The 105,373-nt window shown below is 40.9% G+C and overlaps 1 protein-coding gene and 1 long non-coding RNA gene across 5 annotated transcripts; one reads left to right on the top strand and one right to left on the bottom strand.

Annotated features, from left to right (window-relative positions):
• Positions 1-15,504: 15,504 nt before the first annotated feature.
• TAF1B (TATA-box binding protein associated factor, RNA polymerase I subunit B) lies at positions 15,505-81,817 on the bottom strand. Of its 4 annotated transcripts, none has more exons than XM_027622334.1 (16): positions 81,559-81,621; positions 80,126-80,224; positions 75,756-75,843; positions 73,561-73,658; positions 71,178-71,273; positions 64,336-64,489; positions 59,002-59,158; positions 53,011-53,110; positions 31,019-31,166; positions 28,957-29,134; positions 28,339-28,385; positions 26,597-26,687; positions 22,508-22,578; positions 21,655-21,877; positions 17,824-17,840; positions 15,791-15,941 (listed from the first exon to the last, which is right to left on the bottom strand). In XM_027622334.1, the coding sequence occupies exons 1-16, from the start codon at positions 81,574-81,576 to the stop codon at positions 15,925-15,927; spliced, it is 1,602 nt and encodes a 533-aa protein (XP_027478135.1). In that variant the 5' UTR covers positions 81,577-81,621; the 3' UTR covers positions 15,791-15,924. The 4 variants fall into 4 exon arrangements, with proteins under 4 accessions (XP_027478136.1, XP_027478132.1, XP_027478135.1 ...); XM_027622333.1 differs by lacking the exon at positions 15,791-15,941 and adding an exon at positions 16,816-16,853; XM_027622335.2 differs by lacking the exons at positions 17,824-17,840; positions 81,559-81,621 and adding an exon at positions 81,650-81,817 and having other exon boundaries at positions 15,505-15,941.
• Positions 81,818-82,026: 209 nt separating this feature from the next.
• Positions 82,027-98,227, top strand: LOC113937666. Its single transcript, XR_003524674.2, has 3 exons — positions 82,027-82,153; positions 86,107-86,228; positions 96,848-98,227. It is a non-coding gene; the product is annotated as an uncharacterized LOC113937666 (long non-coding RNA).
• The last annotated feature ends 7,146 nt before the right edge of the window (positions 98,228-105,373 follow it).

The raw sequence follows: 105,373 nt of genomic DNA, 5'->3' as shown, positions 1-105,373 counted from the left end.
TCGGGCACCTTCCCTCCCCGGGCCTGTGAAGCGCCCCGCCCTCGTGCCGCCTCTCAGTCCGCGTCCACTTATTTATGAGGCTTCTGGCTTTTACCTGAGAAAGCTCAGATGCCTCCTTCCTCGCCGAGCCCACCGCAGCTGTCCGGCTTTGGAACCTCGTGCTCATCCTTCTTACGTTGGCCGCTAAGTGACAGTCGTAGGGCAACCGTTGTTTCCCCTCGTGCGGCCGGGGTGGGGACCAGCCGAGCGGTGGCATCAGCCTCCAGTCCGAGACGCCCGGTCCCAAGTGCTTCCCGTCCCCCTCTTCTGCGCCCCACCTCACTGCCGGCCCCCCGCCCGTCTACCACCTCTAATCCCCGCGCACCCTTTTATCAGGACCCCCGGCGGGGCTTCAACCCCTTCACCCTTCGCTCCCCTCACCCCAGAGCTTCTTCCTCGGGCTCCATCTCTAACCCGCTGCTGAGCCTTCTGGCAGCCCTATTGCAGCCTCTCTGAGCTTACCCCCCGGCTGCCATTCATGTCCACCCCTACCCCTGGCCCAGATTGTCCTCCTGAGCTGAAGCTCTCTTCGTCTCTGGGGTCTGCTCGCTGGTTCAACGAATATATATTGAGAGAACTCCTGTATGTCAGGCATTGTTCTAGATGCTGGAGATAGTGAACAAGTTTCCCTGCCAGCCTTCAGCATCCTAGGGGGTAACAGACAATAAACACAATGAGTAAATTATATGGTGTGTTGGAGAGTGGCGAGTTCTGCAGGAGGAAAAGGAGAGCAGGCAGCTGGAGAGCATGGGGTGGAGCCGGGGTTGGGAGGCTTGAGGAGGAAAGGCCTTCAAGGAAGTGAGGGAGGAGGGTACAGGCAGAGGCACACCTTTGCATAAGTTGTGAACAGTGAACGTCAGGAGACCCGTATGACCAGAGAGGGGCAAGGAGGGAGGATGGGGAGTTGGAAGACTTCGTGCCCGCTTTGGTTTTTACTGAGTAAGATGGAGAGTTTGGAGTAGAGCAGTGACCTGATCTCACCCCTGTCTTTAAATAATGCGGGTGGTAGGGACACAAAGATGGGCGCAGGGAGCCCAGACCAGAGATAGCAGTAACGCCTAGGATGGTAGAGTGAGACATGGTTGGATCTATTCTGAAGATAGAGCCGGCAGGATTTCCAGAAAATTGGATATGAAGTATGAGAAAAAGAGATTCAAAGACAACTATTAAAGGTAAAAGCTGGAAGGAATGTTTTGCCATCACCGAGATGGGGAAGACAGCAGGCATAAGTGTGGGGGAGGTCAGGCGTCCCATTGTGCAAGTAAATTCACGATTTTTATTAGAGATCCAAATAGATATATCAGTAGGTTGGATGTGAGTGTGGAGTCCAGGGATGAAGGGGCTGAACGGACATCGGGGAGTCATCAGCACAAAGATGGTCTTGAAGGCCTGGGGATAAGCTCAATCTCCACTGCGGTGAGGGAGGAGAAAACGGGACCAGCACAGGACCCTGGAGCCCCCAACACAGGAAGGCTGGGAAGAAGGGGGTCCAGCAGAGGAGGCAGAAGAGGGGAGACCACTGAGGTCGGAGGAGAACGGACGCATGGGAGCCGAGTAGAGCAAGTGAGAGAGGGGGAAGGCATGGTCAGCTGGGGCACATGCTGCCTGGAGGTCAAGTAAGATGAGGATTTAGCAGCGTGGAGGCCCTCGGGGGCTTCCTTCAGCACCCGCTGTCCCTCAGTGATCCCTGCCCCTTTCCTGCTCCCCGTTCTCCAGGCCCCTTGGGCCCCGAATCAGCCTCCACAGACACTTCTCACTGTCCCCTCTGCCATTTCCCATTTCCATCCCCTAATCCTGGGTCCAACCCTGGAGTGTGGAGCCAGTCCCTTTTTTCTTATTCACTAGTTTCCTGTTTAAACAAATTGTATTGTTTTAGACGAGGTAATTTAAGGAAAATATTAATAACAGCGTATAGGTGGAAATCATCAGGGTTGCACTGCTTGAAGCGACTCACAGCGGGACCCTGTCTCTACCTTGACTGTTCTTTCTCTTCTTCCTCCACTGCGTCTCCAGCTGTGGCCAGGCGGAGGTTTATAAAGCACACATTTGAGATCATGTCAACTCTAGTACACTCAAGATAAAGTTCAAACTCCTCAGCCGGGTGTACAGATGAATAGCTCAACCTGCCATTTCGCTATTCTCCTTCCCGTGTTGATCAGTACTGAGAACCGCCCTCGCCCCCAATTCCCTGCCCCTCCACTTCCCACTTGGCCCACTTCGCTCAACCTTCCAGACTCAGCCAGGACTCCCCATTGCCCCAGGGGGGACCTCCCTGACCTCCTAGGCTGGGTCAAGTGTCCTGTGCACACACACCGTCCCCCATGCATCACCCCATTACATTTACCAGATTCTGTTTGTAATATGTGATTTTCTGTTTGTGCCCGGCTCTACCATGGTGGGCGCTCTTCATGAGAGGGCAGGGATTGTACTGCTTCCGTTTGAATGCCCCCGGCCTCATGCGATACACGTAGAAAACATCCAGTAAGTGTTCATTGAATGGGTCCGATCCTCTGCAGGCATCGGTTCTGCCTCTCTTCCCTTCTGGACCGTGTCTGTGGATTGCTCTAAACGGCCTTCCTGTTGCAAAGACTAACGGCCTCATGCTTCAGTCCCACTGCCTGATATGTGGTAGGCACAAAATAAATATGGGACGAATGAATAAATATCAAATCACAAAACCAAAAACAAGAACGGTAAGGGCCCGAGGTTGTTAGACCTTAGGTATATTAATAAAAAACACTGGGTCTATTTTGTAAATGTTCGTACAGGCTTATTGAGCTTGTCTCTAAGAGTTCTCTAAAACAGAAGTTAAAATCCAGATCTGTGAGCAATCCATCTATCTGTTGGCAATACCTTTACTTTTGTTACTATTTTTTTAAGTTATAAAAATCATACATGGTCATAGTTTTTTTTAAAAAGCAAAAAAGAAAGAAAGGGAGAAGTAAAGGAACAACAACAACAAAAAGGAATAAAGGAAATTTAAGTAAAATAAAGGAAATTTAGAGCACAGAGTCCCTCCCTCCTCCATCCTCCATCCTGTCCCTCTCCCCAGAGATATCACTGTGAACAGTTTTAGTGTCTCTTCCTAGATAATTCCCATGTATCTGTAAGCGTACATATGTCTTATTTTCTTACACAAATGGGATTCACGCTGTGCACAACCCTCCTCAGCTTGCTTGCTTCCATTTCTTATGTCTTAAACATTTTTCATGTGAGTGTATACATATCTACTGCCTTTTTTTAAAAAAAATGGCTACATATTATTTCTTTGTATTGATGTGTGTGACAATGAGACCCTATGGGTGAACAATGAGGGTTTTTCTCCCCAGTTTTTCACATTTATAAACGTTCTGCAGTAAACATCCCTCTAACTATACACTTTGCACACTTGACTGGGTATGGCTATTGGGTAAATCCTAGAATTGGAGCTTCCATGAAAAAGGCATGCAAAGTTGCAACTCTTATAGATCTTACCAAATTGTTTTCCAAAAGGTTGCTCCATTTGGGTTTCAACCAACAGGATATCGGACAGCCTGAAGTGCCACACCCTCACCAACCACGGGCATTATCAAACTTTGCTTTGCCAATCAGTTAGATGAAAAATACTATCTCATTGTTTTGATTCGCATTTTTTTAAAATTATGAGTGAAGTTTAGCGTCTTTGTATTTGTTTGGCGATAATTCTTTTTAGCTCATGGATGGGTTTGTGTGTGTGTGTGTGTGTGTGTGTGTATGCGCGCGCGCGCGTGTGTGTGTGTGTGTGTGTGTGTGTGTTTAAGAGAAGGAGGATCTTTGAGGTACCTTCTCAAGTCATGGGCTTCCAAGTAGGGAATGTGGAAGTTAAGAGGCAGGCTGAATAGATTGAGTGGGTTCTAGCCCAGGTTCTTCTGCTTTCTTGGCCTCAGAAAAAGGAAGAGGTTGGACTGGCCATCTGGTCCCTTCCAGCTCCAACGTCTCATGACTCAAAAGGATGGTTGCTAGGAGTAGTTCTGATCTTAGCTAGCCACCGTTTACAAAACTGAAGTTCAACCTCCTTGGTCTGTCATTTAAGCTCCTTCTCTATCTGGCCACTACATACATTTCTGAATTTATGTCCCAGTGAAAAGCCCCCAATGCTCTGGACCCCCTCACGGTGTTCCCTGAATATGTCCCACAATTTTCGGCCCTTGGTTGCCTCTGCTATTTCTTTGCTTCTCTCCACCTCACCACCTCCACCCCACCTCTGCCTTCTGGGCCACCTGCAATGCCAGCTCCTCCAGGCATCCCTCCCACCCCATCTGAATGACTCCCACAGTGCCTCAGCTATCCCGTTATTAAACTGTTCTTCACAAGCTGCTCTGCCTTTCAGTTCATTCAGCTCTGCATGAGTTCGAGAGAATGACTTCAAGGCCATCAGATCTGGATTCAAATCTCAGATCTGCCTCATATTTTTACCTCAAGCAGTCTACCTCACGGCTTTCCCTGCTGTAAAATGAGGGAAACAGTATCAAGTTTTGTGGAGTTAAATAAGATCATGTGGTTAAAGAAGCTCCCACAATCCCCTGCACAAAGACACTTGATGGTTGGCCTCCAGCTTCTTTAGAGATTAGGTGATTGGGAAGCTAGTCTGGTTCCTCCCTGTGCCTGTTTGTTGGCCACACCACCTCACCATCACCTGACCAGCCATTTGCAGGGCTCATCACATGCAGGGACCTCACTCTGATGAAACAGCCCGTCCGTATCGGAGAGACATCTCAAGTAGTTGCGATGGTAGGGCCTCCATGCCTGCCATCCGAGAGTCAGTCCTGCCCAGCGTACCAGAGCCATCCTGTCTTTCACAGTTGTGACATGAAAGCCTTCTGCTCCGAAGATACAGGGTGTGGAAGGGAGAGTGTGGAATCCCCACCCTCACCTCCCAGCTCTGTGACTTAGGAAAATTACTTAACCCTGAGCCTCAGTTTCCACAGCTGGGGGATATGAGGTACTAATTCCTATCACCAAAGGAATTATCTGTTTTGTTTTGTGAAAAGTGTCTCAAACTATGCCAGACCTATTGGAATTCAATAAATATGAAGCGTTCCACCTTCCCATTTTCCTCACTGTATTTATTATAAGCTGCTTAAGGGACAGAAACTATATCTCATATAAAAAAAAAAACCCTCGTCATCTAGCATAGCGATAAGCTTATTCTGGAGTATCGATAGTTGTTATTCAGGACGGTGATGACATTAGCCTTCTTTGGGCAGTATTCATTGACCCGAGATCACATACCTCAGCAACTTTGACCCTTAAAGCAAGCCTCTGAGGTAGACAGGGTTATGTCCTACCCCGCAGATAAAGAAATGAGGTCCAGAGAGATCAAATGATGTATGCAGAGTCTCATAAGTCAGTAAATTCAGGACTTGAATCCAGACCCTTATTTCCAAATCCCACACTTTCCCTTCTAGGTGGTGGTACCACCAATATGAGAGTGTTTCTGCCTGACATTCTGGGTTTAGCCTGTCACCCCATTATAAAGCAGCCTGGACACTTTAAATGTGGCAGAGCCATGGCTGGGGCTTCTAGTGACAACACCTGGCATAGGGGATGGCATTTGAGTATTCTCTAAATTGATTCCCCAACTTAGAGAACATGGCGACTCCCTGAACTCTCTCTCCATTTTGTGGTATCGACAGTCTATCTTCCAATGTCCTTGTTCACGGAGGCTTCGTCCCTTCCCTACCATGCCTGCCTGTCACGCCAGGATGACTGCAGTCTCAGGTGAGTCTTGTTAAATACCTGGGACTTGATCCAGACTCTCTCCCCATTTCTGAATGGAGGCAGAAGCAGCTATGTCAAGTTGGGTGTCACCCTCTTGCTGGCAACTGGAACCCAGATATCTCACATTCTTTTCTTATGGCTTCACACAGATCGATCATTCCAGCGAAGGCTCAACAGTTGCAACACAGCTGCCAGAAAGCCCTTGGCTTAGACACGCTGGCCTTACCCTTCAGCAAACCTCTCTCGTCCGTGACTAATACTGAGTGGGGAGGAGCCATCATGCTTTGCAGCCATCTCAAGAAAGTGCTCCAGGCTCCGGAGTGGGAGGGCTTGGCTCTGCTTGCTGGCTCACATTTGCATATTTCACTCTTTGAAGAAAAGGTTACTAGTGGGGAAACAGCTTCATTATAAAATGGATATTTAAAATTGTAGCATCTCACCACATTTTAATACAAGAGATTATCCTGCCTTTATAGGAAGGAAACAAGGGATTAAGTTGCTTGCCCAAAGTTGACATTTTATTAACTCAATTTTTCTAGTAATTCTTCCCAGCTGAGTTTCTTTTTACTTGAAATTCGAGTATTTTGTGACTCACCTTTGGTTATCTTTCCTAAACACTGCAAAACTGTCAATTCCAATATCTGGAATTTTGAGTTACTCCTGTTGGTGATAGTTAGCAAAAGGAAGAACTAGGGGTTGAAAAAAGGAACAGGAAAAAAAAAATCAGGAGAATTTCACCACAAGCATCAAGAGAGAGAAACGATGTGGAAGCAGGATTTGGAGTTGCGGGATTGCTTCTCATGAAGGGACAGGGCTGCTGTGGGCGAGGTCTGAAACCACCTCGAGCACCACGCTGGTTCTATCACTTCGGAATTGAGAGGCAGCGGGGCATTATTCCTCAGGTATCCTGCCATCCTCTTAGTCAAAGCTCCTGAGGGCATCACAAAAGTCCAGGTGACTCTACTCTGGGGCCGTCATGGGGATCAGCAGATGGGGACATGAACTCTGAGACAGGAAATCAGAGGGCTTTTAACACGGAGACAGAGCAGGCAAAGCAAAAAGAGTGCTTCTTGGAACGCACATGATCCTTAACAAAGCAAAACAACATACTGCCGTTGCATTGAGAATGCATAGAAGAGAGACCCTATGAAGTTTCAGGTGGGTGGCAAGTAGAAGTTAATTGTATGGGGGCGCCTGGGTGGCTCAGTTGGTGAAACGTCTGCCTTCGGCTGAGGTCATAATCCCAGGGTCCTGGGATGGAGCCCCGCGCCTGCTTCTCCCTCTCCCTCACTGCTCCCCCTGCTTGTGCTCTCTCTCTCTCTCTGATAACAAATAAATAAGTAAATAAATAAAATCTTTAAAAAAAAGATTCTCTGCCCTCTCCTTCCTCTCTAAACAAATAAATGCTTGCATTAAAAAAAGAAATTAATTGTATGAAGTTCATTATTATAAATTAGGCGTGTGAAATCTCCTAAATGAGCTTCTTCTTTGACATGTTACCTATATTTTTTTAACCTTTGTGAACTCTTATTTTTCATATAAGATCTCAGGTTTCTTACCCTCCAAACCTCCTACCCAGCCCACGGGAGCGTGTATCCATGACTAACTCATGGTCTGGCGCACAAGTTGCTCGATCTGGAGACCTGGGCACATTTGCACAAATGTTGCAAATGCCCTAATGGGGGGTGTGTGTCGAATGCTTAGGGAATGATGGATTCTGCCTGGGGGAGCTGAGGGGGGGAAATGGAGGACATGACAATTGAGCAGGGTCTTTAAGGAAGAATAAGAGGTCTCCTGAGATGAGGGAGGGCATTTCTGATAAGGAATACAGCACGGGCAAAGGCCCTGAGGTGGGAGATGTCATGGTTGTTCAGGATCCTCTTGTCTGCGATGGAGGGAGCTGGGGCGGGGCAGGTGAGGGGGCTGCTGTGTAGGACCCACACTCGGCAAGAAGCCATCGAAGGGTGCTGAGCCTCAGAGTGTCATTAGATCTATTTTGGGGACATAACTGGCAGGGGTAGGACAGGGACAGATGCTTGGAAATGAGTGTGGTTTTGCACACACCAGGAGGGAGATGATGAGGCCTGAGCTGGGCAGTGACTGTGTTGTCAGAGGATTGGAGACTGGCCAGAGAGATCGTTGGTGGTGGAACCATCAGGGCTGAGTGACAGAGATGTTGGGTGACAGACTGGGAGGGGTTGGTGATTTATGGCGTAGGTGATTAGGTGAATGGTGCCGTAATTCAGGGCCAGGGAGCATGAAGGATGAATAGGTTCAGGGCGGAGGTTTGGAGGAGGAGGGGGTGGTGAGGAAACACGTCAGTCATAAACGCTAATATTTTCTTCTTCATGGTAGCGTTTGGGCTCCTTTGATTCCAAACTGACATCACCAGGGCTGGGAGCTTGGAGAGGCAGGGCTGTAAACTGAAGCCCACAGATTCTGGAGCTAGTTTGCCTGGGATCAGGGCTTCTCAGCGTCTTTGTCAAATAACGTACTGCATCATGGGATCAGTCAGGGGATGAGGGGAGGGATATGTAAGTGCTGAGACCCGTGCCTGCCATATTGCCAGCACTGCGGGGACATGTAATCTCTGTGGTGTTGCCTCAGGTGTACCTCGAGCAAAAGTGAGGCCTGTGTTCCCCCTTCTGTTTTAAAAATACTTCCATTTGATTCAAGACCAACATTTGGAAGGCAGACAGCCAGGTTCATTCGTCAAGCAGTGATCCTTGCAGTGCATAGCCGATAAGAAAGTGGGAAGGTTTTCATAATCTTTCCCTTTTTATCCTCATTCCTTCCATCGGAGGCCTTTCTTGAGCATCTGTGGGATGTGGGGTTCTATACGCAGAGCATGAGAAATGGCTCCCGGTCTCAAAGGCTTCCTGCCTGGCTGGGGCAACAGGACGCCTGCAGAAGTAGGCTCCCCTCCATGCCGAACATAGGATGGGGATGTGCTGTAGCTGCTGAGGAACAGAAAGAGCTCTCCCTGATGCTGCGCAAGGACTCGGTGCCCTTTCAGACAGAGGGAGGATGAGACCAGTCAAGGGACATAGTGAGCTGGGGACCAGGAGGCAGAACAGACAGCAGAATTAGGGTGTGTGGGGGTGGGGGTGGCCAAGTGACAAAATGCAGACTCCCAGGCTACCCCACCTCCCTGGAGCCCTGGCTGTGCTGAGGAGGAGGCTGGCAGGGGAGTCAGGAAGGGTCTTGACAAGCACCACCTTGATGAAACACAGATCCCTGGGCTGCACTTGGAGAAATTCAGTGGGTAGACCGGGAGAAGTAGAGAGGGGTTGACATGTGCAAATTGTGTTTTGGCAGAATGGCCAAGCGGGGGGCGGGAGGAGAGGGCCCAAGCAGGGTGACAAGGGACCCCAGGCAGAGGAGACCTTCCCAGGGAGACTTACTCTGGTGTGAATTTGTAAGGAGAGAAAGGTAAAAATAGGTAAACATGTTTATAATATTTTCTTACCCCCCAATGTGGTAAGGAACACTTCTTTCCTACTTTTAACCTTCGAGTTAAAATCAGAGACCACCTCTTTCATTTTAGGTAATGTTTAACTTAATCACTTAATCTGAATTAATGCAGACAACAATGGTGACAAAAGGTAATTACATTTAAGTGGAATTCGAACTTAAAAATTCTTTTGGAAATATCCGTGAGTCACCTGGTTCAACGCAAATATCCATAAAACATGTACTAATTGTTCCAGAGGAAATAATTGTTGCAGAAGGGCAAAAGGCCAAGTGAGCTGAAATACCAGGTTCTTAATTTATAAAGTCAATAAAAGCACTCTTTTGTAAGTTCTTCTCAAGTCATAGCCTATTATCAGGTACGTCTGGCACTAAAATCACTTTATGCTTAAATACTTCATGAGGGCACAAAACAAGGGAACACACACTAAGAGCTTCTTGAAAACATTTTGTGAGAGACTTAATACTTTGTGAATTTACTTAGCTTTTGAGAATAGAGAGGTATTTAGAGCGGAAAAAAAAAAGTCACTGGCTCTATGCCCAACATGAAAATATATACTTTTAACTATCCGCAATATATAATGATTCATAGAACTTTGGAAATTCTACTCAAAGGTTTCCTTAAGAGTTGGAAATAATGCTCCTTCTCTCCTAAGCAATAACGCTTTCTGTAAAAATGCAGGGTTGGATTAATATGGCTTTTTTTTTTCCCTCGGCTTTGTGCCAATGGAGGGAAAAAACAAAAACAAAAACAGAGAACAAAGAACTACACAAACCCAATGGGTAAAGGTGCAGCCCCTGCCCCAACCCTGGGCTCTCCTCTCCTTCCTTTGGGCTATAGAAGGTTCCACTTCTGGGTGGCCATGACAGCCTTTTGTGGCCCCAGAGAAATATTACCCTTCGGCGAGGTAAGGCACACAGCAGCTCTTCACCCTGTTAACCAGCATTGCATTCCCATAATGATGTCCATTTACCCAGTGCAAGAGGAGCCAAAGTTGGCAGGTGGAAGGCCCTCCCTTTCCTTTCAAGTCTAACCCAGAATCTCAAACTGCCTGAAGAAATCCACATTTTTTGAAGGATTAAAAAAACCAAATGCCCTCTCCCCAAAACCCCCCAAAACCCAACACCTATGTTCAAAATTTATGAGATATCCTTGTAGATTAACAAAATATTTAGGCCAGTGTTCTGTATTCTTATGGGAAAAGATTCTCATCGTAACTCACTGGCTTAATTTTTTCATTTTAAAAATTTAGAAGTTTTTTTTTATGTTAATCTACTATGATCAAACTTCTAATTGCCACAGATGTAGATGGACAGATTTATCTGGATATAGTAAATGAGAAAACACGCAAAAGGTTCAGTAGGCAGGTAGGTAGGTATGGAATAAGGGTACTTCACAGCTGTGTTTTCCATGAGGTTCTGATGATCCAAGTTTGATACTCAGACAACTGAGGACATGATGTTCTCTCCACTTTAGCACATATATGCTGTATTGGCATGGCTTTGAGCTTAGACTGATCACTGACAGACGACAATTTAAAGACTCTTTTTCTAGAAGTACCTATTGCATTCTACTCACACTCCCCACCTTCCCCCCAACCCCCGCCCCCGGAAGTATCTGCTTTCACACGATTACGCTAGTTATGGGAGCTGAGACCATGTGAAATATTACTTGGTTTTATTTCCCTTTAGGGTGGTCACGTAATTTGTAAAATTATATTTCACTGCAGGGGTAAGGAATTTTAATTAAAAAAAAGCATAAGGTAAGTTTTGCTCATAAAAGAGATTCCACCCAAATCAACAAATATTACAAGTCACTCTAGCGGCAAAATCATTTATTGCTTCCCCCGAAAGGAGATTAAGAATCTGCTTCCTGCTCCGGGCGGGGGTGGCCCGGGAACGGGGCACAGCTCCATGGGAGCCGAGCTCTGCCATGCCGCCCCCGCCAGCTGTGCTCTCTTCCTCCTCTGTGCTCCTGGGGCGCTCCATCCATCATGGCACTCAGCCTACTTCTGCCTTAGTCCATCACTGCGCACCTTTCTAGTTTAGAAAGAGCTGAGGCAAGTATTCAGGCAGAGACAGGACTTGAGGAGCCCACCTACAGGGTGCCCTGTGCTGATACAGGGTACTGCAGCAAAGGAGAAACGGCCCCCTATACTAAGGCATCCCTGAGAGTGGAGGTGATCCAGAAGCACCTTCATTCTCGCAGAGCATGGGGGGCGCCGGTGGAGCTGAGCACCAGCATTCCTTGTGGACAACCTGAGCCAGTGGGAGCTGAGTGGGGTGATCAGCACCCACAACCATCTGCGTCAGAGCCTGGCAAGGACCTAGAGGACACAGATAGGGTGGGGGCTCTTCCTCCACCTCACCCTTGAACCCAGAGGCCATCTAGGGAAGGAGATGGATGGGAGGAACAGCCTTAATAGGGATTTCAAATTTCACTTTGCTAAATATTTATTCCAAAGTGGCTTTTTAACCCTGAAGAGATGAAGATATCCTTAATTGTAAGATTAAAGGTTCAAAGCAGTATCTTGGCTGCCCTCTTGGCTGCCCTCCACCCCTACCCGACAGGGTGGAGGCTAGGGAAAATTTACAGATAATAAAATCAAGTGGCATTAATTTCGTATATTGAATGTGGTGAAATAAATTTTGACTCTGCTGGGGCGCTTGGCTGGCTCAGTCGGTGGAGCGTGTGACTCTTGATCTTGGGGTTGTGAGTTTGAGTCCCCCATTGGGTGTAGAGATTACTTAAAAATCTTTAAAAAATTTTTTTTTGACTTTTCTAATATTGTAAACTCCTTGGGAGCAAAGGCTGATTAAATCTCGGGAGAGATAGTGTGGTGCAGCAGTTTATTCCAGACTAGCTGTGTGACTTTGGGCAAGTTATTCAACCCCCCTGTGTCTCAGGTTCCCCATCTGTAAAATGGAATAATAGTACCTACATCATGCGGTTATTGTGAGGATAAATTAATAACTCATTTATTAATTTAACTCCATTGTTAATACATATGAAAAAAATATATGAAGCACTGAGAAAAATGTCTGGCACATAATAGACATTATGCAAGCATTTATTAGGTCATTCCATAAGACTAGAACAAATCCGGATGCTAATAGTTAGAAAATTTCTAACAGAATGCCCTGGTGGCAGATGATCAATAGATGTTAGGAAATGTTTTACCCATAATACCACAGCATCATATTTTGCACATATGAGATGTTGAGACTTTGAACTAGAGAGGAAAGACCCCATGTGCAGACATTGCTCATTGCCTATCAACAGACAGTACCCCCGCCTTTCCCTGCTAATAGTACCCCAGTTTTGCTCAAATGTTAGAGAAAGATCCTTAATCCTAGGGAAGGTAGGAATGCATCATGATAATCATCTGAAGCAGTCATGGTAATCCTATTCCCCTTTATGGTTCCCCTGGTGCAGTTCTGGCCGATGGAATGTAAAGGAAACTCTACCAGGGGGCTTCTAGAAAGGGTTTTCTCACCAAAGACACTCTTGAGAAAGTGTTTAGTCATAGTTCCTTCCTTCTACCAGGATTTGTTTGTGTGTAATTGTAGCATCCATTCTGTGACCATGAGGTAGCAAGCTGAAGAACAAGAGGCCAACATGATATTAATCGGATTATATTTACTGAAGTGTCCACAAATCTTCCTTCTGGTGATAGAGTAAAAGAAAACTACAGAACATTTCTTATGAACATGGAGGCAAAAATTCTTAATATTTCAGCAAATCACATTCAACAATATGTGAAAAGGATAATAGATCATGACCAAGTGGGGTTTATCCTAGGAATGCAAGGCCGGTTTAACATTTGAAACTCAATTGAATTTCCTATTAACCATATTATGAAAGCCATATTAACTGGCTAAAAAAGAAAAAACATTCCATCATCTCATAGATGCAAGAAAAGCATCTGAAAAAACAAAAGAACAAAAACAAAAACAAACCAAAATTAATTCCTGATTGAAAAAAACTCTCTGCAATCCAGGAGTAGAAGGGAACGTGCTGAAGCACAAAGTGCAACCATGGAGACCTCTCTTCTATCTGTACAAACTCTCTAGGAGATCCCATCTGGCCTCACGGTTTTTAAATAGTACTTATATTCTGATGTTTCCTACATTTACCTTACCCCAGACCCCTGCCCCTCCAACATCAGACTTCGACGTCTCTCCAATGTCTAACAGGCATCTCAAACTCAATATGCCCCAAATAACACTGATTTCCCAATACCACTCTTCTGAGTTCCCGTGTGGTGTACGGCCTAAAATTAAGGCCTGATATCTTGTGCTGCTTTGACATCTGGTGAAACTGGGAGGGCCCCAACGTGGCCTAACTTTGACTTCCCCTCCCCACTCTGCTCCCACGGATAGGGTCCCCTAACCTTATTAAGAGGACCAGAGGAGTTCCTGTCTGCCCATGGGATTATTCAAATAAGCCAATCATACCCTCGTGCAGGAACCAGGGGCCACTCCACCCCTCTGATACAAAGCCTGCCTCCCTGTCCCTGGTTGTTCTCTGTTCCCGAGTGTGACCCTATTGGCCCTGCATAGAGTGCTGCATCCTCTCCCAGGTGGTAAGTATATGTGATTAATTAGCTGCTGTCAATCTCATCTATTCAATCTTGGGTACCCTGTGTTTGGCTATTCCCATAGTCCTATAACAAACCCAGTTAACTTCCCTCACAAACAGGGTGAACAGGGGGAAATTAAAGCAGCCCCACCTTAATAAATGGTACAGGGGAAAAAAATCGGGGCATTTTGATTTCTCACACCTACAACCAACCCATCGCCAAATCCTTATTATTTCATACATAAACTGTATCTGGGATCTAATCCCTTCCTACCACTTCCACTATAATCTCTGTAGTTCCAAACCACCACTTCTTGACCAAACAAGAGTAGTCTCTGTTGTGGCCTCTACCTCTGCCCATTTCCCCTGGCAATCTATTCACCACAGAGCAATGTAGTCCTTTTATGACATAGGTCTGATTGCACCATTTTTTTAAAAAAGATTTTATTTATTTATTTGTCAGAGAGAGAGAGAGAGAGAGCACAGCAGAGGGAGTGGGAGAAGCAGGCTCTCTGCTGAGCAGGGAGCCCGATGTGGGGCTCGATCCCAGGACCCTGGGATCATGACCTGAGCTGAAGGCAGATGCTTAACCGACTGAGCCACCCAGGTGGCCCAGATCACACCATTCTTTTGCTCAAAATTTTCTAATGGCTTCCTTGGGACAAAAGCCAAAGTTCTTACCATGGCCCCGAATGCAAATCCTTCCATTTCCTGTGTTACTACTCTCCCCTACAATCCTAACACTCCAGGTGCCCTGAACAACTTGCTATTCCTTGACTCCATCAAGCAGAGTCTTGCCTCAGAGCCTTTGCCTGTTTCCTCTGCTTGGAATAACCTTCCCCTGGAGAGCAACATGGCTTGCTCCATACCATTTGATCTCTGCTCAAGGTCACCTCCCAGGGGTCTTCCTCAATCACTTTTTATAAAAAGGCCCACCTTGTCACCCTTACCTTGCTTTTTCTTCATTGCACCTCATCAGCCCAGCTATTGTATATTTGTTTACTGTCTGCCCCCACCCTATTAGAAAGGAAGATCCTTAAAGGCAGGGACCTTGTTTACTGCTGTATCTCCAGTGCCTAGAATATGCCTGGAACACAGTTGTTCAGTGTTTGTTGCATGAATAAACTGAACAAGAATGCCTGATTCTCCAGTATCCTCACCAGATATTATAAACCTTTATATATCTTTGGTAACCTATTTTAATTTGTATCATTTTTTTGGGTTGGCCTTTGTATTTCTTTTTTCCAGAAAGTTATCTTTTCATATTCCTTGCTCAGCCTGTCTTTTTCCTGTTGCTTTGCAAGAGCTATTGATACATTAAAGAAATTATTCCTTTGTCTGTCATATGCTACAAATATATTTTCCTACTTGCTATTTGCCTCTGACTTTGCAGTCACATTACCAATTTTTCCCTTTTGGTTTCTGGTTTTGGGGAATGTTTGGAAAGTCCTTCCCTCTTCCAAGATCATCAAAGCAGCCATACTTGTTTTCTTCTAGTACTGTAATATATGTATATGTAAAAGATTATGCTGTTTACATCTTTGTTCCATCTGGGATTTCCTTTGGGGCATAAAGAATAAGGAAGTGATCTAGTTTAAAAGCAAATTTAGCCTAAAAAAAAAAAAAGCAAATTTAGCTTTAAAATACAATGAATATAAATTTCTGGATACCATTTATAAAACATTATTTAATCTTCTCAAAGAATATTCATAATTTAAAAAATAAATTCAAACACAATTCACTTATTTTCCAGTACACATTTTTATAAGCACATTTGATACATATATATGTATCTATGTATGTGTGGCTATATAATAAAATTCTATTTCCCATAATTCTCTGGAATATAATTTGACATTTTTATCACAATTAAAATATTTTCCCAAGAAAGTTTCTATTTCATTTTTCTCAGTATTTCCTCCCCTTCCTGGATCTTGATTTCTTTTTCGTTTTACTATATTTTGTTTTAAAAAGTCTCTTTTCAATTAAGCTCACTTCTTCATGGAGGGAAGAGGTCTTTATTCTCAGCAGGAAGGAGAAGAGATTTATTATGAACTGATAACTCAGCGAAAAATTTGATTCTTCATAGGTTGTCACATGTTTACAATAGCTAGAAAGGGAAGAAAAAGGAAGAAGTTATCTTAAAATGACAATTTAAAATGTATGCATCTATCCCTGAAACATCCCCCAAACTAGCAAATATATATGGTTAGGCTTAAAACAGTATTCAGAGTTGGAAGGAAACTTGGAACAATTTGGCAAAACAACTTATTTTTACGGAGGAAAAAATGTTAGCACCATCCATAGGTTAGCTACCACACCAGGGTAACAGATGGTACTGGAGCCGGGACTCACAATTCCTTGCCCAGAAGTCCTTCCATTCCAGATGGGCTGCTTCTTTTTACCATGCTCAAAGCAAACAATAGCATACAGGAAGAGATTCTGGGCACAGTTTTATTTTTTTATTTTTATTTATTTATTTATTTTTAAAGATTTTATTTATTTATTTGACAGAGAGAGACACAGTGAGAGAGGGAACACAAGCAGGGGGAGTGGGAGAGGGAGAAGCAGGCTTTCTGCTGAGCAGGGAGCCTGATGTGGGGCTCGATCCCAGGACCCTGGGACCATGACCTGAGCCGAAGGGAGACGTTCAACACCTGAGCCACCCAGGCGCCCCTGGGCATAGTTTTAAAATAAAAGAAAATAAGTAATCCCTAATCCCCACCCAAAATAAGACACCGGACTTGATAATGTAGGCTACAATCTTGTACCTATTACAGAAAGAAGAATTTACAAAGCAATTTTACTTATCTTAAAAGTAGTAGATCAAGTCTCCAACTACCACCAAATCTCTAATTACAAATCTCTTAACTCTATCCATCTCTAACTACACCAAGGTGTAGGCAATCCAGGGGACAGAGGAACATGTTAAATGGTATCATAGGTTGTAATCAGCAAAATGCAGACTATGGGAAATTGTATAGGACACAAGACCTGGATTATTCAACAAGTAATTTTTTCCCTGCAAGGGGACAAAAAAAAGACATAAAAGGGGAATTTACCAACCAAAACACTTAAGGGATATCTTAGTTACTTGCAATGTATGGGCCTTATTTGGATTGAATTATATTAAAAATTTCATAGCAATTGGGAAGATCTAAACATTGACAGCATGTTTGATAATATTAAGGAATTACTATTTGTTTCTTAATGTCTGATTGATGTTTATTATGATTTTGTTTTTAAAAACATTATGACATTTGATATATGCTTCCAAATAATCTGGGGGCGGAGGTGGAGTGGGTTGGCATGTGGAAGCAAGTCTAGTCATGTTGACAATTGTTAAGGCTGAATGACAGGTACAGGGGGGTTCATTATACCATTCTCTCTATTTTTGAATATACTTGAAATGTTCCAGAGTAAAAAGCTTAAAAAAAAACAGGAAAACAACATATAGAAGATACAAACTTTTAGATATTGGATTTATATATGGTCCTAAGTTCCTGGAAGAAAGTTTGTGTGTGCACCACAAAACCCTGCCCCCATCAGTTGTGACTATGGATAACTAGCCTTGGTTCTCTCACCTGTAAAACAGGAAAAAATAACAGTGCCTACCTCATAGAGTGAACAGAAGTATCAAGTGAAAATATATGTTAAACACTTACCCAATGGTCGGCACAGAGTGAGGGCTCAAAAATGTTCACCTCCACTTTACTCCTTTAAAACTGATTTTTGTTTTCACTTAAAATCTTAAGACTACTTTAATAATCTACAATAAAGCCAAAACCCCACCATATTCACTAATAAGGACATTTAAAAGTCTCAACTACTCATTGGTTGGTTTAACAGAAATCAAATATAAGCCATTTACAGGAATTCTCACAAACTGGTGGTCTCTTGCTCTTCTTTTCTTTTCAATTTCAGCTATTGTAAGACAGATTCTTCCAGACAAATGGTTCAACAAAAAGGGCAAGAAGTACTGTTTCTCTTACCTAGGGAAGCTCTTTTTCTACACCAGAAAGATAAGAAAAGGTATACAAATTATTTGGTCCCATAAGGACTTTTATTTTTAAGTTGAATCGTTAACAATACCTTACAAGGATTACATTCTTTATCACAAACTCAGAAAACTCTCCTAGAGTTATAAGCCATAAAGCCGAATATAACATACAATAATTTGTTATTGCCAAGTATTTTGCTGTGAGTAGAACACGTGCCAAGAGATGTTCCTTGAGCTGACACGGAAAATAAATGAGTCTGGCAAATGGAAGAATATGTTTATATGAACAACTTTATGTGAAGGGACCAGGACAGGTTTACATTTGGAAGAGGGGTGTAAGGTACATTTGAACTTCCTTATGAGAACTTCCTGTGACAAGTTCGAACGTATGCAAAAACAATAGTCTCTCAAGTCTGTATACATACGAAATTAAACAAACCTGCTAACACAAGTTAAAGTTTTAGTGGTCACATACATAGTTGAGTACTGTTTTTTTTTTACTCTAGTTTAAAATATTAGTTAAAATAAAATTTTTAAAATTCAAATCAAACTTTTATGGGACCCCTCAAAAAAATTGTGTGTGTATGGGGGGGCAGGGGGACATCTAAAGCCTCCCATTTCCTGTGGATGGCAATTTGAAGTACCTCAGCTGTTCCTCTTCCTGTGGAAGGAGAGAGGAATCACTGCCCCTCTCAGGGAGGCCAAGGACAGACCCTTGACTAGCCAGTGCCTACAACGGGTCTTTAGACCTAGCTAGTTGTCAGTAACTGGCCTACTTACAGATGGGTACTTCTATAAATGTGAGGAATATGAAGGGCATTTAAATTCATGAAGATTGTTCGTTCTGCCTCAGATAAGAAGCATAAACAACCTCTCATATCTGAAGTGCTCTTATGGCCTTTCTCTGCTTAGTTCTCAAGGCCTGAGTGTTCTCACAAGTATTTTACTATACAACATTTGTCTCTTGAACCCTCAGACATGAGTCCTTCTGTGTAACAAAATTCTCTATACAGCTGAAGATCTGCTCTCCTAAGCATCAAAACACTTCATTTTAACCATTTTGTATGGACATCTTTTAAAACTGAGTTATACATTATTAGTATAAATTATAAATTTATAGTATAGTATAATTAGTATAAAATGAAATTATTATAAAAATATAAAGTACATTATTAAAAGTTGTTCATTTTTACTGTAAAAATATTAGAAAATACAGCTAAGAAAAACAAAGCCAAAGAGAATGCACACAGCATTTTGGGTCATGCTGTGTGTTAAAGCTGAGACCCCATCAGGCTTGTTTTGTTAGGTGGAGCAATTAAACAGTGTGTCAGGAATGAACTTCAGACTGCTGTAGTTTGAGTTCTTTTGTCTGCTTCTGATTCTGATGCTGGCTCCTCTCTCGTTTGTCAAATAGATGTCATTTATGTTTGCTGTCAAGATGACTATCAGCAGAGCACCTCTCAGTCTCCCTCCTGCTTTGTTTCTTTTGATGATGAGAAGTTTGGAAATCAGACAACTCAGCCTGACAGAAACACACCTGAAGGCAGAGTGCGCTGGCTCTGAGTGAGGGACTAAGGGGCTTTCTGAGAAAAGTGCATTAGCTCTAGTCATGGACTTTGTGACATTTTTATTGGTTTGTGGAAGCCTTTTTTGCTTACTCTGTGGTTCTAGGCCATGGTCTAAATAGGCAAGGTTGACAGAATTTTGGTGCATAAAGTCATGGTATCACTGATGCTTTGTCTATAGGTTATAATTTTTAGCCTTATAGTTCATGCAGAGAAAAAAAAATCTCAGCTGTTTCATCTCTGACTATACAAGGTCTATCTGTAACTAACTGTCTTATATTACTGTATTAAATCTGTGAAGATTTAGAAAGATCTAGAAATCCACTGATTGCGCCATGGGAAAAGCATAAAAGTGTAAGCTGCCCCCTAACTAACTCGGGACCGATTCCGCAGGCATGAGAGACAGAAGGGCATAGAACACCACTTCCTAACTTAACTGGTCTCATGCGGGTGCTCCTCACCGGCCGGGACTACAGCCTTTTCTCTTCCTTTTGATGAAATCTTCACACCAGAAAAAGCCATTGCACTGACCACTGCACAGGAATGGAGCACCTCGGACGTGGTGCTGAGCCTGGGGTTTGGGTTCCAGGCTTTCCCTGTTGCTGCTGCCAAGTCAGTGCCGCTCTACAGTCATTCTAGACTCAGCTAAACTTTTGCTGAGTAGTAAATTTTCATACAGATAACTTCATTTTGTTATCTCCTATTGTATTTCCTACATTTTACTTATCTTTCATTGATACTCAACTTAGGAAGAGAAACTCTTTAATAGAAAATTAGTTTTATTTAATGTAACAATCAGAGTTATCATGTATTGACATTTACTATATGACAGATACCAAAATCTCATTTACTTCTCATTCTCTAATTTTTTTTTTTAAGATTTTATTTATTTAGTTGACAGAGAGAGACACAGCGAGAGAGGGAACACAAGCAGGGGAAGTGGGAGAGGGAGAAGCAGGCTTCTCGCGGAGAAGGGAGCCCGATGCGGGGCTCAATCCCAGGACCCTGGGATTATGACCTGAGCCGAAGGCAGACGCTTAACGACTGAGACACCCAGGCACCTTCTCATTCTCTATTTTTCATGCATTCATTCAACACATAACTGGTGAGCACCTACTATGTGCTAGGCCCTGTTCTAGCCTCTGGGATTTTTCATTAATTAAGACAGAGTCTCTGCACTCAAGGACCTTATATTCTATTCTAGTCGGGGAAGGCAGACAAATAAGCAAAATAAATATATAACAATCTATTCAATACTGACAAGAGCTATGAGAAAGAAAACACAGCCAAGGGGGGTAGAGAGTGATGAGGTGTGCGCGTGAGGGTGAGGGGAGAGTTGGTGCTATTTTAGACAGGATGGCGAAGTGAAATGTGAGCAAAAACCTGACAGGAGTGAGTCTGTGTGGATACGTGGAGGAAGAGCTTTCCAGGCTGGAGGCACAGCATGTGCAAAGGCCTGTGTGGGGAGTGTGCTTGGCAAGATCAAGGAACAGATAGGGGGCCGGTGTGAATAGGAGCAGTGAACATGGAGCAAAGGAGGCAAGCAGGGAAGGTCAGAGAACTGCAGGGGCCTGTAGGCTCCTTAGGGTCTTTTAACTTTACTTTGCGTGAGATGGGAGCCACCGGAGGTTTTAAGAAGAGAAAGAAGATCAGTATTACACACTGTCTGTGCCATGGGGAAAATATAAAGATACAAGCTCCCCCCCCCCAACTCACTCGTACGCTGGTTTTATAACTCAGACAACAGAGCTGTAGAGATGGTAAATCACTTGCCCACAAGGAGCAAGCCGCAGAGCTGGGATATGAACAGCCCAATTCATTAGCACGTTCTCTTCACTACTGGGAAACTGCCTTATAAACGGTTTCTATGTACAAAGAGTGAGATTAGTATAAAATGAAGTTAGTATAAAAATATAAAGGCACAATGAAAAAAGTCTTTATAGTCCAAAACCTTTTTCAGCTTTGCTGAGCACTATTGACATAAGTTTAAAGTGTGCAATGTGTATGTTGTGAAATGATTGTCACAGTAAGGTTAGTGTCCATCCCTAAAACCCTTAAACAAGACTCAATGTATAATTCCAATTTTCTTGATTATAAGCCCAACATTCTTCTAATTCCAACAAATAACCTATCTGGTTCTTATTATAGTCAACCGTAATTTTATGTGACTTTTTTAAATTCGAAAAGAATATTACTTCATGCCAAACTAGAGATTTCATGATATTTTTTATCCTTTGATTTCTAAAAGCAGCACATACCTTCTACAGAATTTCTGTGTACTAAGCCAATATAGTGAATTCTTGGTTGTCATTGACTGGCCTTTCTTCTTCAGGATCCCCTGGAGGCCATGTCCATGGAAACAGGTTCTAGCAGAGTCTCCTTCAGTCCAGTTGAACTGAAAACTTGAAGGACTTTTCTTTTCAACAGTTGGTGCTGAATCAACCAGTGTGCTAAACTGTTTTTGTAGACTCACCACCATTTCTGGAAACAGAGGGAAAAAGGAAAGGAATAAAATAAAAACTAACGTTAAATCACAGATGAGTTTACTTGTTAGCAATGTACTAATGTTGGTTTCTTAGTGTTGATAAGTGCACCACAATAATGCAAGAGGGTAACAACAGGGGGAGCTGAAACTGGATGAGGGGCATTGGGGAACTACTTAAAAAAAGTAAAATGTATTTTTGCCACAATTAGGAAAAAAAATGAACAAGACAACTTACAGGCAATTCTCCACAGAAAGAGTTCTGAAAGTCATAGAAATATAGGATGATTTTAGATTTAAAACAGAACTTAAGTTCTGTTTTAAAGAATACAGTGTTCCTGAAACAGATTCCTCTGGAGATTTCTTACAGAGGGCGATATTTCTTTGGATGGGCACTGGAACACTTGCTGAAGAAGTAAAATGATTCCTTAGACACTTTTTAAGTTTATTTATTTATTTAAGTAATCTCTACACCTGACATGGGGCTTGAAACACAACCCCAAGATCAAGAGTTACAGACTCTATAGACTGAGCCAGTCAGGTGCCCCTAGGCACTCTTTAAGAAGTCAAGATATTTACCTTTTCTACAACAGTACTGCTACATGGTGTTAAGGGATAACGCAACTCACCTCTTCTTTTATATACCACTGCTCTGTCAATGGATGAGTGGTAGAGTGGCTTTTCGCTTTTCCACAGATACCTGTACAATGCAGAAAAACATTTGGAGCAGAATGGAGAAGAAATGGACCTAAACACATTTCAGAGAAGTTTCCCTCAAGCAACATCTGAAATTCCTGATACTCAGTGTAATAGCTCTGCCTTAGAATGACCTACTGATACGGGTCTCTAGGGCTTACGACATAGACATAAGCAAGTAGCACTGAAGGAGACAGCAAGCCAACAGAAAGACACGCTCATCCCAAAAGCCTCCCAGATGTCATAAGGTCCTGAAGAAGATATTAATTACACAAAAATGTAGAAACGGTTTCCTTCACCATAAAATTCTCTTGCTGTCTGTTCTCAGAAAGTGAAACGACCACCTAAGAAACAACTGTTCCTCCTTGCCCTTGCCCAACTGCCCTTTTGCTGAGGATTAAATTAGAGGTACTCCTGGAAACTCATACAAAGTGAACAATAAGTACCGGTCTTCTGAAGTAGAGATGCAATCAATGTTAATTACAGTTTTCCTGAAAATTATGTGTGAACTAAATTTTAGTGAACATACCACATTTGAAATATATCAGAGACCTTGTCATTGAATCCTATGGTAAAGGAGTTTGTGATTCTTTCAAATATCCTTTTTGTTATTTGTTTTCTTAAATAATAAATGTAACAATATACTCAAGGTAAAAAATAATAAAGATGTTTCCTAAATAGTCTAATCCCAATCGGTGGGTAAACCCACTATTAAAAATCCCTTGCAAATACCTAATCTAGACAGAATTTCTTATGCATTTATAAGGCATATACAGGTGGTAATTATGCTACAGGCAAGGAGGCATTACTTCCTTGGGGTCATATGCCCAGAAAATGGGAAAAGTGATCTAAAATAACATTCTGTCTAGATACTCCTTCTTTAAAAATGTACCTTACTTTGCTTACCTCTTCCCCAAACTACAAAAGATACAAAAAACGGAGGCACGTCACAAAGTCCTAACATTTTCTGCAGGAATCCTGCATGCTTCTCTCCAGTTTTTCCATATGATTTTGTTTCCCAACTATTAAAAGTTAAGGTATAATTTACATACAAACTCACCCTGTTCAGTGTACAGTTCTGCTGGCTTCGGCAAACACACATAGTCATGTAATGACCACCACGGTGAATATACAGAGCAGGCCCATCAATCCGAAAGTCTCTCATGCCTCTTCACAGTCAAGCCCTCTCCACTGGCCTTAAAACTACTGATATCTGTTTCCATCCTGATAATTTACCCTTTCCCAGAATGTCATATAAAGGGAATCATACCCTATGTAACCTTTTAAGACTTTCATTCAGCATAATGCATTTAAGTCATTCATATTGTTGGATGTATCAGATGTTTGTTCCTTTCATTGCTGAATGGTATTTCATTGTATAGATTTACCCCACTTGACTTATCCATTCACCAGCTGAAGGGTATTTGGGTTGTTGCCACTTTTTGGCCACAGTAATGAAGCCACCATGAACATTTGAACAGATTTTTATGTGAAGTTGTCATTTCACTTGGGTAAATATGTAAGAGAGCAAACTACTAGGTAGTGTAATAACTGTATGTTCAACTTTATGAGAAACTGTCAAACTTCCAAAATGGCTGCATCATTTTTAAATCCCCACATTAGGTGTGGTCAGTTTTTTGTTCATTTCGCTTTGTTTTTGGCCATTCTAACTGGTGTGTAATGACATCTCATTGTAGTTTTAATTTGCATTTCCCTATTAACTAATGATGTTGAGATCATTTCACACATCTTCTTTAGTGAAATGTTTGTTCAAATCTTTTGTCCCTTTAAAAAACTGGGTTTTTGTCTGTGTTCTTACTGTATGAGAATTCTTTATTCTGGATACAAATCTTTTATCAGATATGTGATGTGCACATATTTTCTCCCACTGTATGGCTTCTCATTCTCTTAACAGTGTCTTTTGAAGGACAGATATTCTTTCTTCTGATGAAGTCCAATTTACAATTTTTTTCTTTTATAGATCATACTTTTGGTATATCTACAAAATTTTGCCTAACCCAAAAGGCTAAAAAGATTTTCTACACATGCTGTTAAATTTTCTTCCATGTTCCTCCCAGCATCTTCCATGACAACTGGAAGTCATCAAAGCCACCTCATAAGCTGTTATTAGGCTTCCAACTACTGTTTATTAATATTTTTCATAATCTCATACATAGGGACCCATACTTAGCTATGGAAAATGCTTTAATAACTTTCATCTAACAACATGGAAGATGATGTTCAGAATAACGGGAGAAAAAATTACAAATTTATGTCAACAGTGGGGGTCAGGTAGGGGCTCTGTACCTAAGCACTAGTCAGCAGTGATTTATATATGGTATTTCACTCAGCTCAAAGCACCTACTCCATACAGAAGTATCTTGGTAATGTATCCCCTGGACAATCTCTTCCGTGAGTCCTGGTCTCTCCCTGGAAGATGCCATTTTGGAAATAGACATACTCTCTTTGGTCATTAAATTCTCCCCTAAAGTACCTAAAAGTCAGTAAGTCTAAGATGTGTAACTGAATGCTGAAATATCAATTTGGGCTCTAATAGCTATGTCTGCAGTGTAAGCTGGTGCCTGGCTTGAGCTAATGAATTCTTAGATACCACTGAGATGCCCGAGTGGCATGGTCCTTGAATACCTAGCCTCTCAGTATCAGTCAGGACAACCCCTGCTGGCACCATAAAAAGGAAGGCCCAGTGGCTGGTACTCCCAAGATAACCTAAGACAACAGAACGAACTCCTGTTCTTCCTGATATTCTTGTAACCACTGAGATCCAATGACCAAAGAGACATTCCTTCTCTGACAAGGAAGAGGAAGGACCCAGTTTCCTGGGTACCCACAGGCTGTCAGAGTAAGTTCACACCCAACCTCTTTTCTTTCATCATTGTGTATCAAACCTGCATAGTGAGAAATTACTACACCTCTCCCCTTTTTGGCAAGGATCCTCTTCCCCACGGGGCTTTATTCATCCCTGTAAGTCTGGTTTTCTATTTAAAAGCTCTCTTAAATGTAGAAGAAAAATAATCCAGTTCTACCTGTGAAAACTGAAATTTAGTTCTTAGAGCACAAAGCGGGCATTATTATCCCTATTTCATTGATGAGGAACTTAGAGCTGAATGAATTATTTTAACTAATTTGAGGAGCCTTGATTTTTCTCAAAATATATAAAATTAGTTGATCAATTATTATAAATTTACATAAAATAGACGTTAACTTTTTCTTCAAAGTCTTGTAAAGACTCAAAGTTCTAAGAGTAGATACAAAACTGTTCAAATTTGAACAAAACTGTTCAAAACTGTTCAAAGAGTAGATACAAACTGATCAATAGAAATATACTCTATGTTATGCAAGATACAGTGTCTATGAAAATGTATGAGCAAACTAAATTTCAGTGCGCTGAGGCTAAGAAATCAAGTACCTTGTCCATGGTTACACAACTACTCCGTAGTGCAATCAGGATTCAAACCCAGCACTGTCTGTCTCTACAGCTCTGCTCCTTCCACTCTATTACAATGAACCGACATCAGAACCAGAGTTCAAAGTCAAATGGTGAGACTGAATTAAGTATCCTCTCTTTGTACTTTCCTCCGTTTTGATTTTTGCAGGGATCTTTATTTGGGGGAACATTCACTTTATTGCGGGACAATTACGTATGTCATAGGCTGATATTTGTAATCTTCGTAATATTGGAAAGCAGATGGGAAATGATAACTTTGAGAAAGGGGAAGGAGAAGGAATATTAGAAATGTAGGTGTGACTCACACAAATTATAAAAAATTAATAACTAAAAAGAGGACATTACCGGAAACACTGATGAAATCCAAATAAAATCTGGAGGTTATTTAACAGTAACACCAAAAAAAAAAAATGTCGAATAGAACACAGGGGCTAATATTTCTAGAAAAAATGTCATAATGCTAAGGAGTCTAACTGCTGAAACTTCAGCTTTCAAATATAAGGCAAGAGACTTAGAAATCAAGCAGGTAAATCTAAAACCAGAAGAGACAACATACTTTGCCCTGGCCTCCTCCCACTTTTGTTTTTTCTCATCAACAGATCTCTTCATCACTTGGTACCATTTTCTGAAATCAAACCAGGGCTTATCTGAAAGAAAGGAAATCCGTGATTAGTAACCAAATAAGTCACATTATAACCATATACATTATTCATTTGAGTCTTCATTCATTGATACAACTAAACATTATGGAGTCAACATTATGGGAATTATGGAGTCACTGTCTCCATACTTCAACATGACTCCTGAGCAATCCGTCACTGAGTTCCTATCTATATTGTGGCCCTAACTAGATTATACTAAAACCATCTTTTTTTTTTTTTTTTGAGACAAGGGAGTATGAGAAGGGACATTAGAAGACACCTTGTTCAACCTTTCACTCTGTGTAGAAGCTGACATAAAGCAATGTGTAGAAAGAAGTATTTCACATATATTCTGGAAAGAACTCACAAATTGATTTCTACCATTAAATCCAAGGTCTTAAAACCAATGCACATATATGCGAAATCTTGAAAGAAAAATGAGTCAAACTTCTAGAAACAGTAGTTTCTACTCTAACAGAGTAGAAAAGTAGTTCCCAGGGGCTGGGGGGTGGGAGATAGGGAGAGGTTGGTAAAAGGGTACAAAGTTTTGGCTCTAAGATAAATAAGGTCTGAGAATCTAATGTAAAACATGGTGATTACAGTTGATCACACTGTATTATGTCAAGGAAATTTGCGAAGGGAATAGGACTACAATGTTCACACACACACACACACACACACACACACACACACACACAAGATTAAAATGTGAGGTGATATATGTATAACCAGATGAGAGAATCTTTTTGCAGTGTACATGTATATCAAATCATCAAAATACACATTTTAAATATCTTACAATTCTATATATCAATTATGCCCCCAAAAAGCTGAATTATTTAAAAAAACAACAATGAACATAAATACTAATGAGGGAACTAAGAAACTAAAATTGAATTTAAGAAATCATATACCTACCCAACTTCACTGAATTGCTCTTAGGCCAGACACTATGTTAGGCACTAAAGATCCATGAAAAAGAAAAACATAAAGAAGAAAGACATGTTCCCTCCCTCTAGAAACTCACAACCTACCTTTCTATCATTTATGTTGTACTTTACTCTATGTCAGCTATTCTTAGCACTTTACAGACACTGGCAATCTAATCAGGATAGACATACGTAGTCCACCAGGTCTAATTCAGTGTGCTAAACCTCTAACAGATGTTTGGATAGGAGCAGCTGTTGCAGGAGTGATTAGTTTTGATTTGGGAAGTGGTAAGGTTGGGAGTGGGTGTGAAGAGAAGGCAGAATCTTGAAGGATAAAGGCGGATTTATCAGGGATTGAAGGAGTCGGGGGGTAAGAAGGAAAACATTTCAGGTAGAAGTAGCAGCGTGAGCAAAGGCTGAGGCATCACAACAGATGGTATAGTCATGGAACTGCCAGTAGGCTCACGGTCTAGCATGGCTAGTGAGGAGAAGCTGGAAATAAAAAAGCAGGCTGGTCTTTAAGATCATAGGAAATCACTGAAGTTTAGCAGCCTAGATGTAGAAATAGATAATAATATGAAGAAATAATTCTGGTATCAGGCATACTTTGTATACAAGTGTTTGTATATGTGTACTTGTATATTTTTCAAAGTCTTCCTTGCATTTATTGCATCTTTTAATCCATCACTTACAATGACTTTGAATTTGAATGATAAAAAATTAAGTACCTTCTTTGTTCTTTTCATTATATTTCTCAGCAATATTAGACAAAGTCCTGGAAAAACCAAAAAGCAAGTCAATTTTTTGGAAGTCACTTATTTGAAGACAGTTAAATTTTGAATTCTTCTGAAAGAAAAGTATAGAATAGTACTTGACACTGATGCTAACTTTTAACAGAGAAGCAATCACTATACGCGCTGCCATTGTTTATTGGCATTTGGGAGGAGTGGCACTTTGTTTCATTTACTTTCCAAAATAATCTTTGAAGTCACATAGTGCCAGGAGCCTAAAGGCATACAGAAAGGTGCCTTTAGGCAACTGCTACGAGATTCTTTAGGATTTGTGTATGATGATTTAAAGTTGGGAATCAGTGAAGGAATGAGAACATGAGTATGTACTTAAAAAATAGGAATAAAACATGAGACAAACAACTTACTAAGGTAGAATTAACTCTGACAACTAGGTGAGTCAAAATTCATGTAAGAAGTAATTGTTGCTACTAGTCAGTGTTCTACAACTGAGAGGCTCTATTTTCTCTTGAGATAATATAAGGATTCCTTTACTCTGAATAATTAGGTAAAAACAAAACTGTGAATTTTTTCCTCATAAAACTGACATACACTTACCATTCTAAATTGTCATCCAATAAAAAGAGCAGTTTCAATACTACTACAATGACAGCGACAGCCTGTACATCATATTTAACTGTTTTTGCCATTTTAGCTATGGGATCAAATGTCAGAAAATCCACTTCTCCTATTCCAGTCATTTTTACCACTTGGCAGGTTAAATCATTCATTTCATCTGTTGAAGAACAAAAACAGTAAAATGTGAACTAAATTCTGTGCCTAACTAGACCATACTAATGTGTGCCTCTGTAAGATAAGCTTTATCATCTTAAAACATGGTACTATGCTAGAACGGAGGGACACACATTTTCTGAATAAAATAAACCAAAAAATGCTATCTGTAGAGAAACACTAATGGTAGAATCCTGGCAAGGTCTCTCTTTCCCTATCTGGACGTCCTAAAACATCTACCATGCACAGGGCACACTCTGGCACCTAACGCACAGCCGCACGCTAGTTTTCTATCATTTCATACCACTCTCTTGTCTGTGTTTCTACAGCAATTTGCACTGGCTTGAAACGAAATCCCCTGTCAGACCAAAGGCTTCTCTGGGAATGTACATTGACCCGCTGGCTAGCGTGCTAGAAGCCTCCGTGTATATTAAACTTGATGTACTGCTTTCCTAAAGAAATTATATGGTCAGCTTGGCCTCCATCTATTAGTCAAGGCTGAATAATGTGGCACTTGGAACCAGGAAACCCAGTTAGGGCCTATATATTCAGGCTTTCTAATCATTAGCTTTGTGACTCTGTGTTAGTCACTTAACCTCAGTTTCTTCATTTGTAAAGTGGGCTGTGGAATTAAATAAGATAAGTGAATATACTTTGAAAACTCTAAATTACTAAGCAAATTTCTTTACTCACTAATCTAAGTACCCAAGATGCACAATATTCTATTTTAATTAATCTTAAGTGAACAGCTAGTATTTATAAGAGCGTAATAAATTGTACTGAATTAAGTTGCATTTCCTACATGCATTCAGTCACCATGTCCTGCGGACTCTATTCCCACTCTCCATCCAATAGCAAGCACAGGAACCAGACACTTGCCAGGAGCCAGCCTGTGTCAGTTACATTTTGGTAATCCCTTGTGTTCCTTCTATTACCTACTAGTAGATTTGTGCGTGTGTATATGTATATATGTGTGTATATATATATATGTTATTACATATTTATGTTTATTTTTATCATTGAAATTATACTATACATATACATAGTTTTGTATATTGCTTTCTTCATTAACATACACATTTTCCTTCCCTATTAAAAATATATCCAATCACATTTTTTTTTAAAGATTTTATTTATTTATTTGACAGAGAGAGAGACAGCGAGAGAGGGAACACAAGCAAGGGGAGTGGGAGAGGGAGAAGCAGGCTTCCTGCCGAGCAGGGAGCCCGATGTGGGGCTCGATCCCAGGACACTGGGATCATGACCTGAGCCAAAAGCAGACGCTTAATGACTGAACCACACAGGTGCCCCTCCAATCACATTCTTTATATTGCTAAAGCAATAGGCTAACCACGCCATGTTTGTATTTTCTCTTAAGAATATGAGTCCTGAATTTCTCACATTTCTAGTTTTGCAAGAAATTCAGGAATGGGTTCCATTGGCAGATTCCATCGGGTTACCAGCGTCCTGGTATATTGTGAACAAGGTCTAGTGAGGCTCTCTTCACATTCTGTGTTTCATTGCCTTACAGAGTTCACTGTGATCCTACAAATGACCAAGCGCTGCCTTTTTTTCAGAAGGGGGGCATCCAGCTCATTAATAACACATATTGAAACATTTTTTACTTTAATTGCACTCAGCAAACTTACTGTAAAAACCAAGCATATCCCGCACATCAAAACAGAATGCTTTATTTCTGAACAATGTCCTTTTAACCTTTCTAAGTAGCCTGAAATATTTTAAGAAAGGATTCTGAAATTAAGCTTCATGTTATGATGGACCCTGTCAGGTGGCTCCAATTGTCTGTGATCTAAGAGGAATTCTATATTTTGCTCATTGTGATTTTATAATTCTATAAAAGTTCCCTCACCACATATACCACACTTACCAGGGAGATTGACTTCCATCAAGTATTTCATACACAAGATGTTTGGATGAAGATAGCAGTCTTCAGTTATGTCTGGAAAACGTGGCAAATCTAAGAATTTAGCAATTTCAATCATTTTTTTATAGATATCCTCATAGGCAGGCCAAGACTGAAATAAAAAATAAGCAAGGTAGCAATTTTTGCAACATAAATTATTTTAAAAATATTTTCTGATTTTAAAAGTACTATGTATTTACCGAATGAAATTTGGAATGTGGAAAAAAGCATTAAGGGGAAAACCACCCATAAATCCCTAATATCCTAACTTAGCAGGTTAAAACAGTGGTAATGCTAAATTGAAAAGCCACTAAAATTCCATTTGGCTCATAAAACTCTTACTGGCCTTCCCCATGATTGAGGGAAATCATTACTTTTCGCCAGTCGCAGAAGAACTGAGGGGAAGGGACAAAGCTGTGACCCAAACTGGAGTTCCAGAGCCATCACGACTGCTACTGCACAACTTCCCTCTCATACTCCCTCACCACACCCTCTCATTCACCTTCAAGCTCATGGCTAACAAATTTAGCTCCGTGTTTCACAATATTCACAGGCTTCTATGTGGGAGCTAACACCAGGATTTAAGTATAATAGTTGAAAATACACAATTCAACTTCATATTCTCCCATATAATCGCATGTAAAATTTTATAGAATCCAGGAAAATCTATGAGCTACTATTAATAAATGTATTCTGTTCAAGATCACCCCTGTAGTTTATCTGGTATGCTATTTTTATTTTTGCAATTTATAAACATCCTTGAAATTAATACTACATATAATTTTCCTCATTTCCTCATCCATTCACATAAAAATAATAAATTTAGAGTCTACTCTATGCAAAGTACTTTGGGAAATGTAAAGACAAATAAAACAATGCCTTCAAGGAGTTTATAACCTGGAAAGGGAGATAAGGTATGCGAAAATATAGTACAAAATAGAAAGTTATCAAGTACCTCAAGTAAGATTTTTTTTTTTACAAAGCTTATGGAATTTCAGAAAAACTAACTTTTCTCATATGGTAGGACCCTATCAAAATTGGGCCTGAAGACAAACATTTTGGCCACCTGTTTGGCCATACTAAAGTTGAGCGTGTGTACCTTCTGTGGCAAAGCAATTCTACCCCCTAGCTACGTATCCCCAGTAGAAATGTGCATGATGTCCACGGAAAGACAAGTACTAGAACGTTCTTAACAACACTATTTGTAAAAGTCCCAAGCTGGAAACTACCCGAACGCCATTAACGATAAGTAAATTTTGATACAGTCTCATAATGGAACACTACATGGCAAGGAAATGAATGCTCGGCCTGCAAGGACATGAATGAATCTTCAAAAACATCACATTGGAAGAAGCCAGATGCAAACGAAAATGATCCCAGGTATATAAAGTATAAAGCCCAGCAACTCAGCACCAAGCTTCTACAGAGTGAGTAGTGACCACTTGGGAGTGGGGGAAGTAATGGGGGGAAGTAATGATGGGAGTGGGCAACAGGGTGGAGCTTCAGGGGTTCTAGTAATGTTGTTCCTCCCTCTAGGGACTGGTTTAGGTTGTGAAAATTCATCAAGCTATGTACATTTGTGATATGTTCACTTTTCTGTATGTCTAGTTTACCTCAAAAAGTGGCAAGAAAGATAATACCACTTAAGTAAACCATTGCATGTAACAGAAATACTTCATACATCACTTTGTAGAAGAAATAATCTAACTGGCATATTCAGAGTTGGAAACACCCTTAGAAGTTTATGGTCCAACTTTACAAAATCCCTAGCAGGCAGATGTCTGGTCCTTCTTAAAAATCTCCAGGGATAGGAACTCAATACCTTCCCCGAAGGTAGTCAATTCTATTTTTAATGGGTTTAGTCATTAGAAGGTTCTTCTGTATTCTGAGCAAAAATTTTCCCAATTCAATAATCAATTAAAATCCCCCCAGTTGCTTGTGAAAGTATTGCTGTTAAATCATGTCTTGCCCATCTTCTAAATGTGTGAGTGTGTTTGGGCGCCAACTAAAGGAATGAATATTTCTCTGTTAAATTTTACTTTGGTAAATTCAACTCATATGCAATTTAAAGGACAAGGAAATGCTCTATTAATGGTGCAGGGATATGCTTATAGAAGATAATCATACTGTTAATTTCTAAAATTATAACCATGCTTGATTTTACTTTGCCTGAAGCTACAATCTCATCTGTATTATATTTATTTTGAGTTTTATTAGAAAAAAAGGCCTTTGGGGGGGTGCCTGGGTGGCTCAGTCATCAGGCGTCTGCCTTCGGCTCAGGTCATGATCCCCGAGTCCAGGGATTGAGCCCCGAGTCCGGCTCCCTGCTCAGCGGTGAGCCTGTTTCTCCCTCTCCCACTCCCCCTGCTTGTGTTCCCTCTCTCGCTCTCTGTCAAACAAATAAATAAAATCTTAAAAAAAAAAAAAAAGGCCTTTGGTTTATGCTGTATTATTAACATACGATTAACCTGAGCTGAAGACTACAAAGTAAATTTCTGTCAATCCAAAGTAGCAGTGTTGCCTTTTAAGTTTTTTTTTTTTAATGTGGAGACAGAGTGATTCTACTTGTACACTAAAGTACTATAAATTGTATTCTACTCTGTTAATTTAAAAGTGAAAAAAGGAAAACCAATTCTCAGTGACCTTTAGGAAGAAGTAGTCTTCTTTTTTCTTTATAAAATTAATTCATTTAGAATGCTGGGATGGAGTTGTAAGCAAATGGGCTTCATTTTGCACAAGATTTGAAGCATCTTTTCAAGTTAAAATAATTTCAACATTACTGACGAGATTCATGGCAACTCTAATCCTTTCAAATAATGCAGGTAGGAAATGTAATTAAGCACTTTTATCTGCAAACAAAATAAACACTAGAGCAGTGAATGCTCCCCTTAGGAAAATAATCATCTCAAAAAAACAATTTAATGTATGATAAATTCATGACTAGTAATTGTAAGGTCCTTAATGAAAAGGAATCTGGCAAACTACAAAGATTTAATATATTTTCAAATGTCCACACTAAAAGCTGGCATGTCAAACTAAATACCTGGTGACAAACAGACTACCTACCATTCTTTCACGTATGATCTGAGGATAAAATAATTATTAATTATTAATAATGCAAGTCTATAGATTTATATTACAGTTTACAATAGATTCTAGATTCTCCTAGTTTCAAGTCAGTATGGTAGACTTCACTTTTAAATTTTTCATTTATTTTTAAACAGACTTTTCCTTTTTGAATAACGCTGAAAACCTTTTTTTTTAAAAGGTGGCGACAGGGTTTTCAAGATCATTCTGCTTATTTTTTACCAATCTTCTGTAATTGTTATACATATAAGTTGTTTCCAATTTTTATACTACTATAAATAATGCCATGATGAATGTATTCCAGCAACACTTAAATCTGATTATAAAAATAATACATGATCATTACAGAAAATTTACAAAATATAAAGTACTATAATAAAGACAATAAAAATTGCTCATAACTTAGAGAAGGCCACTGTTAGCATGCTGGAGGACTTTTAGCCCTTTGGGGCATATCCGCATTTATAACCTTGGGATTTCAATTCAACAGCCTCTTTGACACCTCCACTGGAATATCTTTCCACTATGTCAAATGTACATGTTCCAAACTGAGTTTTTCATCTCCCATACCCCTGAATTTTATCCCCCCATCAGGGTTCCTCACCCTGTCACAAAAACCAAACATTTAGGAACCATCCTTGGCAGCTCCATTTCCCTGCACACCACATGAATATGGACTGTTTACCTCAAAGCTGGATCTGGAATGCTACTATTTCTCATCACATCTACAACTACTCTCCTACTCTAAGCCTCCATCACCCCAGACCAGACTCCCAACCAAACAGTATCCCCAGGTCTGCTTTTGCCACTTTTAGCTACCACCAAGAGTGATATTTCAAAATGCACATCTGGTATGTCACTCTTCTACTAAAATCTAATAGTTTACCCTTTTCTTAGGCTAAGCTCCCATCTGTCTGAGAACTGCTGTACAAACTGAATTAGATGTACACGGCTTTGTCTCCTATTTTCACCTAACATTATATTTTGTGAGTATTTTCTAATGTCAGGAGATACCCTTTGAAAACATCATTTTGAGTGACTGGAAAATATTCCCCTCTATGAACCCATCACTTCCATATTACTGGACATCCACGTTAGATACACACTACATGCATACATATCAAGCAGCTATTAAAAAGCATTTTCACAGGCTGTTCTATGACTTAGGAAAATTTTCATAGTACAATGCTGAGTTTAAAAAAGCAAGAGGGAAATTTGTATATAGTCTTCAGGCCTAATTTTGCAAATATGTTTATGTACATTAAATAAGACAATCAAAAATACCAAATGTTAAATGTTAATGGCATCCATGAGAAATTGGATTGTGGGTGATTTTTATTTTCTTCTTTATACATTTCATTGTTTCCTACATTTCTTTTAGTCAGTCTGAATATATTTCTTTCTCTTTTTTTTTTTTTAAAGATTTTATTTATTTATTTGACAGAGTCAAATGGAGGAGACAAAGCGAGAGACAGAACACAAGCAGGGGGAGTAGAAGAGGGAGAAGCAGGCTTCCTGCAGAGCAGGGAGCCCGATGCGGGGCTCAATCCCAGGACCCTGGGATCATGACCTGAGCCGAAGGCAGACACTTAACGACTGAGCCACCCAGGCGCCCCTGAATATATTTCTTTCATAAGAAAAAAAAAATAAGTATTCAAAAACATATTATAGTGGGCTAAAAAATTACACATAGAATCACCATATGATACAGCAATTGTGCTTCTGTGTAGATGCCCAAAAGAACTGAAAGAAGGGACTCTAACAGATATTTGTACACTAATGTTCATAGTAGCATCATTCATTATAGCCAAAGGTGAAAACAACCCAAATGTCCATGGATGAATAAACAAAACGTAGTATATAAATACAGTGGGATATTATTTAGCCTTAAAAAGAAATGTTCATTTCTGACACACACTACACAACACGGATAAACCTTAAAGGCATTATGCTGTGTGAAGTAAGTTTGACATAAAAAGAAAAATATTGTGTTATTTTACTTACACGCAGTACTAGAGTAGTCAAGTTCACAGAGACAGGAAGTAGAATGACGGACCTCAGGGGCTGGGGGTCCAGGGGGCAGGGTGTAGTGGGGAGCTGGGATTTCATGGGGACAGTTTCAGTTTGTGAAGATGCAAAAGGTCTGGAAATGAATGGTGGTGGTTGCACAACAATGTGAATGTACTTAATTCCGCTGAACTGCACACTTAAAAATGGTTTAAATGGTAAGGTTTACGTTATGTATATTTTGCCACAATTCTTAAAAAGTATAAAAGAAGAACCTAAATAACATCTGTCTAGAGGGAAAAAAAACCCACAACATATTAGAGAAGTCATAATTAGAATAAAAAAGATGACAAAAAAGGTCAACATATATAAAATCTACTACAAACATTCAAAATCTATAACTACTTGCTGATATCTACTTTATCTTCTATAAAATACCTTAACAAAAGAACCCTACATAGGGGAGATGGAGTTTATGAAACTGTAATTATTAGATATATGACACTAAAGTATGGGTCTGCCTTGCCAGGAGACAAAATATACTGAGCAAAGAAGAAAATACCAGTATCTGCAGAATCTCTTGCTCCAGGTCTCTTTGGACAGAAATGATGACTTAATGGTTCTAGTACAATACCGAAAGGGATTGTCTTCTTAGTGCCTCAAATGAGGGAAGAGTCAGAACTGAACGTGACCACTGCGTGCCATTCCTGTCCCAGAGGACGTCATCAAAAGGACCAGAATGCTACCCTTTGCTCCCAACAACACCTGAAGTGGTGGCCCAATTGTCCCTACAGGGCTTGGCTATGGACTAACCCCCCTATACATCTGCTCCCATTCCAACGAAGGCAGGCTAGTTTGCGGGGCAGCAGAGCACCTGACCTCGGGCAGGAGGCCGGCAGCACTGTCCCGCAGCGCTCTTCTACAGACTAAGACCCCAGTGGGCAGCAGAGCACCTGACCTCGGGCAGGAGGCCGGCAGCACTGTCCCGCAGCGCTCTTCTACAGAGTAAGACCCCAGTGGGCAGAGCACCTGACCTCGGGCAGGAGGCCGGCAGCACTGTCCCGCAGCGCTCTTCTACAGAGTACGACCCCAGTGGGACATGTTGTGTCTCTGTCCGGTGTCCTCAGCCCACAAAGGGGAATCGGGCTCTAATTCTGATCGGATTCTAAAACATGGATAACTATCATATAATAATTACCATAAACATTTAATGGCTGTGTTAGTTAGTACAGTCTTATTTTGACTTAGAAAACGCCTTCATGTATAGAACACACCCAAGGAAAGGGTCTCACCGAAGCTGCTGCTGTTCGTACTGTGTTTCCGTTTGGTGCGTGGAATCTCTGGTGGATTCAAGTGGAATTAAGAGGACTGCCAGAACTCTGTTTAAAACTTTGCAGGTGTAGCACAGTATAATGACATTTTGTTTGGTACTGGCCCTTTGGTTATCTAACTAGTCTAATTCTAGCTGGAATCTTTTGTGCAACAAGATGGAATAATAACAAAAGGAAGAAAGAGGCAGAGAGATAAGACCAGTCTGTACTGCACAAAGCACCACCTTTATCAGAATCACTGCAAGACAGTTGTTAAAAATGCATATTCCTAGATCCCACTCCAGACTTAATGAGTCAATCTCTGGCATCCAGTTGAAGAATCTGTGCTTTACACAAGCTCTACAGGATATTCTTATGCACGTACCCAAAAAAAATAATAAAATAAAATGCAGTGGCTTCCCATCCTCATTTTTCCTGCAGCCTGGAAGACAGCCTCAGATGGCTTTACTCCACAAGCTTGAAAAGAGAAGTGCACCCACATATATGAGTGATGGTTAGGATATTGTGGGAGGAGAGGAACAAAAGAAAACATCAGTTGGTTTCTATTCATGCTGTCTGGCAGTGGTGACTCTGGAAGGTGGAGTGGGAGCGAGGGAAACTGAGAACACCTGTTCTTATTACAAGCACCTCAGTTCCCTCTGGTAGATTTAAACCTGCCGCATTATCATTCTAACAAAGGTTGCGCAAACAATCCGAAATGCTGCATACGGCCTACAGAGTAAGACGGCGAACAAAGCTAGAGTGAAGTTGGAAGAGTCAAAGACCTTCACTTGGAGGTGCTCAAGGAGTGACTGACAGCTCTGGGGCAGTCTTTTTCCTCCTTCAACCGACAGGGACCTAGTTTCACAAAGGGTGTAAGATTGCTCCGAGGCAGGATGAATCATCTTGGCAAAGTGCCACTCAGTGGGTTTGGCCGAACCAGCATTACATCTTTTCTTTTTACTCATTCAGAGAGAAGATCAGAATGTTGCTGATCAACATTCAAAATACTGGAGATGTACTTCAAAACGAATTTCCAGTTTCCTTCTTATCCCTTCTTGCTGAGTCTAGTGAGGGATGACGAAATGCCTAATTCTTGAGAGGATTTAGAAACACTGTCAAGGAGCACAGCGAATAACATGGATATGACATATTCTCTGTGTAGAAACTGGTCTGTGGGTTTAACATATCTAAAAATAAAGAAAATCAATATTGAAAAGATATATGTACCCTACTGTCTGTAAGTCCTCAGCAGATTAAGCAGTATCTATAACAGAGACACAAGTGTGTCTAGGCCCAGCTTTGGTTTGAGCTGCGATCTGATTACTTGGGACTCTGCATAGAGATGGTTCCTGAAAGAGACTACATTTTTAGCTTATTCCACCAGATGAACTGAAAGATTTTTTGCGAGAAGTTTAAACGATGCTTTGAATCAGCACCATACTCCAGAAACTTAAGTCAAAAATAAAGCAGCAGAAGAGGCAGAGGCAGAAAAAAGAGGTTATCTTTAAATTAAATAAGTAAATAAGATGAAGAGCCTATCCTTCTGGAGTTGAGAATCATAACTCAGGAAAACACTAAAACATAACTCTCACTAAACCTTAACCTCTCCTCCTGAGCTTTGCTCTTCAGGGAGGGTAATGGCAGGAAGACTCAAGTCTTCATGGCCTGCTTGGAAAAAGAAAACAAACCACATCAATACTCCGTATTCTGTATTCCATTCCCCTCGGTTTTAAGTGAGTTCTGTCAGGTTTGTTGTCATCGGGACAGAGGGGCCCACTTAAATACTAACAGAACAACTTAATGGAAAAGAAGAGGTCACCCAGGATAAAGGTTTAAGGGTCTTTAAAGCTCTTTTTGGGAGTGGTGGTTTGTTTTTAAGGTGTACTCAACTTTCTAGAATAACAAAAACAAAACAAAACCAAACACAGAAGAAAAACAGTCCCCAGCAGCCCACACACAAAACACTCCACCAGCATTATCTCCACCGCCATCTCCTAGAACAATTGCACCTTTTGTCATTTCTGGTGGAGGTACAGCTGCTGAAGAAGCCAAGACTTACTGGAGAAAGCGAAGACATGGAAGGAGGGAAGAAAATGCTTCCTTTGTTAACAAAAAGCCATTTCCATTGAAAAGTTTCAACATACTATGGAACAGTGAATGCACTTTTGTGAGCAAAGGCAAAGCATACAATGAAGAAAAGCTGCCTGTCAATTAAATAAACAGTCATTTGAAGACATCCCAAACCTTCCCCCCTTTTCTTGAAAAAAGGAGGGGACAGGAGAGAGGGAATGTGAACTATTACTAGACATGGCCGAAGATGTGTCTAAAAGGTATGGCAACTATGATACATAGGGCTTCTGGAGTGAGACAAATTCATTTAATTACAATAGTAAGAAATCACAAGGTTAATATGTTTTTTAAAAGACCACAAAGCTATAATAAATTCTTGTAGCACGCATTAAAAACGAAGTGCTTGGGAAAGCATTTTATTGAATTTCACAAATATTCCAGTGAGTTTATTTTCCTTCATGAAGCAATGCCTTGAGACAGGTAAGGACAAGCTAGAGTTTCTGTTACACAACAGCAGGCTCTGGTGATAAACCTGATTACAATACCCTGTCAGAGGTGAACTTCCTGCTTAGCTATTAAAAAAAAAAAAAAAAAAAAAAAAGAGTACAGTGCCTCACCCTTACTTATTCTTATAATTGTTTTGAAGCAAAGATTCGGCTGAGAAAAAGTTAATGCTACATGCACCTGTTAGTCCAAACTTAAAACAAGACTTTCTTATTACAAAGGAAAATTAGTAAGAAATAAAAGTAATGTCAGAAGTAATGACAAAGCATGTCAATATATTGTTTATGGAGGAAGGATAAAATGATTTCCACATGTATCATGATTCACAAAATAGTTCACTTTGCATTTTTAATTTGCTGGAGTTATCTTAATGGTTGCAAATCTACCATGTAGTAACATAAAATACTTTTTTATGTTCAAAGTCTTGTCTGGAAGTTTGTGGTGAACACATTATGTGAAATATAGTCTTGGTCCTGGGGATGAGATTATTTTAGAAATACATTGTCAACTTGCACAAAGACAAACCTTATGAACAAACACAAATTTATGAACTGATAATGAATGAGGACTTGCCAACTAAATAGGGAATTACAATTTGTTTTGGGCCCAGGATGAGAGCTAGGAAAAACCTATTGGAGTTCTCCCTTCTTAAGATTTGTCTGTTGTCCAAATATTCTCCTGATTGTGGCACACCTCTGTTCAAACTTCACATATCTGTACTAACGGAGATTAAAAGCTATTATCCAGGAAAGCAGATGACCCCCAAGTAGTTTCTATTTGATTTTGGAAGGGTTATGTGATTATGTTTGCCACAGATTGACTTTTGTCATTACCCCGTTTTCTTTTGGCTAGTGTAAAACCTAGGTCCCATCTCTCTTCTCCCGGGAAGTGGAGGAGAGGGGAGACCCGGGCTGGGTGTGCTGGGTCCTGGGGGTACTGGCCGAGGATCAAACTAAATTACAGATAATCCACATGAAATCACCAGTTTCACATAGCAAATATGAAGTGTGATTTTCCCAAAAGAAGTATCCTCAACATGGCCTTACACATGTATTTTCTGACCAGAGTAATTCATTATTGGTTTTAGTATACTGGTGAACAGTACAAATTAACTGATGAGATTATTTATCTCACACACTGGTTTTCATGAGTGATAGTGACACACCCATAACTCACATTTTCAATGTCCTTGCTTATACATTGAAGATATGTCCCTTTTACACTTATTGCTAAAATATTAGTAGAATGCTTTATTTGTTCCATCAAAGGCCACTGTTTAATGGCCTCCTCATATTTTATGTACTAAATACATCTGAAAGTTTCCTACTTGGGTGGAAAAAAGTCCCCAATAGATCAATTTGAAATCTCCTGAAAATGAATTGTTTAAACTTATTGTTTTTTAGTTATTTCAAATAATTTAATCAATAAACACAGACTGAATCCTTACCATGTCTACAGAATTATATTAGGTCTTATGGATAAAAAAAATAGAAGCATTAAATGTTGTTCAAAGAGTAGTTGGGGATGCAGGACATAGGCAAACAAACCCACGCACCACATATTGTCTTTTACTCCTGTTTTAGAAATTCTACTTGGACAACATCCTCTAGTTGCCTTTAAAATCTTGAAAAATACAAGAGAATACATGTAACATACCTGTAATCTTGAAGCATGATAATAAAATGAACACCCATGAATCTACTACCTAACTTAAGAACTAGAACATTACCAACACCGCTGCATCTACCAGTACACCCATTCCCTACCCTTCCCTCTGCCTCTCCTCCCCTTCGAGGTATAACTAGTATCCTGAATTTTGCTCATCACAAACTTACTTTTAAAAAATACTATCATACACACAAACATACCTAAATAAATAGTTTACCTTCTTTTTGAACTGAATACAAATACATCATTATGTGTGTAGTTTTGTGAATCTTGCCTTTTACACTCAATAGAATGTCTTTTAGATTCATTTACATTGCTTATGGCTGTAGCTGTTTAATATACCAGTGTCTGTCCCATTTTATCCATTTTCCTGTTGACAGACATTTAGATGGTTTCTAGTTTTGTTTGCTTTGTTTTTTTCATTACCTAACTGCCTTCTTTAGCCTTTTATCACGAAGTACAAAACTCCATCAATAAAGAACTAGTTAAGTAAACTGTGGCATATTGTATAGTGCAGCTCTTAGAAAAATGAAGAGTTAACTAAATTGTAGTTAAAAAAGAGAATATCTCTATTCTTAGAAAACATACACTAAAATATTTAGGGGTAATGGGCCATGATAGATGTAAGTTACCCTCAATGATTCAGAAATAGAATTGTGCAGATAGACCAATAGACAGACAGCGAGAACAGCACAAATGATAAAACAAATGGGATAAAATGTTAACAGCAGTTGATCTGGGTTAAGGATATATGGGTGTCCTTTGTATTATTTTTACTTTTGTAACTTTTCTGTAAATCTAAAATTATTCCAGAATGAGAAGTTTATTTCAAAAAGATACTCCAAGATATAAGCAGAAAAGGCAAAGTGCAGTGGTTATTTTTACCTAGACACAATCTCATATTATTTTTATGTTTATACTTTCTACCAAAATCTCTAGAAGAAATCACTTCCCTATATTACTCCTGTCCCCTCACTCAAGATTAACTTAAAATAGTCAACAAAAGATATTATCACTAGGGCAAGTATTTTGTGTAAACAAAAGCCCACAACCATGACCTTCCAATAATATGGTCCAGCCAGGGGAAAATTTTTAAGCAAAGATCAGATTAGTGATAACATTCATAAATAGATATTATATTTTTTTTAAAAAAAATCCAAGAAATGAATGGGCAGTGAGATACTTTAGGCATTCAAGAAATAATTTTTTTTTAGGTAAAACTTCTCTAAAAAAAATCTGAATTTTTTTTTAAAGATTTTATTTATTCATTTGAGAGAGAGAGAGAGAGAGAGAGAGCACATGAGAGGGGGGAAGGTCAGAGGGAGAAGCAGACTCCCTGCTGAGCAGGGAGCCTGATGCGGGACTCGATCCTGGGACTCCAGGATCATGACCTGAGCCGAAGGCAGTCGCTTAACCAACTGAGCCACCCAGGCGCCCCAAAAAATCTGAATATTGAGTCTACTTCTAAATGTCTAAAAATTAGTATCTGGCATGCTTCCATTTCTGCCCATCAAGGATTAAATACAGTGCAAACTGACGTCCCACCATAAACACAGAAGTGGAAAAATACATGAAATAACAGTTTCAGACAGTGGACAACAGTTTCAGGCAATGGACAACATAGGACTATAATCCCTGAAAGAAGAGAAATAAATGGCCTAGTTTACTGCTTGGAGGCAGTTTCCAGGCTGCAGTGCAGGGAGCCAGGGAGTGAAATGGAGCGTTGTGGTCTTGCCAAGTTGAGGAGACAGAGATTGGAGCTCCTGAAAGCTGAGGTGGCTACACTTTGCAGGCAGAGTACCAGCAAGGATAAAACCATACACAGAGAGAACTCTGGAGATCTGCAAAGAGGTCCTCTCAAGTCTTTGACTCAGTACTGATTCATGCTGTGTGAGGAAAAACCTAAGGCCAAGGGGGGAAAAAAAAATCACTGGATTCTTTCCCAATGAATCCAAACAATTCCCAGAGCTCATACAAGGCACCAGCTGCAGTGGAAAGACTGCATAACATTGGGGGCACCAGATAGAGCCTTCTGAGGGAACATGCCATAGTAGCAAAGATAAGTTAGAACAAAGGCCCTGGACCAGCAATGAAAAAGCTTAAAACCAAGCTTCTACAGGATCAAACTGATCTCCATACTACCTAATTATACACCAGAACAAAAATCCAGTATTCAACAACATAAAATTCACAATGTCTGTATCCAATCAAAAATTACCAGGCATGAAGAGAAGCAGGAAAATGTGACACATAATCAAGAGATAAACCAATCAATAGAAACATACCCAGCAATAACAGAGACAATAGGATATATTAGACAAGAACCTTAAAACATCTGTTATAAATATGGTCAATATGCTCAAGAATGTAAAAGAAAACAAACATAATGAGGGAAATGGAAAAAATAAAACTAAAATGAAACTTCTGGAAATGAAAAGCACAGGATGTGAAATAAGAAACACACTTATTGGGTTTAACAGCGGATTAGACATTCAAAAAGTAAAAATCAGTGAAACTGAAGACATGACTATAGAGACTGCCCAAAACAAAACATACTGAAAAAGAAGATATAAAAAACAAACAAAAACTCCCGAAGCCTTAGTGAGCTGTGGGCACTATCAAATGGTGTAACATGTAACTGGTATCCCAGAAAAAAAATCAAGGGGAGGACAGAAAAAAATATTTGAAGAAATAATGAATGAAAAATTTCCAAATTTGATGAAAACTGTACACCCACAGATCTGAGGTCAATGAACCCCAAGCAGAAGAAACATAAAGAAAACCATGCCAAGGCACATCGCAATCCAACTGATGAGAAACAGTGATAAAAAGAAAAATTTTAAAAGCAGCTGGAGGAAAAAAGACACATTACATAGAGAATAGAAAAGATAAGACTGACAGAATAGAAAAGATAAGAATCAGAGATCGGGCAGGCCTATATCAGACAAGCCCACAGCTAACAGTGTACTCAATGATGAAAAGCTAAAAACTTTTCCTCTAAGATCAGGAACAAGACAAGGATGCCTACTCTCACCACTTTTATTCCAGATAGTATTAGAAGTCCTAGCTAGAACAATTAGGCAGGAAAAAGAAATAAAATGCATCAAATCAGAAAGGAAGAAGTAAAACTGTCTCTGTTTGCAGATGACATGACATGGTATTACATATAGAAAACCCTAAAGACTCCATCAAAAAACTATTAGAACTAGGAAAGAAATTCAGGAAATTGCAGGATACAAAATCAATATATGAAAATCAGTGGTGTTTCTATACACTAACAGAAAACTATCAGAAAGAGAAATTAAGAAAACAATCCCATTTACAATTGCATCAAAAAGAATAAGGGGCACCTGGGTGGCTCAGTTGGTTAACTGTCTGCCTTCAGCTCAGATTGTGATCCCAGGGTCTTGCTCTGAGGGGAGCCTGCTTCTCCCTCTCCACCCCGCTTGTGCCCTCTCTCACTCTCACTCTCTCAAATAAATAAATAAAATCTTAAAAAAAAAAGAATAAAATACCTAGGAATAAATTTAACAAAGGAGGTAAAAGATCTGCACACTGAAAACTATAAGACACCGATAAAAGAAATTGAAGACACAAGTAAATGGAAAGATATTCTGTGCATGTGGATCAGAAGGATTACTACTGTTAAAATGTCCATATTATCCAAAGCAATCTAGAGATTCAATGCAATTCCTATCAAAATTCCAATAGCATTCTTCACGGAAATAGAAAAAAATCCCTAAAATTTGTGTGGAATCATACAAGACCCCAAATAGGCAAAAACAATCTTAAGAAAGAAGAACAAAGCGGTGCCTGGGTGACTCAGTCATTGAGCATCTGCCTTCGGCTCAGGTCATGATCCCACGGTCCTGGGATCGAGTCCCACATCTGGCTCCCTGCTCTGAGGGAAGCCTGCTTCTCCCTCTCCCACTCCCCCTGCTTGTGTTCCCTCTCTCGCTGTCTCTCTCTCTCTGTCAAATAAATAAAATCTTAAAAAAAAAAAAGAAAGAAAGAAAGAAAGAAAGAAAGAAGAACAAAGCTGAGGGCATAACACTTTCTGATTTCAAGCTATATAACAAAGCTATAGTAATCAAAACAGTATGGTATTGGCATAAAAACAGACATGTAGATCAAAGGAACAGAACAGAGAGCCCAGAAATAAATCCACGCATTTATGAATTAATTTACAACAAAGGAACCAAAAATATACTTGGGGAAAGGATAGTGTCTTCAATAAATGGTGCTGGGAAAACTGGACATCCACAGGTGAAAGTATGAAATTGGACCACTATTTAACACCATATACAAAAATCAACTCAAAATGGATTAAGGACTTAAATTTAAGACCTGAAACCATAAAACTCCTACAAGAGTTGGATAACCTAAGTGTCCATCCACAGATGAATGGATAGAGAAGGTAGGAGACACACACACCCACACACAATGTAACATTATTCAGCCACAAGAAGGAAGGAAATCTTCCCATTTGTGACAACATGGATGGAGCTTGAAAGCATTAAGCTAAATTGGATAATCTAGAGAAAGACAAATACTTCATGGTATCACTTATATGTCGAATCTTAAGAAACAAAAACAAAAACCCTGTCAAACTCAGAAACGATGAGTAGAAAAGTGCTTGCCAGGGGCTGGGGGTTGGCAGAACCGGGAGAGGTCGGTAAAAGGGTACAAACATTCAGCTGTAAGATAAGTAAGGTCTGAGGATCCAATGTAAAACACGGTGACTATAGTTGATAACATCGTATTATATAATTGAAATCTGCTAGGAAGGTAGAATTTAAATGACTTCACACACACACAAAAAGACAACTATTTGAGGTGATGGATGTGTTAGTTAACTCAATGGGGGAATCCCTTCACGAGCTACCCACAGAGCAAATCACCATGGTGTACACTTTAAATATCTTACCGTTTTGTCCATTATACTTCAATAAAGCTGGGGGGAAAAGAAAGAAAGAAACCAGGCAGGCCTACCTATAGAAAATGAAACATCTTAAAGTCCTGAAAGAAATTAAGTACAAACCCAGATTTCTGTACTAGTGAAAATGTCTTTTCAAAAACGAGGGCAAGGGGTGCCTGGGTGGCTCAGTAGGTTAAGTGTCTGCCTTCGGGTCAGGTCGTGATCCCAAGGTGCTGGGATTGAGCCCCAAGTCCAGCTCCCTGCTCAGCGGGGAGTCAGCTTCTCCCTCTCCCTCTGCCCCTCTCCCCTGCTCATGCCCACGCTCTTGCTCTCTCAAATAAATAAAAAATCTTAAAAAAAAAAATGAGGGCAAATAAAGACTTTTTTAGACCACGAAAAGAATTCACTGCCAACGGATCTGTACTGTAAGAAATGTTAAAGGACTTTTTTAGACAAGAAGAGTGCCAGAAAAAGCAAATATGTAGATAAATATAAAATCATTTTACCCATTTTTATTTTTTAAAAAGATAAATGAATTTTTAAAGCAAAAATAATCCAATGCTTTGTGAAAATTATAACAGATAAAAGTAAAATGTTTGAGGGGCACCTGGGTGGCTCAGTCGGTTAAGCGTCCGACTCTTGATTTTGGCTAAGGTCATGGTCTCAGGGTTGTGAGATGGAGCCTGGCATCCGTGCCATGCTCAGTGGGGAGTTTGCTTGGGATTCTCTCTCTCCCTTTCCCTCTGCCCCTCCCTCCTCGAGCTCTCTGTCTTTCTCTCTCAAATAAAAAACAAATAAATTGTAAAAAAAAAAAGTAAAATGCTTGACACTAGAAGATGGGAGCAGGGAAATGAAAGTATACTGTTGCAAGGGTCCTACATTATACATGTACAGGTATACTAGTACTTGAGGTAGACTGTGGTAAGTTAAAGATGAATGTTATAAATTCTAGAACAATCTCACAAAAAAAATCCAGAGGTATAGTTAATATATCAATAATGGAGATAAAAAAGAATCATTAAAAAAAAAGTCAATGCAAAAGAAGGTGGGAAAAGAAGAAAAACAGAATAAAGACTAGATGAAACAAGTAACAGCAGGATTTATAATTACATTAGATGTCAATGGTCAGACATGTAATTCTAAGGCAGAGAATATCAGACTGCATAAATAAAAAAAAAAATCAAGACAACTACAAACTGTCTACCAGGAAGCCACTTTAAATATAAAGACACAGGTTAAAAATAAAAGATTTCCAAAAGGTATATTAGGCAAACTTTTTTTTTAAATTAACATTGAACAAGGTAGATATGAAAACAAATATTACTGGAGGGCAGAAAAGGACATTACATAGTAAGAAGAGTCAGTTCATCAAGAAGACAAAATATCCCAATTATTATGCACCTAAGCTCCAAAATACGTGAAGCAAAAACCAATAGAACATGAAAGAAAAAGTTGTAATCCTAGGACACTGGAGATTTCAACACACCTCTCTCAGTAACTGATAGGATGAGTAAAAATTAGTATTTGAATGGTTTCAGAGCATAAATAAAACATGCAAGTAAATGTAAAATAATGAATTTTGTTTCTTAATTTATAAAATTTAAGTCTCAAATTACAAAAATTTAGGAAGGGCAGAGAACAGTCTAGATCTGAGACCATAGTGAGAACATAATATTTCAGGCTGAAACCCCGAATCACCACCAGAAATAAATGTGGCTATAACTGAAGGCACTCCTTCCCACACTGCCTATAGGTGGGCAAAGCCAATCTTGGCTAAAGGCTTGAGCTAGGCTTCTGGGAAACATAAGCCACACTGGCCATGACTGTAGCAGTCCCTTGGTTCTGTGCACTATAAGTCACTCCTGTAGTCATTTCAACATGTGGCAATAATGGGACCTATTACTATCTGAATGGACAAGGTATATATTTTTAAAAATAATTATTTTATAGAGTGAAATTTGAGTGTCTATTTGAGTATAAAGTGAAACCAAATTTCTTAATTCAAAAGGAAATTACTGGTTAGTAATTACTCCCAAGCATATAAACTCAGCCCAGGGAGCAATATCCTTTGCAAGAAGCTGAATTTATGGTAACCAAAATTATAAAACACTGTAATAAAAAGCAAGAGTCATATCCATGAACTTCCTGGCACCTCCCTGTAGCAAACTCAGAAATGGGCATATGCATAGGTTTTTTGTTTTGTTTATAACAGAGCTTTAAAATGAGAATTTTAATTTCCAAAAATGATACATTTTTTTCCCCTGAGTAGCCTGAGGATAACTCTTAATCTTTTCCTTAGAAGAAAAGCTTTTCCATCCTGGGATCTGGAAGGAATGTCCATTTCAATGTCTATGATATACCTGTATTTTGAAGATATTATCTCAAATAATCCTCAAGAAAACCCTAATGAGGTAGAGGTTTACCTATTCCCAAATCATTTTTTTTTTAAAGATTTTATTTATTTGTTTGAGAGAGAGAATGAGAGATAGCACGAGAGGGAAGAGGGTCAGAGGGAGAAGCAGACTCCCCACAGAGCAGGGAGCCCGACATGGGACTCGATCCCGGGACTCCAGGATCATGACCTGAGCCGAAGGCAGTCGCTTAACCAACTGAGCCACCCAGGCGCCCCCAAATCATTTTTTTCTTAAGCCTGTTTCCTTACTGAAAAACTAAGAAATGTGGACTAAGGCATGTTTAAATTTCCCTCAACTTTAATATTCCATGATTCCATGTAAAAGATTCTGGTGTTTATCCCTAGAAGCTTATAATTTGGCTTGGGAGTTAAATATAAGTAAGTTTGGGCACCAGCAAAAAGTACAAATAACCTAAACCAAGCAAAAATGATCAATATAACTTGAGTCGTGAATGGTTCTGAGAAATCAGGCTAAAGCCCAGGCGGTTAGAACATAAGATACAGACCGGACTGGAAGCTAAGAGAGAAGAGAAGGAAGGGAGGATGGGAGGGGAGGGTAAGGGAGGGAAAGAGAGGAAACAGAGAGAGAATTTTTTGTTAGCCAAGACTACACTGGAGAGATTAATGCAAAAATGATAACTGAGTTCCACTGGTCCCTCTAGAAATACTTAACTGTAAAGACACACACCAAGAATTATTGAACTAAATGTCTAGCCATGAACAATTTTTTAGTAGCTAAATTTGATACTACTAATTAGTGAATTATACAGATTCTCAAAGCAATTATTAAGAAAAAACCCCTTCTATGGGACAGTTTTAGGGTAGCATCAGTATTGTCCGAGGCATACCCATGAAATCCAGACGTGTCTCATTGAGCACAGGATGCTATTTAAAAAGATGAAAAACTAATCAACCTCGAATGCAGGCTAATTCTGAAACTAAAAATTTGTGTTTTTCTTTTCCTAGAGGCAAACAGGGCTCTTGAGGTGGTAGGGGCACCTTGTACTTTGTAAATATCTCCCTGACTTTACTCAAGTTCAGCTATTCCACCACATCTCTGAAAAATTAGTTGGGGGCTGGAGTGCTGACTAGAAAAACAGGATGTGTCCTCTGTGTCCCTAGTTCTTTAAATAAATCATCGCAACCCTCCAGTTACGGAACGACTAAGTCACCGGAATAAGCTGTACAGCATCGGGACTCTGGTCGGTGACACTGTATGGTGACAGATGGCAGCTACACTGGTGGCGAGAACAGCGCAAACGTAGAGACACGCCGAATCACTCTGCTGTACACCTGAAACTAATGTAACATTGTACGTCAACTACTCAAATTTAAAATTTTTAAAAATTAAAATTAAAAATAAATGATCAGGGTGCCTGGGTGGCTCAGTTGGTTAAGCGACTGCCTTCAGCTCAGGTCATGATCCTAGAGTCCCGGGATTGAGTCCCACTTCGGGCTCCCTGCTCAGCAGGGAGTCTGCTTCTCCCTCTGACCCTCTTCCCTCTCGTGCTCTCATTCTCTCTCTCTCAAATAAATAAATAAAATCTTTAAAAATAAATAAATAAATAAATAAATAAATAAATAAATAAATAAATAATCACAACCTGCCTAAGCTAAGAAAATTTTCATAAAGACCCATCTTTCAGGAAGCCTATTCTGGCTACCTAGCCTGTGCTTCATGCCAGGACACATGTACCCACACTGTCACTTCTAGCCTGGACCATCCTCCAGCTGGATCCTCTATCCCCAGCCTTCCAGTTCTGGTTGCCATGTCTATCACAGGGCCACCTCTTGGTTTTGGTAACCAGTCCGGAGCCCAATGAGGGGATCGAACTCACAACCCTGAGATCAAGAGCTGAGCTAAGATCAAGAGTCGGAAGCTTAGCTGACCGAGCCACCCAGGTGCGCCTCCCCCCCCCCCCCCCCCCCCGCCCCGGCCACGTCCGGAGCTTCTATATTGCCTCAATAACTTACTTCCACTTCCTGCCCCTGCTGTCCCTGCCCCACCCCTCACCCCACCCTTACTGCTTGGTATGGTTCCACTTTTTTTGTCTCCCTCCAAACTAAGGCTGCCTCAGCCATGCTGGACTATGTTCAGAGTGAGGATACTGGGCAAGTTACCTAATCTCTCTGTGTCTGTTTCATCATCCGTAGTATAAGCATAATAATAATACGGGGGCGCCTGGGTGGCTCAGTCAGTTAAGCGTCTGCCTTCAGTTCAAGTCATGATCCCAGAGTCCTGGGATCGAGCCCCACATTGGGCTCTCTGTTCCGTGGGGAGCCTGATTCTCCCCCTCCCTCTCCCTCTTCCCAGCCTTGTGCTCTCTTGCTATCTCTGTCACCATCTGTCTCTCTCTCTCTCTCAAATAAATAAATAAAATCTTAAAAAATAATAATAATACATACTTCATAGGGTTGATATGAATAATAAAAGAGTTTATAAAATATGTAAAACAGGGCCTGGTACAGAATAAGCACTACCACTATTATTATTATTATTATTTCTTTGTTTTTTCCAGGTTAAGTGGTAGCTGCATCTACCCCCCTTCTCTGTGCTGCCCGAGTACAAGCGCACGTGGAGCTGTCCTGTCAGCTCTCCTGGCTGTGCGCTAAATGGTGACGACGAGGAAGCAGCCCTGGGGACCCCCCTCCAAACTTGCTTCTTCTCTCTAAATTCATAGGAACGGCTCCTGCACGAGATATTCTGAAGGTAGAGCCATTTCTGGCTTAAAAATCTAATGTTCCCTACAAATCATTCATAGAGGCCAATACTCTAAAAGATTTTTATTTATTTATTTATTTGAGACAGAATGAGAGAGAGAGAGAGCACATCAGAGGGGGGAGGGTCAGAGGGAGAAGCAGACTCTCCGCCAAGCAGGGAGCCCGATGCGGGACTCGATCCAGAGACTCCTGGATCATGACCTGAGCCAAAGGCAGTCGCCCAACCAACTGAGCCACCCAGGCGCCCGAGGCCAATACTCTAAATTCAATGCAGATGTAAAAGGTTACGGAATGTTGCAAGCTTGTTTGTCTGCATTGCCAATCATCCATCACTTCTGGCTCAATGCTTCAAAAACATTTTTTCACAGCACCGATTTAGGCATTTAGAAGAAATAGTGTAAAAAGGAGGGCAGAATGGCAGGCAGAGAGAGCCAAAGATGATACAAGGAATAAAAGGCTCCAAGTCTGGGGCCACCAACCGTATGGCCTTGGCGTTCATTCTGTCTCCCTGAGGTGTCTGCTCATACGTACAACTGGGATGACAGTGAACCACACTTATGCAGGGGTTTGGTAGGGGTCACAAATGTCTCTTGAATCAAACCACAAATAATTTAAGGCTGTGAAGGTTAGGAGGGCCTATAAAAATAAATCCTTAAGTGGGCAAGCAGGATAATATTTAATGTTACTATTTAGCATACTGAAAACCTTCCGATGAAGAACAAAGAGAAGATAATCTTTGAGCACTACACATAGTGATAAGGACTCGTAATTAAAGGACAGAAGCCCTTCCATTGGAGACATCAAAACAGATCTAGAAAAAAACCAAGAAGCAAAGGACTTAAAATAGCACCTCTTGAAACAAGAGAATAACTTTCTTCTCTTTTCTCAAAAGCAATATAGTATGCAAATAACAAAAAACATTTTTAAAAAATTTGAAATTACCTAAAGGTCTCTATAGAAAACTTCTAAAGTTTAGTCTCAACCAAACACCTATTGACAGTGCACACACCTCACACCATAGCTGTATGTTCAGGAGAACCTAAAGGATTAGAAGAGACCACATGAGGGAAATAAAAAATAATAATCCCATTCCTCATTAAATTATGACTAATGTTCTACATACGGGCAGAACAAAAACTAGATGCCATTTTTAAAAACCCCCAACACCAAATAATAAGTCAGGAAAGGAATACAAATCACCATACCACGTTTGCATCTTACTAGGGACTACAAAGTAAAAAAGAAAGTAACTTGCCTCTATAGCAAAGATTCCTTTGTCACGCCCATATAATTTCATCTCTTCTGGAAAATGCTGAAAAGCATTTATGTAAGGAATATGGCCCTCTTCAACGAATCTGTATTTTCGAAAAGAAAGTGTCAATAAGAGTATGTACTGATTTAGCAAAGTGGGACAAAGAGCTGAAGCTGTGTTTCAAAGACCAGGTGAGAACCAGTTGAGCACGTTGCATCTCCCACGTTTTTAAGGAGGATAAATCTGCAAAGATCAGTTATTCTCTACACCCATGTGTGGAGAAAACGTTTAGCCAATTATCTAATGATACCTTAAGTTTCTGACTAACGAGATGAAACATTTCTATGAAGTATGTGTCTTATTTGTCAGTTCACCACCTGGCTTGCAGACACAGCATCCTTCTATGCCTAGCTCCCCTCACATGATGAGCATTTGCTCTTCTAAATCACTCTCTTGAGGAGACCTCCCTGGGTCCATTTTCCTTTTTAGAACACCTCCCTTGTCTACCCGTCTGTCCTCAGTCCCTCCAAGAGTGCATAGGAGATGCCTTCCCCTAGAGATAATTCAGGGAGGGGACCGTGCCCATTTGCTTACCACTCCATCCCAACGTCCAGTACATAGCAGCTGATCAAATATTTTGAGTAAATTGAGTTTGGAGAAAATAGCACATATATATAAATAAATACACATATATATTTATTTACAATTCATTCATTAAGTCACAGAAATTTATCAAGTACTAAAACCCAGCACTATTTGAGGCTGTGGGCATACAGCAATGAACAAAATAGGAAAATATTCTTGTTCCCAAGGAGTTTTATGTTCTCATGAAAAGAGATGGCAAACAAAACAAATGAATGAAATCTATAGTATGTTAAGTGGGTAAAGATGGTAAGGAGAACAATAAAGCAGGGAAGAACACAGAGTGAGGAATGGGGTATTGCAACCTAGGCCATATATATATATATATCTATTAGATTTTTTTAAAAGATTTTATTTATTTATTTGACAGAGAGAGAGAAAGAGAACACGAGCAGGGGGGAGGAACAGAGCGAGAGGGAGCGGGCTCCTCAATGAGCAGAGAGCCAGGCGTGGGACTCGATCTCAGGACTCCAGGATCATGACCTGAGCCGAAGGCAGACACAACCAACTGAGCCGCTGAGGGACCCCTATCTATTAGAGTTTTAAAATATGAAAATGGTTAAGGAAAATAAGATAAAGACAGGAATAAGTTAGTATACAAATGTTTTGCATTAAAATCTTTGTTATTCTTACAGCTAAACTGACATCTAACTTCTAGCTTTCTGTGTGTGAACGAATATTGATTCAACTTTAATTTCAAATTAAAAATGTGATTTCTTTATTTTAGTCTACTGAAAGTTGAGAATTAAAGTAAATTTTATGTAAAAATGGTGTTGGATGAAGTTTAACAATAAAGCAGGCTTCCTTAGAACAGCGCTAGAGGGAAAACCATCCTCATTTAGACTTTTATTCATTTCTTTCATTTACATAAAAGTATGTGTGCATTGTAATCAGTATTCATATTATTTCAGAACTACATTCTTGGTTTAATATTATTTCATATACAGGATGTATTGCATGCTTATCATTTTATAACTATGTAGTACTCTATGATGTTAATATATTCATAATTTACATAGTCATTGCCCCCATATGATAATACACATATGCCAGCCCTGTGTGAGGATTAGTTCAGAGTCAATAAAACATGAAAAGCCCCCACCATGGCCCTAGCAGGACAGGCAGACAGCCTGTGGGTGCGTCAGTAAAGACAGTGCCGCAGTGCCCCACAGAGGCACATGCACCGCGCTGTAGGAGCAGAGGAAGGAATGAGAAACCTGACCAGGGAAAGCAGAGAAGGTCTTGGCCATCTGGGGTTTTAACAATTTTTACCACTTATAATAGTGCTGCTCGTAATCTCTTTTCAAGTTTGGTGGGTTTTTAAAAAATTTCCTTTTAGAAAAATATATACTTTTCCAAAAGATAGCTATTGAATCAAAGCTCTGAATGATCAATTTCATTTTGTCAAGTATCATCAGATGAGTCTCTGAATCAATCCAGGAAGTTGACAGAGGATTTGCCATAGACTAAAAGCATCCCATATGCCCTGCCTGGCCATGTCCCCTGAAAACAGAGTCTCTATTTATAATTTTGTTGTATTTTTCAGAAGTTTCAATCTGTGATAGATTGGAAATTTAACAAATTGGTTCATCACAGATAATTTAAGAAGTACTGCACTGGAGTTAGGTCGTGTCTACCTGCAAAACATACCCAGAGCCCATTCACCTTGTTCCATTTCACTTGCCACCATCCTACTCCAAACCACTATGTCTTGCCAGAAATACAGCAAAAGACCACCTGGGCTCTCTGCTTTCACCCTTGCCTCCCTAGAATCCATTTTTCTTATAGCTGCTTGAACGGTCAGAGAATGTCTTCCCTGCTAAAATCTTCCAGGGGCTTACTATCACACTCAAAAGCCAAATTCCTAATGAATATTGGGTTTCCTTCGGGAGTGATGATTATGCTCTGAAAATAGAGGTGATGGTTGCACAACCTTGTAAATATCCTGAAAACCACTAAATTGCACATTTAAAAGGGTGAATTTTACCATATATGAATTATACCTCAATTAAAAAAAAAAAATCCAAACTAGCCTGGCTCACAAAGACCTGTACCTGGCCCCTGCTTATTGTCTCTCTGTCCTCACCCTCCTCCTGCTCCTTCAAATTCTTACTCCTGTTGCATGAGCCTCCTCTGCTCCTTGATCACAGACCTTGCTCTTGCTTGGGGGCTTGACACTAGCAGCCTCCTTCAACTTGGAGCGCTAGTACTGCTGATACTCACCTGCCGGCTCTACTTCCATTCAAAGAGCTCCTCAGTGAGGCCTCCCTAATGACCAGTCTAAAGGAGCCATCACTTGATGCCAATCTTCTGCATAGCACTTCACCGTTTAATCATTATTTATTGAAATGCTTGTCTGTTTCCTCCTTTAGTCTTGAACTTTACGAGAGCAGGAACTTGTTCTCTGTGGTTCACAACTGTGATTCAAGGGTCTAGACTCTAGAAAAATACCTGTATCTAGTCGGTATTCAATAAATATTTGTGGAATGAATACACGTTGACTATTCTTATTTATTATTGTTGCTATCACTAGGTAGGCAGGGTTCCTTATTTTTATTCTTTTAAAGATTTATTTATTTGAGGGGCGCGTGGGTGGCTCAGTCGGTTAAGCGTCTGCCTTCGACTCAGGTCATGATCCCAGGGTCCTGGGATTGATCCCCGAATCGGGCCCCCTGCTCAGCGGGGAGCCTGCTTCTCCCTCTCCTTCTGCCTCTCCCCCTACTTGTGCTCTCTCTCTCTCTCAAATAAATAAAATCTTTAAAGAAAATTTATTTAAGAAAGAGAGTGATCAAGCAGGAAGAAGGGCAAAGGGAGAGAGAGAATCCCAAGCAGACTCCCCACTGAGGACAGACCTGACACAGGGCTCAATCCCATGACCCTGAGATCATGACATGGGGAGCCAAAATCAAGAGCCGGTTGCTCAACCAACTGAGCCACCTAGATCCCCAGACAGGGTTAATTAAAGGCTACTTTGAGTTATGAATTTATCCCAAGGACTATGGGTACTGCTAAAGAATTTAACCTGGGGAATGATATGCAGGATGAGTATAAGATATAGGGGTACTGGGGCCAGACTAATAATGTGTTTCCTTCACACCAGTGTTTTTAAAATACTTTTTCCCAGTTCGGTGGTAGTTCTCAAACATTAGCATCCATAAGAATCCCCTGGATGGCTTATTACAAGAGTTACCAGGCCCTACCCCCAAAGTTTCTGATTCAGGTTAGAATGGGTTAGAATCTGGTTAGAATTTACATACTCCTAAGTTCCTAGGTGATGCTGATGCTGCTGGTCAGGGAACCACACTTTGAGAACCTGTGTCTTAGAGCTCCGTGTCTGAGAAAAATAAAGTGGATCAGTGGTAACAGCCCCCTTTCCTGTTGCTCCAAGCACTTAGGCTCAGTTCCCAAATGTGTATCCCACAGAGCAAAACAAAAGCCCTCCAGCTAATTAGATCCATTCTCCTTGAAGGCACTTCAAAATTCTCCTTTAAGGGAGGGGAGGAAAGAGGAAGAAGGGGGAACAGAAAGGGAGAGGGAGAAAGACAAATGTGTAGGATCTTACCCCTATCCTTCCAACCACATCTAATATTCTCCCTAAGAAGAATTACAGGTGAACATCATTTTCTCCATCTTGTTAGGTTTCTAGGAGTCTCGTTACTCCCTTACAGATTGCCGTGGGTAGTTAGACAGCCCCTCTACCCAGCTCTAGTGACATGATTTGATTGTTGTTTCTGTAAGACTCCTGTGGTATGGAAAGGAAAATGTATAGGAGAGGCACAAGACTGTCGGCACAGGGCCTGCTTGGGAGGTTGCTAAGTAATCCAGGTGAAGATATAGAGGGAATGGCGAGAAAAATGGTTTCAAGGGTTGTTTTGGAAGTATAATTGACAGGATGTAATGACTGACTGCAGCTCTAGAGAGAGGAAAGAGTCAAGGATGAATCTTAAGTTTCTGGATAGGAAGAAACGGAGTGTGTGATATTTACAGAGGAAAGAAAACACTGGAGAAGGCGCTGGATTAAGGAGAAAGATGATGAAAGATGGACTTCTTTTCATCATGCTGATTTTGAGATACCATAAAGACACCCAAGTAGTGTCCAACAGGCAGTTATATGTATGAATATATGGGTCTGACCCTCACTAGACAAGTCTGGGCTGCAGAAATAAATTTGGGCATCATCATCAACATATAGATGGTAATTAAAGCCTTGGGAGAAGATGAGATCACCCAATGAAGGCATATAGAGCAAGGTGAGGTTTTTAACAGTAAAATTCCCTGAATAATGGACTATCTGCATGCAGAATTAATCACCTCTGAGAAAAGCCTTGTTATTTGGTTGACGTGGCCAAATTCAAAGGCACTATCATCATTTACTGGAGGCATTTTATTTAATCAAAGGGCCTAGTACTGATGATGATGATGATGATGATGATGATGAAGAAAACAAAACAATCATAACTAGCATTGAGTTATTATGTGCTAGGCACTGTCCTGAGTGCTTTTCATGCAGTAGTAATTACTGGAAGTAGTTACAACTCTGTGAGGTAGATGTTATTATCAGCTCCATTTCACCAAGGATGAAACAGAGGCAAAGAGAAATTAAATAATTTACTCAAGGTCACATATAAGTGGCACAGCTAGGATTCAAACCCAGGAGTCCGGTTCCAAATCTGTGCTCTTAAAATCACTCCATACACTGACTAAACCCAAATGTTATTATTTAGAATACATATAAAGCAAGGGAAATATGAACACACTAATGATTTTGGCACATCCTCTATTTAATGAGAAAGTCTTATACACAGTGCCCTAATTAACTCATTAACTATAAAACACTGTAAATTATCTTGAAAAAACATAAATACCGACCATCTCCTAACAGGTTTTTCTAAGAGTTCTGTTTTCAGTTTATCTTATAAATACAGAGAACCTATATTCTAACTTTTACCGACATCAATGTAAAAGCTACTATGGAGCTACTAGTAACCATTTGCCAATATGAAGGTCATCTGTTCATCTTCTCTCTTAGAAAAATGCAAAACACTTCATACTACCACTAAGGTACTTCAGTCACTTTTCATCTTTAGAGCATTTTACTCACATTAGATAATTAATTTTCCAATACCCTGTGTAAGGTAAATAGCCTTATTGCACTATATAAATAAGGAAACCAAGGAGATGAGTTACCAGCTAGAAGAAGATTACATTTCAGAACTAGAACTCAGGCTACCCAATCCTTCCTGTCTCTCCCTCAATTTAAGCCTCCTTGTAAAATTCAAGATATCCAAACGTTGTCCCTTAGTTCACACAGATAATCAGCAAAGACATCATTATACGAGAGGTCGAGCTTACCTCAAAAGATCTGAAAGAGTAATTGTTTCTCTCTGCCATAGTAATGACAGATAGCAGAAAGCAAGTGTCCTTGGCACTGTCATCTTCACAATTCCCTTCTCCTTTCGCAGTGAATATTCAACTCCATCGAGAGATCCAGAACAGATGGATGCTGTTTCTTAGGGGATAATGAAGAATTTGTTTAAGTGCAGGTAACTGTTTGGACAACAAAAGAAGCAAAACAACAAGAAGAATCCAAAGAAGCATTTTCAATATCTTAAAATCAAGTTATAATTGATACAATCTTTAAAAGAACAATTTGGCAATAAAGTGCAATGACGGCTTAGAGGAAATTGACTAAAAAGGTACTCGTTGATTCTTTATGGGAGTGGGATGGGCTGAGATTCTAAAGAGGGATTTTTAGAATGCTTGAATTTCTTATAGTGAGTAGGAACAATTTTTCAAATAAATACAAGAATAAACAATTACAAAGCAAAGCAAAAAGTATATAACTGCTTTGATGCAGGCCCCAACCCACATGTCCCTTTAAAGGTCTGAGAGGCTCTCCAAAACACTAGCTAGGAGAGTACACAGGACTTTGTAAGTCATGTTTTGTACTTTGGATTTTATTCTGGATATTATAAGAAGTTTCTGGAGAGTTTTAAACAGAGGAACAACCTGATTTCATTTGTATTTTTAAAAAGCTCTCTCTGGCTGCTACAGGAAGAATGGAGCTATAGGAGGGCCAGAGTGGACACAGACCACCACCATTAAGGACAGCAATGACAAGCACTTGGACTGGAGTGGTGGCAGTGCAGGTGGTGAGAAGTGGCTGGAATCTGGACATATTTTGAAGCCAGGGTCAGAAGAATTTGCTGGTGGACTGGATGTGAAATATGAGAGAAAAAGAGAAGGCAAGTGTGATCCTGAGAGTTTGGGCCTGAGCAACCAGGAGAATGAAAATGCCACTTACTGAGACAAGGGAGAAAGCAAAAGAGCAGGTTTGATGAAAGAAATCAAGGTTTTAGAATTGCATGTGTTAAATGTAAGATCCTATTAACTGTACAAATGGAAATGGTAAGTAGGTAGTTGAATATAAAAATCTGTAGTTAAAAAAAAAACCTGTAGTTCAGAAAAGAACGTAGAGATAGAAATTTCTGAGTCATCAGGATGTAGCTGGTATTTAAAGCCAGAAGTAGGATAAGTAGAAAGCAGGACTAAGAATGACCTCAAGAGACTCCATGCTTTCTTGGACAAAACTCTCCAAATTATTTCTCAAAATTCCTCTTTCCAAATCCTATAAATCCTTTCTTCATAGCATTTATCGATAACTGAACTTCTTAATAAATGTGTGCACTTACTGCCCAGCTCCTCCTACAACAATCTAAGCACCTTGAAGGCAGACAACCTTGCTCATCACTGTGTCCCCAGGGCCCCAAGCAGGCTCTAGCACAAAGGAGGAACCCAATAAATATTTGGTGACAAAGAGGCTAGCAGTTCAAGATTTTCACCAGAGTGAAAAGATTTTTAAAACGTGCAAAGAGGGGGCACCTGGGTGGCTCAGTCGGTTAAACATCTGCCCCTGGCTCAGGTCATGATCCCAGGATCCTGGGATCGAGTTCCGCATCGGGCTCTCTGCTCAGCAGGGAGCCTGCTTCTCCCTCTGCCTGCCGCTCTCCCTGCTTATGCTCTCTCTCTCTGACAAATAAATAAAATAAAATAAAATATTTTAAATAAATAAAATATGCAAAGATTCAGGGTCAAGGCATGTTGTGGCAGTACTGTTTATAATATGAAACAAATTTAAAACAACCAAAGTGACAGGAGTAGAAATTTAATTAAATAACTCTACACAATGGAATACTACATACCAACTCACTCAATGCTTAAGTCGGTGGTTCTCAAAGTATAGTCCCTATACCAGGTGTATTAGCATCACCTGAGAACTTATTAGAGATGCAAATTATTGAGCCTACCAATCTATATATATATAGATTTCAATAAAGTATTATGTTAATATATGTGTGTATATATACATAAAATAGAGAGAGGCTCTCCAACATATAGAGGCTTCCAGTGAAGATGGCAGATTGAAGACACACAGTAGCCTCTGCTCTGTTCCACTACAACAATTACACAGGAATTTTTAAGACAGATATAAACTCAAGAACTAACAACATGGAGGAGACAACAGCAATAAAATTTTAAAAGCCAGAAAGCATATGTACAGGTAATTACTGCCTTAGCAGTGTTGAGAAAGCTGGATTCAAAGCTAGCAGAAGGGAAAACTATAAACCAATGTAACTTTCCCCTGGGGACCCCTAAAGAAAGCTCCAGAACTGGTTAAATCCTGGAAATTGGGCGCCTGGGTGGCTCAGATGGTTAAGCGTCTGCCTTCGGCTCAGGTCATGATCCCAGAGTCCTGGGATCGAGTCCTGCATCGGGTTCCCTGCTCCTTGGGAGCCTGCTTCTCCCTCTGCCTCTCTCTCTCTCTCTCTCTCTCTCTGTCTCTCATGAATAAATAAATAAAATCTTAAAAAAAAAAAATCCTGGAAATTGCGTGAAAGTAGGTCTAACACAAGAGAGATTGCCCGAAAGTTGATTGAGAAGCAGTCAGATACTCAGGCTCCTGCCCCAACTCTGTGCAGCAAATGCCTGCCCCCCACTTCCTAATCTGGGCAGAAAATTGGAAGTTTCTCCTCTGGAGAGAGAGTAAAACAAAGGGTCTCTAGAATAGGGCATGTCAATCATATACACAGTTGAGAATAGGGTATATTATTAAAAACAGGAAGATTAAGTGAAAGTGTACATATCGAGTACTGAGACAGCCCCCAACCCCCACACACCCCTCAGGCCTTCACCCACCTAGTTCCTAGAACAGCCAGGATTACACCCTCCAAACAGATGACTCAAAGAGATTTCTCTTGAAAATCCTATCAGCTTAGGTGGAAAAGATTTAAAGACGATAATGCTGGAGGCTTGCTAAGAAAATAATCCAGAGAGATCATGCACAGCACAACTGACAAAACTCTCCCTGGGTAAGAAGGCTTTCATTCAATTTTTTAGTCTCCATTCTTAAGAAGACTAGCCATAATAGGCTCATTAACATTTGAAGAAACCCTCTAATACAAAAAGCAGAGAACAAAAGGATCAAGTCAAGGGGGAATATTATCAATATCATAACAATATCCTCAGTAAAATAAGAAAAGATGCACTACAAAAATGGTGGAGTAAACCAGGAAAAGATGAAACACAGTCAAGGAAATAAGGAATTTAACAAAAGAGGGATAAGAAAATCTTCAGGATGTTGGTAAAGAGATCCCAAAGATAGCTGGGTCATAGGTTTAGAGATATATCCTTGTAGATTAGAGTAGGTCAGAAGTTCCATAAAGATTTCTTCCAGAATATGAAATTGGTAGAATATCTAAGAAATTGAGAGATTTTCAGAACTGGGAGGAAATGTGGAGATATACTACTAATAAATTATAGATTAGTAATAAAATAGAAAACTAAATAAGTAACAAGGCAATTATCAACTCTGGGAAAACAAAAATATGTATAGAAATGTAATCATAGTAAGCTATATGGCTCACATTAAATATTGGGCTAGTAAAAAATTATAATTATATTGGGAAGAAAGAGAAAAAGAAATGCACAATTGTGTGCTGGTGACTACATGGGGAGAGGGGCAGTGAGGAATGTGTGAAACAGCCAAGACTTCATCTTTTATAGTGGGAATTTAATAGCTAATGTCCAAAAGCAGAAATCAAGATGTAGTACTAGAAGCGTATGATATGGAGCTATGGAAGTTGCAGAAGAGCTGAAAATGAATGCCTCTTAGGAATAGCACACTTAGGGGAACAAGGGACTATAACTCTTCCAAACAAGCTTTATAAATATTTTTAAATTACATGCACGTAGGATTTTTTTTCTAGTATTTTTATTGTTATGTTAATCACCATACATTACATCATTAGTTTGTGAATGCACGTAGGATTTTGATTAAAAGTTTAAAGAATAGCACACATTTTTGTAAAAACAAATAATAAAACTCTTTCCCTCTCTCTCTATATATACATGAATAAAAAAACTTTCTGGAATGATCTACCACAGCAATGTGGTTATTTTTGGATGGCACAATAACTGGTGATTTTTTCTTTGTGACTATTTGTATTTTAGAATTTTGAAATAAGGGTTATATTCGTAGTTACTTTAAATGTAAAAACTAAAATAAAGCTGTAAGGATCATCACTTACTAAAAAACAAACATACAAACAAAAACTCTTAACATAGGTAAACAATCATGGTGCTCTAAAAGGCTTGGATGATTTGAGAGTCCTAGTTGTCTGGGACAATTTGAGTTCAGGCCTGCCTGAAAGCATGGAGCCAGAAACTCCAGAGATTCACTGCTGCCCAATTATTCTATGATCCTAACTTCTTTCTTTCTTTGGACACAGAAAGTAACTTATCTGATATCTGTGTCACTGTGCAGTCCAGCAAGTAATGCGGATATACTGATAAAAGGAATTTTTACTCTTTGGAGGGCAAGAGGCTTGCAAAGCAGCAGTCCATACAAAAAATGTTTTGTTGAAAATTTTATATAACCACACAATCCAGATTTCCACAATCCCTAACACCAGACGGTTTGGAAGCTATTTCCCAAAGAACTCTGTCAGCACACATCAAGATTCTAGTAATCTATAATAAGAGCCTGGTCTGTTCTTTGAGGTCTGTTTTCCATCTTGTTGTTTTTAAAAAAAAAAAAAAAAATATATATATATATATATATATATATATATATATATATATATAGTGTGGAAACCACAAAAATCATGAATAAATACTTTGAGAAGGTCTACATCTGTTACCTTAAACATACTCCTTACCTATTTTAGATTATGGAATTAAATCAGAGAGTAAAACTCACACACATACACATGATACGGTAAGTTTTGCTTCAGTCTACACTTAGAAATCGGACACATCGTCTTTGACTCTTACCTACTTGACCATATGGCCAAGATCTATCATCTCTCTATTGCAACTTTTCTTTGAAAATTCTGAGCCCACATATCTATGATCTCTGTTGAGCTGGCTTCCTTCTCTCTGGATCCACGTATTATTTAAGTTCCTTTAAAAATCACACAAAAATACTCATGTAGAAACAATGTACCTTTTTAAAAATTGCACTAAGATTTCATTTAATTTACCTTTCTTGTAGCCTAATGATTTAGCAAATCATTCTTTCTTCCTAGGCCAAGTTCCTTTTCTTGGAATATGAAAAGATTAGACTAAACTATTTTTAAGGCACATTATCAGCTTTAAAATTCCAGATAGTCTGATTCTCATTTTTACCTGATTGTGATGCTTTGCTGATGGGGAAAGGCTTCTGAGGGCAGCCATCAGGCTGAGAGTCTGTTCCACTTTCAACAAAAGAACGGCAGCTAAAGTCACTCAGCAGGTCAGGCTCACTATCCCAGTCTGAATGACTTGGGTTATCTTCTAATACCTATTTGCAAAATATCACAGATAAAATTATTACATTGGAATTTAAAATGCAATTGATTTCCATGAGCTTCCAAGTCCTGCCCATCTGAAACACCAAAAAGTAAACTACTCTAGAGAACTGCAACCATCTGCCATGTTCCTAAAACTAAAAGACTTTTACCTCCACACCATGCTCCCCAGCTGTTCCTGGAACACTTCTGGAGAAAGGCTACAGACAAGGGTGAGCAAGGGAACAGGCTGCCAGCAGACACATCAGGCTTCCTTCTCCCTCTAACTAACATCTCTCTTGTAGCCCTAGTGGCCACACCAATAAAAACATCAATAATGACTCCTGCACAATGCTGGCTTCTCTTCACTGAGCCTACCTGGGAATTTTTGCTTTGTATCTTTGTTAATTCCATTTCTCCTGCCCAGACTAGCCTTTCTTCTCTTTCTCTCCAACTCGTTATTTACTCTATCATGCAGTCTTTCCAACCAACTCTTCTTCAATGAGTTCTTGATTTCCTGAACTCTTGTGGCACTTTACATTTATAACACTTAACTGACAGGGATATACTAACTGATACCATTGTTTAATTTTTCACGTATGTATTGTTGAAATGGTGGTCAGAGTGTTCCTAAGAAAGGTCAGCTGGCTGGCTACCTAAAGGCCTCATTAGCTGACATAACCTTGGGGAAACTAATCACAGTTAAAAAGCCACATTATCAGCCACGCAGACCAAGAAACTCAATCTTAACAAGAGGAGGTAAGACTAATGTTAAGGAAACTCACAAGAGAATAAAGCAAAAAAAAAAAAAATCAGGGATAAGATGCTTGCGTCATCTGTCAAGTACTTCCCCTCTCTACAGGTAAGCGTATGAGACAAGGTACACCATAAAACTGGCAGACAAGCATGGACTCATTGAGAAATTTGAAGCAATCACAGAAGAAAATGTCCACAAGGTTATGCAGACAACCATCTACCAGGAAGTTGACCACATACTCTACTCTCTGTTTGATTCTTCTGGTGGACTATCCAAGCTGCCATCTAAAAAGCCAGTTTCGGGGTGCCTGGGTGTCTCAGTCGGTTAAGCAACTACCTTTGGCTCAGGTCATGATCTCAGGGTCCTGGGATCAAGCCCGGCGTCGGGCTCCTTGCTCAGTGGACAGCCTGCTTCTCCCTCTCCCTCTGCCCCTCCCCACCACTTGTGCATGCTCTCTCTCTCTAATAAATAAATAAAATCTTAAAAAAAAAAAAAGCCAGTTTCTCCCTCTGGGCACCCAATCCCACCCTTTCTACTCAAAGATTATCCCTCATTTCTATTTTCCCTCTCCGCATTGAGAATCTCTTCTCTCCTGTATTATTTCTATCAGTACACAAATATGCTATCATTTATCCACTTAAAAAAAGAAAAACTTTCCTTGACTCCAGCTACAATATAATTTCTATGTACTTCTTCGCAGCAATATGCCTTGGAAGAGTTATCCAGACTCACTGTCTCCAATTTCTCTCTTCCCAGTCTATCTTATACCTCATTCTAATCAAACTTGTGACTCCACTGTTCTACTCATCCATTTTTAGCCCTTTTTCTTCCTGACCAGGCAGCAGCATTTTCCAGTTGATCACTCCCCTCTTCTTGAAACATTTTGCTCCTTGGATTCCAGAATGCCCCCTCACTCTCCAGGCTTCCTCCTAATTTACCAGTTGCTCCTCAGAGTTCTTTGTAGGTTCTACTTTTATCCCAGACACCTTCATCCGACAGTGGCCCAGAGCTAAGTCCTTGGTCCCCTTGTCTTCACTCCTCAGTGATGTCATCTGGTCTTGTGGTTTTAAACACTACCTACAATGTTGTTTTCGACTCTAAAATGCACTGCCTTTTCCCCATATTTTAGTATCCCTGACATCAGGGTGTATCTTACAACCAATGGCATGTCACAGTTTGATTTGCAGCATTATTTTCTTTCTTGGGGATGTTTAAAATAATGGTGTATCTTCCAAACAATGGCATTTAAGATGTGATGATTATAATGTACATTAACAACATCGAAATTTTTATCTCTAACATAGTCCTCTCTCCTGAATTGAAGACCTATAAATCTAAGTACTTGGAATTTCCTCGTAGATATCTACCAGCTGTCTCAAGCTTAATGTGTCCAAAATGGAACTATAGATCTTCCGGTTCCACCTGTTGTATCAGGCCCCAAACTTAAGTCATCCTTGATGACTCCTCTTTCTCTCACACCCTACATCCAACCCATCAGGAAATTCTGATGACCCTATCCAAAGTTTATCTAGAATCCTAGCACTTATCATTTCCATTGCTACCACCTTGTCCCAGCCACCACGTCTTATCTGGAAGAGGGCTTCTCAAACTTTAGTGTGCATAGGAAGCGCCTAGGAACTGTGTTAAAAATGCAGATTCTAATTCAGTAGGTCTGGGTGAGGCCTGAAATTCTGCATTTCTTCCCCCAGATATCCCTCATGGCTTACTCTTACCTAAGATTCCTGATCAGGGAGGGGAGGGCTTCCCTGATCACATCACAAATAGCACCCTTTCCAGCCACACCATTTTCTATCTCCCTTACCCTACCCTGATTTATAATAATTGCTTGTTCATTTTTTCTGGAAGTTTTAAGTAATTTATCTCACCCAAGATCACACAAGTCACAGTAGTGGAGCCAGGATTCAGATGCAGGCCTCTTACTATTCTTGGTGCAGTCACATTCAAAGCATGAAGAAATTACTGAATATTTGAGAAGACTTAGCTTCTTTTTTTTTCAATTCTTTTTTTAATTTAAATTCAATTAGTTAACATATAGTGTATTATTAGCTTCAGAGATAGAGTTCAGTGATTCATCGTCTTATATAATACTCAGGGCTCATTACACCACGTGCCCTCCTTAATGTCCATCACCCAGTTACCCCGTACCCCCAGGCCCCTCCCCTCCAGGAATGCTCAGTTTGTTTCCTATGATTAAGAATCTCTTGGCGTGCCTGGGTGGCTCAGCTGGTTAAGCATCTGCCTTTGGCTCAGGTCATGATCCCAGGGTCCTGGGATGGAGTCCTGCATTGGGCTCCCTGCTCAGTGGGGAGCCTGCTTCTCCCTCTCCCACTCCCCCTGCTTGTGTTCCCTCTTTTGCTGTGTCTCTGTCAAATAAATAAAATCTTAAAAAAAAAAAAAAAGAATCTCTTATGGTTTGTCTCTCTCTCTGATTTCATCTTGTTTTATTTTTCCCCTCCCTTCCCCTATGAACCTCTGTTTTGTTTCTTAAATTCCATATATGAGATCATATGATAATTGTCTTTCTCTGATTGGCTTATTTTGCTTAGCATAATACTCTCTAGTTCCATCCATGTCACTGCCAATGGCAAGATTTCATTTTTTTTTGATGGCTGAGTAATATTCCATTCTATATATATAAACCACATCTTCTTTATCCATTCATCGGTCGATGGACATTTGGGTTCTTTCCATAGTTTGGCTATTGTGGACATTGCTGCTATAAACAATGGGTGCAGGTGTCCCTTTGGATCGCTGCATTTGTATCTTTGGGGTAAATCCCTAGTAGTGCAATTGCTGGGTGGTAGGGTAGCTCTATTTTCAATTTTTTGAGGAACCTCCATACTGTTTTCCAGAGTGGCTGCACCAGCTTGCATTCCCACCAACAGTGTAAGAGGGTTCCCCTTTCTCCACATCCTCAACAACATCTGTCATTTCCTGAATTGTTAATTTTAGCGATTCTGACCAGTGTGAGGTGGTATCTCACTGTGGTTTTGATTACTCCCCGATGCAGAGTAATGCTGAGCATTTTTTCATGTGTCTGTTGGCCATCTGTATGTCTTCTTTGCAGAAATGTCTGTTCATGTCTTCTGTCCATTTCTTGACTGGATTACTTGTTCTTTGGGTGTTAAGTTTGATAAGTTCTTTATAGATTTTGGATACTAGCCCTTTATCTGATTACGACATTTGCAAATATCCTCCCCCATTCTGTCAGTTGTCTTTTGCTTCTGTTGACTACTTCCTTTGCTGTGCAAAAGCTTTTTATCTTGCTGAAGTTCCAATAGTTCATTTTTGCTTTTGTTTCCCTTGCCTTGGAGACGTGTCTAGCCAGAAGTTGCTGCTGCTGAGGTCAAAGAGGTTGCTGCCTGTGTTATCCTTTAGGATTTTGATGGATTCCTATCTCACATTTAGGTCTTTCATCCATTTTAAATCTAATTATGTGTATGGTATAAGAAAACGGTCCACTTTCATTCTTCTGCATGTGGCTGTCCAATTTTCCCAACACCATTTGTTGAAGAGACTGTCTTTTTTCCGTTGGATATTCTTTCCTGCTTTGTCAAAGATTAGTTGACCAGAGAGTTGAGGGTCCATTTCTGGGTTCTCTATTCTGTTCCATTGATCTATGTGTCTGTTTTGGTGCTGGTACCATACTGGAGAAGACTAAGCTTCTTCTTCTTCTTCTTCTTTTTTTTTTTAAGATTTATTTATTTATTTATTTGATAGAGAGAGAGCGTGTGCATGCACACACACAAGCAGGGAGAGCGGCAGGCAGAGGGAGAGAGACAAGCAGACTCTCTGCTGAGCAGAGAGCCTGACGTGGGGCTCGATCCCAGGACCCTGAGATCATGACCTGAGCTGAAAGCAGAAGCTTAACCAACTGAGCCACCCAGGTGCCCAAAAGACTAAGCTTCTAACTTAAAAGTACTCATTCCTTTTTCCTTTCAAAACAGAGTATGGGACACCTGGGTGGCTCAGTCGGTTAAGCGGCTGCCTTCGGCCCGGGTCATGATCCCAGGGTCCTGGGTTCGAGTCCCACATCCAGGTCCTTGCTCAGCAGGGAGCCTGCTTCTCCCTCTCTCTCCCTCTGCTTATGCTCTCTCTGTCAAATAAATAAAATCTTTAAAAAAGAACAAAAAAACAAACAAAAAAACCCCCAAAATAGAGTATATTCAAAATAGCTGTACTCTTCAATAAACACTATATTGCCAATTTGTACATCAGGTTAAAATTTTGCTTACTGCTTATTTATTCATCAAGAAGATTTTAGTGTGATGCTAATACTACTTTAGACAGGTGTTTATTCAAGTTAAGAAAACCTTTTTAAATATCTTAAGTTAAACTAACAATGTTAAAATGTCAGAGAGCATTCCAGGTTCTGATTCAAATTTTCTATGTGCTAGGCAAACCCCCAGCGTACAAATATAACCAACCAATACCTTAGCTATGTAATTCTAAAGATCAGATTTTTTAAAAAGGATTTTATTTATTTGAGAGAGAGAGAGAGAGAGAGAGAGAGAGAGAGAGAGAGAGCGCGTGCACGCACATGTGTGCGCACTTAAGGGGGGGAGGGGCAGAGGGAGAGAGACAAGCAGACTCCCTGCTGAGCAGGGAGCCTTACATGGGGCTCCATCCCAGGACCCTGGGCTCATGACCTGAGCCAAAGGCAGACGCTTAATGACTGAGCCACCCAGACGCCCCAAGATCAGATTCTTAATAGCCTGGATGGCTCTTTCTTTTCTATTCTCTTTCGAAGTGTCACCTGAGAACCACATAGCATCTTTTGTTTTCCTTTTTCTTTAAGATTCTATTTATTTATTTGACAGAGAGAGACACAGTGAGAGAGGGAACACAAGCAGGGGGAGTGGGAAAGGGAGAAGCAGGCTTCCTGTGGAGCAGGGAGCCTGATGCGGCCTTGATCCCAGGACCCTGGGATCATGATCTGAGCCGAAGGCAGATGCTTAATGACTGAGCCACCCAGGTGCCCCATATCTTTTGTTTTTCTTGAGAAGCACCTGCCTCCTGAATCAAGAGAGGATAATGTTTCATAACTCTATCATTATAAAATTGTCTGTTCTAGTAAATTCAAGTTATTCCTCTTGAGTTTATTTAAATGCACTGTCCCAGATTCAAAAAGCAAGCTTCCTACACTAATTGCTTAGGTCAGTCCCCCTTCCATCATTGTCTCTCTCACGGCTTAGCTCCTCTAAACTTCTCATTCTCAGAACTTATTCCTTTCTCCCAGACCTGGGTTTCTCAGTCCTGGATCACTCAACTCTGCATGTGGAACCTAGGCAACCCCAACCAAACAAGGAAACACTAGGCCAAGTCTCCAAGCTCTTAAGAAATGTGTGTCAAATAGATTCAGAATCTCTTCTCAGCCCTGGAGAATAAGCACCACACATCAAACCTATCAGTTTATCAAACTTGCCTTTCTCAGTGGTGGAATCTTCTCCTACCCCAAATAAAATGTCCCATGGCACATTCATAAAGCAGTTAAATGCAAACTAAAAATATAAATGCTCTGGGGGATGTGGGAGGGGGTGGTGAGGCATCCAGACTTATTTTCTTCACATAAAGACTGCTGAGTAGAGACAACTGAGCTGAATAATGAAATACCAGGTACGTGGGTATTCCAAGCAAAGGGAAAAATATGCAAAAAAAGTTTTTTTCTAGTACTACAATTAATGGAAAGTCCTTAAGCTTCTATTTAGAACTTAACTACAAATTAGTTTCAACTAGTCAAATAAGAAGTCAAAATTAATTCCAGTGTCTAGATCAGTGACCCTGTCCTTCTGAACTATAAGAGAAACCACTTCACTGACAATTCTGTGACAAGCATCATAAATCCAGATGAGGTTGGACCTGTCTTCATCTCTACCTCACACTAGAAATGGCTTTTCGTCCTGCTTCTCAGACTTGTGACTTACCGTAGCTTTTCTTCCACTCGTATAAACTGGGTTTTTACAATATGCCTGCTTGCTCTTCTGAAGGTAGCGCTTCCAAAAATTATGTAAAACTTCATTCTAAGGTAGAAGGGAAATGAGTAGTGATTATGACAAATACACTGGTACATTTATACCACTTATACTTCATATATTGCCCTCCATCTAAATGTATTCTTACCTTTCTACCTATAAAAAGAATTATCCTCACAAAATCAGGTATATGGGACACACTGAATAAATTCTTCATAATCTTAGATTTTTAAAGAAGAGACTAATTCCATAAAGATCACCTAGTTGAATCCCTTCCTTTTGTAAGTTTAGTATATTAAGAATGAGAGAAAGAAAGCAACTTATTTGTGACCACACTTCTAGTTAGAGGCAAAGCTGCTCTTGGGTCCAAGTGGAAGGAAAATAAGATAACAAAACAAAACAACTTTTCTATTTATTCATCACCTACTAGGTATGAGGCATCCACTAGCTCTAATACAACACTGCAAGATAACTACTATCTCCATTTTACCACTAAAGAAACTGAGTAAATTGGCCAAAAATGACCCAGCCAATAAATAGAAAATCCATTAATAGGATGTGGAGTTAGTTTTGATTCCAGAGCCTGTGTTCTTAGCATAATGCCATTTCTGTGCCATTTAAATGGACAGGTCTAAACAGTTATGTTCACTGGCTAATTTCAGACAAACTGTTTTCAGAATTAACCCTGATGAAGTGGGTAGAAAACTATATAGGAATAAACCCCACTGTAGTTATTTGGTCTAACTATATGAAATTATAAATTACAAAGCATTTATAACATAGGATGACTTGAAAGAAACCAGTTTCACAAACCCCCAGACTACCACCATGGGTACCATCTGGTCTCTCATGTTTTTGTATTTTTAAATCCTAAAATACTTTTCAGGGTCAGCCTGTATTGATCTAGAGGGCATTCTTTGCTGGCTTGCCCCAAACACTGGTTTGAACAGCAAAGGCTCCTTTATAAATCTTTCCTTGGTGACTTCAGTCCACATTGATCTTTCTACCTTCTCTTTTTGCCCTTAATGTCACTTATGATCACATCGTCCTATCATTTCATGTTTACTCATTCCACATATGCATAAAACCCTCTCTCCAACTAGGCTGGATCTCTTAGCACCTGGTTTCCAATAATGGGCACTAAGCAAGTGTGCAATAACCACTTGTTGCTAAATAACTGGCTTTTTTTTTAAGATTTTATTTATTTATTTTGACAGAGAGAGAGACAGCGAGAGAGGGAACACAAGCAGGGGGAGTGGGAGAGGGGGAAGCCGGCTTCCTGCCCAGCAGAGAGCCCAAAGCGGGGCTCGATCCCAGGACCCCGGGACCACGACCAGAGCCAAAGGCAGACGCCTAATGACTAAGCCACCCAGGTGCCCCTAAATAACTGGCTTTTTAAAGAATTCCTGAAATGGCTTCAACCAGATGAACCAACATGAAATTCACACAACAGCAGGGATACTGTGGTACTCTGGAGGGGCAGCAAAGTCCAAGTGTGGTCCCTGGACCAGCAGTCTCAGTGTCACCTGGGAACTTGCTAGAAATGCCCTCCTCCAGACATACTGAATCAGAAACTAGAAAGAGGTTCAGTAATCTTGTTTTAACCAACCTTTCAGGTGATTCTAGTACACTTTCAAGGTTGAAAACCACTGGTTTAATATATTACTCCCCAAAGCGCATTCTGGAACTCAAGTCCTGATCAATGCTACATATATATATATACACACTAAAGGATTTTGTTCTCAAATTGTTTTTTGTTTTTACTTTTTTTTAAAGATTTATTTATTTATTTATTTGACAGAGAGAGAGAGAGCACAAGCAGGGGGAGCGGCAGGCAGAGGGAGAGGGAGAAGCAGGCTCCCCACTGAGCAGGGAGCCCGATGCGGGGCTCGATCCCAGGACCCAGGGATCATGACCTGAGCCGAAGGCAGCCACTTAACCATCTGAGCCACCCAGAGGCCCCTTGTTCTCAAATTGTGAATACTGCATACTACACATCCCCTTGGAAATCAAAGAAGCACATTAACACATAAAAGACACCAAGTAGTCTGCAAAGTTATTTGTTTTACTTTATTTAACCCAATCTCTCCTAAATATCTGAAGATTAAAACCTTTTTGATTTTCTTTTGGTTGTACTGCTTATTTATATCCCGTAGAACACACTTTGGGAATTAATGGTCTAATAAAAGAATTAAAGCAAAAACATCAGAAAAAATGATTCTTCCAGGAGCTAGTGTCATTATTGATAACCCTACTTTTCTCCTTAGTTTCACTCCACATCTTATTGTGCTTCAAACAAAATGTAAGGCTAACATCTAGACACAAACGGACTTACCTTTAATTCTGGGCCTACTCCAAGGGTCTTTAAGGCTTCTGCTTGTTGATAAAGTATCTGCTGAAAACCTTCACACACATACCAATCCCAGCCTTTCTCTAAATGACAAATAACATGGTTCAGACATTTGCACTCCTATTTACTACATGCTACTACAGAGTTACAACTGTGTTTTACACATCACAGCTGGGATTGTTTTGTATTCCTGAAGAGGGTTTCCATCCTTATACTCCTGTTTCCAATCCGGCAAATATGTACACAGATGCTAAAGCTAAACCCCATTTTTATTTTTCAGATTTTAAATATTTTAAATTCTCTACAATTTTTCTGAAATATTAATGTAGGGCAGAAAAATGAATAGTCACCATGTTAAAAAATGAAGTAAGTTTTAAAAGTATGTACTGAACAATGAAATGTATTGTACTGGACAGTACTCAGCAGAACCCTAAAGGAAAGAGTGCTCAGTACTCAGCCTCTGCTTCTCCCCTTCTCTGTTCGAACTCACAAAGAAAGGGAACGATGAGTATTTAGAGAATGAATGAACAAAAGCCAAGATGTGATGGTCCAGGAGTGCAGGAAAGAGCAACAAGAACATACAGAGAAAACAAACTGTTTGATGGCATTCTGCTTTTCTGGAAATAGTTCTAGGCTACAGGGAGACATTGGAAGCAAGGAAACTAATACTTACTGAGCCCCGCCTAGGCATCAGGTATGTACTAGGTATTTTAAGTAAGTTCTTTTCTTTAATCCTCGAAATAACCCTAAGAGACTGTGAAGAAATATGCCACCACCACAGACAGAGCTACGTGTTAAAAGAGAACTAGAAGGTAAAGAAAATGTTAAAATCTGTTAAGAGCCTAATGTTTTACTCCTCCCTGCTGGATAAATATTACAACTCTTTGAAAAACATGTTATCAGCACCTTTTACACTTAGCTTATGAAGTCTGTTACTAGGACCCCAAGATCCCCCTCCCCTGCAGAATGTCACAGGACTCCTACTCCTCACCCTGCTGACTACCTCAATTTCTTGGATTATATATAAGTAAAAGAGAAAGCCTCTAATTCTGATGCATTCTGAAGTTGAGCAAGTTTAAACTCTTCAAACTGTACCTGTGCGCACTCTTCTTCCAGAACATGGCTCTTATAAACTGGTAAAGTCGTATTTTGAATTCAGAGTTTCTGTTTTATGTGACAAATGGTATTACATTCTCATTTTACAGATGAAGAAACTATGCAGGGTCAAAGAAGTTGAATATAAGACACCTGACAGCTAATTTGAAGCATCTAAATTTACTGTAGCAATTTAAGTTGAAACTATACATTTTAGTTACCTAAGTCAAATCCAAATTAATCAAGTTTTACTCTAATAAAATTTAGTTAAAAAGTAACCAGCTTCTAGCCTAATAAAAATAGTCACCGTTAAAGGTTAAACAGAAACACGAGTTACCATTTAGGCATTCTCTCTGTTACTCAACTAAGAATATCAATGTATTTCATAGAGATATTTCACTAACACTTATATATCTGTATTTCATGTGTGTGCGTCCTTAAAGCTACCTCACCTACAAGGATCCACCACTATCTTTAGCCTGGTTTCAAACTGGAGAATCTGGCCCTAGGTAGTCACAGAAATAAAAAGCATCAGTTAGACTTTACCTCAGAATCTTCTCAATAATGGTTAATTATATGTACTCACTGGACTAATGAGGTAGATTACCTTTCAAAGCACACCCATGCTGAGATTATTTTAAGGAAAATAATTTTCCTATTTTAAAAGGGTGTGTTCAAAATTCAATGTGAGAAATAGATTTCTAAAAGTTGAACATCACGTTGAACTTGCCTAACCTGACAGTTCCATACATGAACCATTTCAGAAAGTAAGCGTTTTTCTTTAAAAGCACAGAAAATCATATTCTGAATAGAGGACATAGAACAGAGAAACATATGCCGACAGATAAGAAGGAATACCCTCCATTATGATTTTTTTGTATAATAGTTGCTCCACTGGAAAAGCAACTCACAACCATAAGCAGGATAAAAACAGGATATGCTTAAAGACATTTACTTCCAATTTTACCATCAACGATTACCCACTTTAATTCTACTCTGGATGACCTGTCTACAGCTCTGGCAACCTCTCGAGAATCTAAAGATTTCACTGCACATCCCCAAGCACACATGAAGAAAGGGCTTACCAAGTTTTCTTTTTCTTTTAAGTCCCCGGCTGATGGCTTGTATTTTAGTATTAGGGATAGCCCCAGTGTTTATGACTTCCTTAGATCTCTGCAGGAGACAGACAGACCATTAAAAAGATAGTTTTACATCTCCCAAAAGGTTTTTCCAAGCACGCTCTGGGAAGTACAGTGAACCAAACTGTGAGTGCCAGGACCAAGGACAGTAACATTTTGGGAAAATTATATCAACTGTAACATTTTGGTTAACTTTTACGTTGTTTTTTCATTCAGAATTTTTCACGACTCAAAACAGTACCTGGAACACAGTAAACACTAAACAATAGTCTGGAAAATGAATAAACTTTTATTTTAAGTCACTTTCTAATTTTTTCAAATGAAACCTAACGGTAAAGTCAAATTTGTTCCCTTTTTCCTCCATCCAAACACACTCCGGAATTAGGAGAACTGTATTTATTGTAACCAGCAATCACTATGCTACATACAGATTCGTTTCATCCTGCTTTTCTATGTATTTGAATAATGCAGTTTTCATTTCTGAAACTATAAAAGTACTACTTTTTATTTTTAATCAAACCTACACAATTTTAGAATGACTCAATAACGAGTACAATTCATCCCATAGTCTTCAACTCCAAGTGCTCTCAAGGGCTGGTACCTAAGATTCTGCCTTTCTCACAACCAAAATAAAAGAATTAAGTCTTAATGAGGGAAGAGAGGTGAAGATTTTTAACCAACAGGCAACATTTATATATTTCCCTAAACTTAGAGATTGGAATGAAGTTTATCTTCAGCCTTCATTAAGAGTAAAAGAAATATCTTTAACAATAGGATTTGGGGAATGTATTTCCTCTAGTCATAGAAACCACATTCGAAGCCATTCTGGTGGGCTGGGTTGGCCACACTGAAAACATAAGACACATCAGAATACATACCAAAGCAGTTACCCTACAAAGGCAGGTACAATGTATAAAGAGTAGGCAGGGATAAAAAGGCTTAAAATCTGGACTAAATGAAATGTGAAATAACTAAAAGCTAGAAAAAGCTAAATATCTAAAACTGGATCTATAATTAATTAAATTACTAAATGGTTATATTGTGGGATATGTATACAGGCAATTAAAACTGTCCACAAATGTTTAGAATAACACAGGAAAATATTTAATTAAGACAGAAGATTCAAAAGTGCTCACCCACATCCCCTTTCCCTTCCATACATAGCAAAAAAGAGTTTAAAAGGAAGTGATTAAAATGTTGTATATTGAGATTACTGGTGATTTTATTTTTATTATTATTTTTAAGAGAGAAAACACAAGCAGGGGGAGTGACAAAGAGAGAGGGAGAAGGAGACTCCCCACTGAACAGGGAGCCCGATGCGGGGCTCGATCCCAGGACCCCAGGCTCATGACCCGAGCCAAAGGCAGACACTTAACCCACTTAGCCACCCAGGTGCCCCAAGATGACTCGTGATTTGAGCTCTCATCTTCATTAATTTCTAAATTTTCCACAATAAATCTGATGTTATAATCCTAAAAATCTATTGAACTCACACAATTCTAGCCTACACCTTTATGAAATACCTACAAGAACATCTATTGTCTAAATTGGCCAGATTTAAGACCTGAAAAAGGTTTTCCTGTTTAAAATACACCAATGTAACACTCTTGTTCTTTTACTAATTCAAAAGGCCGTTTTCCAGATTATAGCGAGTATCCATAGCTTGAAAATTACAAACAGGCTAAGAGCTGGAGGGCAATGAGGGTGCAGAAAAATAGGGAAAGTTGCACCATGACCTCCAGTCTTCAAAGCTAGAACTACATCCCACTGGCCGCCCTCCACCCACTGGATATCAGCATTGCCACACTACAGCACCACAAACCAGGCAGCGTGGATCACCTCATATCCTCCGTGAAGAACACGCCCGGGGTACCATAAAGCCAAGAATAACCACTGAGGTTGTACAATACACAGCTCTGCCTATCATATGGGAAGGCACTGAGTTAGGTTCTTGGCCTATATATAGATGCTGCCCATCTTCAGGAATGCTACATTCTTGGGGCACCTGGGTGGTGTAGTTGGTTAAGCGTCACAGTCTTGGTTTCAGCTCAGGTCATGATCTTGGGATCGTGAGATCAAGCCCGGCACCAGGCTCTGCGCTCAGCTCGGAGTCTGCTAGAGATTCTCTCCCTCTGCCCCTCCCCCTGTTCGAATTCTCTCTCTCTCTCAATAAAATAAATAAATCTTTAAAAAAAAGAAAGAATGCTACATTCTTGACAAGTTACTCTATACAGGTTGTCTTTCAAATGTGGAACTAGGTAGTGTAGTGGTATTAGGATCTTTCAAGTTAAAATGACTGCAGTAGACTTTATCAGACAGAATTAAATAGGAACATTATCAAGACAGAAATAAAAGAGGCAATTAGTTAATGTAGTTTAATTTCCACAAAAATAGCATGCTGACTTCATCTACTAATGGCAAATAGTCCAATTAGACACAATCATCCTTTGCTGTGTTTACATTTGCACTGCTGCTGCAAAAACAATCCTGGGTAAAACTGTTAGTGCCTCACATGCATCAAAGCACAGAGGATCAAACTGCATGTGTTTAAAGTGCACACGTTGGGGCGCCTGGGGGGCTCAGTCGGTTGAGTGGTCTGATTCTTGATTTCAGCTCAGGTCACGATCTCAGGGTCATGGGATCGAGTCACAAGTCAGGCTCCACACTCAGCGAGAACTCTGCTTAAGATTCTCTCCCTCTGCCCCTCCCCACACTCATGTTCACACATGCTCTCTCCCTCTCTCCCTAAAATAAATAAATAAATCTTCAAAAAAAAAACAAGTGTAGGGGCACCTGAGTGGCTCAGTCAGTTAAGCATCTGTCTTCGGCTCAGGTCATGGTTCCAGGGTCCTGGGATCCAGCATCGGGCTCCCTGCTCAGCAAGGAGTCTGCTTCTGCCTCTCCCTCTGCACTCCCCCCCACCACCACCATGCTCTCTCTCTTGCATGTACATGCACTCTCTCTCAAATAAATAAATAAAATCTTTAAAAAAATAAAAAACAAAGTGTATGAGTTGATGTATATACATATGCATATACATCTATGTGTATCTATCTATCTACATACATATATATATACATCTTTACGAAACCATCACCATAATCAAGATAATGAAATATCCACCACCCACAAAATTTCACTGAGCTAGCATTTTTTTAATATTCTGTGACTTAAGTGGGAAGCAGGGAGAAGAACTTCAGCTGCATACTGAAGAACAATGATTGTTTCAAAAAAAAAAGCTCTGTGTGAGCAACAAGGTGAATTAGCCACTTTCCTCAAAGGAAATTTTTTTTTAGTTGTTTTATATATATTTTGCTCAAGTTTCTAGTTGATTAAAGTAGGAAGGTAAATCTGGTTCCTGTTACTCCATCTTGGCCAAAAGCTGAAGTCTACACAGTTACTTTCATCTGTCCCAAATTTGCCTTTCTTAAGTCTATATGGTAAATGTTAATACTTGTTCCTTCCTGGCTCTGTAGACTTTGAGCAAATCTTTTTCCAGAGAGGAGTCCTGGCATGTTCAGCCTGTCCAGTAGCAGACTGTCCACAGCCTTGATTATTTTGGTTATACTGCCCTGAATGTGTGGTAAATGGAACAGGACCTCGCACTCCCAGTGTGAAGGGGGCCTCACTGACCAAGGTTACACACAAGACAGTATGACAAGCTCTAGTGTAAGAGGCAGGTGTAATGGGGTCAAATGACCACTGCAGTCAGAAGACTCAGGTTCACAGCCTGGCTCAACACCTTATACCTGTGTGACTTTGGCAAGCTCCCTCAAACTCGTAAACCCTACTTGCCCCATCGATGGATAGGCATAAAAGTATATCTCACAGGTGGTTATGAGGAGAAAATGAAATAAGGAATAAGAAAACACTTTGTAATCTCTAAGGTACTGTACAAGATAAAATGACAGTGAAGTATATTTCTAATACTCCCAATAGTCCTCAATCTTTCTAACATTCCATCTCCCAAACCTCTAAGCTACCACAATATATTAAAAACTCTTACATGAGTATTAACTAATAAAAAGAAATGCCTCACCTTCTAAGTACAATTTTAATTATTTTCCCTTATACTACACAGTCGGAATCATGAAATTATTTACAAATGTGGCCCAACATCATTTCAAAAACCCATCCTAAATCTAAATTACTCATTCCTTAGCTCACGTGTAAGTACTTGAAGACTACTTACATTCTTGGAATTTGGGCATTGCAGGAGTGACAAAAATCCATTATTTGGGAACGATGCCACATATCAGGCTAAAACTGTAATTTTTAAAACACTAGCAGATTCATAAATGATATATGTTACTTACCTCTGTAACGTTGTGGCAAGAAGTACAATAATATTTGCCTTCATCAGTAAGACCCCAAGAGACAGCAGCACACTGAGTGCACCTTTCTTTAAACTCTTTCTATAGGAGAAGATAGAACAGGTGTTACTATCAAGCCATATTCAATACATTGCACCTAAACCCTGCACTTCTACCTAAAGCGCTCCCTGCAATTTACCCTACAGATAAAAAAAACCATAGAAAATAAAAAATGTATCAGAGAGATTAACTATACACAAAGAGAAGAACAGTTCAGTCTTCTGAATAGTTGGAAATGGAATTAAATGATTAAAAAAGTTTCTAAAATACGCTGTGTTTGAGGGGGAAAAAAAAGTTGAAAAGGTGGTAGGGGTAAAATGGAAAAAAATGGATGAGTTAATAAGACTCCCGGGAAGTGCCCTGAGGAAAAAAAGAGGACAAGATTTAAGTAAAGACTTTAAAAATAAAAATTGCATACCATGTGGAACTTTCTCAATGACACTAAAAACACATACCACAAAAGAATCAGATTTTTACGGGGGCTGTTCCAAGTTTCGATTTATTCATTCAGCAATATAAGGAGAATTACCTATGTATGCATGAGGCACTTAACTAGGTGCCGGGGATTCAGTGGTGGGCAAAACAGACATCCCTACTCACAGCAAATGCAGGTTAATGGTGAGATATAATTATTAATTTCATTAACTTAGCATGTACAGACGTTAGCCATCCATCATTCGATAGACATTTATTGAGCATCTATAATGAGCAAGGCCTTCTATCACCGTACATTGATGGGCACTAAACTACTGGTCCCGAACTCTCTGGTCTTCGACCTTATCGTTGATCTAATCGCCCAATATTCCTTTAATACGGCCAAAGAATGCAGCATTTTATGTAGTATGTCAAAAATGAACGCCGTATTTTCAACAAGTCGGTAAAGTTTGCAATGACCCCGTACTGATAACTAGCATTACCCTGGAGTGGCCCAAACCCTAATTTGGATCCCCAGTGAGACGGGCGGGGATGCGGGGTGGGTACTCAGGAGCCAGCGGGTTCCAACCCCGGCCCTCCCACGCCCACCCCGGCATCAAAGGGAACTTGTGGGTGGCCCGGCCGAGAGGGGATGGGCCATGTGGGTGGCCACCCCATAAAACCCACAACTCCATCCCCCTCCTGAAACACACCGACATGGACTAACGCCCCGCCCTCCCTTCACCCACAACCTCGCCCAGCCAGAAACTCCAGTCTCTCTCCCCAAAATGCTCGCGCACCCGGCCCGCCAGCCCCATCCCTTTCCCCGCCCCGCAGCCTTCTGCCCGCCCTCCTCCGGCCAGTGGCAACCCCACAGCCAGTCGGCGTCCTCCGGCCCCTGCGCTCGGCCTCACTCCCCTCCCGTCCCGGCGCGGGGCCCGCAGGGCGCCCGGCTCCCTCACCGCCTCCTCCAGGTCCATAACGGCGCCCCCGCTGCTGCAGCCGCCGCCGCCGCCGCCCCGCCCCCCCCCCCCCCCCCCGCCGGCCCGTTACCCGGGCAGCGAGGGCAGCTTCCGGGAGCGCCGGAGGAGCCGACCGGGCGGAAACCGAGACCGCGGCTTTGGATTCCGGGCGCCTGGAGCCGCGGGTTCGTCTCCGCTCGCTACGGGAGGGAAGCTCCGCACCCCCTGCAGCCCCCTCCCAGACTTCATTCCTTCCCCAGTCGAGGTAACTGGAGCCGAGCTCGGGAAGAAACTGGGCGCCCCTACTGCTGAGCTGATTCGGTCCGGCTCGGCTCGATGCGGGACCGTCTTCCCCCTGCATGCTGCCGGGGGCGGGCGGGGGCGGGGGCGGGGGCGGCCCACCGGCGGGGGCGGCCCACCCTCCCCAGCGTGGACGCGGGCGCTCCCCGGGTCCGCTCCGTTCTGGCTTTCACTGGCACGGGAGAGGCATGGGGTTCTGGAGGAAAGAACACGGCTGTTGAGGTAGAGCCGGGTGCATTCTGCTCCCTGTGCCTCAGTTTCCTCCTCTGTAAGAATCAGATACTACTAGTATTAGGTGAGGATTTTACTTGGAAGCTATTGGGTGAGTTACACGACCTGACTTACGTTTGGCAGACCAGTCTGACCCTTGTGGGGAGAAGAGACTGAGGGGGGCGAGGGCAGGAGACAAGTCAGGAGACTAGGAAGATAATCCAGACAAGATCCAGTGGTAAGTTGAACCAGGTAAAAGCACTAGAGACAGTGAGAAATACAGAGGTTCTAGAAATACAGATCGTGAAGGTAGAGCCGTAAGGATAACTTGATGGACAGGAAGTGGGCGGTAGGAGAAAGAAAAGAGCCAAGGGTGACTTCCAAGATTTTTGACCTGAGCTCTGGAAGGGTGAAGTTATCACTGAGTGGGGCAGGCTGTGGGTGGAACCGTTTGGGAGTCGGGTAGAGGAGGAACTAAGAGTTTGACTTTGGACCTGTTAGACATGCTGGTAAGACCTCCAGGTAGGATGAGAAGACAATTTGATATTGGAGTCTAGCGTTCTCAAGTGAATTCTGAACTGGAGATAACACACTTGGGAGTTCTCTCTGTCTAGATGGTATTTAAAGTCATGGACTAGATGAGAATAGAGAACGACTGGCTCTCTATTCACTTACTCCTTATTTACTTGTCAATTCATTTATGTCACAAAATTATTAAACACCCACTGTATGCCAGGCACTGTGCCAGCAGTTGGGAAATGAGAGATAAAGAGTCCCAGCCTTCAAGAGACCCTCAGTCCAGTGGAGCAGTCAGTCTCATTATTTTATCATGGCACTAGACAAACGTTCTGTCCATTTGTGTCGCCCCCGTCATTTGCCAGGCTTGGCTCTGTGCAACTTCAGACTCTTTCTGAAAAACTTTCCCTTATCTTTACAGCATTAAGGACTGTCCTAAGAAAAGCTTGATCATAACCCTTTTATTTTCTAGATCAGCCCTGATTTCAAATGTTGAAATATTAGAACAGGAAGGGGTGGTACTGAATGTGCCACTGAGGAGTTAATGTACTGAACTGAAATACAAGATCAGGAAAGTTTGTCTTTGTCTTTTTGTTTCTTGCTATATATCCAGGGCCTGGAACAGTTCTTAGCTCACAGGATGTGATCAATCAATATTTGTTGAATAGATGAATGACTTTGTAAGATTTTCATGTATATGCAAAAGAGTTGAAACAGTTGACAGACCTTGATTTGAGACTTTGGACATGTGGTGACACAGAAATGAGTCACAGATTTTTCCAGCCATTCTTTCAGAGAAAATTGAGTGTTTTGAGCAAAGTCAGCCCTTTGGAAGAAAATGTTTTCTTAGACTATAAGACTTCTCTGTTAAAACCCTTAGAGGAGGGGTTTAACAGAGAAGCTTTAATATGCAGGTCTTAAATGTCTGGCTCAGGTGTCATTTTTGCTTATCAGATTGGCACAGATTTTTTTTTTTTCGTCTAATGGAAATGATCAGTGGCGGAAGTGCTCAGTGAGCTGTATTCTGCCTTATGCTGCAGGTGAGCTTGAATGTGGGTATATTTCTTTCTTTTTTTAAATTTCATTTATCCATTTGAGAAAGAGAGAGAGAGAGCATGAGCGGGGGAGGGCAGAGGGAGAGGGAGAAGCAGACCCCCGCCACTGAGCAGGGGGCTCCAGGACCCGGAGATCACAACCTGAGGTAAAGCAGACGCTTAACCATCTGAGCCACCCAGGCACCCTGTGGGTAAATATCTGGAAAACAGTTGAGCTACATAGAGGTGGTATGGTGGAGCAACATTGAGGTAACCCCAAGAAGAGGAAACAGGGAAATAAAATTAGAACAGAGATAATAAACCTTTAAAGGAACTGAGGAGTTGAGCAGTCTGGGCCAATATTTTATTGAACACCTTGATTGAACATATTAACATATCTAAAGAATGTGTATATCAGAAAGAGATATGTTTAGCCCTTCTAGCCTAATAAGGGTGGACTTAAATCCTAGCAAGGACCCCAGCTCCGCTTTTATGCACAAGCAGCTACTATACTCAACTTTCCACATAAGTGACAGACACAGAAGCCAACACTAACTATTGCTCAATTCTGTAATAGAGCCAGTAACTCTAGGCCAATAAATTTGAAATTTTGATGAGATGGACAAATTCCTAGAAAAATACAAGTTACTGAAAGGTATATAGAAGAAATAGAAAATCTGAACAATTCTATATTTATTTAAGAAATAGATTCTATGTATAAAAAAACCTCACTAAGAAAACCCCAATTTCATATGAGTTAAAGATGGTAAATTCTACCAAATGTTTCAGAAAGAAATAGTACACATCGTACACATTTTTTTTTTAAGATTTTATTTATTTTTTGACGAGAGAGATAGCAAGAGAGGGCACACAAGCAGGGGGACCGGGGGAGGGAGAAGCAGGCTCCTGCTGAGCAGGGAGCCCAATGGAGGACTTGATCCCAGGACCCTGGGATCATGATCTGAGCCCAAGGCAGGCACCCAACGACTGAGCCACCCAGGCGCCCTGTACACAGACTTCTAAATAATGGGAAAAGTGAGTGCATTTACCAGCACATCTTATGAGGCTAGCATAACCTTGACATCAAATCGTGGCAAGGATATATGAAGAAAAGTAAAAATTAAAGTCCATTCTGTCTCAGAAACAGATGTAAAAATTCCAAACAAAATATCAGCAAATTGAACGCATGTCCTTTGTTATATTGAGCAATATATATAAATAGGGTAATAAATCAAAACCAAGTTGGGTTTATTCTAGAAATCTAAAGTTGGTTTAACATTAGAAAATATATAAGTCAAACAGTAGTGCAAGAATGGACCAAAAGATCAATGGAACAGAATAGAAAGTCCAAAAACTGAGCCAAAAACATGTAAGATAAACTGATTTACAACAAAGGTGCTACTAAAATTCAGTGGGGAAAGTATAGTGTTTCAATAAATGATTCTGGATCAGTTGCACATTCATATGAAAAAAATATTGACCCCTACATCACACCATATAAAAAATTAATTTGAAACAGATCACAATCCCACATATAGTAAGTAAAGCAGAAAAAAAATCAGAAAATATCTTTCTGAATTGAGATAGGACAGATTTCCTGAGAAGCACAATCCTAAAAGCACTATTCATGAAAGAAAAGACTGTTACATTGGACTTCATTAAAATTAAGAACTTTAGTTCATCAAAATTGTTAAGGCAACCCACAGACTGAGAAAAGGTATTTACAAGGTATTTATATCCACTACAAATCAATAAAAAAAAATTAAAAAGTAGGCAAAAGACTTTAACAACTATTTCACAAAAGAGGATAGTTAAAAGACCAATGAATACATGAAAAGCTGCTCAACATCATGACTCATCAGAAAAATGCAAATTAAACCCACAGTGAGATGCTGCAACACATCCACGGCGATGGCTAAAGTTAAAAAGATACGAAGGTTCGGCAAAAACATGGATACACTCAGTCTCTTCTACATTGCTGATGCGAGTGAAAATTGGCAGAAATATTCTGGAAAATTGGAAGTAATGCTAACTGTAGGCTAATTATGACTCAGCAATTCTACCCTTAGATATATACCCAAGAGAAATTAGTGCATATGTTCACCAAAAGATATGTACAAGTATTTTCATTAAACTTTCTTTATAACGGCCCCAAATTACAACCAACCAAATGTCCATCAGTGGGAGAATCAATAGCAAGTTGTGATAGTCATACCATGGAATCCTATACAGTAATGAGAAAGAATGAATACTTACTATAGGCAACAACATCGATGAATCTCACAAAATCATGATGTGCAAAAGAAGCCTGTGGTGGATTTAAAGTAGACTTCTGTTCTTTGCCACTCTTCCCGTTGAAAGATGCTGTCCCTCTCCCTGCCCCTTGAATCGGCCATGGTCTTGTGGCCAGCTTTCAGCAACAGAATTCTGAGTCAGTGGTGTTATATAACTTCTAAGCAGTGTCTTTGCAGCTTTTGCTTTTCCTCAGATGTGCTGTCCTGAAAGCCAGCGGCAAGAAGTCCAACTCCCTTGAGACAGCCATGCTGTGAGGAAGCCCAAGCACGCCATGTGTACGAGCGAGGCGACACAGAGGACTGAGGTGTCAGACACGTGAGTGAAACCTTCTTGGATCTCCCAGCCTAGCCCGGTCACTAGCTACACGCAGCCCTCGCCCCATGCCGGGTAGAACAGAAAACCTCCCAGCCAAGTCCTGCCCAAATTCATGACTGACAGAATTCCAAGTCAACAAAATGGTTATTTTTTTCTAAGCCACACTAAATTCTGACATACTTTGTTATTATAATAGTAGTTTGTTACAAAGGAATAGGTAAGCCACAGAAATTGGTTATCGGAGTAGAATGTTATGTAACAAAACCCTAAAATATGTCCCCAGAGCTAATCCTATCCAAATGCCTCTTCCTCTAGATAGTACACTCTCAGAAAAGAATTTTGAACATATATCCCCATTATATAGATACGTATTTTTGTATAAATTATACACACGCAGGACTGTTCTAATGATGTATATTATAGGACACTCATAAATATCAAAATAAGCTAAAAATATAAATTATTAATTAAATAACCTCTGTTCCAATGAAAATATTAGTACTATTGTAATTAATCTTGTCTTAACACTATGTGATACAGAGATCTGTAGTTCTTGTCCTAAATTTAGTTTACTTTAATACTCCTTTTTATGGTGATCATAGCAGAAAAAGATACCTCACAAAGATAAAGAAGACCAAGTATTTTCATACCAATGGAAACATTTGTAAACATTCATTCTCCAAATGTAGTCTCCATAGCACATATGTCTTCCAAAAAAGTGATTACTTTTTCATTTCTTACACAAAGGAGTGCCTAGCAGGTGCCAGACACTGTTTTAGGGACAGGGAATAAAGCAACGAACAAAAACAATCTCTACCTCATGAAGCTTACATTCTAGCTGGTAGAGTCATATAATGAATGCATAATTAAGTCATTATAAAATATGTCAGGTGGCAAAAAACTTCCATGAGGAAAAAGAAAGCAGAATATGAAAATAGAATAGACAGGAGGAAAGGTTGGAGGTGGGAGTTGCTATTTTATTTTATTTTAAGATTTATTTATTTATTTTAGAGGGAGGGGAGGTTCAAAGGGAGAGGGAGAGAAATCCCCAAGCAGACTCCCTGCTGAGTGCGGAGGCTGACATGGGGCTCGATCCTAGGACCCCGAGATCATGACCTGAGCTGAAATCAAGAGTCAGACACCCAACCAACTGAGCCACACAGGCATGCTGGGAGTTGCTGTTTTAGACAGAGTGGTCTGGGAAGGCTTCTCAAATAAAAGTGACATTTGAGAGGAGATTTAAAATAAGCAGGGGACTGAGCCATGCAAATAGGTGGGGGATCAGCACTGCAGGTGCAAAGACCTTGAGACAGTGAAGTGGCCCTGAGAAAGCAAGGAGGTGTGTGATAGAGGCCATGAGGTCAGAGAGGCAGCCAGGCCAGATGAGGGATAAGGTCTTGGGGATTATAGGAAGGACATCAGGTTTTATTCTCAGTGAGATGGAAGGCAGAAGAGTGACAGCAGCTGACTCATATTTTAGAAGGGTCCCTCTGGGGACAGTGGAAAGTAGGGGGGATCAGGAAGGAGTAGGGGGATGTAGGGAGCAGGGGGGAGCAGGGAGATCACTTAGGAGGCCACTGAAGTGGCCTACATGTGGGCTGAGGGCAGAGCAAGGGTATAGACACTGAGGAGAAACAGTCAACCTCTGGACAGATTTCAAAGTCACAGTCTTCCTGATGGATCGGATGTGGGGGGTGAGAGAGAAGACAGTGAAGGTTACTGCAAAGTTCTGGGTCTGAACGTGCATGAGAATGCAGTTTCCGTTTGTGGAGACCAGGGAGACACGTGTGGGCTTATGATAGAGTGGAGGAAAGAATCAAGAGTTTGCTGGGATGTTTAAAAGTTAGCAATGCCTACTCAGTATCCAAGTGGGGACGTTGACCATGCTGTTGAGTAGGTGAGTTTGATGTTTGGTGGAAAGCTAACGACTGGAAGTAGGAATCTGGGAATCAGAGGCTGGATAAAATCATCAAGGATGTGTGGATAGAAAAGTCCAAGGACCGAGACCCGGCCACTCCAACATATTTAAGTAGGGAGCAAGAAGGAAGCTGAGAATGAATGCCCAAGAAGCAGAAGAGAACCAGGAGAATGTGGTATCCTGGAAGCCAAGCAAAGAAAGTGTGTCCAAAAGGTGGGGCCATCAGCTTCCTCAAAAGTTCCTGAGAATTGCAAGATGAAGACCAGGATGTGAGTATCAGATGTGGACATGGGGTCATCACTGCCCTTGACAAGTGTGGTTTCCGTGTTGGGGATGAAGGGCAGAAGAAGAGTGTAGATCACTCTTGTGAGGGATTTCATCGTAGACAGAAGCAGGGGTGCCATCGCTGGGAGACAACGTAAAGTCAAGGCAAACTTTTGTTTGTCTGGTTTTATTTCTTTGCTTGCTTGTTTCAGATTTGGGAAGACAGGGAATGATTTTAGGGGCTATCAGTGAGCTGGGAAGGGATGGGTCCGCAGCTAAGGCAGAGGGATTGGCCGGAGCATAGACAATTCAGCTGTGACAGGACGGTACCACAGCTGTGGTACAGGCCTGGTGGGGACGTGAGGAAAGGGCTCTTCTGACTGCTTCTGGTGAAATGGGAAGGAGGTCATGAGCTGAGTGTGAGAGTCAGGAGGGTTGCTCGAGGTCCCAGGAGAGGTCAGAGGTGTAATACCTCTGGGGAATGGGAGAGTTAAATCAGAAAAATCAGAAATCTACTAAATTGTCAGGCACCTTTAGGGCCCCCCTGGACATCTGAGATCGTAAATCCGAAGATAAGGCCAGTCAACACACCCAGCCATTCAACTCTTCACTTTGTTGAAACAGCCCCTTTACCCCGAAGGGACAAATTAAGTATATTCACAATTTCAAAAAGACCTGCCAGGCAGTACTACTGACAACCACTTGTCATTGCAGGAATACTTGCCTTTTTGTTTCACGAGAAAAAAAGATAACTCATCTGTAAGTCTGACAGGTCTTTTAAGTATTTTGCCACGAGATAGACAACAGCCTTCTATGTGGAACAAAAGATGTTTATGGGTATTCGGCTCATTACAGGTTACGGTAAGGATCCCATGACATCTGAAAGGTCCCGTGTTTATAAAATCAGCTGCGTCCAGGGCATTCCACAGTCACGCGTGCCCCTCTGCCTGTAGCCTCCACTGCCATTCGCTGCTGGGGAAGGAGGCGGCGGGCGAATCTCCCTGGCCGTGTGTAGCCTCATCCCAGAGCTCTTCTGCCATTCTAGTCAAAGTGGGTCTAGTCAGTGAGTCCATGGACATGGTATCTCCAAGTAGCTCTTTTTTTTTTTTTAAACAGTTTTCAGGTTTGTCTCTGCTTTTTTTTTTTAAGATATTTATTTATTTATTTATTTATTTATTTATTTATTTATTTGACACAGAGACAGAGAGAGAGCACAAGCTGGGGAACCAGTGGAGGGAGAAGGAGAAGCAGGCTCCCTGCTGAGCAGAGAGTCCGATGCGGGGCTCGATCCCAGGACCCCGAGATCATGACCTGAGCCAAAGGCAGGAGCTTAACCGACTGAGCCACCCAGGTGCCCCTCCAAGTAGCTCTTGTATAAAAGATACGATTTACTGTGGAGAACATATGTTCTCTGATGCATCTTCCCAGGAATGGCCCCTCAGAAGCAGTCCTTCCCATGTTCCATGACTGAAATGGAACCCAGTGACTACCACAAGCAGGGACTTGTTAGAAATATCTATATTTTATCCTGCCGGATAGCAAAACTTCACATTGTAAACCTCTGACATAACACTCGTTTTCTTCTAAATTTTCAGCAGGTTCTGCATCTCTTAACAGAATTTGCAGCAGTATTTGTCATCTGCTCTTTCAGCCATATCATGGCAGAATGATAGGAAACAGATAAATATAAAATATAACTTTAGGGAGTCATTCATGCTTTAAAGCCAGGTAGGTATATAGGGTGACTAGGGTGGGGTGAAGTGAACAGAATTTGTATAGGGTCATGAGGAAGACTTCCCTGAAGAAGGGCCAGTAGAGCCAAGATGGGAATGTGAGAGCCATGCAGGAATGTGGGGAAATGTATCCCAGGGAGAGTGAAAAGGCCCTGAGGCTGCACTAGGCTTGGTGTGTTTGAGAAACAAAAGGAAGCCAGCGTGGCCAGGATAATGGGTAAGAGGTAGAGCTGTGGGCCTCAGGGTGAGAGCACTGGGCAGGGCCCTGACTGCCCGGAGGTCCCCTGGCCCCACAGGACTGATACCAGCCAGTACATCCATGGTCTGTCCCATGCATTATACCAGCTGTACCCAGTAGATCCCACCTCCTGGCTACCATCATTGGCTCCCACAGGGGAAGAGGGAAGGGAGAAGGGGGACCTCATGGATCAATGGGGGGGGGCAGTCAGCAGGCCATGGCTGCCTTGTACTTCCCACTTAACCTGTGCCAGCCTGTAAAGATGATAGCCTTAATGGAATTTTGGCTCAGAGAGGGCTGGGGGAGCAGACAAGTGGGGGGCCCACACAAGTACTAGCCAGGCATTTGGGGCTTTGTTGGCATAGCAGTACTCCCTCCACAGGAAGGAGGCTGCAAGGAAGGAAGAGCCCGAGGTTTCCAGAGTGCAGCTCCCACTTTTCACCATTCATACTCAATTTCACTTCCAGTGAAGGGCATCCCTTTGTCAAAACCCACCACAGGCCTTCTAGTCAAGGGCATTAACAACAGGGTTTTCCTAGTAAAGTGAGAGCTAATGCATATCTAGCATTTTCTGAGCCAGGCACCATTCTAAACTTGTTAATTCACCATGAGCCCCATTTTCCAGACAAGAAAACTAAAACAAAGGTTATCTAAAATTTGTGTAAGCGTCTGAGCCAGGAGTCAAAACTGAGTAGCCTAGTAGAGCACGCAGTTTTGGCAGCCATTCTCTGAGCCTCTCAGGAAGGATCGGGCTCAACATCATTAGACATGGGGCTCCACAAAAGGTTTTGTGACTTAGCCAATAATAAGATGTTGAATATGGAAGAACCTCAGATGATACTGTAAGGATCAGAAAATATTTTAATATAATTGTTCTTGGTTGAATAGCAGCTGAGAGACAATTCATTACCACAAACAATATTGTTATTGAGAGAAATTCTCTAATTTTGAGACTACAAGTTAACCTAGTGGCTACTGATTTATTGGGGAAGTTTTTGGAAAAGTTGCATGCATTTCCCTCTGTCAAATCACATCTCCAATAGGGACATTATTTAATTTGTAAGACTATATCAAAAGATCACACCAATAATTTCTGAAAACGAACAAATGACCTAGAAATTGTTAGACTGATTTGGTGAATGCTCTGTTGTAACTTATTTTGTTGGCAGTTTTATTCTTTTTTTAAAGATTTATTTATTTGGGTGCCTGGGTGGCTCAGTTGGTTAAGCAACTGCCTTCGGCTCAGGTCATGATCCTGGAGTCCCAGGATCGAGTCCCGCATCGGGCTCCCTGCTTAGTGGGGAGTCTGCTTCTCCCTCTGACCATACCCCCTCTTGTGCTCTCTCTCTTTCACTCTCTCTCTCAAATAAAATTTTTTAAAAAGATTTATTTATTTATTTCAGGGTTGGTGGGGAAGGGGCAGAGGGAGAGGGAGAGACAAAATCTCAATTAGACTCCACACCCAGCACAGAGCCCCACACGGGGCTTGATCTCATAACACTGAGATCATGACCTGAGCCGAAATCAAGAGTTGATTACTTAACCCACTGAGCTACCCAGGTGCCCCGCAGTTTTATTCTATAAACAGATTTAGTTTGGGTTATTTAGAGAATAAAAGGGAATACATTTTAAATTTCCATTTATATAGACTCTTATACATGAATATATTATTGAATATGGGTGTTTTGAATATTCCTTCTGAGGCCATGGTTAGGCATTTCAATTTAATTCTAAGTGTGCTGAGAAGTCATTGAAGGATTTTGAACACAAGAGCGGCATGGTCTAATTTACACTTTGAAGTATTGTTCAGGTCTCTGTGGGGAATGGACCAAGGAGGAGAAGAAGGAATGAAAATGACTCACTGGGAGGACCAGTACTTAGTTTTGTGGGCAAGGAGAAATAGATATACTTTGAAGGTGGAGCCAACAATGGATTGGGTGTAGTTATGAGAAAAAGAGAGGAATCGAAGATGGCGTGGTAAGGTCATGGTGGAGCCCTTCACTGGGATGGTTATGGGCAGGTTAGGGGGTGAGATCTAGATTTGGGCCATGTTAAGTTTGATATGACTGTAAGAAATACAAGAGGAGATACTGAATAGGAAGTCGCACAAATGAGTCTGGAATTCAGGGGAGGTGTTCTGGCTGGAGATGTGAATTTGGGAGCTGTGGTATAAACATGAGATTTAAAGCCCAGGACTAAATGGAGACACCTAGGGAGTGTAGATCATAGATGAGGGGAAAGGGACCAGGGCTGAGATGAGGGCATTGTAACAGGTAGAAGTCAGAACAGAACAATCCAGCAAAGATGGTAGAAGGAGAGAACCAGTGAAGGGCGGTGACCAGAGCCACATGAATAGTGTTTCAAGAAAGAAGAAAATGTCAAATGCCATTAAGAGTTGGGTGAGCTTAGCCCAGGACCCAGCAAGATAGTTGTCATGGACAAGATGATTTCGGTCAAGTAGGAAGGGTGGAAGTTTGATTGGCATGGGTTCAAGGCAGAATGGGAGGAAGCAGTAGACAGTGAAGACAAGGCCCATGGGAATTTTGCTGAAAGGAAGATTAAAGAGTTGGTCAACCCTATAGGAAGACACAGTGGGGTTAAATAGGGAAGTTGCAACATGTTTGTGTGCTCATGGAAAAGAAATATTGGCTAGTAGGAGAAAGAGGGGAGATTACAGGCAAAGTCCAAGCAAAGCCCTTGAGTGGGTGAGAGGGACAGATCTGGCCCCTGATGAGCCTGAGGGGCTGCATTATTCTGTCCTGACCAGGCCATGGGAATTCCAGGAATGTGACCACCACTCCGCCAGGCAGGGGCCCTGGTGGCCACATTAGAGCTGGTCCCACTGCCTTCTCCTGACTTTTTGATGCTGCCAGCATCCCAGGGCTTGGAACCCAGCACACCTCAGCTAAAAGTTTAGTAACGGAGGTTCTACTAAGTGTGGGAATAACTAAATACTATTTCAAGGAGGCAAAAGAGCAGAGACTCTGCAATAAGGAGAGTAGATTTGAATCCTGGTCCTGATAACATTTGGGGTAGCTACGTGACCTGCACAGGTCACTTCTCCGGGGCCCAGTTTTCTCATCTGCAGTGTGGGGATAATAACTTCCACAAAACACCTTCTGAGATTGTAAGGTACAAATGAGGTGATAGATGTGCAAAGGCTTTGTCAAAGCTCTGTAAACTGGAAAGTGAGAATGAATGCCATAAGTTGTCATGAGGCTAAATTTACTAGAGCATTCCCCTCATTTATCTCACTGAACAGGCACAGCCTGTGGAAGAGGCATTTCTAAGGACACATTCCTGGGCCATGCCTCTCTGTGGGCTTAATTTTCATAAGTAGACTTTTAAGGTTTTTTTTTTTCAATAAAATTAAGAGCAAGTCTTTGGCTTGCTCCTTGCCAGAGCCTCCAAATTTCATTACAGACGTAAGTGTATCACTTGAAGATCATCGGTTGAAAGATCATCATAGGTTGAAAGGGAGGGGAGACATATTATTAACTTCAAAGCTTTCTTGGAACCTATTAAATGTTAATCACAAAGCACAGGGATGTTCCTGAAAGCAAACACCATCCGGACACTTCTCAGATGCATGAGACTTCGTCCTTGGGCTCCCATCAACATTTCTGCTGAAGGGGCGCCTGGGTGGCTCAGTTGGTTAAGCGACTGCCTTTGGCTCAGGTCATGATCCTGGAGTCCCGGGATCGAGTCCTGCATCGGGCTCCCCACTCAGCGGGGAGTCTGCTTCTCCCCCTAACCCTCCTCCCTCTCATGTACTCTCTCTCTCTCTCTCTCTCTCTCTCTCTCTCTCTCTCTCAAATAAATAAATAAATCTTTAAAAAAAAAAAAAACTTTTGCTGAAGGGAAGAGAGACTCTAGTACATCCCCTCCCAGTGAATGGACCTTCTGGGTGTTCCCAGGCCTGCTTGTGGCCTGCTCTGTTCACAGCTGAAGCTGAAATCTTTTGTGGTTTGCCTAGTGCTGGGAAGAAGGCTGGAGGAATGAGTAGTTGCTGGGCACATTGTGTGTCAGGCACGGCACCAGGCCCATTACACAGGTCATCTCAGCATTGAACTGGGAGGCAATTATTCTCTTCTCATCAAACAGGAAGAAAAACTGAGCCTCAGGAGGTCAGGTCAGGTGGTGCGGCCAGCGGGGGGGGCGGGGGGGCAAGAGGGCTCCAAAGAGTCCACTCTCCCTGCTCCCAGAGTAAGTGCTTCGTAAAGGTTTCTTTAGTGAATGAGCAGATGGATGAATAAAGTCCTCTGGATCCAAAATCACCTTGTCATAAAGGACATCAACCGCCAGAAGGCACGGCCCCAATTAAACAGAAGCAAAACAACCTTCTAAGATTGTGTGAGGTACTCCCGAGTTTGCCTTAAATAACTCAGGAGTTTCCCAGACTCTTGAGTGATAAGATCTCAGGCAAGTTGCAGAACCTGTTGGGGGCTGGTTTCTCCATTTCTAGTCGGGAGGTGCTCCTCTCCATGCTCCTCCCTCCCTTTCAGGAAGCAGACTCAGCAGAGCCACAGGACTTGTAGCTCCGGCTACGGGCTATAAAATCCTTGAAAGAGGAGTCCTGGCTGGTGACCATCCTGTGGCCAGGACTACCTACATAACTCATGGGGCCCTGCACAAAATGCAAGTGGCACCCCTGGTTCAAAAATTAATAAAAATTTTCAGGCCAGAGCAGCAGACTATTAAACAAAGCTCAGGACCTTTCTGAGTATAGGGTCCTGTGTGACTGTATAGGCTCCACACCCACGAAGCCAGCCTTTACCTGTAGCCCTTGATTTGGGAGAAGGGGAGAAGAAATCTTAGAAGGGGGTTGGTTGGAGGGGGCTCCTGGGTAGCTCAGTGGGTTCAGTGTCAGACTCCTGATTTTGGCTCAGGTCATGATCTCAGGGTTGTGAGATCAAGCACCATGTCTGGGCTCCACACTGGCTGTGGAGCCTACTTAAGATCCTCTCTCTCCCTCTACCCCTCCCCAACCCCCCAAAAAGAAGGGGATTGGTGGGACATCATGAAAGCACCAAAAATAGGACAAATTAAATAGTTACGGAGGGACATCTGGGTGGCTCAGTCCGTTAAGCTTCTGACTCTTGGTTTCAGTTCAGGTCATGACCTCAGGGTCCTGAGATCGAGCCCCGAGTTGGGCTCCCTGCTCAGCAGGGAGTCTGCTTCCCCTCTCTCTTTCTCCCTCAGCCCCTCCCCCCACTTATGCACACACTCTGTCTCTAAAAATGAATAAATAAATCTTTTTAAAAAATGGCCATGGAGATCAGGTTCTGATCTCTTGAAACATACAATTCCAGGATATAAAGTTTCTGAAATTCATCTAGAACAATTCTTCCACTTTATCACTGAGGAAGTTGAGATCCAGACAGAAGCAGTGACTTGGGGAATCATGGGGTCCCACAAAGAAGGCAACCCCTCTCTGAATCTCAGTCTCCTTATTACTGAAACAACACAGGGCAGGCTGAATAATGCATTATTTCCTATTTCCACCAAAATAACAATCACATAAAAGGGTCAAGTCCACAAGGACCAAGGAAATGGAAGGAGGAGGTGATGGCAATTGAAGAGGAATTGGAGAGTGGGCAGGTGGGGCAGGAGGAAGCACAGTCTGGGAACTGGAGAATTGAGTGAAAATCTGAATACTGCTCTTAAATTCCTTTCCAGAATGTCGGTAGCAAGTTTTACATCTCCCCAGGCAGGAAATGAGAGTCTTCTCTAGTGTAAATTCCAGAAACGACCATTTGGGATTCTTCATAGTGGGTTTGAACTCTGTCCTATTAGGCGGAAGCCCTAGGGCCCACATCTGGCTTATGTGCAAAGAGCTTTCTAGGCTCCTGAGAGCTGATGGCCAAGCACCTCCGGACATGGGAAAAGGCTTCTAACTTGAAAGGCAGAAAACAAATGGAAAAAAGAATTGGGAGAAATCAGACAGCTTCAAAATAAAAACTAAATATAAAAAATAAATTCAGAGAACATTCCAGAGCAAAAAGATGAAAAAGATGGAAAATAGCAGAGAAAAGATAAAGCAAGAAAAGAAGTCTACAGGGTTGAAGGCCATCTGCTAGAAATGCCAGATAGAGAGCCAAGGGGAAAAAATTATCAAGGAAATAATATAAGGAAATTTCTCAGAACTAAAACCTATGTTTCCAACTCAAAAGGGCTAGCATAAGGAATGAAAAAGTCCCAGAGTCAGGTCCATCACTGTGAACTTTTCAAATACCAGGGATACAGAGAAGATGCTGTAAACTTCTAGGGAGGAAAAGAAAATCAGAATCCATTGACCTCTCTGCACTGGACTGTAGTGGACAAGAGACTGATGACTTCAGTGTCCTGATCTGCACCCTACACCTCTGTATTCAGCCAAACCATCCATTAGGTAAGGGTAAAATATTTCAGGCATGCAAGAACTAATATCATTTCCTTCCCTTGTACCCTTTCCTTGTACGTTTAGTGGACTACTAGAGGTGATGATCCAATAAAGAAGGGAGTAAACCAAGGTGGGAACCCACAGAATGGAGGAAGCAAGGGATCTACAGCATAAGAGGCAATGTGAGTCCCCATGATGATGGTGAATGGAAATTTCCAGACGACATCTGTATAATGTCCAGTCTAAATTGAAGAACATGGAAGGAAGGCTCTGAAAGGAAGGTCTCCAAGAGTAAGATGCATATGACATATTGGAGATTATGGAAAACATTGATAGAATTGAAGTAGACTTTGTTAGAACATGAGGAAAAATTAATGATGCATAGAAAATCAGGCACATGGGAAGAAAAGGAGGAAATGGGTAACTCCAGTAAAAGTGAAGGAGTGGATTAAGAAATTTGGTATGAACATAGTGTTAATGTGGTTCTCTAGTAAATGCCATTTGTGCAGTCATGAGCGAGTATATATACTGACTATCGATATAACATTGTTTTGTAACTATGTTGGGGGGTAGGGAATGGGAAGTAGGGAGGTATAGGAGACTCAGTCCTTATTTATCATTGTAGGAACTCAGTATAGTATCTCAAAATGTAAAATAATGCATTAAATATGGATAGCTCCAGTCCCATGGTTTTTTTTTTAATTTTTTATTGTTATGTTAATCACCATATATTACATAATTTGTTTTGGTGTAGTGTTCCATGATTCATTGTTTGTTCATAACACCCAGTGCTCCATGCTCCAGTCCCATGGTTTTAAATACCATCTATAAGACTTCCAAGTTTAAGAAGGTGAGGAGAAGACATTCCTACTTCTTTTTCTCTCAAAAATTACCTCAAAACAACGAAGAAAATAAACAGAAATACAAACTCTATCCTTGATGTTAGAAGACACTGCAATTCTGAACCATTACATGTGAAGCTAAGTGGCTAGAAGAATGACAAATGACAAAAAAAGTGAATAAAGATGAACCCAAATGCCAGTAGAAGTATAATTTATTTACAATAAAATTCACAATTTTAAGTGTACATGATGAGTTTTGGCATATATATATATCTACTACAAAAAAATATGATTTAGAACATTGCAGTCAGTTCCTATCTCTAAGCCCCAAACCCCTAGCAAACACTGATCTGCTATCATCACCATAGACTTGCCTTTTCTTTTTTTTTTTTAAGATTTTATTTATTTATTTGAGAGAGAGACAAAGATTGAGAGAGAGCATGAGTGGGGGGCAGGAGGAGGCAGAAGGAGAGGGAGAAGCAGACTTCCCCACTGAGGAGGAGCCTGAGGACACAGGGTTCCATCCCAGGTCCCCTGGGATCATGACCTGAACTGAAGGCAGACACTTAACCAACTCAGCCACCCAGCACCCCTAGACTTGCCTTTTCTAGAACTTTTCTAGAACTTCATATAAATACATACAATGTGTAGGGGCGCCTGGGTGGCTCAGTTGGTTAAGCATCTGACTCTTGGTTTCAGCTCAGGTCATGATCTCAGGGTCGTGGGACTGAGCCCTGCATCAGGCTCTGTGCTTAGTGCAGAGTCTGCTTGTCCCTCTCCCTCTTCTCCTCCACCCCCAATTGCTCACTTTCCCTCTCAAATAAATAAATAAAATCTTTAAAAAAAAACATACAGTGTGTATTCATTTTGGATCTGGCTTTTTTCACTTAGTAATGCTTTTGTGATTCATCCATGGTATTGGGTATATCAGTTCATACCTATTAATTGCTAAGCAGTATTCCATTAAGATATAGATTTTTCTTTATCTACTTATCAACTGATAGACTTTTGGATTGCTTCCAGTTTGGGGCTACTCCAAACAAAACTGTTACGAGTCTTCATGTATAAATCTTTGTGTGGACATAATGTTTTCATTTCACTTGAAAAATACCCGAGAGTGGAATTTCTGAGTCATATGGTAAGTGAATGTTTAACTTGGTAAGTAAATGTAAACTGTTGCTTCACATTGTAGCCAAACCTTGGCATTATCAATCTTTTAAGCTTTATCCACTTCAATGGGTATGTAGTAGTATCTCCTTTTGGTTTAAATTTACACTTCCCTAATGACTAATGATGTTGAACATCTTTTCATGTGCTTATTTGGCATCTATATTTTTAAAATAAAATGTCCACTCAAATCTTTTGCCTAATTTTAATTATCTTGTCTCGTTATTGTGTTGTGAGAGTTCTTTATACCTTGTGAACACAAATCCTTTATTTTATGTATGTTTTGCTAACATAGTCTCCCAGTCTGTGGCTTGCTTTTTCATTTTCCTAATTGTGCTTTCAAAAAACACATATTTTTTATTTTGATGGTCCAAAGTATTGATTTTTTATGTGTCCTACTTAAAAATTTTTTTGCCCAATTCAAGTCATTAAGACTTTCTGCTGTTTATGTCCACAATAGCCAAACTATGGAAAAAGCCTAGATGTCCATCAACAAATGAATGGATAAAGAAGATGTGACACACACACACACACACACACACACACACACACACACACACACACACAAAGGAATATTATGCAGCCATCAAAAAATGAAATCTTGCCATTTGCAACGATGTGGATGCAACTAGAGGGTATTATGCTAAGCGAAATAAGTCAATAAGAGAAAGACAAGCATCATATGATCTCACTGATATGAGGAATTGGAGAAACAAGACAGAGGATCATAGGGGAAGGGAGAGAAAAATGAAATAAGATGAAACCAGAGAGGGAGACAAACCAGAAGAGACTCTTAATCTCATGAAACAAACTGAGGGCTGCTGGAGTGGAGGGGGGTGGGAGGGATGGGGTGGCTGGGTGATGGACATTGGGGAGGGTAAGTACTATGGTGAGTGCTGTGAATTGTGTAAGACTGACGAATCACAGAACTGTACCCCTGAAACAAATAATACAGTATATGTTAATAAAAAATTTTTTAAATTGCTACAATATAAAAAGAAAATATTCTCTGCTTTCTTTTTTTAAATAAGTTTTATAGTTTTAGTTCATTTTTGTGCATGTAGCCAACCAATTATTCCAGCACCTTTTATTGAAAGATCATCCTTTCCCCATTTTTTTTTAAAGATTTGATTTATTTATTTGACAGAGACAGACACAGTGAGAGAGGGAACACAAGCAGGGGGAGTGGGAGAGGGAGAAGCAGGCTTCCCGCAGAGCAGGGAGCCCAATGTGGGGCTCGATCCCAGGACCCTGGTATCATGACCTGAGCCGAAGGCAGACGCTTAACGACTGAGCCACCCAGGCGCTTCCATCCTTTCCCCATTTAACTGTCTTGGCATCTTGCTGGAAAATCAATTGACCATATTTTTGTGGGGGTCTCTTTCTGGACTTTCTAGTCTATTCCATTGGTCTGTATTATATGTCACCTTTAGTTCAGTACCATACTATCTTGATTACTCTTAGCTTTATAGTAGATCTGGAAACTAGCTAGTGTAAGTCCTCTAACTCTGCTCTTTTTCAGTATTATTTTGGATTTCCACATACATTTTAAATTTTGCTTACTGAATTTTAAAATAACCCTGCTAAATTTTGAATGTCATTGTGTTTAATCTATAGATGAGTTTGTAGGAGAACTGGCATTTGGGGGAGGGGGGAGGTAAGAATTGGTATTTTAACAATATTGAATCTTCCAGTCGATGAATATGGTATATGTCACCATTTATACTTGTCTTTAATTTCTCTCAGTAATGTTTTATAGTTTTCAGAGTACACTTATTGAACATATTTGTTAAATTTATCCCTATTTCATAATTTTCTTTCTCTCTTTCCCTCTGTGTGTGTGTGTGTGTGTGTGTGTGTGTGTGTGTGTGTGTGTGTGTTTGAGAGAGAGAGAGAGAGAAAAAGAGGGAGGGAGGAAGAGAGGGAGTTTCCTCTATGTTTCCCAAAGTTGAATAAAAGAAAATTGGCTAATTAAGGATGTGGTTAGCTGAATTCCAGTTAAGTCAGATTTTACTGTATTTGGCATTCACACTAATAGCTCTGATTATGTCATGCCCATGTTAAAAAACCTTCATTGGGAAATAATTATGGATGTGCTCAAAGAATGTAGTATCAATTTACAAAGCAGAAAATTGGAAACAACCGAGCTGACTGATTAACTAGATGGTGCTATATTCTTACCATGCAGCCATAAAAATGACGTGATGCAACAGTGGTTTTCAGAATGGGGTCAGGGTGTCTTCCAGGGTCAAGCAGGCATCAGGGCCTTCACTCATGCTCTGATCACAATAGCCTTATTTTTATCCTTTTTGGCTTTTGTGGTTCGGTAGGATTTTGTTTAAACACAGAGTTCCCAGTGCATCAAATGTTTAAAAACCATTATTGCAAAAGAATTTTTAATGACCAAGAAAGACATCTGTGGAATTATAATCAGGTTAGAAAAGAATCAGTGTGTGGTGTCTTTGGGGAAAAAAAGAAGATAATTGTGTACAGAAAGACATTGGAAGGTTATACATGTATCAAACATTAATAGCAATTCTATTTGTGTAGATTGTGAATTATTTCTAAACGTTTTTGTTTGTATGTTTCTAAATGTGTACAATGTATAGTGTAGTGTTCTTTAATGAGAATACAAATTCCTTGAGGGGCCATTCAACTCTCTCCACCATCTGACACTGAATGTCTTTCCAGACTCCCTGCTAGGATGCAATTCCTCACTGAACCACAAGGTTAGCCTCAAAGAATTATTCACCATTTCCTGAATATGCCCTGCCTTTCCCTGTCCCCACACCTTTTCTCCAGCTAAGTTCTTAGCACAGCATTCACTAATCACACACCATCACTTCCTACTGGAGTTCAACCCATTCAAACTGTATGTGATAAAATGTAAGTTAAAGAGAAAAACAGTTCAAAACTATGTCAAGAGTGTGATTTCAGGGGTGCCTGGGTGGCTCAGTCGTTAAGCATCTGCCTTTGGCTCAGGTCATGATCCCAGGGTCCTGGGATCGGGCTCCCTGCTCAGTGGGAAGCCTGCTTCTCCTTCTGCCACTTCCCTTGCTTGCATTCCCTCTCTTGCTGTGTCTCTCTTTGTCAAATAAATAAATAAAATCTTAAAAAAAAAAAAAGTGTGGGGCGCCTGGGTGGCTCAGTTGGTTAAGCGACTGCCTTCGGCTCAGGTCATGATCCTGGAGTCCCGGGATCGAGTCCCGCATCGGGCTCCCTGCTCAGCAGGGGTCTGCTTCTCCCTCTGACCCTCTTCCCTCTCGTGCTCTCTGTCTCCCATGCTCTCTCTCTCTCTCTCTCAAATAAAGTCTTTAAAAAAAGAGTGTGATTTCAACTAAAGAAAAAAAATGTAAAGGAAAAAACTGGCAGGAACAATGTACATCATGTACAGTGGCAACACCTGTGTACTGGGATTATAAGTCTTTTGTTTTGTTTGTTAGTTTGGTTTTTGCATTTTATTATGCTTTCCAAATCTATAATGACCTATTCAAATAGTAAAAAAGGAAAAAAAAAATCATAACTCATCTTAAGACCTGTAGCAAATGTTAACACCTCCAAGAACGTTTCATAAAGAACAATAAGAATACATTTCTTGAACTCTCCAGGTTGTGTCTCCAAACAATTTAACTGTATCAGTGTCACATGATACAGTCCAAAACACCCTGAATCTAGAGGCAGAGTCCCTCCTGTTTAACACTGGCCTCTCCCTACTGAAATCACCTCACCTCTCTGAGTGTCTAGCTCCTCCCAGTGTTGTAGTAAGGATTAACTGAGACCCTGTGAATATGCTCTGTAAACTGGAAAGTCCTATTCAAGTGTAGGCCATGTCTGATTCCCATATGAGGCTGAGGCTCAGTCACCCCAGACTATCTACCACAGGTGACACTCAACAAATGGCCATTGATTTAAATCTCCCTGCAGTTCCAAAAATAGAGCAAAAGCTTCTCTGTGTCCTGAGATGTTACCAGTAGACTAGGATTCGATAAAGGTCTGTGCTCCAGAGAGCCCATGATTTTTATCGAGATTTGATTTTCCTTTGCTGTTCCTAGTCCTTGTGGCCTTAATAAGCAAGCTAGCACTGGGTTAGCAATCAGCGGGCTCCTGCACAGCCCCCCTGGGGGGCGGTGGGGGGAGGAGGGTTGCTCTTCAGTGTTTATTAAAAATAGGAAACAAGACTAGAGCAACACTTACTCTAGTAAGTGCAGCCCTGGGCAAAGTCTATTCCTTGTGTACTTCTTGAAAAGAGATGACCTAGAATAGAGCCAGCCTTCAGGCTGGCCCGACCATGGACTTTATTAACTGGATGGACTTCGGGAGAGACCGAGGGGAGCCACTTGAGTTGTCCAGTCCGGCTTCTTGCTCCTCGGAGGGTGCCTGAAGCCCCAAGAGGGGATGCGGCTTGCCAAGGGCACATGCTAGTTAGTAACAGCTAGTTAGCACTGGAACTAGAGCTTGTTATTTGGGTCAGCTGGGATTGCTCTAAGGAAGCAGGAATTTCCACTGGACCCCGTCTCCCTCCGCATCAAGCAGAGCCTGGTCCTAGCTGGTCCTCCATGAGTGTTTGTGGATACAGCCGTGCGCGAGTCAGCACGCCTCTTTCCTTGAGATCCAACTACAGCCCTCAGCAAAAATTCATTCCAGACTAAGAAAGACCGAGCCACCTGTCCGGGACCAAAGCTCTCTAAGCTCTGGAGTGATTTACAAACATTGGCTATCATGGCTCTATTACAGGTAGAAGCAACCGTGAGCATCATGATGATGAGAACCAAGCAGAGCAGACACACCAAAGAAGGAAGACCTGCTCACCAGAGATAAGAAGAGACTCCAGGGGCGCCTGGGGGCGGGGCTCAGTCGGTGAAGCGTCTGTCTTCGGCTCAGGTCGTGATCTCCAGGTTCTAGGATGGAGCCCCGCATCGGGTTCCCTGCTCATGGGGGAGTCTGCTTCTCCCTCTGCCCCTCACCCAGCTTGTGTTCTCTCGTGCTGTCTCTCTCTCTCAAATAAATAAATAAAATCTTTAAAAAAAAGTAAACAGGACTAAAAATAATAATAATAATAATAATAATAAAATAAAAGTAAATAGGACTGAGGCAACAGATGCCCATGAACTCCTTTCATGGCCCATTCTGATATTTCTGGGAGGGAAGGAAAGAATCCTTGACCCCCGCCGTCTCAGCTTTCTGGTGCTCTAACCTGTAGCCTGCTGCGGGGGTCCTGCCTATGTGACGTAGTGCTGTCACCTCATAGCCAGATGTCAAGCAGGCCCTTGAGACCCACAAGGCCCATGTTCTAGAAATTTCTAAAAAGTCTGCGATTCACAAATGCCAACAGAGCCTACAACTTCTAACAACAAAGGCAAAACACGAACTGAAAACATTCACAAGACCTGTTGGTCCCTTGGTGAGCACAGCTTTGCTGTAGAGGCCTGGGAGCCCCACAGCCAGCCATGCTGGGGTCATGACTGTTTGGGCACCTGTCCCCAGCTCTGTCCCCGGCCACCCCATAGTGTGTCAGGAAAACAACACGTTACCAATGTGTGGTGGCTTCCAGGAGAGCTCATGTGAAACAGAGACTCTGAGAGCAGGACACCTCCAGGGAGCCTTGGGTCCTCAAGAGTGCACCTGCATATTCTTTGCAGCCAGGAAGCCTCTTTCAAGATTTCTCACAGCATTTCTGTCAATTTCCACATCTTTGAACTCTTCCATGGAAAACGCTGCAGATGACAAAAACAAAAACAAAAACATTTTTGGGTGTCTCACCACTGCCATAAGAATTGGGGGGCTCAATAAATGAGCTCCTTTTCCCTGCACACAGAACCCAGAAAACGGAACACAGGAAAAAACGCAGCATGCATGCCATCCTTTTTTTTTTTTTTTTGTATCTACATCCTGGCAGAAAAGGGAGCTGCTTGGGAAGAAAAACCAAATGTGAGGTCTGGCTCTGTCACAACTCAGTTCCTTTCAGTTTGACAAATACTGATCATTGGCCTCTGTCTGCACGACTCTGTGCCAAGTACCTGGGGAAGCTACCCCAGTGAACCTCTAGGAAGAAAAGCAGCTGGAATTACCGAGTCCCTGCTGGGTTCCCAGTGAGGTCCGATGCTTTTCACAGCGATCATTTTACTTCATCATCATGCAGTCTTGAGAGGCTGGTTATGATCATTCCTGCTTTACAGAATGAGAAATCTAACACTGGACAAGAGGAAGCATCTTGCCCCAAATAACACCACAAATAAAATGGGTAATCCAGAATTTGAACGCATTTCTATGTGTCTCTGAAGTCTGGGAATGAGTGAAAAGGAAAGGGTCAATTTCTGTAAGTGTAGAGAAAGCACTAGAAGGAAACACCAAAGTGTCAACAATGCTTCTTTCTGAGTGGTGGGGCCACAGGAATTTCTTGTGCATCCTCGGGCTTTTCCATCTCCCATCTTTTCTCTTTCCTTGGACTTCAGGTGCAGAGGATGACATTGATCCACTCCTCGGTCCGTGGTAGACAGTCATCGTTGGTCTTTAAAAAACCCTTCTGGAGCTTCATTTAGGATGGAGCTAGAGGGTATAATGCTAGGTGAAATAAATCAGTCAGAGGAAGACAAATACCATA

Source organism: Zalophus californianus, chromosome 8, assembly GCF_009762305.2.
Source record: "Zalophus californianus isolate mZalCal1 chromosome 8, mZalCal1.pri.v2, whole genome shotgun sequence".
Taxonomy (NCBI): Eukaryota; Metazoa; Chordata; class Mammalia; order Carnivora; family Otariidae; genus Zalophus; species Zalophus californianus.
The sequence above is the reverse complement of the archived record's forward strand: the minus strand, read 5'-3'. Positions and strand labels throughout refer to the sequence as shown.

Coding starts and splice junctions, on each gene's coding strand:
- TAF1B (XM_027622331.1), bottom strand. Junction 22,579..26,596: donor TGGGAGGAGGCCAGGGCAAA/GTATGTTGTCTC, acceptor TGCATTGTACAG/GTATCTGTGGAAAAGCGAAA. Junction 15,942..21,654: donor ACACAGAAATTCTGTAGAAG/GTATGTGCTGCT, acceptor TTCCCTTTCTAG/CTATTGTAAACATGTGACAA.